This window comes from Ranitomeya imitator, chromosome 7 (assembly GCF_032444005.1).
Source record: "Ranitomeya imitator isolate aRanImi1 chromosome 7, aRanImi1.pri, whole genome shotgun sequence".
NCBI classification, from domain to species: domain Eukaryota; kingdom Metazoa; phylum Chordata; class Amphibia; order Anura; family Dendrobatidae; genus Ranitomeya; species Ranitomeya imitator.
The window spans coordinates 225,416,206-225,538,101 of record NC_091288.1 but is presented as its reverse complement, the minus strand read 5'-3'; the positions used below and the strand labels follow the sequence as shown (position 1 = coordinate 225,538,101).

At 50.8% G+C, this 121,896-nt stretch overlaps 3 protein-coding genes across 5 annotated transcripts; 1 reads left to right on the top strand and 2 right to left on the bottom strand.

Annotated features, from left to right (window-relative positions):
• Positions 1 to 6,256: 6,256 nt before the first annotated feature.
• On the bottom strand, positions 6,257 to 29,435 carry DCTPP1 (dCTP pyrophosphatase 1). 3 transcript variants are annotated; one of them, XM_069735233.1, is made up of 4 exons: positions 29,409 to 29,435; positions 9,597 to 9,658; positions 9,342 to 9,452; positions 6,257 to 6,892 (listed from the first exon to the last, which is right to left on the bottom strand). In XM_069735233.1, exons 1-4 carry the CDS (start codon positions 29,418 to 29,420, stop codon positions 6,619 to 6,621), a joined length of 459 nt encoding a protein of 152 aa, XP_069591334.1. In that variant the 5' UTR covers positions 29,421 to 29,435; the 3' UTR covers positions 6,257 to 6,618. The 3 variants fall into 3 exon arrangements, with proteins under 3 accessions (XP_069591334.1, XP_069591337.1, XP_069591336.1); XM_069735236.1 differs by lacking the exon at positions 29,409 to 29,435 and adding an exon at positions 16,964 to 17,055; XM_069735235.1 differs by lacking the exon at positions 29,409 to 29,435 and adding an exon at positions 16,954 to 16,986.
• A 404-nt stretch (positions 29,436 to 29,839) lies between these two features.
• QPRT (quinolinate phosphoribosyltransferase) lies at positions 29,840 to 64,168 on the top strand. Its single transcript, XM_069735232.1, has 5 exons — positions 29,840 to 29,951; positions 30,144 to 30,432; positions 31,844 to 32,118; positions 32,739 to 32,870; positions 63,371 to 64,168. Exons 2-5 carry the CDS (start codon positions 30,150 to 30,152, stop codon positions 63,584 to 63,586), a joined length of 906 nt encoding a protein of 301 aa, XP_069591333.1. The 5' UTR covers positions 29,840 to 29,951; positions 30,144 to 30,149; the 3' UTR covers positions 63,587 to 64,168.
• A 9,623-nt stretch (positions 64,169 to 73,791) lies between these two features.
• MYL11 (myosin light chain 11) lies at positions 73,792 to 79,040 on the bottom strand. Its single transcript, XM_069735231.1, has 7 exons — positions 78,903 to 79,040; positions 77,969 to 78,064; positions 77,400 to 77,475; positions 77,169 to 77,273; positions 76,748 to 76,826; positions 74,248 to 74,296; positions 73,792 to 74,164 (listed from the first exon to the last, which is right to left on the bottom strand). The coding sequence occupies exons 1-7, from the start codon at positions 78,903 to 78,905 to the stop codon at positions 74,060 to 74,062; spliced, it is 513 nt and encodes a 170-aa protein (XP_069591332.1). The 5' UTR covers positions 78,906 to 79,040; the 3' UTR covers positions 73,792 to 74,059.
• Between the last annotated feature and the right edge of the window lie 42,856 nt (positions 79,041 to 121,896).

Here is a 121,896-nt window from a genome sequence, read left to right as displayed (position 1 = left end):
GTTTTTCCTATTTCTAGTCCTTTTATTCCCACAAGGTATAAACCGCTTACACTGCCTATTTAGGATGTTCTTAAACATTTCCCATTTATTATCTGTATTCTTATTTCTGAGGATATTGTCCCAGTCTACCAGATTAAGGGCATCTCTAAAGGTACCGTCACATTAAGCGACGCTGCAGCGATATAGACAACGACATTCCTGTCACGTCCCCCAGCGTCAGCTTCCCTGCACTGTGTAAGCGCCGGCCGGAAAGCAGAGCGGTGACATCACCGCTGTGCTTTGCTTTACGGCCGGCCGGCGCTGACACTGAGGGACGTGACAGGAATGTAAGTATGAAGTGTTTTTTTTTTTTACTTTTACCTTTGGTAACCAGGGTAAACATCGGGTTACTAAGCGCAGCCTTGTGCTTAGTAACCCGATGTTTACCCTGGTTACCAGTGAAGACATCGCTGGATCGGCGTCACACACGCCGATCCAGCGATGTCAGCGGGAGATCCAGCGACAAAATAAAGTCCTGGACTTTCCCCAGTGACCAACGATCTCCCAGCAGGGGCCTGATCGTTGGTCGCTGTCACGCATAACGATTTCGTTAACGATATCGTTGTGACGGTACCTTTAGCTGGTCAAACTTTGCGTTCCTAAAGTTCAGTGTTTTTGTGACTCCCTGACAAGTCCCCGTAGTGAAAGACAAGTGACACTGTACAATATTGTGGTCGCTATTTCCTAGATGCAGATTTGTTATTCTGTCAGGTCTATTAGATAGTATTAGGTCTAAAAGTGCTGCTCCTCTGGTTGGATTCTGCACCAATTGTCAAAGATAATTTTTCTTGGTTATTAGCAGAAACCTGTTGCCTTATAAACATAATCTTTATTTTTATATAGCGCTAACATATTCCGCAGCGCTTTACAGTTTTGCACACATTATCATCACTGCCCCCGATGGGGCTCAGATAATGAGGTCCTATCAGTGGAATTGCCGACTTCATCTTGAATCTTCGATACACAATATGACGGCTGAGACCCTTGAGATTTGAGAATCCCACACTGTCTGTCTGCTATCTCGGCCATCTTTTCTGCTCGCTTTCTAAAACTGAACATGGACAAAACAGAATTCATCATCTTTCTCCCATCTCATTCTGCCCTCCACGAGACCTATTCATCAATGTCAATGGCTGCTCACTTTCCTCAGTCCCACACGCTCGTTGCCTTGGGGGTGATCCTCGACTCTGCCATCTCAAGCTATATATCCAAGCCCTTGCCTCCTCCGGCCGACAAACTCAAAAATATTTCCCGGATCCGTGCTTTCCTTGACCATGAATCCACAAAAACACTAGTGCATGCCCTTATCTCCCGCCTGGACTACTGCAACCTCCTACTCTCTGGCCTCCCCTCTAGCAACTCTCCAATCCATCCTACACTCTGCTGTCCGACTGATCCACCTGTCTCCCCATTATTTCCCGGCCTCTCCCCTCTCTGCCAATCCCTTCACTGGCTCCCCATTAACCAGAGACTCCAGTTCAAAACCCTAACCATGACATACAAAGCTGTCCACAACCTGTCTCCTCCATACATGTGTGACATGGTCTTCCGGTACTTACCCACACACAACCTTCGATCCTCACAAGATCTCCTCCTCTATTCTCCTCTTATCTCCTCTTCCGTGCTTCCCCCATACTCGAACTCTGTACCCCAACAAATCAGACTCTCGCCTACCAAAGAAACCTTCAAAAAAGAACCTGAAGACTGACCTCTTCCGACAAGCCTACAACCTGCACTGATCCTTAGCCTGCTGAACCGCAGCATGACCAACTCTACCCTCTCCTCCTGTATCCTCACCCATCCCCGTAGACTGTGAGCCCTCGTGGGCAGGGTCCTCTCTCTGTACTTGTGTGTGCCTTGTTTTGCTCATGTTTATTGTAATTGTCTATCTGCCCTTTCCACGTGTAAAGCACCATGTTAATAAATAGCGCTATAAAAATGTATAATAATAATAATTTATTATAATGCGGGCATCTCCTGAAGATTTTTTCACCAGAAAGAGGCGGGAGTAGTGACCTCTTCCCCACTCCTCCACTGGTACTGGGGAGGTTGCATTTAACTTTAGCAGTTTCTGTAGACCTGATATCAGTAAGTTCTGGGCTTCCTGAGATGGCAGGGAGGTGACTCTTAGACCCCGAGGAGGGCAGGATTCGAACTCTATAAGGAGGCCCTCCTTGATAACGTCGAGGACCCACTGGCAATGGGAAATGGCCAGCCATTGGTGGAAGAAATTCGAAAGCCTCCCTCCTACAGTGTCGGAGTCATTGCTTGTCCTGGTGCTGCTGCTGGGGGACAAGGATGTTCTTGCCTGTCCCCTGAGCATAGCTTCACCTACCTGTTTTCCCTTTACACTAGGCTTGAGAGGTCTGAGGCAGAGAGGTACGAAGAGGTGCTCAAGAAGAGTCTTCTTTTTGTCTGTGGCCTTCTCCAGTATGTCATCAAGAGCTGGTCCAAAGACATATTCACCCTTAAAGGGGATGTAGCAAAGTTTGATCTTGGAAGTGACATCCCCACTCCACATTTTAAGCCACAGAGCCCTTCTAGCAGAGTTGGACTGGACCAGAGATGCAAACCGATTCTGCAGATGTGCCAGCCAAGAATCCAGTCACCATTTTGAGTAACGGAAGGGAATCCAATAACTCCCCTCTTAAGGTCCCCTGAGAAATGTGATTCTCGAATTGATCAAGCCACCGGAAGAGGGATCTGGCAACACAGGTGGAAGCTATGTTGGTCTTAAGTGACGAGGTGGTGAGGTCTCCCATGATTTTTTCAGCAGGCTTTCCACCTTCCTATCCAATAGGTCCTTAAGCTGGGATGAGTCCTCAAAGGGGAGTGCAGTTTCCTTGGCTACTCTTGCCACCTGCACATCCACCTTAGGAACATCCCAGGTAACCGATTCACCCTCCAGAGGAAATCTATGCTCAAGTTCTGAGAGGGTGCTCAGCAGTTTCTCTGGGGACTCCCACTCCTGAGAGATCATGTTCATGTTCTCTTGGACCAGGAACCCAACCTGCCTTCCCGCTTTCAACCCTCCAAACATTTAATCTTGGTATCAGGAACACAGTGACTGATGCACAGATCAGATCAGTATATGTGTCCCACCTGCGTACTGAGTTACCTGGTTCTTAGTGCACGGAGGGTTTGCCGGGACGAGCGTTACTGCTGGTGTGCAGGACCTGTGACCGCTGAGGGAGGGTCCAGGACGGAGCCAACCAGCGAACTCCTGGAGGGGATATTGGAGAGCGGTGGGGACCGGCAGGGCCGAGGGGAGGTCAGGTGAACCGAGGTCAAGGCCGAGAGGTCAGCAGGGAATCAGAATGAGAGACAAGAGAATGGTCAGGTCAAAGCCGAGTCAGATACCAGGAGAGCGACGGAGGCACCAGGGGAACAGGCAAAACGGGCAGTCACAAAACGAAGCAGGAGTCAATACCAGGCGAACAACAAATGGTACAGAATCAGCAGACAAGAGCAAAACAGGAACAGACCAGGTCAGGAACAGGGGGATCACACGAAAGCTTGCCCAAGCACTCAAGGGTCAACTAACTCAGCCGAGGGCAGGAGTATCCCTGACAAACTGACAGCCCAAGATAGGCCATTTAAAGCCCTCCCAAAGCCAGAGGGAGGCCACCAGGACTAACCCCAGAGGTCCTACACAAAACTTAATACAGACCATGACACTTGGATTGTTTGGGGAACCTGTTCCTCCTTCAAGCCCATAGTGTTAGGGCCTGCGCCAATTACCTGTTCCATATACTCTGTGGAGGAGAGATTCTTTAGCCTCTGATGTTTTATGGGATGATTCTTCCCATTTTTCTGAAGCTGAGCCATAACAGCCTTCAGACTGAGTCAGAGTCCTCAGTTTGGATCCTTCTTCTCTTAGGGGGTGATGGCCCCGGAGAAGGAGGAGTAAAGGTTGCTAAGGAGGACTGAACCTCCTGCTTACAAGGGTACGTATCTCATCCAGAAGCGAGGGATGTTCAGCCCTAACCACCTTATCTGCACACTCTTGTCACAGTTTCTTCTCGCAACGAGGGCAGCTTCTTATTGCAGATGGCACATTTAAGGACCTTCTTAGCCGGATGTTTGTGGGCAGACTTGTGTCCCTAGGAAGAGAAGTAGAACTAAAAGGGACCCAATATCACTGAACCAGGACCCTGGCTAGGACCCCCCTCCACAGACTTCCTGAGGCTGGGGCAGCACTGGGCTCTGCAGATGCCGTCGTAGAAGGTGACTAGAGAAAAAATGACTGCTTACAATATCACGGCACCTCTGTGCCATATTCATGCTGAATTTAAGTTTGGCGATCATTTTCCGAACAAATTCACTCATCATTAGTCATCAACAGGTGACAACAGATACAGGGAAAGGAAGAGTCACAGTCATCAACTGGTAAGTATTCTACTGCAGGCGGGGGAACAGAAGACAGCGGCTGGTAAGTATTCTACGGCAGGCAGGGACCCAAAGACGGTGGAAGGTAAGCATTATACTGCAGGCAGGGAACAGAAGACGGCAGAAAGTAAGCATTATACTGCAGGCAGGGAACAGAAGACGGCAGAAAGTAAGCATTATACTGCAGGCAGGGAACAGAAGACGGCGGCTGGTAAGCATTATATTGCAGGCAGGGAACAGAAGACGGTGGAAGGTAAGCATTATACTGCAGGCAGGGACCCAAAGACGGTGGAAGGTAAGCATTATACTGCAGGCAGGGAACAGAAGACGGCAGAAGGTAAGCATTATACTGCAGGCAGGGAACAGAAGACGGCAGAAAGTAAGCATTATACTGCAGGCAGGGAACAGAAGACGGCAGAAAGTAAGCATTATACTGCAGGCAGGGAACAGAAGACGGCGGCTGGTAAGCATTATACTGCAGGCAGGGAACAGAAGACGGTGGAAGGTAAGCATTATACTGCAGGCAGGGACCCAAAGACGGTGGAAGGTAAGTATTATACTGCAGGCAGGGAACAGAAGACGGCGGCTGGTAAGCATTATACTGCAGGCAGGGAACAGAAGACAGCGGCTGGTAAGTATTCTACGGCAGGCAGGGACCCAAAGACGGTGGAAGGTAAGCATTATACTGCAGGCAGGGAACAGAAGACGGCAGAAGGTAAGCATTATACTGCAGGCAGGGAACAGAAGACGGCGGAAGGTAAGTATTCTACGGCAGGCAGTGACCCGAAGACGGTGGAAGGTAAGCATTATATTGCAGGCAGGGAACAGAAGACGGTGGAAGGTAAGCATTATACTGCAGGCAGGGAACAGAAGACGGCGGAAGGTAAGTATTCTACGGCAGGCAGGGACCCGAAGACGGTGGAAGGTAAGTATTATACTGCAGGCGGGGACCTGAAGACGGTGGAAGGTAAGCATTATACTGCAGGCAGGAAACAGAAGACGGCGGAAGGTAAGTATTCTACGGCAGGCAGGGACCCGAATACGGCGGAAGGTAAGCATTATACTGCAGGCGAGGACCCGAAGACGGCGGCTGGTAAGCATTATACTGCAGGCGGGGGAACAGAAGACGGCGGCTGGTAAGTATTCTACTGTAGGCAGGGACCTGAAGACAGCGTAAGGTAAGCATTATAGTGCAGGCAGGGAACAGAAGACGGCGGAAGGTAAGCATTATACTGCAGGCAGGGAACAGAAGACGGCGGAAGGTAAGCATTATACTGCAGGCGAGGACCCGAAGACGGCGGCTGGTAAGCATTATACTGCAGGCGGGGGAACAGAAGACGGCGGCTGGTAAGTATTCTACTGTAGGCAGGGACCTGAAGACAGCGTAAGGTAAGCATTATAGTGCAGGCAGGGAACAGAAGACGGCGGAAGGTAAGCATTATACTGCAGGCAGGGAACAGAAGACGGCGGAAGGTAAGCATTATACTGCAGGCAGGGAACAGAAGACGGCGGAAGGTAAGCATTATACTGCAGGCAGGGAACAGAAGACGGCGGAAGGTAAGCATTATACTGCAGGCAGGGAACAGAAGACGGCGGAAGGTAAGCATTATACTGCAGGCAGGGACCAGAAGACGGAGGAAGGTAAGCATTATACTGCAGGCAGGGAACAGAAGATGGCGGAAGGTAAGCATTATACTGCAGGCAGGGAACAGAAGACGGCGGAAGGTAAGCATTATACTGCAGCCAGGGGACAGAAGATGGAGGACTGTGCCACAGGCTGGTTAAAACACCCCAGAACAGCTCCAGGAAAAACTCTGCAGCACGAAACTCTAGAACATGTAATTTAATCAATTCTGAAAAGATCACAATGAGAAAGGATTGAGCAACAAACCTCTGAGCCCCACAATTCTAGAAACAAACCCAAGACCACGAGCTGCACCCACACCCAATACTCGGTGGGGCAGACGCCATTCACACAGGCGGCCTACGTTACCAGAACATGTGAGGTCGGCCGAGCAGGAGGGTCGGCTCCTAGGACGAGGCGGCAAGAGGCCACAAGTGTGCAGATGCCACTTCCTGCTCAGTGATCACTTCTCATCTTTACAGTTCAAAAATAAAAACCACAAAACTTTAGATAAAACTCAAAAACGAGAACATAAAAAGCGGAAGTCCCGAGAACAGAGCCAGGGCTCATGATGAAACAGAGTCCTGCTGGTCGCCACCGTCCATGGCCAGCTCCACACTGTACTCCGTATACTTCTTGGCACTGCCCTGTACCCGCTCCACAGGATACTTTTTGGCATTTAACTCCATCTTGTCCAAGACAGCGCGGGGTAGATCCACATGACACTTCTCCGCCAGCTCCAAAAGGTAAATGAGGACATCACTAAGTTCATGGCGGAGCGACTCCTTCTGTGATGGCGACCAATCAGGAAGGCCCTCCGGAACCTCCCCCTTCCACTGACTGAAGAGAGAAAGACAGGAACTAGAGAACATTCCACACACAGCCGCGGCACCACCCACAGTGCCCCCCATCCGTATCGCCACGCGTGAGACCCTGCCCCAGTCACAAGAGCCAGCCCCAATCTTAACTGGCTACTTACAAGACAACCGACCCCCCCACCCCCTTCCGGTGAGACCCTGCCCCGACAGGAGACCCGACCCCATCAGTGGTGAGTCCCAGCCGCCAATCACCAGGATTGTGCTCAGTGACTACAGACAGTGTCAGGTCGGTGCTGTTATACGGATTACACTGATACCTGTGATCAGGATTGTGCTCAGTGACTACAGTGTCAGGTCGGTGCTGTTATACTGATTACACTGATACCTGTGATCAGGATTGTGCTCAGTGACTACAGTGTCAGGTCGGTGCTGTTATACTGATTACACTGATACCTGTGATCAGGATTGTGCTCAGTGACTACAGACAGTGTCAGGTCGGTGCTGTTATACTGATTACACTGATACCTGTGATCAGGATTGTGCTCAGTGACTACAGTGTCAGGTCGGTGCCGTTATACTGATTACACTGATACCTGTGATCAAGATTGTGCTCAGTGACTACAGACAGTGTCAGGTCGGTGCTGTTATACTGATTACACTGATACCTGTGATCAGGATTGTGCTCAGTGACTACAGACAGTGTCAGGTCGGTGCTGTTATACGGATTACACTGATACCTGTGATCAGGATTGTGCTCAGTGACTACAGTGTCAGGTCGGTGCTGTTATACGGATTACACTGATACCTGTGATCAGGATTGTGCTCAGTGACTACAGACAGTGTCAGGTCGGTGCTGTTATACGGATTACACTGATACCTGTGATCAGGATTGTGCTCAGTGACTACAGTGTCAGGTCGGTGCTGTTATACTGATTACACTGATACCTGTGATCAGGATTGTGCTCAGTGACTACAGACAGTGTCAGGTCGGTGCTGTTATACTGATTACACTGATACCTGTGATCAGGATTGTGCTCAGTGACTACAGTGTCAGGTCGGTGCCGTTATACTGATTACACTGATACCTGTGATCAAGATTGTGCTCAGTGATTACAGACAATGTCAGGTCGGTGCCATTATACTGATACCTGTGATCAGGATTGTGCTCAGTGACTACAGACAGCGTCAGGTCGGTGCCATTATACTGATACCTGTGATCAGGATTGTGCTCAGTGACTACAGACAGTGTCAGGTCGGTGCCATTATACTGATTACACTGATACCTGTGATCAGGATTGTGCTCAGTGACTACAGACAGTGTCAGGTCGGTGTCGTTATACTGATTACACTGATACCTGTGATCAGGATTGTGCTCAGTGACTACAGACAGTGTCAGGTCGGTGCCGTTATACTGATTACACTGATACCTGTGATCAGGATTGTGCTCAGTGACTACAGACAGTGTAATCAGTATACCGGCACCGACCTGACACTTTCTGTAGTCACTGAGCACAATCCTGATCACAGGTATCAGTGTAATCAGTATACCGGCACCGACCTGACACTGATACCTGTGATCAGGATTGTGCTCAGTGACTACAGAAAGTGTCAGGTCAGTGCCGTTATACTGATTACACTGATACCTGTGATCAGGATTGTGCTCAGTGACTACAGACAGTGTCAGGTCGGCACCGTTATACTGATTACACTGATACCTGTGATCAAGATTGTGCTCAGTGATTACAGACAATGTCAGGTCGGTGCCATTATACTGATACCTGTGATCAGGATTGTGCTCAGTGACTACAGACAGTGTCAGGTCGGTGCCATTATACTGATTACACTGATACCTGTGATCAGGATTGTGCTCAGTGACTACAGACAGTGTCAGGTCGGTGCCGTTATACTGATTACACTGATACCTGTGATCAGGATTGTGCTCAGCGACTACAGACAGTGTCAGGTCGGTGCAGTTATACGGATTACTCTGATTCCTGTGATCAGGATTGTGCTCAGTGACTACAGACAGTGTCAGGTCGGTGCCGTTATACGGATTACACTGATACCTGTCATCAGGATTGTGCTCAGTGACTACAGACAGTGTCAGGTCAGTGCCGTTATACGGATTACACTGATACCTGTCATCAGGATTTACACTGTCTGTAGTTACTGAGCACAATCCTGATCACAGGTATCAGTGTAATCAGTATAACGGCACTGACCTGACACTGTCTGTAGTCACTGAGAAGAATCCTGATCACAGGGGACTTCAATGAACAGATCTCCATATAACACTCACCCCTGCAGCGACCCAGCGATATCGGAGCAGCATCTGACGATACTTGTGCACTGCAGCCGAACTGTTCTGCCATGTGAAGGCTGCAGACCCCGCTCCGACATCGCTGGGCCGGCACGGTCCATACGTCACAGAACATTACTACCTAGTAGTGGACATCAGAGGTGCTACTCACAACAGCTCGGCCAGCTCCCCGACCTCCCCCACCAGCGCCAGCAGCAGGTTCCTCGGCTGGTGGAACTTATTCCAGTCTCTGTCGGCAGTGAAGCGGGACTGCAGGCGCCGGCTGTGGAGGGGAGAACAGGATTAGTGAGGCCTTGCGGCAATATCAGCGGCCCCTCAAGGAAGGACCCACTATACAGCAGGACCAATGTGCCAGCAGCACCAGGGCTCCCTCCGACCCCCAACACCAGGACTGGACCCTGCTCACATTTCCTCCATGGTCGGGGAGTCACTGAAGGAGAACTCTGCCTGGGGGGCGTTCATGGCGGCCTAAGGGGGAAAGGACTCAGTTAGGGAACATCCTGTGCACATGTGGACCCCCAAACCTGTCTGCCCCCCGCTCGCTCACACAGACTCCGGTCCTCCTCCTCCGCACATTCTCCCCTCACACACACAGACCCCCGGTCCTCCTCCTCCTCCGCACAGACCCCCCGAGTCCTCCTCCTACGCACATTCTCCCCTCACACACACACAGACCCCCGGTCTTCCTCCTCCTCCGCACAGACCCCCGGTCTTCCTGCTTCACACATTCTCCCCTCACACACGCACAGACCCCCGGTCCTCCTCCGCACATTCTCCCCTCACACACGCACAGACCCCCGGTCCTCCTCCGCACATTCTCCCCTCACACACGCACAGACCCCCGGTCCTCCTCCGCACATTCTCCCCTCACACACGCAGAGACCCCCGGTCCTCCTCCTCCTCCGCACATTCTCCCCTCACACACACAGACCCCCCGATCTTCCTCCGCACATTCTCCCCTCACACACGCACAGACCCCCGGTCCTCCTCCTCCGCACATTCTCCCCTCACACACGCACAGACCCCCGGTCCTCCTCCTCCGCACATTCTCCCCTCACACACACACAGACCCCCAGTCCTCCTCCTCCGCACATTCTCCCCTCACACACACACAGACCCCCGATCCTCCTCCTCCTCCGCACATTCTCCCCTCACACACACACAGACCCCCGGTCCTCCTCCTCCTCCGCACATTCTCCCCTCACACACGCACAGACCCCCGGTCCTCCTCCTCCTCCGCACATTCTCCCCTCACACACGCACAGACCCCCGGTCCTCCTCCTCCGCACATTCTCCCCTCACACACGCACAGACCCCCGGTCCTCCTCCGCACATTCTCCCCTCACACACGCACAGACCCCTGGTCCTCCTCCTCCGCACATTCTCCCCTCACACACGCAGAGACCCCCGGTCCTCCTCCTCCTCCGCACATTCTCCCCTCACACACGCACAGACCCCCCGGTCCTCCTCCGCACATTCTCCCCTCACACACGCCCAGACCCCCGGTCCTCCTCCTCCGCACATTCTCCCCTCACACACGCACAGACCCCCGGTCCTCCTCCGCACATTCTCCCCTCACACACGCACAGACCCCTGGTCCTCCTCCTCCGCACATTCTCCCCTCACACACGCAGAGACCCCCGGTCCTCCTCCTCCTCCGCACATTCTCCCCTCACACACACACAGACCCCCGGTCCTCCTCCTTCTCCGTACATTCTCCCCTCACACACCCCCGGTCCTCCTCCTCCGCACATTCTCCCCTCACACACGCACAGACCCCCGGTCCTCCTCCTCCTCCGCACATTCTCCCCTCACACACGCACAGACCCCCGGTCCTCCTCACACACGCACAGACCCCCGGTCCTCCTCACACACGCACAGACCCCCAGTCCTCCTCACACACGCACAGACCCCCGGTCCTCCTCCGCACATTCTCCCCTCACACACGCAGAGACCCCCGGTCCTCCTCCTCCTCCGCACATTCTCCCCTCACACACGCCCAGACCCCCGGTCCTCCTCCTCCGCACATTCTCCCCTCACACACACACAGACCCCCGATCCTCCTCCTCCTCCGCACATTCTCCCCTCACACACACACAGACCCCCGGTCCTCCTCCTTCTCCGTACATTCTCCCCTCACACACCCCCGGTCCTCCTCCTCCGCACATTCTCCCCTCACACACGCACAGACCCCCGGTCCTCCTCCTCCTCCGCACATTCTCCCCTCACACACGCACAGACCCCCGGTCCTCCTCACACACGCACAGACCCCCGGTCCTCCTCACACACGCACAGACCCCCGGTCCTCCTCCGCACATTCTCCTCTCACACACACACAGACCCCCGGTGCCTCCTCCTCCGCACATTCTCCCCTCACACACACACAGACCCCCGGTCCTCCTCCTCCGCACATTCTCCCCTCACACACGCACAGACCCCCGGTCCTCCTCCGCACATTCTCCCCTCACACACGCACAGACCCCTGGTCCTCCTCCTCCGCACATTCTCCCCTCACACACACACACAGACCCCCGGTGCCTCCTCCTCCGCACATTCTCCCCTCACACACGCAGACCCCCGGTCCTCCTCCTCCGCACATTCTCCCCTCACACACGCACAGACCCCCGGTCCTCCTCCTCCGCACATTCTCCCCTCACACACGCACAGACCCCCGGTCCTCCTCCTCCTCCGCACATTCTCCCCTCACACACGCACAGACCCCCGGTCCTCCTCCTCCTCCGCACATTCTCCCCTCACACACACACAGACCCCCGGTCCTCCTCCTCCACACATTCTCCCCTCACACACGCACAGACCCCCGGTCCTCCTCCTCCTCCGCACATTCTCCCCTCACACACGCACAGACCCCCGGTCCTCCTCCGCACATTCTCCCCTCACACAAGCACAGACTCCCCGGTCCTCCTCTGCACATTCTCCCCTCACACACGCACAGACCCCCGGTCCTCCTCCGCACATTCTCCCCTCACACACACACAGACAGACCCCCGGTCCTCCTCCTCTGCACATTCTCCCCTCACACACGCACAGACCCCCGGTCCTCCTCCTCCTCCGCACATTCTCCCCTCACACACGCACAGACCCCCGGTCCTCCTCCTCCTCCGCACATTCTCCCCTCACACACGCACAGACCCCCGGTCCTCCTCCTTCTCCGCACATTCTCCCCTCACACACGCACAGACCCCCGGTCCTCCTCCTCCTCCGCACATTCTCCCCTCACACATGCAGACCCCCGGTCCTCCTCCGTACATTCTCCCCTCACACACACACAGACCCCCGGTCCTCCTCCTCCGCACATTCTCCCCTCACACACACACACAGACCCCTGGTCCTCCTCCTCCTCCGCACATTCTCCCCTCACACACGCACAGACCCCCGGCCCTCCTCCTCCGCACATTCTCCCCTCACACACACACCCCCGGTCCTCCTCCTCCTCCGCACATTCTCCCCTCACACACACACAGACCCCAGGTCCTCCTCCGTACATTCTCCCCTCACACACACACAGACCCCCGGTCCTCCTCCTCCGCACATTCTCCCCTCACACACGCACAGACCCCCGGTCCTCCTCCTCCTCCGCACATTCTCCCCTCACACACGCACAGACCCCCGGTCCTCCTCCGCACATTCTCCCCTCACACACGCAGACCCCTGGTCCTCCTCCTCCGCACATTCTCCCCTCACACACGCACAGACCCCCGGTCCTCCTCCTCCGCACATTCTCCCCTCACACACACACAGACCCCCGGTCCTCCTCCTCCTCCGCACATTCTCCCCTCACACACGCACAGACCCCCGGTCCTCCTCCTCCGCACATTCTCCCCTCACACACACACAGACCTCCGGTCCTCCTCCTCCTCCGCACATTCTCCCCTCACACACGCACAGACCCCCGGTCCTCCTCCTCCGCACATTCTCCCCTCACACACGCAGACCCCCGGTCCTCCTCCTCCTCCGCACATTCTCCCCTCACACACGCACAGACCCCCGGTCCTCCTCCTCCTCCGCACATTCTCCCCTCACACAAGCACAGACCCCCCGGTCCTCCTCCGCACATTCTCCCCTCACACACACACAGACAGACCCCCGGTCCTCCTCCTCCGCCCATTCTCCCCTCACACACGCACAGACCCCCGGTCCTCCTCCTCCGCCCATTCTCCCCTCACACACGCACAGACCCCCGGTCCTCCTCCTCCGCACATTCTCCCCTCACACACGCACAGACCCCCGGTCCTCCTCCTCCTCCGCACATTCTCCCCTCACACACGCACAGACCCCCGGTCCTCCTCCTCCTCCGCACATTCTCCCCTCACACACGCACAGACCCCCGGTCCTCCTCCTCCTCCGCACATTCTCCCCTCACACAAGCACAGACCCCCCGGTCCTCCTCCGCACATTCTCCCCTCACACACACAGACAGACCCCCGGTCCTCCTCCTCCGCACATTCTCCCCTCACACACGCACAGACCCCCGGTCCTCCTCCTCCGCACATTCTCCCCTCACACACGCACAGACCCCCGGTCCTCCTCCTCCTCCGCACATTCTCCCCTCACACACGCACAGACCCCCGGTCCTCCTCCTCCGCACATTCTCCCCTCACACACGCACAGACCCCCGGTCCTCCTCCTCCGCACATTCTCCCCTCACACACGCACAGACCCCCGGTCCTCCTCCTCCTCCGCACATTCTCCCCTCACACACGCACAGACCCCTGGTCCTCCTCCTCCGCACATTCTCCCCTCACACACGCACAGACCCCCGGTCCTCCTCCTCCTCCGCACATTCTCCCCTCACACAAGCACAGACCCCCCGGTCCTCCTCCGCACATTCTCCCCTCACACACGCACAGACCCCCGGTCCTCCTCCTCCTCCGCACATTCTCCCCTCACACAAGCACAGACCCCCCGGTCCTCCTCCGCACATTCTCCCCTCACACACACAGACAGACCCCCGGTCCTCCTCCTCCGCACATTCTCCCCTCACACACGCACAGACCCCCGGTCCTCCTCCTCCGCACATTCTCCCCTCACACACGCACAGACCCCCGGTCCTCCTCCGCACATTCTCCCCTCACACACACAGACAGACCCCCGGTCCTCCTCCTCCGCACATTCTCCCCTCACACACGCACAGACCCCCGGTCCTCCTCCTCCGCACATTCTCCCCTCACACACGCACAGACCCCCGGTCCTCCTCCGCACATTCTCCCCTCACACACGCACAGACCCCCGGTCCTCCTCCTCCGCACATTCTCCCCTCACAAACGCACAGACCCCCGGTCCTCCTCCGCACATTCTCCCCTCACACACGCACAGACCCCCGGTCCTCCTCCTCCGCACATTCTCCCCTCACACACGCACAGACCCCCGGTCCTCCTCCTCCTCCGCACATTCTCCCCTCACACAAGCACAGACCCCCCGGTCCTCCTCCGCACATTCTCCCCTCACACACACAGACAGACCCCCGGTCCTCCTCCTCCGCCCATTCTCACCTCACACACGCACAGACCCCCGGTCCTCCTCCTCCGCCCATTCTCCCCTCACACACGCACAGACCCCCGGTCCTCCTCCTCCTCCGCACATTCTCCCCTCACACACACACAGACCCCCGGTCCTCCTCCTCCGCACATTCTCCCCTCACAAACGCACAGACCCCCGGTCCTCCTCCTCCTCCGCACATTCTCCCCTCACACACGCACAGACCCCCGGTCCTCCTCCTCCTCCGCACATTCTCCCCTCACACACGCACAGACCCCCGGTCCTCCTCCTCCGCACATTCTCCCCTCACACGCACAGACCCCCGGTCCTCCTCCTCCTCCGCACATTCTCCCCTCACACACGCACAGACCCCCGGTCCTCCTCCTCACATTCTCCCCTCACAAACGCACAGACCCCCGGTCCTCCTCCTCCTCCGCACATTCTCCCCTCACACACGCACAGACCCCCGGTCCTCCTCCTCACATTCTCCCCTCAAAAACGCACAGACCCCCGGTCCTCCTCCTCCTCCGCACATTCTCCCCTCACACACGCACAGACCCCCGGTCCTCCTCCTCCGAACATTCTCCCCTCACACACACACAGACCCCCGGTCCTCCTCCGCACATTCTCCCTTCACACACGCAGACCCCCGGTCCTCCTCCGCACATTCTCCCCTCACACACACAGACCCCCGGTCCTCCTCCTCCGCACATTCTCCCCTCACACACGCACAGACCCCCGGTCCTCCTCCTCCTCCGCACATTCTCCCCTCACACACGCACAGACCCCCGGTCCTCCTCCTCCTCCGCACATTCTCCCCTCACACACACAGACCCCCGGTCCTCCTCCGCACAATCTCCCCTCACACACACACAGACCCCCGGTCCTCCTCCTCCTCCGCACATTCTCCCCTCACACACGCACAGACCCCCGATCCTCCTCCTCCGCACATTCTCCCCTCACACACGCACAGACCCCCGGTCCTCCTCCTCCGCACATTCTCCCCTCACACACGCACAGACCCCCGGTCCTCCTCCTCCTCCGCACATTCTCCCCTCACACACGCACAGACCCCCGGTCCTCCTCCTCCGCACATTCTCCCCTCACACGCACAGACCCCCGGTCCTCCTCCTCCTCCGCACATTCTCCCCTCACACACGCACAGACCCCCGGTCCTCCTCCTCACATTCTCCCCTCACAAACGCACAGACCCCCGGTCCTCCTCCTCCTCCGCACATTCTCCCCTCACACACGCACAGACCCCCGGTCCTCCTCCTCACATTCTCCCCTCACACACACACAGACCCCCGGTCCTCCTCCTCCGCACATTCTCCCCTCACACACGCACAGACCCCCGGTCCTCCTCCTCCTCCGCACATTCTCCCCTCACACACGCACAGACCCCCGGTCCTCCTCCTCCGAACATTCTCCCCTCACACACACACAGACCCCCGGTCCTCCTCCGCACATTCTCCCTTCACACACGCAGACCCCCGGTCCTCCTCCTCCGCACATTCTCCCCTCACACACACAGACCCCCGGTCCTCCTCCTCCGCACATTCTCCCCTCACACACGCACAGACCCCCGGTCCTCCTCCTCCTCCGCACATTCTCCCCTCACACACGCACAGACCCCCGGTCCTCCTCCTCCTCCGCACATTCTCCCCTCACACACGCACAGACCCCCGGTCCTCCTCCGCACAATCTCCCCTCACACACGCACAGACCCCCGGTCCTCCTCCTCCTCCGCACATTCTCCCCTCACACACGCACAGACCCCCGGTCCTCCTCCTCCGCACATTCTCCCCTCACACACGCACAGACCCCCGGTCCTCCTCCTCCGCACATTCTCCCCTCACACACGCACAGACCCCCGGTCCTCCTCCTCCTCCGCACATTCTCCCCTCACACACGCACAGACCCCCGGTCCTCCTCCTCCGCACATTCTCCCCTCACACACACAGACCCCCGGTCCTCCTCCTCCGCACATTCTCCCCTCACACGCACAGACCCCCGGTCCTCCTCCTCCGCACATTCTCCCCTCACACACGCACAGACCCCCGGTCCTCCTCCTCCGCACATTCTCCCCTCACACGCACACAGACCCCCGGTCCTCCTCCTCCTCCGCACATTCTCCCCTCACACGCACAGACCCCCGGTCCTCCTCCTCCGCACATTCTCCCCTCACACACACAGACCCCCGGTCCTCCTCCTCCGCACATTCTCCCCTCACACACGCACAGACCCCCGGTCCTCCTCCTCCTCACGTGCACTGACTGTAGTGTGATCTCCTGCTGTGGGCGGAGCCTATAAATCTTTTTTTTTTCTTTTTTAAGTTCGCGCCAAACACGTTCGCCAGGACACGCCCACTCACACCAGGACACGCCCACTCACAACAGGACACGCCCACCCGCGACTTCTCTCTAGCAGTTTTATTTCTTACAGACATAAAGTACAGCTGTCTCCATGGAAACCATCCTGGCCTGGGTCCCACAGCGGACATCATTATTCACTAAAGCTGTGACCCGAGGGATCATGGGAAGGAGCCTCCAAGGTTATGTCCTGGGCCAATGATGAGAGTTCTGCTCCATATTGTCGCCTACTGACCGTAAGACGTCATGTGATCCGTCTACTGCGCCGTCCTTACACCGCGGAGTCCGAGAGTCTCCGGTACTGACCGTAAGACGTCATGTGATCCGTCCACTACGCCGTCCTTACACCGCGGAGTCCGTAAGTCTCTGGTACTGACCGTAAGACGTCATGTGATCCGTCCACTACGCCGTCCTTACACCGCGGAGTCCGAGAGTCTCCGGTACTGACCGTAAGACGTCATGTGATCCGTCCACTACGCCGTCCTTACACCGCGGAGTCCGTAAGTCTCTGGTACTGACCGTAAGACGTCATGTGATCCGTCCACTGCGCCGTCCTTACACCGCGGTGTCCGAGAGTCTCTGGTACTGACCGTAAGACGTCATGTGATCCGTCCACTGTTCCGTCCTTACACCGCGGTGTCCGAGAGTCTCCGGTACTGACCGTAAGACGTCATGTGATCCGTCCACTACGCCGTCCTTACACCGCGGTGTCCGAGAGTCTCCGGTACTGACCGTAAGACGTCATGTGATCCGTCCACTACGCCGTCCTTACACCGCGGAGTCCGTAAGTCTCTGGTACTGACCGTAAGACGTCATGTGATCCGTCCACTGCGCCGTCCTTACACCGCGGTGTCCGAGAGTCTCTGGTACTGACCGTAAGACGTCATGTGATCCGTCCACTGCGCCGTCCTTACACCGCGGTGTCCGAGAGTCTCTGGTACTGACCGTAAGACGTCATGTGATCCGTCCACTGCCCCGTCCTTACACCGCGGTGTCCGAGAGTCTCTGGTACTGACCGTAAGACGTCATGTGATCCGTCCACTGCGCCGTCCTTACACCGCGGTGTCCGAGAGTCTCCGGTACTGACCGTAAGACGTCATGTGATCCGTCCACTACGCCGTCCTTACACCGCGGAGTCCGTAAGTCTCTCGTACTGACCGTAAGACGTCATGTGATCCGTCCACTGCGCCGTCCTTACACCGCGGTGTCCGAGAGTCTCCGGTACTGACCGTAAGACGTCATGTGATCCGTCCACTACGCCGTCCTTACACCGCGGTGTCCGAGAGTCTCTGGTACTGACCGTAAGACGTCATGTGATCCGTCCACTGTGCTGTCCTTACACCGCGGAGTCCGTAAGTCTCTGGTACTGACCGTAAGACGTCATGTGATCCGTCCACTCTGCCGTCCTTACACCGCGGTGTCCGAGAGTCTCCGGTACTGACCGTAAGATGTCATGTGATCCGTCCACTGCGCCGTCCTTACACCGCGGTGTCCGAGAGTCTGCGGTACTGACCGTAAGACGTCATGTGATCCGTCCACTGCGCCGTCCTTACACCGCGGTGTCCAAGAGTCTCTCGTACTGACCGTAAGACGTCATGTGATCCGTCCACTGCGCCGTCCTTACACCGCGGTGTCCGAGAGTCTCTGGTACTGACCGTAAGACGTCATGTGATCCGTCCACTGCGCCGTCCTTACACCGCGGTGTCCGAGAGTCTCTCGTACTGACCGTAAGACGTCATGTGATCCGTCCACTGCGCCGTCCTTACACCGCAGTGTCCGAGAGTCTCTGGTACTGACCGTAAGACGTCATGTGATCCGTCCACTGCGCCGTCCTTACACCGCGGTGTCCGAGAGTCTCTGGTACTGACCGTAAGACGTCATGTGATCCGTCCACTGCGCCGTCCTTACACCGCGGTGTCCGAGAGTCTCTGGTACTGACCGTAAGACGTCATGTGATCCGTCCACTGTGCCGTCCTTACACCGCGGTGTCCGAGAGTCTCTGGTACTGACCGTAAGACGTCATGTGATCCGTCCACTGCACCGTCCTTACACCGCGGTGTCCGAGAGTCTCTCGTACTGACCGTAAGACGTCATGTGATCCGTCCACTGCGCCGCCGCCGTCCTTACACCGCGGAGTCCGTAAGTCTCTGGTACTGACCGTAAGACGTCATGTGATCCGTCCACTGTGCCGTCCTTACACCGCGGTGTCCGGGAGTCTCTGGTACTGACCGTAAGACGTCATGTGATCCGTCCACTGCACCGTCCTTACACCGCGGTGTCCGAGAGTCTCTGGTACTGACCGTAAGACGTCATGTGATCCGTCCACTGCACCGTCCTTACACCGCGGTGTCCGAGAGTCTCTCGTACTGACCGTAAGACGTCATGTGATCCGTCCACTGCGCCGCCGCCGTCCTTACACCGCGGAGTCCGTAAGTCTCTGGTACTGACCGTAAGACGTCATGTGATCCGTCCACTGCACCGTCCTTACATCGCGGTGTCCGAGAGTCTCTCGTACTGACCGTAAGACGTCATGTGATCTGTCCACTGCGCCGCCGCCGTCCTTACACCGCGGAGTCCGTAAGTCTCTGGTACTGACCGTAAGACGTCATGTGATCCGTCCACTGTGCCGTCCTTACACCGCGGTGTCCGGGAGTCTCTGGTACTGACCGTAAGACGTCATGTGATCCGTCCACTGTGCCGTCCTTACACCGCGGTGTCCGGGAGTCTCCGGTACTGACCGTAAGATGTCATGTGATCCGTCCACTGCGCCGTCCTTACACCGCGGTGTCCGAGAGTCTCTCGTACTGACCGTAAGACGTCATGTGATCCGTCCACTGCACCGTCCTTACACCGCGGTGTCCGAGAGTCTCTCGTACTGACCGTAAGACGTCATGTGATCCGTCCACTGCACCGTCCTTACACCGCGGTTTCCGGGAGTCTCCGGTAGTGACCGTAAGACGTCATGTGATCCGTCCACTGTGCCGTCGTTACACCGCGGTGTCCGAGAGTCTCCGGTAGTGACCGTAAGACGTCATGTGATCCGTCCACTGTGCCGTCCTTACACCGCGGTGTCCGAGAGTCTCTCGTACTGACCGTAAGACGTCATGTGATCCGTCCACTGCACCGTCCTTACACCGCGGTGTCCGAGAGTCTCTCGTACTGACCGTAAGACGTCATGTGATCCGTCCACTGCACCGTCCTTACACCGCGGTTTCCGGGAGTCTCCGGTAGTGACCGTAAGACGTCATGTGATCCGTCCACTGTGCCGTCGTTACACCGCGGTGTCCGGAGTCTCCGGTACTGACCGGATAACGTCATGTGATCCATCCACTGTGCCGTCCTTACACCGCGGTGTCCGAGAGTCTCTGGTACTGACCGTAAGACGTCATGTGATCCGTCCACTGCACCGTCCTTACACCGCGGTTTCCGGGAGTCTCCGGTAGTGACCGTAAGACGCCATGTGATCCGTCCACTGCGCCGTCCTTACACCGCGGTGTCCGAGAGTCTCCGGTACTGACCGGATAACGTCATGTGATCCATCCACTGTGCCGTCCTTACACCGCGGTGTCCGAGAGTCTCTGGTACTGACCGTAAGACGTCATGTGATCTGTCCACTGCGCCGTCCTTACACCGCGGTGTCCGAGAGTCTCTGGTACTGACCGTAAGACGTCATGTGATCCATCCACTGTGCCGTCCTTACACCGCGGTGTCCGAGAGTCTCCGGTACTGACCGTAAGATGTCATGTGATCCGTCCACTGCGCCGTCCTTACAGCACGGTGTCAGAGAGTCTCCGGTACTGACCGTAAGACGTCATGTGATCCGCCCACTGTGCCGTCCTTACACCGCGGTGTCCGGGAGTCTCCGGTACTGACCGTAAGACGCCATGTGATCCGTCCACTGCGCCGTCCTTACACCACGGTGTCCGGGAGTCTCCGTTACTGACCGTAGGATGTCATGTGATCCGTCCACTGTGCCGTCCTTACACCGCGGTGTCCGGGAGTCTCCGGTACTGACCGTAAGACGTCATGTGATCCGTCCACTGCGCCGTCCTTACAGCGCGGTGTCCGAGAGTCTTTGGTACTGACCGTAAGACGTCGTATGATCCGTCCACTGTGCCGTCCTTACACCACGGTGTCTGGGAGTCTGCAGTACTGACCGTAAGACGTCATGTGATCCGCCCACTGCGCCGTCCTTACAGCGCGGTGTCCGGGAGTCTCTGGTACTGACCGTAAGATGTCATGTGATCCGCCCACTGTGCCGTCCTTACACCGCGGTGTCCGAGAGTCTCTGGTACTGACCGTAAGACGTCATGTGATCCGTCCACTGTGCTGTCGTTACACCGCGGTGTCCGGAGTCTCCGGTACTGACCGTAAGATGTCATGTGATCCACCCACTGTTCCGTCCTTACACCGCGGTGTCCGTAAGTCTCCGATACTGACCGTAAGACGTCATGTGATCCGTCCACTGTGCCGTCCTTACACCGCGGTGTTCGGGAGTCTCCGGTACTGACCGTAAGACGTCATGTGATCCGTCCACTGTGCCGTCCTTACTCTGTGGTGTTCGGGAATCTCCGGTACTGTCCGTAAGACGTCATGTGATCCGTCCACTGCGCCGTCCTTACACTGCGGTGTCCGAGCGTCTCTGGTACTGACCGTAAGATGTCATATGATCCGTCCACTGTGCCGTCCTTACACCGCGGTGTCCGAGAGTCTCTGGTACTGACCGTAAGACGTCATGTGATCCATCCACTGTGCCGTCCTTACACCGCGGTGTCCGAGAGTCTCCGGTACTGACCGTAAGACGTCATGTGATCCGTCCACTGTGCCGTCCTTACACCGCGGTGTCCGAGAGTCTCTGGTACTGACCGTAAGACGTCATGTGATCCGTCCACTGTGCCGTCCTTACACCGCGATGTCCGAGAGTCTCCGATACTGACCGTAAGATGTAATGTGATCCGTCCACTACGCCGTCCTTACACCGCGGTGTCCGGGAGTCTCTGGTACTGACCGTAAGACATCATGTGATCCGTCCACTGCGCCGTCCTTACACCGCGGTGTCCGAGAGTCTCCGGTACTGACTGTAAGACGTCATGTGATCCGTCCACTGTGCCGTCCTTACACCGCGGTGTCCGAGAGTCTCCGGTACTGACCGTAAGACGTCATGTGATCCGTCCACTGTGCCGTCCTTACACCGCGGTGTCCGAGAGTCTCTGGTACTGACCGTAAGACGTCATGTGATCTGTCCACTACGCCGTCCTTACACCGCGGTGTCCGGGAGTCTGCAGTACTGACCGTAAGACGTCGTATGATCCGCCCACTGTGCCATCCTTACACCGCGGTTCCAGGAGTCTCCGGTACTGACCGTAAGACGTCATGTGATCCGTCCACTGTGCCGTCCTTACACCACGGTGTCCGAGAGTCTCTGGTACTGACCGTAAGACGTCATGTGATCCGTCCACTGCGCCGTCCTTACACCGCGGTGTCCGGGAGTCTGCAGTACTGACCGTAAGACGTCATGTGATCCGTCCACTGCGCCGTCCTTACACCGCGGTGTGCGGGAGTCTCCGGTACTGACCGTAAGACGTCATGTGATCCGTCCACTGTGCCGTCCTTACACTGCGGTGTCCGGAGTCTCCAGTACTGATCGTAAGACGTCATGTGATCCGTCCACTGTGCCGTCCTTACACCTCGGTGTCCGAGAGTCTCTGGTACTGACCGTAAGACATCATGTGATCCGTCCACTGCGCCTTCCTTATACGGCGGTGTCCGGGAGTCTCCGGTACTGACCGTAAGACGTCATGTGATCCGCCCACTGTGCCGTCCTTACACCGCGGAGTCCGTAAGTCTCCGGTACTGACCGTAAGACGTCATGTGATCCGCCCACTGAGCCGTCCTTACACTGCGGTGTCCGGGAGTCTCTTCTACTGACCGTAAGATGTCATGTGATCCGTCCACTGTGCCGTCCTTACACCGCGGAGTCCGTAAGTCTCCGATACTGACCGTAAGACGTCATGTGATCCATCCACTGCGCCGTCCTTACACCGCGGAGTCCGTAAGTCTCCGGTACTGACCGTAAGACGTCATGTGATCCGTCCACTGCGCCGTCCTTACACCGCGGTGTCTGGGAGTCTCCGGTACTGACCGTAAGCTGTCATATGATCCGTTCACTGTGCTGTCCTTACACCGCGGTGTCCGTGAGTCTGCGGTACTGACCGTAAGATGTCATGTGATCCGTCCACTGCGCTGTCCTTACACCGCGGTATCCGGGAGTCTCCGGTACTGACCGTAAGACGTCATGTGATCCATCCACTGCGCCGTCCTTACACCGCGGTGTCCGGAGTCTCCGGTACTGACCGTAAGACGTTATGTGATCCGCCCACTGTGCCGTCCTTACACCGCGGTGTCCGGAGTCTCTGGTACTGACCGTAAGACGTCATATGATCCATCCACTGTGCCGTCCTTACACCGCGGTGTCCGTAAGTCTCCGATACTGACCGTAAGACGTCGTGATCCGTCCACTGTGCCGTCCTTACACCGCGATGTCCGGGAGTCTCCGGTACTGACCGTAAGATGTCATGTGATCCGCCCACTGTGCCGTCCTTACACCGCGATGTCCGGGAGTCTCCGGTACTGACCGTAAGACATCATGTGATCCGCCCACTGTGCCGTCCTTACACCGCGGTGTCCGGGAGTCTCCGGTTCTGACCGTAAGACGTCATGTGATCCGCCCACTGTGCTGTCCTACACCGCAGTGTCCGGGAGTCTCCGGTACTGACCGTAAGATGTCATGTGATCCGCCCACTGTGCCGTCCTTACAGCGCGGTGTCCGGAGTCTCCGGTACTGACCGTAAGACGTCATGTGATCCGTCCACTGTGCCGTCCGTACTCTGCGGTGTCCGTAAGTCTCCGATACTGACCGTAAGACGTCATGTGATCCGTCCACTGTGCCGTCCTTACACCGCAGTGTCTGGGAGTCTCCGGTACTGACTGTAAGACGTCATGTGATCCGTCCACTACGCCGTCCTTACACCGCAATGTCCGGGAGTCTCCTGTACTGACCGTAAGACGTCATGTGATCCGCCCACTGTGCCGTCCTTACACCGCGGTGTCCGGGAGTCTCTTCTACTGACCGTAAGATGTCATGTGATCCGTCCACTGTGCCGTCCTTACACCGCGGAGTCCGTAAGTCTCCGATACTGACCGTAAGACGTCATGTGATCCATCCACTGCGCCGTCCTTACACCGCGGAGTCCGTAAGTCTCCGGTACTGACCGTAAGACGTCATGTGATCCGTCCACTGCGCCGTCCTTACACCGCGGTGTCTGGGAGTCTCCGGTACTGACCGTAAGCTGTCATATGATCCGTTCACTGTGCTGTCCTTACACCGCGGTGTCCGTGAGTCTGCGGTACTGACCGTAAGATGTCATGTGATCCGTCCACTGCGCTGTCCTTACACCGCGGTATCCGGGAGTCTCCGGTACTGACCGTAAGACGTCATGTGATCCATCCACTGCGCCGTCCTTACACCGCGGTGTCCGGAGTCTCCGGTACTGACCGTAAGACGTTATGTGATCCGCCCACTGTGCCGTCCTTACACCGCGGTGTCCGGAGTCTCTGGTACTGACCGTAAGACGTCATGTGATCCGTCCACTGTGCCGTCCTTACACCGCGATGTCCGGGAGTCTCCGATACTGACCCTAAGATGTCATGTGATCCGCCCACTGTGCCGTCCTTACACCGCGATGTCCGGGAGTCTCCGGTACTGACCGTAAGACGTCATGTGATCCGCCCACTGTGCCGTCCTTACACCGCGGTGTCCGGGAGTCTCCGGTACTGACCGTAAGACGTCATGTGATCCGCCCACTGTGCCGTCCTACACCGCAGTGTCCGGGAGTCTCCGGTACTGACCGTAAGATGTCATGTGATCCGCCCACTGTGCCGTCCTTACAGCGCGGTGTCCGGAGTCTCCGGTACTGACCGTAAGACGTCATGTGATCCGTCCACTGTGCCGTCCGTACTCTGCGGTGTCCGTAAGTCTCCGATACTGACCGTAAGACGTCATGTGATCCGTCCACTGTGCCGTCCTTACACTGCGGTGTCCGTAAGTCTCCGATACTGACCGTAAGACGTCATGTGATTCGTCCACTGTGCCGTCCTTACACCGCGGTGTCCGGGAGTCTCCGGTACTGACCCTAAGATGTCATGTGATCCGTCCACTGCGCCGTCCTTACACCGCGGTGTCTGGGAGTCTCCGGTACTGACCGTAAGCTGTCATGTGATCCGTCCACTGCGCCGTCCTTACACCGCGGTGTCCGGGAGTCTGCGGTACTGACTGTAAGACGTCATGTGATCCGTCCACTGCGCCGTCCTTACACAACGGTGTCCGGGAGTCTGCGGTACTGACCGTAAGACGTCATGTGATCCATCCACTGCGCCATCCTTACACCGCGGAGTCCGTATGTCTCCGGTACTGACCGTAAGACGTCATGTGATCCGTCCACTGCGCCGTCCTTACACTGCGGTGTCTGGGAGTCTCCGGTACTGACCGTAAGACGTCATGTGATCTGTCCACTGCGCCGTCCTTACACCGCGGTGTCCGGAGTCTCTGGTACTGACCGTAAGACGTCATGTGATCCGTCCACTGTGCCGTCCTTACACCGCGGTGTCCGTAAGTCTCCGGTACTGACTGTAAGACGTCATGTGATCCGTCCACTACGCCGTCCTTACACCGCAATGTCCTGGAGTCTCCTGTACTGACCGTAAGACGTCATGTGATCTGCCCACTGTGCCGTCCTTACACCGCGGTGTCCGGGAGTCTCCGGTACTGACCGTAAGACGTCATGTGATCCGCCCACTATGCCGTCCTTACACCGCGGTGTCCGGGAGTCTCCGGTACTGACCGTAAGATGTCATGTGATCCGCCCACTGTGCCGTCCTTACTGCGCGGTGTCCGGAGTCTCCGGTACTGACCGTAAGACGTTATGTGATCCGCCCACTGTGCCGTCCTTACACCGCGGTGTCCGGAGTCTCTGGTACTGACCGTAAGACGTCATGTGATCCGTCCACTGTGCCGTCCTTACACTGCGGTGTCCATAAGTCTCCGATACTGACCGTAAGACGTCATGTGATTTGTCCACTGTGCCGTCCTTACACTGCGGTGTCCGGGAGTCTCCGGTACTGACCCTAAGACGTCATGTGATCCGTCCTCTGCGCCGTCCTTACACCGCGGTGTCTGGGAGTCTCCAGTACTGACCGTAAGCTGTCATGTGATCCGTCCACTGCGCCGTCCTTACACCGCGGTGTCCGGGAGTCTGCGGTACTGACCGTAAGACGTCATGTGATCCATCCACTGCGCCGTCCTTACACCGCGGAGTCCGTAAGTCTCCAGTACTGACCGTAAGACGTCATGTGATCCGTCCACTGCGCCGTCCTTACACTGCGGTGTCTGGGAGTCTCCGGTACTGACCGTAAGACGTCATGTGATCTGTCCACTACGCCGTCCTTACGCCGCGGTGTCCGGAGTCTCTGGTACTGACCGTAAGACGTCATGTGATCCATCCACTGTGCCATCCTTAGACCGCGGTGTCCGTGAGTCTGCGGTACTGACCGTAAGATGTCATGTGATCCGTCCACTGCGCCGTCCTTACACCGCGGTGTCTGGGAGTCTCCGGTAGTGACCGTAAGACATCATGTGATCCGTCCACTGTGCTGTCCTTACACCGCGGTGTCCGTGAGTCTGTGGTACTGACCGTAAGATGTCATGTGATCCATCCACTGCGCCGTCCTTACACCGTGGAGTCCGTAAGTCTCCGGTACTGACCGTAAGACGTCATGTGATCCGTCCACTGCGCCGTCTGTACACCGCGGTGTCTGGGAGTCTCCGGTACTGACCGTAAGCTGTCATATGATCCGTTCACTGTGCCGTCCTTACACCGCGGTGTCCGTGAGTCTGCGGTACTGACCGTAAGATGTCATGTGATCCGTCCACTGCGCTGTCCTTACACCGCGGTGTCCAGGAGTCTTCGGTACTGACCGTAAGACGTCATGTGATTCGTCCACTGCGCCGTCGTTACACCGTGGTGTCCGGAGTCTCTGGTACTGACCGTAAGACGTCATGTGATCCGTCCCACACCGCGTCTGACTCTGTAGCTCCAGCCACTATAGAGTGTCAGATTGTTCCAGGTGGCATTGGCGTCCCCAGACTAGTCGTCCCACTATTCATGTTCTTACGCCTCTGACACCGTCGGCTCCTAGCAAACCTTACACCATGCATGCTCACGACTTTTTTCCTATCATCAAAATGAAATTTTATGCTCAATAGTGTAATTTTATTTGCAATAAGTGATTTGTAGCGACAAGTAAAACATTTCGGCCCATTTAGTGGCCTCTGATCACATAGTCGCACTGTGCAGGGGACCTGTACTATAGGCACGGCAGTGTCCGCACCGGCAGCTGCACCACCACTGATTACAGACCGGCCATACTCCTCATGTATCACTAAGGGACATGTTAGCACAGGTCCCCCGCACAGTGTTACTATGTGATCAAGGCCACTAAATGGGCCGAAATGTTTAATTGTCGCTACAAATCACTTGTTGCAAATAAAATTACACTATTGAGCATAAAATTTCATTTTGACGAGTGCAGTATCTCTATGAACTACTGACTATTGGGATTATCAGTCCCTTGTACTAGCACCGTCCAACTCCCTCAGCTGAGTGCTAGCCCTCTACTTCCATATCTTTTGTCCTATCATGTCAGCTGAGTGTGCAAATCCCCTGTGAAGCCCCCTCAGTATTCCCCGCAGCTCTCTTTCTGATGCTCACTTTCATCGATCCCCTCTGCAGCTCCTCATCAGTGATTCCTGCAGCTCTCTTTCTGATGCTCACTTTCATCGATCCCCTCTGCAGCTCCTCATCAGTGATTCCTACAGCTCTCTTTCTGATGCTCGCTTTCAGCAATCCCCTCTGCAGCTCCTCATCAGTGATTCCTGCAGCTCTCTTTCTGATGCTCACTTTCATCGATCCCCTCTGCAGCTCCTCATCAGTGATTCCTGCAGCTCTCTTTCTGATGCTCACTTTCATCGATCCCCTCTGCAGCTCCTCATCAGTGATTCCTACAGCTCTCTTTCTGATGCTCGCTTTCAGCAATCCCCTCTGCAGCTCCTCATCAGTGATTCCTGCAGCTCTCTTTCTGATGCTCACTTTCATCGATCTCCTTCGCAGCTCCTCATCAGTGATTCCTGCAGCTCTCTTTCTGATGCTCACTTTCATCGATCTCCTCCACAGTTCCTCATCAGTGATTCCTGTAGCTCTCTTTCTGATGCTCACTTTCATCGATCCCCTCTGCAGCTCCTCATCAGTGATTCCTACAGCTCTCTTTCTGATGCTCACTTTCAGCAATCCCCTCTGCAGCTCCTCATCAGTGATTCCTGCAGCTCTCTTTCTGATGCTCACTTTCATCGATCTCCTCCACAGTTCCTCATCAGTGATTCCTGCAGCTCTCTTTCTGATGCTCACTTTCATCGATCCCCTCTGCAGCTCCTCATCAGTGATTCCTGCAGCTCTCTTTCTGATGCTCACTTTCATCGATCCCCTCTGCAGCTCCTCATCAGTGATTCCTACAGCTCTCTTTCTGATGCTCGCTTTCAGCAATCCCCTCTGCAGCTCCTCATCAGTGATTCCTGCAGCTCTCTTTCTGATGCTCACTTTCATCGATCTCCTTCGCAGCTCCTCATCAGTGATTCCTGCAGCTCTCTTTCTGATGCTCACTTTCATCGATCTCCTCCACAGTTCCTCATCAGTGATTCCTGCAGCTCTCTTTCTGATGCTCACTTTCATCGATCCCCTCTGCAGCTCCTCATCAGTGATTCCTACAGCTCTCTTTCTGATGCTCACTTTCAGCAATCCCCTCTGCAGCTCCTCATCAGTGATTCCTGCAGCTCTCTTTCTGATGCTCACTTTCATCGATCTCCTCCACAGTTCCTCATCAGTGATTCCTGCAGCTCTCTTTCTGATGCTCACTTTCATCGATCCCCTCTGCAGCTCCTCATCAGTGATTCCTACAGCTCTCTTTCTGATGCTCACTTTCAGCAATCCCCTCTGCAGCTCCTCATCAGGGATTCCTGCAGCTCTCTTTCTGATGCTCACTTTCATCGATCCCCTGTGAAGTCCCCCTCAGTGTTCCCCGCAGCTCTCTTTCTGATGCTCACTTTCATCGATCCCCTGTGAAGTCCCCCTCAGTGTTCCCCGCAGCTCTCTTTCTGATGCTCACTTTCATCGATCCCCTGTGAAGTCCCCCTCAGTGTTCCCTGCAGCTCTCTTTCTGATGCTCACTTTCTTTGATCCTACCTGTAGCTCCATTTCCGATGCTCGCCATCAGTGATCTTCACCACACCAGGAATAGGGCTTGGTTGTCCCTCTCTGTTTAATCGGAAGTGGGATGGTCGGGGATTTATTTTGCTCTATAATGTAATGAGTTGCTTTATATCAGGATAGTAGAGCTGGCTGCTGTCCGTTGTGACCCTAATCCACCATGTTGGAGTGTTGACCGTCATACCCAGAAGATGCGATCCCAGTGGCGAATTGCCACATACAGTCATGGCCGAAAGTGTTTGCACCCATGAAATTGTTCCAGAAAATAAAGCATATCTCCCAGAAAATAATTGCCCTCACACATTACACAATCAGGCCATGACAGTATATGAGCTATACGAGGAGGAGCCTCCTTTCTTCTTCCCTGTTTATCAGTATTGATTCCCCCATACGTCAGCCACCTCTGAACTTTGACCCCTATGTAATGTCAATGTGTAACCTGCTGTTTACCTTGTCCCGAAAGTAAAAACCAGAAATGTGTTTATTACTCCATCTGCAGCCACGGCACCAAGACGTAAGGTGAGGACAAGGCTGAGGGGTCAGAGTGGGGGGCATTGGATCCAGCATGTTGGGGGGGTAGTACATTATTCAGTGGGGTGTAGGTTGGAGTGATGGTGTGCAGGGTGTAGAGTGGCTGAGGGTGCAGATTTGCAGTCTGAGAGTGGATCACTGCCATTTTTCTTGATTTCCTTTTTTTTCTGTGGCCCCCAGGTTTCGATGGCCTCCAATGACCTGGCTCTTCTCCTGCCACGTTGTCGCCTGCAGCGTCTTGCTCGGGACTGGCTGGAAGAGGATGCACCATGGCTTGACTTTGCTGGATGGGCTGCTGCTAGTAGGAGTCAGGGCTCTCAGGAAGCAATTCTACTGTGCAAGTCTTCTGGGGTGCTGGCGGGGTGCCCCTTCTTTCAAGCTGTTTGTGAAGAAATCGGTTGCAGTGTGACGTGGGATCACAGGGAGGGTACATGGCTGGAGCCGGTGACAAGGGTGGCCACTGTTCGAGGTAACATGCGACATCAGAGGAAAGAACTGTGCCCCCGCCAAATGGATGGTAGATAATAATGAGGGTCTCCACACACAACTCCCCAGTGTCATGGAAATTAGTGCTGCCCTGACTGTACCCCGTGTAATGACCATGAAGGTCTACCAGGTCATCATGGAGATCCTGGAGGCCTCGTTGCATCATGCAGGCTCGGTTGTTGGGTTTATAATGTTCTTGCCAGATTTCCTCAAATAGCGTGTAACTGTAAATCTGGTGCCATGGCCGCCCTCTAGGTAGGATCATGTACGTCTCCGTTAATCAATATTCAATAATAATAATCAATATTTGTTGAGTTTTTGACGCTGCAGAATTTCCGCACCTATTATGTAAATTAGGTAATTAGCATGTCATGATTCCTCGGCTCAGTGAATGATTGCTGTGCTGTTCTAGGGAAACTGTCTTGCTGAGCTGTCTGTGTCTTGGTTGTCCAGTTCGGTGATGGGCTTGCTGGGATGTTGGTGCCTTGATTGACAGCTCTGCGGTCCAAACTGTGTCTGGGCCGTGCGGGACTTTCTGCAGGTGTTCAGTGTTCTGGTGATGGCATAGCTACTAAACTGAGCTGTCTGCCCCTGATCCCTGCCAGATGGTGAGTGTTAGCCTGGTCCTGTTGCTCTGAGGTCTGATCTTCTGCTGCCTGGCCCTTTGGACCGTGTTCTGACTACCTCTTTGTCTTTTGATCCACTATCTCTGGTTATTGACCCTGGACTGTGACCTGACTTACGCCTTTGTCTTTCCCTTGGTTATCTACGTACTCTCTCAGTATTGACCCCGGAACGTCTGGCTCTTCTGCATCAGGGCCTGTGCGTGAGTAGTGATAGCATCATATTATGTTTTTTTATTGCATTTTCTAACATGCGTGTTTATCGGGTCTTTGACTCTGCGTTTTTTTGTCTGTTTGATGTGCCATGCTTTAAATAAAGTTGCTTTGTTTTTTATACTTCCTAGTTAGGCGCAGATTACATGTTTTGTGATGCGTTTTTTTTACTTGTGCAATTTCTGCTCATAATGCGAGTCTATGGGGAAAATCTGCACAAAATACGCAGTGTACCCGCAAAAGAAATTGACATGCTGCGGATTGGAAAAAGCCACAGCAAGTGAGTTTACGCAGTGTAAAAAATGAGTGGGCAGAGGATTTCTATAAATCCCATCCACTTTGCTGGTAATGTAAAATGCTGCGTTTTTGACCCAGCGAATATACGCAGCTTCAGAAACGCGATCAAAGCTCATCATGGGGGTCTACCCGTAGTATCATTGTAGGGGGGCAATGACCTGAGCTGACCAAAGTGTGTCACCTCAGGGGCCACATCTATCAGTAAGTAGGAAGTGTGTGTACCCATTGGTCCGGGCATTAACACTGTTCCTCGTGTTCCAGGTCATGTGAATGATCTCCTACTGGCAGAACGCCCAGCGCTTAATGTCCTGTCGCGGGTCAGCGGTGTGGCCACACTGGCCAGACAGGTATCTGAGCAGGCACGGGCAGCAGGATGGATGGGGCAGGTGACAGGTACCCGAAAAACCACTCCTGGATTTCGACTGCCTGAGAAGTATGGCCTCCTGGTGGGAGGAGCCGGAACTCACCGCTATGGGATCGGCGATCTGATCATGCTGAAGGATAACCATATATGGGCAATGGGAGGAGCCAGAGAGGTGATGTCCACGCATCTCGCGCACACAGAACATACGGGGCGCCAGACATTTATGCAGCAGATTTTCTACACAAATTTCACTTTTCAATGTAGAGAAGGTGAAATTCGCATAAGACACATTGAGGTTCTGCTGCCCTTCTCCAGGCGAATGTTTCTGTCCTGCTCAGACTTTTCCTAAATGTCCCCTCTACTTCCATCTAAATCTCCCCTCCATTGTGTGTCCTCCTGAATGTCCCATCACATTCTCGGGAACTCCTGGGTATATCCTCCTGTCCGTCAAAGGTGCGAAGGGGAGCCAGCTGCCGGTACAATCATGTCTTCACAATTATTCATGCTCGCATAGTAAATAGAAATAAAGTCCTTTTTGGAAAGTCGAATTTTTGGGGACAGTCCATGTGCAGCCTCCCGTCCCTGTATACCCAGTATGGTACTCCCCACTGATGTGCCAACCTCCACTATTAGACAGTCCCCCATGTCGGATCAGGGGCTCACATAGAAAATAGGAGGACAAGTAGGGATCTGAGGGGACCTCACCAATGCTGAGAGGTGGACATCAGTCTGCTCATTGTCTCACCATGGATTCTGCACACTTATAACCTCCTGTCTGTGTTCTCATCCCAGGCTCTACACGCCGTGCACACTCTGGCCGGACGCACTCTGAAGGTGGAAGTAGAGTGCAGATCCGTGGACGAAGCTTTAGAAGCTGCAGAGGCCGGAGCAGAAATCATTATGCTGGATAATTTCACCACTGAGGTACAATTGTATAAATGATCACACTACATCCTCCACCACGAGTACACTGTGATCACACTACATCCCCACCACGAGTACACTGTGATCACACTACATCTCCACCACGAGTACACTGTGATCACACTACATCCCCACCACAAATACACTGTGATCACACTACATCTCCACCATGAGTACACTGTGATCACACTACATCCCCACCACGAGTACACTGTGATCACACTACATCCCCACCACGAGTACACTGTGATCACACTACATCTCTACCATGAGTACACTGTGATAAGACTACATCCTCCACCACGAGTACACTGTGATCACACTACATCCCCACCACGAGTACACTGTGATCACACTACATCCTCCACCACGAGTACACTGTGATCACACTACATCCCCACCACGAGTACACTGTGATCACACTACATCTCCACCACGAGTACACTGTGATCACACTACATCCCCACCACAAATACACTGTGATCACACTACATCTCCACCATGAGTACACTGTGATCACACTACATCCCCACCACGAGTACACTGTGATCACACTACATCCCCACCACGAGTACACTGTGATCACACTACATCTCCACCATGAGTACACTGTGATAAGACTACATCCTCCACCACGAGTACACTGTGATCACACTACATCCCCACCACGAGTACACTGTGATCACACTACATCCCCACCACGAGTACACTGTGATCACACTACATCTCCACCATGAGTACACTGTGATAAGACTACATCCTCCACCACGAGTACACTGTGATCACACTACATCCCCACCATGAGTACACTGTGATCACACTACATCCTCCACCACGAGTACACTGTGATCACACTACATCCCCACCACGAGTACACTGTGATCACACTACATCTCCACCATGAGTACACTGTGATCACACTACATCTCCACAACGAGTACACTGTGATCACACTACATCCCCACCACGAGTACACTGTGATCACACTACATCTCCACAACGAGTACACTGTGATCACACTACATCTCCACCACGAGTACACTGTGATCACACTACATCCCCACCACAAATACACTGTGATCACACTACATCTCCACCACGAGTACACTGTGATCACACTACATCCCCACCATGAGTACACTGTGATCACACTACATCCTACATCCCCACCATGAGTACACTGTGATCACACTACATCCCCACCACGAGTACACTGTGATCACACTACATCCCCACCATGAGTACACTGTGATCACACTACATCTCCACCATGAGTACACTGTGATCACACTACATCCCCACCACAAATACACTGTGATCACAGTACATCTCCACCACGAGTACACTGTGATCACACTACATCCCCACCATGAGTACACTGTGATCACACTACATCTCCACCACGAGTACACTGTGATCACACTACATCTCCACCACGAGTACACTGTGATCACACTACATCCCCACCACAAATACACTGTGATCACACTACATCTCCACCACGAGTACACTGTGATCACACTACATCCCCACCATGAGTACACTGTGATCACACTACATCCCCACCATGAGTACACTGTGATCACACTACATCTCTACCATGAGTTCACTGTGATCACACTACATCCTCCACCACGAGTTCACTGTGATCACACTACATCCCCACCATGAGTACACTGTGATCACACTACATCCTCACCACGAGTTCACTGTGATCACACTACATCCCCACCACGAGTACACTGTGATCACACTACATCCTCACCACGAGTTCACTGTGATCACACTACATCCCCACCACGAGTACACTGTGATCAGACTACATCTCCACCACGAGAACACTGTGATCACACTACATCTCCACCATAAGTACACTGTGATCACACTACATCTCCACGATAAGTACACTGTGATCACACTACATCCCCACCATGAGTACACTGTGATCACACTACATCTCCACCACGAGTACACTGTGATCACACTACATCCCCACCATGAGTACACTGTGATCACACTACATCTCCACCACGAGTACACTGTGATCACACTACATCCCCACCATGAGTACACTGTGATCACACTACATCTCCACCATGAGTACACTGTGATCACACTACATCCCCACCATGAGTACACTGTGATCACACTACATCTCCTCCACGAGAACACTGTGATCACACTACATCTCCACCATAAGTACACTGTGATCACACTACATCTCCACGATAAGTACACTGTGATCACACTACATCCCCACCATGAGTACACTGTGATCACACTACATCTCCACCACGAGTACACTGTGATCACACTACATCCTCACCACAAGTACACTGTGATCACACTACATCCCCACCATAAGTACACTGTGATCACACTACATCTCCACCACGAGTACACTGTGATCACACTACATCCCCACAAGTACACTGTGATCACACTACATCCCCACCATAAGTACACTGTGATCACACTACATCCTCCACCACGACTTCACTGTGATCACACTACATCCCCACCATGAGTACACTGTGATCACACTACATCCCCACCATAAGTACACTGTGATCACACTACATCCCCACCATGAGTACACTGTGATCACACTACATCCCCACCACGAGTACTCTGTAATCACACTACATCCCCACCATGAGTACACTGTAATCACACTACATCCCCACCATGAGTACACTGTGATCACACTACATCTCCTCCACGAGAACACTGTGATCACACTACATCTCCACCATAAGTACACTGTGATCACACTACATCTCCACGATAAGTACACTGTGATCACACTACATCCCCACCATGAGTACACTGTGATCACCCTACATCTCCACCACGAGTACACTGTGATCACACTACATCCCCACCATGAGTACACTGTGATCACACTACATCTCCACCACGAGTACACTGTGATCACACTACATCCTCACCACAAGTACACTGTGATCACACTACATCCCCACCATAAGTACACTGTGATCACACTACATCTCCACCACGAGTACACTGTGATCACACTACATCCCCACAAGTACACTGTGATCACACTACATCCCCACCATAAGTACACTGTGATCACACTACATCCTCCACCACGACTTCACTGTAATCACACTACATCCCCACCATAAGTACACTGTGATTACACTACATCCCCACCATAAGTACACTGTGATCACACTACATCCCCACCATAAGTACACTGTGATCACACTACATCTCCACCATGAGTACACTGTAATCACACTACATCCCCACCATGAGTACACTGTGATCACACTACATCTCCACCATGAGTACACTGTGATCACACTACATCTCCACCACGAGTACACTGTGATCACACTACATCCTCCACCACGACTTCACTGTAATCACACTACATCCCCACCATAAGTACACTGTGATTACACTACATCCCCACCATAAGTACACTGTGATCACACTACATCCCCACCATAAGTACACTGTGATCACACTACATCCCCACAAGTACACTGTGATCACACTACATCCCCACCATAAGTACACTGTGATCACACTACATCCTCCACCACGACTTCACTGTAATCACACTACATCCCCACCATAAGTACACTGTGATTACACTACATCCCCACCATAAGTACACTGTGATCACACTACATCCCCACCATAAGTACACTGTGATCACACTACATCTCCACCATGAGTACACTGTAATCACACTACATCCCCACCATGAGTACACTGTGATCACACTACATCTCCACCATGAGTACACTGTGATCACACTACATCTCCACCACGAGTACACTGTGATCACACTACATCCTCCACCACGACTTCACTGTAATCACACTACATCCCCACCATAAGTACACTGTGATTACACTACATCCCCACCATAAGTACACTGTGATCACACTACATCCCCACCATAAGTACACTGTGATCACACTACATCCCCACCATAAGTACACTGTGATTACACTACATCTCCACCATGAGTACACTGTAATCACACTACATCTCCACCATGAGTACACTGTGATCACACTACATCTCCACCACGAGTACACTGTGATCACACTACATCCTCCACCACGACTTCACTGTGATCACACTACATCCCCACCATAAGTACACTGTGATCACACTACATCCCCACCATGAGTACACTGTGATCACACTACATCCCCACCATAAGTACACTGTGATCACACTACATCCCCACCATAAGTACACTGTGATCACACTACATCCCCACCATGAGTACACTGTGATCACACTACATCCCCACCATAAGTACACTGTGATCACACTACATCCCCACCATAAGTACACTGTGATCACACTACATCTCCACCATAAGTACACTGTGATCACACTACATCCCCACCATGAGTACACTGTGATCACACTACATCCCCACCATAAGTACACTGTGATCACACTACATCCTCACCATGAGTACACTGTGATCACACTACATCCCCACCATAAGTACACTGTGATCACACTACATCCCCACCATGAGTACACTGTGATCACACTACATCCCCACCATAAGTACACTGTGATCACACTACATCTCCACCATAAGTACACTGTGATCACACTACATCCCCACCACGAGTACAAAATACTAGCAAAATAAGAAAAATGTATATTTTTAGGCGCAAAACAGTAACGATGCAGTGACCTAATGAAATCTGCATAACTAATCATATGCTAAATAGTTCCAAATCAAATTTATGTATGAAACGGCCAAGATGATTGTCTATAAAATTATGGTAGGCTCACGTTAAAAGCAGAAATGGACGGTGAGATATGGAGCCTGAAAGTCAGAAGTGCAATACATTGTTACCCTTTTGCTCGTCAGTCTATTAGACTTTTTATTGCTGTGACTTGCTGCTTTCTAGTGCATTAAATATGAGGACAATATGTGTAATTGTAATTTAAACACAGCAGAACAACTGCAGCTTTACCGCATCACTGATGGATCCCACAGTCCTATCCAATGTCTGTATTAGGCTACGTACACACTGTCAGTATTTGGTCAGTATTTCACATCACCAGGAGTGGGTGATAAATACAGAAGTGGTGACGTGGTTTTTTAATACTTTTTCTCTTGATGGTTCCTCACCTGGTTTTGGCTACAAATACTGATGTATTTGATATGGATGAACTCTTATTACATCAGATATCTCTGTTCTCAAAAAAGTGCGACATCGTGATCATGGGAGATTTTATCTATGCAGATATTTGTTGGGAATCTCTCTCAGGCAAAAGTAATGGGTCCTGAGAATTCTTATCTTCTCTCGCTGACAACTTTATCTTTCAAAAGGTAGAAGAGAGAACAAGAGGATCTGGAATCCTGAACCTAATTCTTACCTAGAGGGAGGAGATAGTTGAGGAAGTAATGGTGGCTGGGAATTTAGGAGGCAGCGATGATGCTGTCCTCAAATATTGGAGTATAAGAGGAGGAAGACCAGCGAGGGCCCGGACTTTAAAGTTGGACTTCAGAATGGCAGATTTTAATGGACTCAGAAAGGAGGTAGGAAAGGTCCAATGGCCGGATGCTCTAAAGGACAGAAACATTCAAGAAGGATGGGAGATTTCGCTAAATGAAATTCTCACCGCACAACAATCCCGAAAAGAAGGAAGAATTGGAAGCATTTAAAGAGACCAGGGTGGATGAACACAGAACTTAATCACTTGGTAAATAAGAAATGTATATCAAATGGAAAGAGGGGGCATATCTAAAGAAGAATATAATCCTGTCTGCAGGGAAAGAGTTAGAGCTAAAGCCAGTAATGAAGTGAGGCTTGCAAGGGAGACCAAAAGCAGCAAAAAAGGATTTTGGGGGTATGTCAAAAGAAAAAGAAAAGTCAGAGATGCTATAGGATTTTTACAGGATAAAAAGGGTGAAGTGGTCAAAAATGATGTTGAGAAGGTCGAACTTTTACATTCCTATTTTGCATCTGTGTGTCACTGGTGTGTTAGAGGCTGCAGACCATCGCACTGCATCTGACTGCAGAAGGTCTCAGCAGTTTTCTTTGTAGACGTCTTCCTGGTCCTTCTGACTCTAGGACCCAGTGGGAGCCATCCTCCGGGTCCAGTTGACACACCTGGACCGGGGTGTTTATAAGTCCCAGCTTTCTGCTGGGAGTTGTCAGTGATATTTCCATTTCCCTGTTGAGACTTGGAGCTATAGCAGTCAGCTATCTTCGTCTCTGGTGTTTTGGACGACGTCCGTGTTTCTCTGTAAGTGTTCTCCTTGGTTGTGTATTCCATCTGTCTTTAGTGATAGTGGGTATTGACTATCTGACATCCTGTCCTTCCTGATGCAGGGCTTATCTCCAGGGTCAGGCATCCTACTCGGCGATAGGTGCGGAACCTATATAGGGACGTGTAGGGCAGACAGGGTGACGTTAGGTCTGCCTAGGGCTCTCCACTCCCCGCTTCCCTAGTATTGGGCTTCCTTTCCCTTATCTCTTTGTGTTGCACTTAGCCTTTCCTACACTGTGCTTTACATTATGACCGGCTGTTCACGTTTGCAAAAGAAAAAAAAAGACATAAACTGACACATGGGTTTTGGGGTGGGTTTTTTCTGTGTGGGTTTTTTTCCCATTTGCTGGAATCATGGATCCTGTTTCTGTGCTAGTAGAGCAGCTGTGGATGGTGTCACTGGAGGTGACTGACCTTCAGGTGGCACTGTTGAAATGCATTGTGGTTCAATACTAAAATCTTTGTTTTGGTCTCATTTCCAGTGCTCCTTATTATTATTTTCTACTGCATAGGATTCTATGTTTCTCCAATCTGTGGAATAGTTTTTCAGGGCTCCAGCCCTGATCTATGATATAGTAACATAGTAACATAGTTAGTAAGGCCGAAAAAAGACATTTGTCCATCCAGTTCAGCCTATATTCCATCATAATAAATACCCAGATCTACGTCCTTCTACAGAACCTAATAATTGTATGATACAATATTGTTCTGCTCCAGGAAGACATCCAGGCCTCTCTTGAACCCCTCGACTGAGTTCGCCATCACCACCTCCTCAGGCAAGCAATTCCAGATTCTCACTGCCCTAACAGTAAAGAATCCTCTTCTATGTTGGTGGAAAAACCTTCTCTCCTCCAGACGCAAAGAATGCCCCCTTGTGCCCGTCCCCTTCCTTGGTATAAATAGATCCTCAGCGAGATATTTGTATTGTCCCCTTATATACTTATACATGGTTATTAGATCGCCCCTCAGTCGTCTTTTTTCTAGACTAAATAATCCTAATTTTGCTAACCTCTCTGGGTATTGTAGTTCTCCCATCCCCTTTATTAATTTTGTTGCCCTCCTTTGTACTCTCTCTAGTTCCATTATATCCTTCCTGAGCACCGGTGCCCAAAACTGGACACAGTACTCCATGTGCGGTCTAACTAGGGATTTGTACAGAGGCAGTATAATGCTCTCATCATGTGTATCCAGACCTCTTTTAATGCACCCCATGATCCTGTTTGCCTTGGCAGCTGCTGCCTGGCACTGGCTGCTCCAGGTAAGTTTATCATTAACTAGGATCCCCAAGTCCTTCTCCCTGTCAGATTTACCCAGTGGTTTCCCGTTCAGTGTGTAATGGTGATATTGATTCCCTCTTCCCATGTGTATAACCTTACATTTATCATTGTTAAACCTCATCTGCCACCTTTCAGCCCAAGTTTCCAACTTATCCAGATCCATCTGTAGCAGAATACTATCTTCTCTTGTATTAACTGCTTTACATAGTTTTGTATCATCTGCAAATATCGGTATTTTACTGTGTAAACCTTCTACCAGATCATTAATGAATATGTTGAAGAGAACAGGTCCCAATACTGACCCCTGCGGTACCCCACTGGTCACAGCGACCCAGTTAGAGACTATACCATTTATAACCACCCTCTGCTTTCTATCACTAAGCCAGTTACTAACCCATTTACACACATTTTCCCCCAGACCAAGCATTCTCATTTTGTGTACCAACCTCTTGTGCGGCACGGTATCAAACGCTTTGGAAATGATGATGATCCTGACCGTATTTCCTCGGCTGAAACCGGGCTCCGTCACATTCAGCATGGGAATCGCTCAGTAGAGACTTATAGCTCTGAATTCTGCAGGTGGGCAACCGATACCAAATGGGAAGACCCAGCTCTCAGAAGCCAATTGCTTCAGGGCCTCACTGAAAGGTTAAAGGACACATTAGTTGTGTGTGAGACCCCAGAGTCATCGGAGGCTGCCACGTCCTTGGCTATTCAGGTGCATAGACACCTGAGGGACAGGTGGGTAAGACCACCTACTTCTGAGCCCTCTTTCCGGGACAAGATCCCGGTGTTGGAGGAAAGGTCTGGGGGTGAACCTACACTTGCAGAGTTAGAGGAACACATGCAGTTGGGAGGTGCATTCACGTCGCATGTTTCTCCCGACATTTGCAAGAAAAAGGGTGTATGTTTTCTTGTGGGAGGAAGGGACACTTTATTGGGGTATGTCCTGCAATCCCAAAGCAAAAAGAGGCTCGATTAAACCTTGGGAGCCTGAAGCTTGATAATCAAGGGATGCGTTCGTCTTCAACCTGCAATTCTCATTTTGTCCTGACAGCAGAGGTGGTGCTAGAGAGCAGATCTGAAAAAATGTCTATGTTTATAAACAGTGGAGCTGGATTCAGTATGGAGGACGCTGAGTTGGCTAGAACTCATGGGCTTGCTTGCTCTACCTTGGCTGAACCTATTCCTATGTGCCATCAATTCAGCACCACTTGCACAGAGAACACTGACACAGATTGTACATAGCATAAGACTGAAGGTGGGGTCTTCGCATTGTGAAGTAATCCCTTGCTATGTCCTGGAAGGTCTCCACATTCCAATGGTTCTGGGTTTGCCCTGGTTGGTGAAGCATAATCCAACTGTGGATTGGCAATCCAGAGAGATTGTAAAGTGGGGAGATTACTGTCATGGTAACTGCCTAAACGTTTCCCCCTTTGCTGTATCTACAGGGCCCTTACTGGCATTTTTGTCTGGCTTTGAGAACCCTGACCCAATTTTGCAGAAGGGGGTAGGCATCTTGGCCTTGTACACTGACCTGGAGGATGAGGTGTTGGGGAGGTTGTTTGTGCCGTCTATTTTGTGTTGCAAAATAACTAGAGAATTTTATGATTCTGTAGTTGCTGGCCACCCAGGTGGTAAGGCAACCGCGGACCTCCTTTCTCGTCGTGTTTAGTGGCCGGGGTTGCATCAAGATGTGGTTGAACAGGTGTCTGCTTGCAGTGTTTGCGCACCTTCCAGAGTACCGCATACCTGTCCATCTGGTCCTGTATTGCCACTACCTTCTTCTATCCGTGTCAGGAGAGACAGATTTATAAACTTATGACTGTAAGTAAACACGTGCCAGGTCAGGACCTGAAAGTGAATGATTTTGTGTGGTTTGTCTACCAGGAATATCAGGTTGTGGGTTCCTTCTTGGAAGTTGGAACCTAGATTCTTTGGTCCCTATAGGATAACCACCGTCATTGGGCCAGCAGCGTTTCGTCTTGAGCTACCTCAGGCTCTTAAGGTCTCCAATATTTTTCACAGGTCTTGGCTCAAGAGATATGTGGAACCTCTTGAGCCCTCACCCCTACGGCCACCCCCCCTAATAATGGTTGATGGAGAGTTTAATATTTTGAAGATTGTAGATTCTCGCTTCCAACGTCTTCCCTACAATACTTGGTGCATTGGATGGGTTATGGTCCAGAGGAAAGGATGTGGGTTTCTGCATCAGAGGTGAACACCCCCAGGTTTGGCATTCCACACCTCTTATCCTGAGAAACCTTGTCATGAGTGTCCGGAGGCCACTCGTAGAAGACGGGATACTGTCACGGGTGTGTCAGAGGCTGCAGACCATCGCTCTGCATCTGACTGCAAAGGTCTCAGCAGTATGCTTTGCAGACTTTTTCTTTTTTATTCTGACTTTATTACCCAATGGCAGCCTTCCCCAGGCTCTAATTGACACACCTGGACCAGGGTGTTTATAACTCCCAGCTTTCTGCTGGGAGTTGTCAGTGATATTTCTATTTCCCTGTTGAGGCTTGGAGCTATAGCAGTCGGCTATCTTCCTCTTTGGTTATCAGTGGACATCTGTGTTTCTCTCTGAGTCTACTAAAGCTAAGTGTTCCCCTTGTTTCTGAATATCCCATTTGTCTTTAGTGGTAGTGGGTATTGACTAGTTTTGCAACCTGTCCTTCCCTTTTCTTATCCCCTGGGTCAGTCAGTGGTTAGGTATCAACTCGGCGATAGGTGCGGAACCTATATAGGGACACTTCATGCAGACAAGGTGACATTAGATCTGGATCTGCTAGGGGTCTCCATTCCCCCCTTCCCTAGTGTTGGGTTCCCCTTATCCATTCATGTTGCACTTAGTCTTTCCTACACTGTTAATGACACTGTGTTCTCTAAGAAAGCAATGGTAACATCAACTGATCTTCACGAAAAAATTAACATTTAACTTTTTTCACAAACATTTTACTTCAGAACCATTTTTTTTATTTTCACAAGTGTAAAAAGACAAAATGAACCACAAAACTTGTTGTGCAATTTCTCCTGAACACAGTGATACTCCATATGTGGGGGTAAACTACTGTTTGGGTGCACGGCAGAGCTCGGAATGGAAGGAGCGCCATTTGACATTTTCAACTCAAAATTGGCTGTAATTGAGATCGGACGCCATGTCGCATTTTTAGAGCCCCTGATGTGCCTAAACAGTGGAAACCCCCAGAAGTGACCCCATTTTGGAAACTAGACCCCCAAAAGAACTCATCTAGCTTCGTGGTGAGCACTTTCAACCCACAAGTGCTTCACAGAAGTTTATAATGTAGAGCCGTGAAAATACAAAAAAATCATATTTTTTCCACAAAAATTATCTTTTCACCCTCAAACTTTTATTTTACAAAGGGTGTCAGGAGAAATTAGACCCCCAAAGTTGTTGTGCAATTTGTCCTGAGTATGCTGATACCCCATATGTGGGGTGTAATGCAGTGCTCTCTGAATGTGTTGGGGGACATTCACTTGGCAGCAGGATTAAGGAGCACAGGAACGATTTTCCACTTAAACCAGTCCATGCGGTTTATTAAGCACTAATAAACCACTGTAGGCCATGTTATACATCACAGACCTCACATACAGTCCACTCTCAGCTGCGGTTATGTCCGCACAGTTCAGTAACTGACCCTCGTCAGTGCACACAGTCTCCCATGTTCTGGGTTACCTGCTTGGCAGCGTTGCAGGCTTCACAGGCTGGCATCACATGGGTCCTGACTTTCAGGGAAGCTGCCTTACTGGGATCACTGACCCGTACTATGACTTGCTTTACAAGCTCATATCCATCAATTCCAAACCCACAGGACGGTAGCTTCCCTGTCATGATCCCAATGGCAGGGGATCACAAAAGGACAAGCACAAAAAACAAAACAAGCTCTAGGGTGATGGAAACTGAGCTGACCGCGATCCTGAACCTAAACACACAACTAGCTGTAGCCGGGGAACGTGCCTACGATGATTCCTAGACGTCTCGCGCCAGCCGAAGGACTAACTTCCCCTATTAGAAGAAACACAGACCTCTCTTGCCTCCAGAGAAACACCCCACAGAAATAGCAGCCCCCCACATGTAATGACGGTGAAATGAGAGGAAAGCACATACGTAGTTATGAAAACAGATTCAGCAAAATGAGGCCCGCTAAAGCTAGATAGCAGAGGATACAAAAGTGAATTGCGCGGTCAGCGAAAAACCCTACAAAAAACCATCCTGAAATTACTTGAACTCATGTGCCAACTCATGGAACATGAGGAGTAATATCAGCCCACTAGAGCAACCAGCAAAAAGGAATCACATATCTGCAAGCTGGACTAAGACAAAAATAAAGCAAAACGTGGAACAGGAAAATCAAAAACTTAGCTTGTCCTGAAGATTACAGAAGCGGGAAGCAGAGGTAACAAGACACACTGATTACATTGATAGCCGGCGAGGAAATGACAAGAAAGCCAGGTTAAATAGGAAACTCCCATATCCTGATAGAACAGGTGGACACCAGAGACCGCAGAAAACACAAGTCACCCAGTACCATCTGTAACCACCAGAGGGAGCCCAAAAACAGAATCCACAACAGTACCCCCCCCTTGAGGAGGGGTCACCGAACCCTCACGAGAACCACCAGGGCGACCAGGATGAGCCCTATGAAATGCACGGACCAAATCAGCAGCATGAATATCAGAGGCAACCACCCAAGAATTATCCTCCTGACTATAACCCTTCCACTTGACCAAATATTGGAGTTTCCGTCTGGAAACACGAGAATCCAAGATCTTCTCCACAACATACTCCAATTCTCCCTCCACCAGCACCGGAGCAGGAGGCTCAAGCGAAGGAACAACAGGTACCTCATACTTCCGCAACAACGACCGATGGAACACATTATGAATAGCAAACGATGCCGGGAGATCCAAACGAAACGACACAGGGTTAAGAATTTCCAAGATCCTATAGGGACCGATGAACCGAGGCTTGAACTTAGGAGAAGAGACCTTCATAGGAACAAAACGAGAAGACAACCACACCAAGTCCCCAACACGAAGTCGAGGACCCACGCGGCGACGGCGATTAGCAAACTGCTGAGCCCTCTCCTGGGACAACTTCAAATTGTCCACCACATGACTCCAAATCTGATGCAACCTATCCACCACCATGTCCACTCCAGGACAATCAGAAGGCTCCACCTGACCAGAGGAAAAACGAGGATGAAACCCCGAATTACAAAAGAAAGGAGAAACCAAGGTAGCAGAACTAGCCCGATTATTAAGGGCAAATTCGGCAAGCGGCAAAAAGGTAACCCAGTCATCTTGATCAGCAGAAACAAAACACCTTAAATAAGTTTCCAAGGTCTGATTAGTTCGTTCCGTCTGGCCATTCGTCTGAGGATGGAATGCAGACGAAAAGGACAAATCAATGCCCATCTTAGCACAGAACGTCCGCCAAAATATAGACACAAACTGGGATCCCCTGTCAGAAACGATGTTCTCCGGAATCCCATGCAAACGAACCACGTTCTGAAAAAACAGAGGGACCAACTCAGAGGAGGAAGGTAACTTAGGCAAGGGTACCAGATGAACCATCTTAGAAAAGCGGTCACACACAACCCAGATGACGGACATTTTTTGAGAGACAGGGAGATCCGAAATAAAGTCCATGGAAATGTGCGTCCAAGGCCTCTTCGGGATAGGCAAAGGTGATAACAATCCACTGGCCTGAGAACAGCAAGGCTTAGCCCGAGCGCAAACTTCACAAGACTGCACAAAAGAACGCACATCCCTCGACAAGGAAGGCCACCAAAAAGACCTGGCCACCAAGTCTCTAGTACCAAATATTCCAGGATGACCTGCCAACGCAGAAGAATGGACCTCGGAGATGACTCTACTGGTCCAATTATCCGGAACAAACAGTCTTTCAGGTGGACAACGATCAGGTTTATCCGCCTGAAACTCCTGCAAAGCACGTCGCAAGTCTGGGGAGACGGCCGACAAAATCACCCCATCCCTAAGGATACCAGTGGGCTCAGAATTTCCAGGGGAGTCAGGCACAAAACTCCTAGAAAGAGCATCGGCCTTCACATTCTTTGAACCTGGCAGGTATGAAACCACAAAATCGAAACGGGAGAAAAACAGTGACCAACGAGCCTGTCTAGGATTCAGAAGCTTGGCAGACTCAAGGTAAATCAGATTTTTGTGATCAGTCAAGACCACCACACGATGTCTAGCACCCTCAAGCCAATGACGCCACTCCTCAAATGCCCACTTCATGGCCAAAAGCTCCCGATTACCAACATCATAATTCCGCTCAGTGGGCGAAAACTTTCTAGAAAAGAACGCACATGGCTTCATCACTGAGCAATCGGAGCTTCTCTGCGACAAAACCGCCCCCGCTCCAATCTCGGAAGCATCAACCTCAACCTGAAAAGGAAGCGAAACATCTGGCTGACACAACACAGGAGCAGAAGAAAACCGGCGCTTAAGTTCCTGAAAGGCCTCCACAGCCGCAGGAGACCAATCAGCAACATCAGCACCCTTCTTAGTCAAATCCGTCAAAGGCTTAACAACACTAGAAAAATTAGTTATGAAACGACGATAAAAATTAGCAAAGCCCAAGAACTTCTGTAGACTCTTAAGAGATGTAGGCTGAGTCCAGTCACAAATAGCCTGAACCTTGACGGGATCCATCTCAATAGTAGAAGGGGAAAAAATATACCCCAAAAAATAAATCTTCTGGACTCCAAAGAGACACTTTGAACCTTTTACAAACAAAGAATTGGCCCGCAGGACCTGAAACACCTTCCTGACCTGCTGAACATGGGACTCCCAGTCATCAGAAAAAACCAAAACATCATCCAAATACACAATCATAAATTTATCCAGATATTCACGGAAAATATCGTGCATAAAGGACTGGAAGACAGAAGGAGCATTAGAAAGTCCAAAAGGCATCACCAAATACTCAAAATGGCCCTCAGGCGTATTAAATGCGGTTTTCCACTCATCACCCTGCTTTATCCGCACAAGATTATACGCACCCCGAAGATCAATCTTAGTGAACCATTTAGCCCCCTTAATGCGAGCGAACAAATCAGTCAACAATGGCAAAGGATACTGATATTTGACTGTAATCTTATTCAAAAGACGGTAATCTATACAAGGCCTCAAGGAACCATCTTTTTTGGCCACGAAAAAAAAACCTGCTCCCAAAGGGGACGAAGATGGACGGATATGTCCCTTTTCCAAGGACTCCTTAACATAATCCCGCATAGCAGTATGCTCTGGCACTGACAGATTGAACAAACGTCCTTTAGGAAATTTACTGCCAGGAATCAAATCTATAGCACAATCGCAATCCCTGTGAGGAGGAAGCGAATTGAGCTTAGGCTCCTCAAAAACATCCCGATAATCAGACAAAAATACAGGAACCTCAGAAGGAGTAGATGAAGCGATAGAAATCGGAGGTGCATCATCATGAACCCCCTGACATCCCCAGCTTAACACAGACATCGTTTTCCAGTCCAAGACTGGGTTATGAGTTTGTAACCATGGCAGACCAAGCACTAAGACATCATGTAAATTATACAGTACCAGGAATCACCTCCTGATGAACGGGAGTCATATGCATGGTCACTTGTGTCCAGTACTGAGGTTTGTTCATAGCCAAAGGTGTAGAGTCAATTCCTTTCAAAGGAATAGGGACTTCCAGAGGCTCCAGACTAAACCCACAGCGGTTGGCAAATGACCAATCCATAAGACTCAGGGTAGCGCCTGAATCCACATAGGCATCGACGGAAATGGCTGATAATGAACAAATCAGAGTCACAGACAGAATGAACTTAGACTGTAAAGTACTAATGGCAACAGACTTATCAACCTTTTTTGTGCGTTTAGAGCATGCTGATATAACATGAGCTGAATCACCACAATAAAAACACAACCCATTTTTCCGCCTATAGTTTTGCCGTTCACTTCTGGACTGAATTCTATCACATTGCATTGTCTCAGGTGCCTGTTCAGAAGACACCGCCAAATGGTGCACAGGTTTGCGCTCCCGTAAACGCCGATCAATCTGAATAGCCATAGTCATAGACTCATTCAGACCTGTAGGCGCAGGGAACCCCACCATAACATCTTTAATGGCCTCAGAAAGGCCATCTCTGAATCTTGCAGCCAGGGCGCACTCATTCCACTGAGTAAGCACCGACCATTTCCGAAATTTCTGACAATATATTTCTGCTTCATCTTGCCCCTGAGAGAGAGCCAATAAAGCTTTTTCAGCCTGAAACTCTAGGTTAGGTTCCTCATAGAGCAAACCCAACGCCAGAAAAAACGCATCCACATTGAGCAACGCAGGATCCCCTGGTGCCAATGCAAATGCCCAATTCTGAGGGTCACCCCGCAGGAAAGATATAACAATTTTGACTTGCTGAGCAGGGTCTCCAGAGGAGCGAAATTTCAAAGAAAGAAACAACTTGCAATTGTTCCTAAAATTCAGAAAACTAGATCTATCTCCAGAAAAAAACTCTGGGATAGGAATTCTAGGTTCAGAAATAGGGGCATGTACAACAAAATCTTGTATATTTTGAACCTTAGCAGCAAGATTATTCAGGCTGGAAGCCAAACTCTGGACGTCCATGATAAACAGCTGAGGTCAGAGCCATTCAAGGATTAAGAGGAGGTAAGACGCAGCCAGGCTGCAATTAAGGCTAGGCAGCAAACTCTGAGGGGGAAAAAAAACTACTTTTCCTCCTACTTCAGCCAATACGATTACCACTTTTTGGCCGGCTATTCTGTCATGATCCCAATGGCAGGGGATCACAAAAGGACAAGCACAAAAAACAAAACAAGCTCTAGGGTGATGGAAACTGAGCTGACCGCGATCCTGAACCTAAACACACAACTAGCTGTAGCCGGGGAATGTGCCTACGATGATTCCTAGACGTCTCGCGCCAGCCGAAGGACTAACTTCCCCTATTAGAAGAAACACAGACCTCTCTTGCCTCCAGAGAAACACCCCACAGAAATAGCAGCCCCCCACATGTAATGACGGTGAAATGAGAGGAAAGCACATACGTAGTTATGAAAACAGATTCAGCAAAATGAGGCCCGCTAAAGCTAGATAGCAGAGGATACAAAAGTGAACTGCGCGGTCAGCGAAAAACCCTACAAAAAACCATCCTGAAATTACTTGAACTCATGTGCCAACTCATGGAACATGAGGAGTAATATCAGCCCACTAGAGCAACCAGCAAAAAGGAATCACATATCTGCAAGCTGGACTAAGACAAAAATAAAGCAAAACGTGGAACAGGAAAATCAAAAACTTAGCTTGTCCTGAAGATTACAGAAGCGGGAAGCAGAGGTAACAAGACACACTGATTACATTGATAGCCGGCGAGGAAATGACAAGAAAGCCAGGTTAAATAGGAAACTCCCATATCCTGATAGAACAGGTGGACACCAGAGACCGCAGAAAACACAAGTCACCCAGTACCATCTGTAACCACCAGAGGGAGCCCAAAAACAGAATCCACAACACTTCCCCCAACGCAGATAGCTGTCACGGACTCTGCAGGCACATGCCTCCTCCATGTGCCTTCCAGGAAACTTGAACTCTTTCAGGACCTTCCAACACAGAAAGCATGTAACCAAACCACAGTCTCATTATAACGTATGAGACACACCCACTGATGGGAGGTGTGTGGTTAGCCAGACCCGCCCAGCTCTCCGACTAACCCTGCAAGCCCAGCCCCTTATACACTAAGCAAGGCTCGTGGAACTACAAGTCCCAGAGAAACAATCCAGGCTTACAGCGTAGAGGACCTCCTCTACAACACATACCGGCCATTCACAACAATGCCGGTCTCACATATCCCTCCCTCTGTTCAAACTTGTGGGGTTGAACTGGAGCGCCCCCAGACGCAGGGCCGCGGATTACTCGGTACCGGTCCTTTCTGTCTCAGTTCTTGGGATGTCACGGTGGCTGGACCCGGTCCGTGACCCTGCTAAGGGGCGTCCAATGAAAGGTGATACGAGTCTGTCAAGGTTTCGTGACGCCACCTGCGGTATTCGGTCAGGGTGACCGACGCTGCTGTGGGGCCCACTGGGGTGATGGAATGGCAGCTAGATGGTATACCTTCCCACAGGTGAAGTATGTCCCCAGGGCTTCCCAGTAAGGTGGATGGTGATGGTGAGAGGTGCAGTCAATAACGAGGACACAAGGTTGCAGTCTCTTTACCTTTTACTGGTGACTTCAGGATCCTCAATCCAGAGCACTGTTAACAGGACTGTCTGAGACCGGCCGGTCCGGAGGCACATCCAGAGTTCCCTTTGCAGGTTGAAATCGTTGCCTACCACTAGCGCCTGTGTGTTGTAGTGCTTCCCTGCTTAGCATTCGGAATAGTCCTCACAACTTCTATTCTCGTTCGTTCCAGTTCTTTCTAGTTCTTTCTATTCTCCGTCCCCCAGGTTTGTTATGGCTAGGACGCACCCGTTTGACGGGTAGGCTCGGAGCTCTTCCGGGACCCTAGAGACGCCCCTCTCCACGCGTTGCCCCCTATGTCTGCTTAGGTGATGTAAGGTAGACAGCCAACCTATAATTAACTGTCCTGCGGTATTTGAAGTAAGGCATAAAGTCAGTTACTTCCTCAGTGTTCCGGGCACCGGCTGCGCGCCTCAGTAGGATGTTGCCGTTCTCCGGGCACCACTCCTACTGGCTCTCCTTTGTGCTTGATCTAGTTTCTCACTGTCGCTTCGTGTCCTTTCTGAGGATACCGCCGCAAGGTAGTACAGGCGCGGTTCCTTTCGTTCTGTTCTTGTCACTAGGTACCTGCCAGGTTCCCACGCCCAACAGGGACTCCCCTGAATCTTCCCCTGCAACACCCCCTGCCACGGGATGTTGCCTGGACAAAACCCAGTCAGCTTCTGATCTAACTTCCTATCCAACCCCTAGTTTTACCAGTGTGAGGAGTGGCCTAATAAATAAAACCTTTTTCTCCCCCTAGTGGCCGGAGTGTGAAGTGTAATGTGTTCTGGTGATACCTGGTCAGATGAACTCCATTAGTGCCATCAGACTTACCATCACTCCCCTTAGTGGCAGAGCGACGTTACTGCAACAACCATGTCTCTGGGGTGCTGCAGAACACTTGTCAAAAACCAGGGGCCTCGAGACTGGGCACCTATGTCACCTTGCCCTACCAGTCGAGAAAGCCTTCTCAGTCGTTTTTGAGCATCAGCTCCAGAGACATAGTCCATCCCTGTCACTAAATTCCTGTCTGTGAACAATTCATTATCGGACTTTGTCGCCTCCAGTTTCAGAGTCAGAACTTTGTTAGGCCTTCCCCGCCTCCAGCAGTCCGTATGTAGGCACAACTCCCTTGCACCCATAACTACTGTCTGGCCTTGGGCTTCAGCCCTTGAGTCAGTCTGTCCGTGTCACGAGACCCTTTTTAGTCACCACATCTCTAAAGTACTCCCCTTCACCCGACCTCCCTCTCCATGAAAGCCTCCAGTGGCCGTGAGACCCACTTACAGTCGAGCCTACTGTCTGGTCTGAGCCTGACCCATCTAGTACGCTACACAGGCTACTATCCAGACCCCTCAGCTTTGTACTGATAGTGCATATGCCATTTTCAGATTCTCAGCACCCTTGTCTTGCTGAACTACCAAGGCCTCTTCTTGCTGGATGTCACTCTGCGGGTGAACTTCTCTATCGCCTTTTCTAATTAGAAAACAGTCACTCCAGTTCTCTATTTTTATTCTTCCTCCAGCCTCCGCTGTGTCAATTCCATTATTTAGAAGGCCCCTTCTTTTCCCCTTACCTTGGGTGGAAGGTGGCCGCCATCTTCCACCGACCTGACAAAGTAGTTCTGTAAGGCGCAGTCTTTCAAGCCTTAACTGCTCTGTCTCCTTTATATACTCCACACAATACTCCAGCAGAGTCCGTATTTCTCCCAGACTCTCCACGGTGCCCACAATGATGAATGGAACCATACCTTTTCCCTGGGTATCTGGTCTTCATGTTCACCTGGAATTCTTAGTCTCACCACTCCAGACTTGTTCACCATCTCTTGCATGGCTCGAACATTTCTTCCAATGACTTCTTCCTCCATGGGAATAGGCATCTGTAATACATTTTCCAGAAGACTCTGAGCTTTCCTCATATGCCCCAACCGCCGAGCAGCGTCTTCATTCCTCAATCTGATCATCCACTTCGTACATCTCCAGTGCATGTCACTCAGGGAAGCTACTCTCTTCGTTGTGACCTCAGTTGTGGACAGTATCACTAATTGTTTAGTTTCCGGGGTCCAGTTCACCTTACATGCCCACACAGCCTTCGTGAATTCTTCATGCACAGACTTCCTGGCACACGCCTCTCTCAGGTCTTCAGGAACGTCTAACATCTAGCAAGCATTTAAACAGACAAGTCTCTTTCTCTCCTGATGTCTTTAGACAACCATCTTGTTCAGCTCTCAGAGCCATCTTCCTCCGAATGTCACCTGCTTCCACATTTTGGCCAGGATAGACACGTGTTGCTCCATCTTCTCCCAGGCTGCCTTATTCATTGACTGGCTTTCTGTCAGCTGACCTCTGAGCTTACCCTACGTTCACACTTGCGTACCGGGCTTTGCGGATGGCTGCGGACTTCCTCCGAGAAGCTTCGCTCACTTCCGCTCTTCTTCTGTTTAGGTCTGCCTACTTCTGCATGCGTCCTGCGTACCTATCTTTAACATTCGGTATGCAAGACATGCGGATGTCTGCGGATGCGTCGTTTTGATGAGCCCATCGACCGCACGGGAACGGGTATGCATTTTGGCATGCATTTGCGCATGCAGATGATACGCTGTGCACAGAAACGTTAATGTGAACATAGCCTGACTGGGTGTCCGCTCCACACTATTTAGCTACCACATCACTATCAGTCATCCTGTGGTACACTTCAGGTGTCATCAGGTCCGTAAGTTGGGCAGACGCATCCTTCCCTCCGGTCACCCCTACGCCTGACCTGTCAATTTTGGGAGGTGTTACTGCCTTAATGTACACAACCCCATCAGGAGAGTCCTCCATCCTCCTACTGTAGAGGAGCTTCCTTCTCCCACTAGTCTGAGAACAGCTTAGAGTCCCGGCCTATTATCACCTGACAAGTTCAGGACTATAGCCACATCCTGTCCTGTAGTGTCCCTGTCCGTCTCGTGGATTACCCTGGCCACTGAATAGTCCTTTGTGCCATCATGGATGCAGATGACTCAACCTTCCTTTTGGGTATTACATATCCTTTGGGCGCAACCCTCACTAGGGTCACCGAGCTCCCAGAATCAACCAGTCTGACCATATCCTCTTCGTTCATCTGCAGGTCACACCCATGTAGCCAAGAACAAAGAAAACTGCGGCACTCACCCCGTTGTTGCTGTGTGAACGTGTTCTTTATTGAAACATGGCTTTACGGAAGATCATACATCCAGCTAGGCAGCAGGTTTTACAGGAGGGTGCGGTGATGGAGCGTGGACGACGGCCGTTTCGCACTGAATGTGCTTCAACGGGTCCAGGTAGCCTCTTGCCGGGTGGGTAATTCATATGGCTGTTATGCTGTCTGAGCAGAAAGCGAGAGTGGACCCTCTGGAACATGGCAAGGTACTATCTCCGGGCGAGCTGACCAGGTGTTAACCAACCCCTATACAGGGACTGGCTGGAGCAGGCCCGAAGAAGACCCAACCACAGTAGCAGATACCAGAAGGGACGGCTCAGGAAGAAACAAAAAGTAAAACAGAAAACGGAGCACAGGAGCGGGAAACACGGAGGCAGGGGGACTGGAGCACAATGGAAGACACAGAAACTGGAAGACAAGCTGTACTGCGGATAAGCAGGAGACGGAGGCGAAACTGAAAAGAGAAACGGGAGAGATGACGGGAAAAGTAAAGGAACACAGGCGAAAGGCAGGCGAGAGATACTGGACTAGCAAGGACACAAGACCAGAAGGGGCCAGAGGCAAAGGCAAGAAGCTAATGACACTCAGGCACCTCCTAGCAGGGGAGGTGGCCTGAAATACTGAGGGTCTTACCGGGATTGGTTGAAACTACCGGATCCCGGAAGCAGGAGAGGCCAGACTGGAACGCAGGCGCCCTCCATAGAACCCTGCGCGCCGGCGCAGATGCCGAACATCCTCAGCAGGATGTGAAGGAGGCGGAGCCTGCAGACGATGAGCGCGCCGTCCCCCGGAAGCAGTGCAGCGGGGACGAACAGTGGCGGAAGGAGTCGGCGCCGCAGAAGAGGCAGGAGGAACGACGCGCCGGGACCCGAGCGAGGAGCGGCCGAAGCAAGCAGGGACAGCGCGCCGGCGGCCTGAAGCGGTGCGACGATGGTAAGTAGCGGCGGCCGTAACAGTACCCCCCTCTCTAAAATCCCCTCTCCCAAAACTAGATAGAAATTTGTTTAGAAGACGGGGTGCATTAATATTCTCCAGCGGCTCCCAAGATCTCTCCTCGGGACCGAAACCCCTCCAATCCACCAAAAAAAACTTTTTCCATCGAACCCTCTTCATAGCCAAAATATCCCTCACCTCAAAAACATTATCGGCACGAGTAGGTTGAGGAGAGATACAGGAAGATGGATGGAAGCGGTTAAAAATAACAGGTTTGAGCAAAGACACGTGAAAGGTATTTGGAATACGGAGCGAGGCGGGCAGCTTCAGCTTGTAGGCGACATCGTTGACTCGACTCAGAATCTCAAAAGGACCGATGTAGCGAGGACCAAGTTTACAGGAAGGAATCTTAAGTCTAATGTACCGTGAAGAAAGCCAGACCTTGTCACCGGGAGAAAACGGGGAAGAATCTAAACGTCTCTTGTCCGCATGTCTCTTCATCCTCAAAGATGCCATATCAAGTGCTTCTTTAACCTCTCCCCATATAGAAGAAAAGTCCGAAATTACAGCATCTGCAGCTGGTACTGCAGACGTTGAGGAAACTGGGAGAGGCATATTCGGGTGTCGACCAAACACGATGAAGAAAGGAGACTTTGCAGAGCATTCATGGGAGTGATTATTATACGCAAACTCAGCCCAGGGCAGAAGACTGACCCAATCATCTTGGTGGACGTTAGAAAAGTGTCGTAGATAGGCAGCCACAATTTGATTCATTCGCTCTGCTTGTCCATTAGTTTGAGGATGGTAGGCCGAAGAAAAGTCTAAAGTCGCCTTCAAAAGTTTGCATAATGCCCTCCAAAAATGAGATGTAAATTGTACTCCTCTGTCAGACACGATGTTTTGAGGAAAACCGTGAAGTTTGAAGATTTTCGAAATAAAGATCTTCGCCAACTCTGGAGCCGAAGGTAGACCAGGCAGAGGAACAAAATGAGCCATCTTGGAAAACCGGTCCACCACCGTAAGGATAACTGTACAACCTGAGGAGTTCGGTAAATCGGTGATGAAGTCCATGGCTATATGCTGCCACGGACTAGAAGGGACGGGAAGAGGAAGCAGTCCTCCGCGAGGAGATCGTCTAGGCACTTTATTTTTAGCACAGGAAGAACAAGAGGCAACAAACTCCTCGATATCTTGACGTAACGCAGGCCACCAGTAGTAGCGGGTTATGAGAAGGTAGGTCTTCTTTAACCCAGCATGGCCTGCTAACTTCGAGGAATGTCCCCAGTGAAGCACTTTCTCTCTGTCCCCCTCGGCCACAAAGGTCTTACCCGGAGGAGGATGGATCATGCTAACAGGAGCCACCGTGACGACTTTGCAGGGATCCAGAATATGAGCTGGTTCTTCGTCGACCTCCTCGGGCTGTGAAAGCCTAGAAAGTGCGTCAGTCTTGATATTTTTGTCACCTGGCCGGAAGCGAAGCTCGAAATCGAAGCGAGCAAAGAACAAAGACCATCGAGCTTGTCGTGGATTAAGTCTTTGTGCAGTTTGAAGATAGGCCAAATTCTTGTGGTCAGAGAAAATTACGAAAGGATGAACTGCTCCTTCAAGAAGATGCCTCCACTCCTCCAGAGCCAACTTGATGGCCAAAAGTTCTCCGATGGTATAATTGCGTTCAGAGGCAGAAAACGTTTTAGAGAAGAATCCGCAAGGAACCAGTCGACCTGTAGAGGATCTTTGGGAGAGCACCGCTCCAGCTCCCGTGGAGGAGGCATCCACCTCGAGAACGAATGGCTTGTTGACCTCAGGATGGTGCAATACAGGAGCGGACGAAAAAGACTGCTTCAGGAGAACAAAGGCATTCTCGGCCTCCGGGGTCCAAATCTTCGGGTTGGAACCCTTGTGGGTGAGAGCAGAATGAGGCTGAATCACAGAAGAGAAATGGGATATGAACTGCCTATAGTAATTAGCGAATCCCAGGAACCGTTGAATAGCCTTTATTCCATAGGGACGTGGCCAATTGAGAATGGCATTCACTTTCTCAGGGTCCATCTTGAGACTGGAATCCGAGATAATGTAACCAAGAAAGGGCAGCGAGGTTTGTTCGAAGAGACACTTCTCATACTTCGCATAAAGACGATTCTCCCTCAAACGTTGCAAAACCAAACGAACACTTCTTCTGTGGGATGGCAAATCCACTGAAAAAACCAGGATGTCGTCCAAATACACCACAACACAGGAGTAGAGAAGGTCACGGAAAATATCGTTAACAAACTCCTGGAAGACTGCTGGAGCGTTGCAGAGGCCGAAAGGCATGACCAGGTATTCATAATGGCCGTCTCGGGTGTTAAAAGCGGTCTTCCATTCATCGCCGGCACGAATACGAACTAGGTTGTACGCTCCCCGGAGATCTAACTTAGTAAAAATTCGCGCCCCTCTAAGTCGATCAAAGAGCTCTGGAATGAGAGGTAGAGGGTACTTGTTCTTGACCGTGATGTTGTTCAAACCTCTATAGTCGATGCAGGGTCGAAGCGAACCATCCTTCTTCTTGACAAAGAAAGATCCCGCACCTGCAGGAGAAGAAGATTTACGAATGAATCCTTTAGTCAAGTTCTCTTGAATGTATTCAGACATCGCTCTGGTCTCCGTTGAGGAAAGTGGGTAAATTCTTCCTCTAGGCGGGACGGAACCGGGAAGAAGTTCGATCGGGCAATCATAGGAACGATGTCTCAGCCTCTTTTTTATCAAAAACATCCGCAAATGTCCAGTATGGAGAGGGTAATCCGGAGGGAATGGAAACTGCCTGAGGAGGAACTACAGGACTAACGGACAGTAGGCATTGCTTTTGACAAGTAGATCCCCAACGGAGCACATCCCCCGAACGCCAGTCCAGAGTTGGTTTATGAGTACGGAGCCACGGCAAACCAAGTAACAAAGCATGGGCAAGATGAGGCAAGAAGTAAAAGGTGATCTTCTCCCGATGTAGAGCCCCGATCTGTAGTTCGACCTCCTCCGTAATTAGGGTAATGGCGTCTTGCAAGGGTCTCCCATCCACGGAAGCGATCAGACGAGGAGTGTCCAGAGAGATAACTGGAATGCGAAGTCTTCGAACTGCCTCAAGACTGATAAAGTTGCCCGCCGCACCCGAATCCACATACGCGACCTCGGAAAAACGTTTAAGGTTAAGAACAAGTAAGACAGACAAAAACAGGGGTAGAGAGGAATCAGAAACACCTAGGGAGGCCTCTCTTACCTGTCCTAGGCGGAGGAGCTTTCCGGACGATCGGGGCAGGATCGCAACAAGTGAGAAGCGCTACCACAATAAAAGCAGAGCCCTTGGGAACGTCTCTCCCGACGACGTTGCTCTGCCATCTTGACACGATCTACTTGCATGGGCTCAGGTACAGATGCAGCAGAGGACGTCACAGGACGCGGACTCCCCGGCCTACGGACTGGTGGTAGGGAGCGAACAGGCCTCTTCTCCTTGGCGGTCTCACGGGTTCGCTCTTGGAAGCATAGATCTATGCGCGTAGAGAGAGCTATGAGGTCCTCCAAAGAGGTAGGAGTATCTCGTCCAGCCAATTCATCTTTTATCCGACTGGACAGGCCACGCCAGAAAGACCCGACTAATGCCTCGTTGTTCCACCCCAGCTCCGAGGCTAAAGTACGGAAGCGAATAGCATATTGGCCTACCGTTAGGGAACCCTGCTGAAGACTAAAAAGAGACTCCGTAGTGGAGGCTAATCGCCCGGGCTCGTCAAAAACTTTGCGAAAGGTCTCCAGGAAGAAAGCTAACTGAGAGACTATGGGGTCGTCCCGCTCCCAGAGGGGATTGATCCAAGCTAAGGCCTCTCCCTCTAAATGGGACAAAATAAAAGCCACTTTGGCCCGATCAGTCGGGTATTGCTGGGGAAGAAGTTCGAAGTGGAGACGGCACTGGTTTAAGAACCCCCTACAGAGTTTGGGATCACCGCTATACCTGGGAGGTTTGCCGAGACGAGGTGGCGGGTGAGGTATGGAGGAAGAACTTGAGTCCTGTGACACCACCTGAATGGGGGGCGTAGGGACAGACTGCAGATTGAATAAGCGGTCGTCAATGGAGGCCATATAGGTCAGCATGCGTGCCTGCGTATCACGCTGCTGGGAGAGCTCTTGCTGAAGGCTCGCTAGATGAGAAGCACTGACTGGGTCGGCGGCCTGTAATGAGGTCAAACGGGACTCCTTATTTTTTAAGAAAGACATGATGCGCTGTTGATTGTCGCGCAAATGTCCCAATTCCTTTTGGGCAGAAAACGCGGCACCTGCGGGGTCCATGGCCTGAGTGTTCTGTTATGCTGTCTGAGCAGAAAGCGAGAGTGGACCCTCTGGACCGTGGCAAGGTACTATCTCCGGGCGAGCTGACCAGGTGTTAACCAACCCCTATACAGGGACTGGCTGGAGCAGGCCCGAAGAAGACCCAACCACAGTAGCAGATACCAGAAGGGACGGCTCAGGAAGAAACAAAAAGAAAAACGGAGCACAGGAGCGGGAAACACGGAGGCAGGGGGACTGGAGCACAATGGAAGACACAGAAACTGGAAGACAAGCTGTACTGCGGATAAGCAGGAGACGGAGGCGAAACTGAAAAGAGAAACGGGAGAGATGACAGGAAAAGTAAAGGAACACAGGCGAAAGGCAGGCGAGAGATACTGGACTAGCAAGGACACGACCAGAAGGGGCCAGAGGCAAAGGCAAGAAGCTAATGACACTCAGGCACCTCCTAGCAGGGGAGGTGGCCTGAAATACTGAGGGTCTTACCGGGATTCGTTGAAACTACCGGATCCCGGAAGCAGGAGAGGCCAGACTGGAGCGCAGGCGCCCTCCATAGAACCCTGCGCGCCGGTGCAGATGCCGAACATCCTCAGCAGGATGTGAAGGAGGCGGAGCCTGCAGACGATGAGCGCGCCGTCCCCCGGAAGCAGTGCAGCGGGGACGAACAGCGGCGGAAGGAGTCGGCGCCGCAGAAGAGGCAGGAGGAACGACGCGCCGGGACCCGAGCGAGGAGTGGCCGAAGCAAGCAGGGACAGCGCGCCGGCGGCCCGAAGCGGCGCGACGATGGTAAGTAGCGGCGGCCGTAACAATGGCAGTCTGGACATACATAGTACAATTGCCCCCGGCAACTGTCCTTCTGCGCCACCCCTTTAACTTTGGGATGTTCTGCCCCCTTTTGGGCAACTACCACTTCCTGAGACTCTGCCCCCTTTTGGGCCATTATCCCCTTTCGGCAAACCTTCCCTGGTTGTGTCACCGCCCCCTTTTGAGACTCCACCCCTTTTAGGGACACCACCTCTCTCTGGGGTACACCCCGTGGACTCCCACATGGCCCTCTCAGGCACCAGTTCGCACAGTACACTGATATCTCTCTCTGGGCTTGCACTGGCCCTTTAAGAGTTTGTACTACCTGGTCCACCAAGGTCCTCTTATGACACCCCACCAGCTCCTGATGGTGCTGCCACAGCTCCTGCTGCCACCACTGGCTCTCCTGGCACCTCCGGCTGCTGATCACTAGCCGCTGCTCCTGCAGCTGCTCCGCACAGCTCTGCACGGCTCCCCAAGGCTCTGCACTGCTCTGTAGATTTTGTGAACCCGCCAATCCACAGCAAAACCGCTTTAATCTTCGTTGACCCGCCGAGCCACAGCAATCACCTCCACGCGCGATTCCTGGACCGTTGCCCGCAGTCTAGCACCATATGTAGTGCAGTGCTCACTGAATCTGTTGGGGGACACTCACTTAGCAACGGGATTCAGGAACACAGTAACGATTTTCCACTTAAACCAGTCCATGTGGTTTATTATGCACTCATAAACCACTGTAGGTCGGTGATGTATAACATGTCCTACAGTGGTTTATGAGTGCTTAATAACCGCATGGACTGGTTTAATTGGAAAATCGTTACTGTGTTCCTTAATCCCACTGCCAAGTGAGTGTCCCCCAACACATTCAGTGAGCTCTGCAATACAGGGGGTAAATCACTGTTTGGGTGCATGGCGAGGCTCAGTAGGGAGGGAGCACCGTTTGACTTTTTTAAAGCAAAATTGGCTGTAATCAATGATGGCGCCATGTCGCGTTTGGAGACCCCCCCGATGTACCTAAACTGTGGAAACCCCCAATTCTAACTCCAACCTAACCCCAACACACCCCTAACCCTAATCCCAACCATAACCCTAACCACAAACCTAACCGTAACACACCCCTAATCCCAACCATAACCCCAACACACCCCTAAACCCAACCATAACCCTAATCACAAATCTATCCCTAACACACCCCTAATCCCAACCCTATCCATAACCCTAACCCCAACAAACCCCTAACACTAATCCCAACCATAACCCCAACAAACCCTAATCTCAACCCTAACCACAACCCTAACCCTAACACACCCCTAATCCCAACCATAACCCCAACACACCCCTAATCCCAACCATAACCCTAACCACACCCCTCATCCCAACCATAACCCTAACCACACCCCTCATCCCAACCATAACCCTAACCACACCCCTCATCCCAACCATAACCCTAACCACACCCCTCATCCCAACCATAACCCTAACCACACCCCTCATCCCAACCATAACCCTAACCACAAACCTAACCCTAACACACCCATAACGCTAACCCTAACTTTAGCCCAACTCACTTTAGCCCAACTCTCATCCTAATGGAAAAATTGAAATAAATATATATTTTTTATTTTATTATTTTTCAATAACTAAGGGGGTGATAAAGGGAAGGTTCTATTTACTATTTTTTTTACTTTGATATCACAGTGAGCAAAATGAACCAATAGGAAAAACTTCCTATTGTTTCCAGGTGCACTGCGCATGCACCCGCCATTTTCTCCTGGAAGAAGACGTTGGCTTCACGGGGGGGATTCCTGGACACCACAGGTAACGGGGGGTGATCTGAGTACCAGGGGACCCTATTTCTATATCCTCTGATGTGCGATCACATCAGAGGAGAAAGAAATTAAATGGAGAATCTGACTTTTGTTTTTTTGGTTGCCGTTATACCGTTAACAAAGGCGCTCGTAACACTGAGGTCGGTAAAAACCGACCCAAAGCATGTTCCTTAGGGTCTCGGCTACCCCCGGTAGCCAAGACCATGGAGAAAATCCGTCTCTGGGGGGCGTTATACACTTAAATCTCAGTGCCATTTAAAGGCGGTGCTGTGGTTTAAGTACCCTTAACCGCCGCCGTTAAAAGGCGTATCGGTGGTCGTTAAGGGGTTAACAGGGAGAGATGCAAGATTCTACATCTGGGCCCCAAAAAAACGAAAATTACATCTATAGAATGGGAGGAATAGAACTAAGCAACAGCACATGTGAAAAAGACTTGGGTATACTAATAGATCACAGACTGCGCATGAGTCAGCAGTGTGATGCAGCAGCAAAAAAGGCAAACACAGTTCTAGGATGTATTAAGAGAAGCATAGAGTCTACATCACGTGAAGTAATTATCCCCCTCTACTCCTCCTTAGGCAGGCCACATCTGGATACTGTGTCTCGTTCTGGGCACCACATTCTAAAAATAGACATTGAAAAACTGGAGCAATTTTAGAGAAGACCTACCAGGATGGTGAGCGGACTGCAATGGCTGTGACAGTGTAGAGGCTTCATACTTATTTTCATTTGCAAATTGAAACACAAGAAGCAATGCAATGAAACTGAAAGGGAAAAGATACAGATTAGATATTAGAAAAAACTTTCTGACAGTGAGGGTGTTCAATGAGTGGAACAGGCGGCCACGAGAGGTGGTGAGTTCTCCTTCAATGGATGTTTTCAAACAGAGGCTGGACAGACACCTGTCTGGGATGGTTTAGTGAATCCTGCATTGAGTAGGGGGTTTGACACGATGACGCTGGAGGTTCCGTCCAAATCTAACTTTCTATGATTCTATCTAAAATACTGACCAAATACTGATGGTGTGACCGTAGCCTCATTCACAGGCTACTACTGTCTTCTAATTCATTGTTGCTGTTGTACCATACATTACTGTCTTGAAATGTTGAGCAATGTTTTAGGGCTTTCTTTATGACTGAGCTGTGAACTCTGACAAACTCTCACTATCCTATAATCCCCATAAAATGGTTGCTGCATTCCTTGTCTCAGCTTTTATACAGGCTGTGATTGTTCCTGATTGGCTGTGCTGTGCCATGTGAATCGATAGCTGCAAGTCATTATAGGTTAGCCCACATGTTCACACTTAGTCCTTTTGTCCATGTCTGATGCAATTTTCTGCAATATGTAAAATGGTGCCAGCATTTTTTGGGCAATTCAAGTGAATAAAAATACACATACACCAGGATCTGCAAATGACTTAAAGCTTGACACTAACTCGATTCCCATCACATCATCTCCACAATATACTATATCTTTGCTATGTTTTTAGTGTTGGTAAAGCTATTTGTAAGTTCACTATATGTTTAGCACTGATTGTTTGTGCACCTTTAGGCTATATTTGCCTTTCTTTGAATGAGCTGAGCTGACCATCTTCCCTTCTCTCTCTGCCCTCTATAGTTTCTTCACAAAGCTGCTTTAACTGTGAAGACGGCCTTTCCGGGAGTTGTGGTTGAAGCTTCTGGAGGCATCACTCCACAGAACCTTCTTGAGTTTCTCGGTCCTTATGTGGACATGGTGTCATTGGGGTGTCTCACTCAGGGACCTCCAAGCATTGACTTTTCCCTGAAATTAGACAAAGGTTTAAAGAGTGGCACCTCACAGCCTTGCCCATAGCTTTTATAGATCTCTGTTAAAGACCAGAATTACCACTAAACAACCCACTTTCATCCAAATCGACCTCTTCTATGAACCCTTAAATGTCACAAACCTGGTGCGAAGAAGCCTGAGCTACAACCACAGAGGTACTGAAAGAAGATCTTGGCATGATGTAATGAAATCCTGGTCCCCTAATGAGCCACTTCATTCCTCCACTCGCTGCATCATCTACATCATAAGACACTGACAAACATTATAAGCAGACATTAGTACAAAACTATGAGTTGCCAAACGCCATGACATGAGATGCCAGTGGAACACCTCGAGATGTCAAACACATGACATGAGATGCCAGAGGAGCACCTCGAGATGTCAAACACCATGACATGAGATGCCATTGGAACACCTCGAGATGTCAAACACCAAGACATGAGATGCCAGAGGAGCACCTCGAGATGTCAAACACCATGACATGAGATGCCAGTGGAACACCTCGAGATATCAAACACCATAACATGAGATGCCAGTGGAACACCTCAAGATGTCAAACACCATAACATGAGATGCCAGTGGAACACCTCAAGATGTCAAACACCATAACATGAGATGCCAGTGGAACACCTCGAGATGTCAAACACATGACATGAGATGCCATTGGAACACCTCGAGATGTCAAACATCATGACATGAGATGCCAGAGGAGCACCTCGAGATGTCAAACACCATGACATGAGATGCCATTGGAACACCTCGAGATGTCAAACACCAAGACATGAGATGCCAGAGGAGCACCTCGAGATATCAAACACCATAACATGAGATGCCAGTGGAACACCTCAAGATGTCAAACACCATAACATGAGATGCCAGTGGAACACCTCGAGATGTCAAACACATGACATGAGATGCCATTGGAACACCTCGAGATGTCAAACATCATGACATGAGATGCCAGAGGAGCACCTCGAGATGTCAAACACCATGACATGAGATGCCATTGGAACACCTCGAGATGTCAAACACCAAGACATGAGATGCCAGAGGAGCACCTCGAGATGTCAAACACCATGACATGAGATGCCAGTGGAACACCTCGAGATGTCAAACACCATGACATGAGATGCCAGTGGAACACCTCAAGATGTCAAACACCATAACATGAGATGCCAGTGGAACACCCCGAGATGTCAAACACCATGACATGAGATGCCAGTGGAACACCTCAAGATGTCAAACACCATAACATGAGATGCCAGTGGAACACCTTGAGATGTCCTACATACGAAGCTAGACAAGCTGATAAGATCCAATTTTAACATCACATGATACCAAACCCATACCAGGCGATGCCAGACAACAGCATGGCTACTAATCAGGATGTGTGGTCTTTGGGACGTGTCACTGTATGATGCCTGCCATGTCGTTTACTCTGCAATAATAAACCGTAAGAAGGCGGTTGTGTGTCATAATGGGATCTGATTATATATAGAGGAGGACCTAAGATTTGTTCATACGCGATGGGGGACCAGGGATTTCTATGAACATGGGGAGAACATAGAAAACCTTTTTTCAGAACAGTCAGGTTATCAGATTTGAACGGGGGCTTTTGTGTTATTTAAAAAGGTGAAGATTAAGGGGGCTGTCAAGGTCAGTGAACAAGGATCAGTGTGGGATCTTTAAGGCTATGTGCACACGATGCGGATTTAGTGCGGATTTTTCCATGCAGAAATGCTGCAGATCCGCACTGTGATTTACAGTACAATGTAAATCAATAGTGAAAAAAAAAAGCTGTGCAGATGGTGTGGAAAAATCCGCGCGGAAACGCTGTGGATTTACAAGAAGTGCATGTCACTTCTTTTGTGCGGATCTGCAGCGTTTTTGCTCCCTCCATTATAGAAATCCACAATGGTAAAAACTGCAGAAAATCCGCACAAAATCCACATCAATTCCGCATAAAAACTGCACAAAATCCGCGGCAAATCTGCACCCCATTCCGCAACGTGTGCACATAGCCTAAAACCATATTAAGGGATGGTTGTAATGACATAGATTCATCTAGATGTTCTTTTTTCCTCCAGCTCTACGTCCTGTATCACTGGATTATTTATTCTCCACAATGCAGTTTGTTGTGATAAGCCTCCGCCCTTCAATAAATGCTGATATAGTATCTGTAATAACTGCCTCGCGTGGTCGGGAATGCCAGTCTCACTGCTCTAACTGTAAAGAACCCTTTCCTATTTAGCTTCCGAAATCGCATTTCCTCCACACATACAGTAATAAATGTCTTCTGGTCCTTTGTACCATCTTTTAAAGAATAAATTATGTTGCGTCCTGTGAATTAATGACACATGTATTATATATATATATATATATAAATGAGAGTGCCTCGGAGGCGTCTGCTTCTAAGCTAAAAAGGCCCAACTCTTCTACCTTCTTATAGGAGAGGCCTCCATCCCTTGTAATATGTTGCACGCTGGACAAAGACCTATTGGTGGTGGAAACGTTGCTTCACTATGGCAGAATGGATTTCTCTTTTTAACCACTACACCTGGATGGAGCGCTGTTCATTATTTGCCTGATTAGGTTCGGGGCAGGTAGTCTGACGGGTACTGGGGACCTGACAACTAACAAACATGCACAGTGCTAACGGACAATATTGCTCAGGCACCTCCATGCTGGAGGAGGTGCGTTAAATAGGTGTCACCCAGCTACTGCCCTTTAAGATGGTGTGCGTTGCCCCTTTAAGAAGGAGGAACCGCGCCCTTCCTAAGCATCAGCAGAGATGCAGGAAGGAGGACGTGCGGGACGAGTGTTGCGGCTGTGAGTTATTCGGCATCTCTGCCGGGGAAGAGAGGCAGCATGCAGAAATGCCGGAGTTACAGTCCCCCTTCTTTTTATGCCCCCTTATCTTCAAGCCCACATGACATCTCTCCAGGGGGAGAGGGGCTGAATGTTCTCCCTGGGCTCCCACGATCTCTCCTCAAACCCCTTCCAATTCACCAGAAAAAAGTTTTTCCTCTTACCCTCTTGGTGGCTAGAATGTTCTCTATCTCAAAAACGTCCTCGGTGCTGACTGGAGCAGAAGTGGTACCAAGATCTTCGAATAATGAACTAAGGAGGTCCGGCTTTAGGAGAGACACATGAAAAATATTGGGAATCCATGATGAGATCCATGACGAGGCTGGGAGTTTGAGCTTGTAGGCTGTCGGATTAATCTCTTTCAAAACCTCAAAGGGACCGATGAAGCAAGGACCTGTTTATACAAGGGTAGAGTGAGATGGACATACTTGGATGACAGCTAGACCTTGTCTACAGGACGAAACAGAGGTGGATCCAGACATCTCTCCTCTGCGTGCCATTTCATCTGCTCAGAGGACTTCAATAATGTCCCAGATTTCATAAAGTTTTGACGATGAATTTGGCAGCAGGAATATTGCAGGTGATAGAGATAGGGAACATAATATTGAGATGCTGACGGTAGACCACAGAGAATGGAGATTTGGCACAAGATTCGCTGACATGATTATTGTATGAGAATCCGGCCCAAGGCAGGCGTTCGACCCAGTCATTGTGATGGGCATTGATGAAGTGTCTGAAGTAGTTAGTCAGGATCTGCCTTGATGTTCTCATCCACCGTCCGAAAATGAAGAATAAAGTTAAAGCGAGTGAAGAACAAACCACCTCGCCTTTCGTAGATTAAGCCTTAGTGCAGACTGTACATAGGCTAGGTTCTTGTAGCTCGTGTAGATAACCATCAGATTATTTATTACTATTTATTTCTATAGCTCCATTGATTCCATGGTGCTGTACATGAGAAGTGGTTACATACAAATTACAGATTTCACTTACAGTAAACAAACTAACAATGACAGACTGATACAGAGGGGCGAGGACCCTGCCCTTGCGGGCTTACATTCTACAGGATGGTGGGGATGGAGACAGTAGGTTGAGGGTTGCGGCAGCTCCGGTGTTGGTGAGGCGGTAGCTCCGGTGTTGGTGAGGCGGTAGCTCCGGTGTTGGTGAGGCGGTAGCTTCGGTAGTGATGAGGAGGCAGCGGGGTCAGTGCAGGCTTTAGGCTTTCCTGAAGAGGTTGGTTGGTTTCAGGTTCTGTCTGAAGGATCCGAATGTGGTTGATAGTCGGACGTGTTGGCGCAGAGAATTCCAGAGGATGGGGGATATTCGGGAGAAGTCCTGGAGGCGATTGGATGAGGAGCGAATAAGTGTGGAGGAGAGAAGGAGGTCTTGGGAGGACCGGAGATTACGTGAGGGAAGATATCGGGAGATTAGTTCAAAGATATATGGAGGAGACAGGTTGTGGGTGGCTTTGTAGGTCAGTATTAGTAATGTGAACTGGATACGCTGAGGGAATGGGAGCCAGTGAAGAGACTTGCAGAGAGGGGAAGCGGAGGAGTAGTGAGGAGAGAAATGAATTAGCCGGGAAGCAGAGTTAAGGATGGACTGGAAAGGTGCAAGGGTGTTAGCAGGGAGGCCGCAGAAAAGAATGTTGCAGTAGTCGAAGCGGGAGATGATGAGGGCATGCACAAGCATTTTAGTAGATTGACGGTTGAGGAAAGGACGGATTCTGGAGATATTTTTGAGCTGGAGGCGACAGGAGGAGGAAAGAGCTTGGATGTGTGGTTTGAAGGACAGGGCAGAGTCAAGGGTTACTCCGAGGCAGCGGACTTCCGGTATGGGGAAAAGCGTAATGTCCTTTACTGCGATAGGTCAGGTAAGGAAGATCTATGAGATGGAGGAAAGATGATGAGTTCAGATTTGTCCACATTGAGTTTGAGGAAGTGAGAGGAGAAGAAGGATATGGCTGATAGACACTCCGGGATTCTGGACAGCAGAGCGGTGACGTCTGGTACAGAGAGGTAGATCTGAGTGTCATCAGCATAAAGGTGATACTGGAATCCATGAGACTTTATGAGTTGTCCCAGGCCGAGTTTATAGATTGAGAAGAGTAGGAGTCCTATAAGGAGGATGAGGAGGTAGTGTGGGAGTGGGAGACGCTGAATGTGCGGTTGGAAAGGTATGAGGAAATCCCAGATAGGGCGAGGTGTTTGATGCCAAAGGAGGAGAGGATCTGTAGTAGGAGGCAGTGGTCAACTATGTCGAAAGCAGAGGACAGGTCTAGAAGGAGTACAGAGTGGCCCCCACTTCTCTGAGTATAGGGTGGAGTGGCCCCCACTTCTCTGAGTATAGGGTGGAGTGGCCCCCGCTTCTCTGAGCATAGGGTGGAGTGGCCCCCGCTTCTCTGAGTATAGGGTGGAATGGCCCCCGCTTCTCTGAGTATAGGGTGGAGTGGCCCCTGCTTCTCTGAGTATAGGGTGGAGTGGCCCCCGCTTCTCTGAGTATAGGGTGGAGTGGCCCCCGCTTCTCTGAGTATAGGGTGGAGTGGCCCCCGCTTCTCTGAGTATAGGGTGGAATGGCCCCCGCTTCTCTGAGTATAGGGTGGAGTGGCCCCTGCTTCTCTGAGTATAGGGTGGAGTGGCCCCCGCTTCTCTGAGTATAGGGTGGAATGGCCCCCGCTTCTCTGAGTATAGGGTGGAGTGGCCCCTGCTTCTCTGAGTATAGGGTGGAGTGGCCCCCGCTTCTCTGAGTATAGGGTGGAATGGCCCCCGCTTCTCTGAGTATAGGGTGGAGTGGCCCCCGCTTCTCTGAGTATAGGGTGGAGTGGCCCCCACTTCTCTGAGTATAGGGTGGAGTGGCCCCCGCTTCTCTGAGTATAGGGTGGAGTGGCCCCCCCGCTTCTCTGAGTATAGGGTGGAGTGGCCCCCGCTTCTCTGAGTATAGGGTGGAGTGGCCCCCGCTTCTCTGAGTATAGGGTGGAGTGGCCCCCCCACTTCTCTGAGTATAGGGTGGAGTTGCCCCCGCTTCTCTGAGTATAGGGTGGAGTTGCCCCCGCTTCTCTGAGTATAGGGTGGAGTTGCCCCCGCTTCTCTGAGTATAGGGTGGAGTGGCCCCCCGCTTCTCTGAGTATAGGGTGGAGTTGCCCCCGCTTCTCTGAGTATAGGGTGGAGTGGCCCCCGCTTCTCTGAGTATAGGGTGGAGTGGCCCCCCCACTTCTCTGAGTATAGGGTGGAGTGGCCCCCGCTTCTCTGAGTATAGGGTGGAGTTGCCCCCGCTTCTCTGAGTATAGGGTGGAGTGGCCCCCGCTTCTCTGAGTGTAGGGTGGAGTGGCCCCCGCTTCTCTGAGTATAGGGTGGAGTGTCCCCCCCGCTTCTCTGAGTATAGGGTGGAGTTGCCCCCGCTTCTCTGAGTATAGGGTGGAGTGGCCCCCGCTTCTCTGAGTATAGGGTGGAGTGGCCCCCCCACTTCTCTGAGTATTGGGTGGAGTGGCCCCCGCTTCTCTGAGTATAGGGTGGAGTGGCCCCCGCTTCTCTGAGTATAGGGTGGAGTGGCCCCCGCTTCTCTGAGTATAGGGTGGAGTGGCCCCCGCTTCTCTGAGTATAGGGTGGAGTAGCCCCCGCTTCTCTGAGTATAGGGTGGAGTGGCCCCCGCTTCTCTGAGTATAGGGTGGAGTGGCCCCGCTTCTCTGAGTATAGGGTGGAGTGGCCCCCCGCTTCTCTGAGTATAGGGTGGAGTGGCCCCCGCTTCTCTGAGTATAGGGTGGAGTGGCCCCCCGCTTCTCTGAGTATAGGGTGGAGTGGCCCCCCGCTTCTCTGAGTATAGGGTGGAGTGGCCCCCGCTTCTCTGAGTATAGGGTGGAGTGGCCCCCCGCTTCTCTGAGTATAGGGTGGAGTGGCCCCCCGCTTCTCTGAGTATAGGGTGGAGTGGCCCCCGCTTCTCTGAGTATAGGGTGGAGTGGCCCCCCGCTTCTCTGAGTATAGGGTGGAGTGGCCCCCGCTTCTCTGAGTATAGGGTGGAGTGGCCCCCCGCTTCTCCAGGTATAGGGTGGAGTGGCCCCCCGCTTCTCCAGGTATAGGGTGGAGTGGCCCCCGCTTCTCTGTGAGTATAGGGTGGTGTGGCCCCCGCTTCTCTGTGAGTATAGGGTGGAGTGGCCCCCGCTTCTCTGAGTATAGGGTGGTGTGGCCCCCGCTTCTCTGAGTATAGGGTGGAGTGGCCCTCCGCTTCTCCAGGTATAGGGTGGTGTGGCCCCCGCTTCTCTGTGAGTATAGGGTGGAGTGGCCCCCGCTTCTCTGAGTATAGGGTGGAGTGGCCCTCCGCTTCTCCAGGTATAGGGTGGTGTGGCCCCCGCTTCTCTGTGAGTATAGGGTGGAGTGGCCCCCGCTTCTCTGAGTATAGGGTGGTGTGGCCCCCGCTTCTCTGAGTATAGGGTGGAGTGGCCCCCCACTTCTCTGAGTATACGGTGGAGTGGCCCCCGCTTCTCTGAGTATAGGGTGGAGTGGCCCCCGCTTCTCTGAGTATAGGGTGGAGTGGCCCCCCGCTTCTCTGTGAGTATAGGGTGGAGTGGCCCCCGCTTCTCTGAGTATAGGGTGGAGTGGCCCCCCGCTTCTCTGTGAGTATAGGGTGGAGTGGCCCCCGAGTTCTCTGAGTATAGGGTGGAGTGGCCCCCGCTTCTCCAGGTATAGGGTGGAGTGGACCCCGCTTCTCTGTGAGTATAGGGTGGTGTGGCCCCCGCTTCTCTTAGTATAGGGTGGAGTGGCCCCCGCTTCTCTGAGTATAGGGTGGTGTGGCCCCCGCTTCTCTGTGAGTATAGGGTGGAGTGGCTCCCGCTTCTCTGTGAGTATAGGGTGGTGTGGCCCCCCGCTTCTCTGTGAGTATAGGGTGGAGTGGCCCCCGCTTCTCTTAGTATAGGGTGGAGTGGCCCCCGCTTCTCTGAGTATAGGGTGGAGTGGCCCCCGCTTCTCTTAGTATAGGGTGGAGTGGCCCCCGCTTCTCTGAGTATAGGGTGGAGTGGCCCCCGCTTCTCTGTGAGTATAGGGTGGTGTGGCCCCCGCTTCTCTGTGAGTATAGGGTGGAGTGGCTCCCGCTTCTCTGTGAGTATAGGGTGGAGTGGCCCCCCGCTTCTCTGTGAGTATAGGGTGGAGTGGCCCCCGCTTCTCTTAGTATAGGGTGGTGTGGCCCCCGCTTCTCTCTGAGTATAGGGTGGTGTGGCTCCCGCTTCTCTGTGAGTATAGGGTGGTGTGGCCCTCCACTTCTGAGTATAGGGTGGCGTGGCCCCCGCTTTTGAGTATAGGGTGGTGTGGCTCCCGCTTCTCCAGGTATAGGGTGGAGTGGCCCCCGCTTCTCTTAGTATAGGGTGGAGTGGCCCCCGCTTCTCTGTGAGTATAGGGTGGAGTGGCCCCCGCTTCTCTGTGAGTATAGGGTGGTGTGGCCCCCCGCTTGTGAGTATAGGGTGGTGTGGCCCCCGCTTCTGAGTATAGGGTGGTGTGGCCCCCGCTTCTCCAGGTATAGGGTGGAGTGGCCCCCGCTTCTCTGTGAGTATAGGGTGGTGTGGCCCCCGCTTCTCTGTGAGTATAGGGTGGTGTGGCCCCCCGCTTCTCTCTGAGTATAGGGTGGAGTGGCTCCCGCTTCTCTGTGAGTATAGGGTGGTGTGGCCCCCGCTTCTCTTAGTATAGGGTGGAGTGGCTCCCGCTTCTCCAGGTATAGGGTGGAGTGGCCCCCGCTTCTCTGTGAGTATAGGGTGGAGTGGCCCCCGCTTCTCTCTGAGTATAGGGTGGAGTGGCTCCCGCTTCTCTGTGAGTATAGGGTGGTGTGGCCCCCGCTTCTCCAGGTATAGGGTGGAGTGGCCCCCGCTTCTCTGTGAGTATAGGGTGGTGTGGCCCCCGCTTCTCTGTGAGTATAGGGTGGTGTGGCCCCCGCTTCTCTGTGAGTATAGGGTGGTGTGGCCCCCGCTTCTCTGTGAGTATAGGGTGGTGTGGCCCCCGCTTCTCTGTGAGTATAGGGTGGAGTGGCCCCCGCTTCTCTGTGAGTATAGGGTGGAGTGGCCCCCCCGCTTCTCTGTGAGTATAGGGTGGAGTGGCTCCCGCTTCTCTGTGAGTATAGGGTGGTGTGGCCCCCGCTTCTCTGTGAGTATAGGGTGGAGTGGCCCCCCGCTTCTCTGTGAGTATAGGGTGGTGTGGCCCCCCGCTTGTGAGTATAGGGTGGTGTGGCCCCCGCTTCTGAGTATAGGGTGGTGTGGCCCCCGCTTCTCCAGGTATAGGGTGGAGTGGCCCCCGCTTCTCTGTGAGTATAGGGTGGAGTGGCCCCCGCTTCTCTGTGAGTATAGGGTGGAGTGGCCCCCCCGCTTCTCTGTGAGTATAGGGTGGAGTGGCTCCCGCTTCTCTTAGTATAGGGTGGAGTGGCCCCCGCTTCTGAGTATAGGGTGGTGTGGCTCCCGCTTCTCTGAGTATAGGGTGGTGTGGCCCCCGCTTCTCTGTGAGTATAGGGTGGTGTGGCCCCCGCTTCTCTGTGAGTATAGGGTGGAGTGGCCCCCGCTTCTCTGTGAGTATAGGGTGGTGTGGCCCCCGCTTCTCTGTGAGTATAGGGTGGAGTGGCCCCCGCTTCTCTGTGAGTATAGGGTGGAGTGGCCCCCGCTTCTCTGTGAGTATAGGGTGGTGTGGCCCCCGCTTCTCTGTGAGTATAGGGTGGTGTGGCCCCCGCTTCTCTGTGAGTATAGGGTGGAGTGGCCCCCGCTTCTCTGTGAGTATAGGGTGGAGTGGCTCCCGCTTCTCCAGGTATAGGGTGGAGTGGCCCCCGCTTCTCTGTGAGTATAGGGTGGTGTGGCCCCCGCTTCTCTGTGAGTATAGGGTGGAGTGGCCCCCGCTTCTCTGTGAGTATAGGGTGGTGTGGCCCCCGCTTCTCTGTGAGTATAGGGTGGAGTGGCCCCCGCTTCTCTGTGAGTATAGGGTGGAGTGGCCCCCGCTTCTCTGTGAGTATAGGGTGGTGTGGCCCCCGCTTCTCTGTGAGTATAGGGTGGTGTGGCCCCCGCTTCTCTGTGAGTATAGGGTGGAGTGGCCCCCGCTTCTCTGTGAGTATAGGGTGGAGTGGCTCCCGCTTCTCCAGGTATAGGGTGGAGTGGCCCCCGCTTCTCTGTGAGTATAGGGTGGTGTGGCCCCCGCTTCTCTGAGTATAGGGTGGAGTGGCCCCTATAACGAGTCTGGCACCATGAGAGAGAGCCTGTACCTGAGGGCCCTGGATAGACGGTGACCCTTTTCCCTTTTTCCCAGGAAGCATTGCTTGGCTTGTAAAGCCAGCTGGTGGTCTCCACAAGTATAATCAGGACCCCCATAGTTTGGAAGCCAATTCTTGTGGAAATGGACAACACAAGGGACAAGTAGAATAAAAACAAGATTTTATTGAGTTTTTTTCTTCCCCTGAGGATTTCTTAGTTCCAACTTTAAGACATTGAAAGTATTCAGGGACAAGAGGGAAGGGGTTCAGAGAGAACGGGTGACCACGCGGGGCCAATCCAGACCAGTAGAAGGAATAAATTACAGAGGTGTCTTTGATGGGTCGAGTTTACAAAATAAGACGCAATATACAGCAAGTTGGGGTTCAGCGCTGGGCATGAGAGCGCACCCCCAGAGGGATGACATGGCTCCATTACTCCTGGTCTTTGTCCTCTCCGTGGGTGATGACGTAGCAGATGTTCTTGTAGTCTACATTGCCGGCTACATCAGGAGGAAATGCTGTCCACATGTTCTTGATCTGAGGGAGAGAGAAGAAAGGATGAGGGGATGTCGGACTCAAGAAACCCCTCTATACGTCACTGCAGCCACAAGGCCACTCACCTCCTCTGGAGTGAATCTGTCACACTGTGTGATCAGGAGTTCCTCGAGGCTGAGAGAAAACACAGAACATGTGAGGACGGAGGAGCAGTATGGGGGAACGGGACAGAGGGGTAACAGGACCTGGAGAAGGAGCCGGGGAGAGTAGGGCCACCTTATTACTGAGGTGTATGGTGGGCAATGCTGGGGAACGGGACAGAGAGGTAACAGGACCTGGAGAAAGAGCCGGGGAGAGTAGGGCCACCTTATTACTGTGGTGTATGGTGGGCAGTGCTGGGGAATGGGACAGAGGGGTAACAGGACCTGGAGAAGGAGCCGGGGAGAGTAGGGCCACCTTATTACTATGGTGTATGGTGGGCAGTGCTGGGGAATGGGACAGAGGGGTAACAGGACCTGGAGAAGGAGCCGGAAAGAGTAGGGTCACATTATTACGGTGATGTATGGTGGGCAGTGCTGGGGAATGGGACAGAGGGGTAACAGGACCTGGAGAAGGAGCCAGGAAGAGTAGGATCACATTATTACGGTGATGTATGGTGGGCAGTGCTGGGGAATGGGAGAGAGGGGTAACAGGACCTGGAGAAGGAGCCGGGAAGAGTAGGGTCACCTTATTACTGTGGTGTATGGTGGGCAGTGCTGGGGAATGGGACAGAGGGGTAACAGGACCTGGAGAAGGAGCCGGGAAGAGTAGGGCCACCTTATTACTGTGGTGTATGGTGGGCAGTGCTGAGGAATGGGACAGAGGGGTAACAGGACCTGGAGAAGGAGCCGGGAAGAGTAGGGCCACATTATTACTGTGGTGTATGGTGGGCAGTGCTGGGGAATGGGACAGAGGGGTAACAGGACCTGGAGAAGGAGCCGGGAAGAGTAGGGCCACCTTATTACTGTGGTGTATGGTGGGCAGTGCTGAGGAATGGGACAGAGGGGTAACAGGACCTGGAGAAGGAGCCGGGAAGAGTAGGGCCACCTTATTACTGTGGTGTATGGTGGGCAGTGCTGGGGAATGGGACAGAGGGGTAAGAGGACCTGGAGAAGGAGCCGGGAAGAGTAGGGTCACATTATTACTGTGGTGTATGGTCGGCAATGCTGGGGAACGGGACAGAGGGGTAACAGGACCTGGAGAAAGAGCCGGGGAGAGTAGGGCCACCTTATTACTGTGGTGTATGGTGGGCAGTGCTGGGGAATGGGACAGAGGGGTAACAGGACCTGGAGAAGGAGCCGGGGAGAGTAGGGCCACCTTATTACTGTGGTGTATGGTGGGCAGTGCTGGGGAATGGGACAGAGGGGTAACAGGACCTGGAGAAGGAGCCGGGGAGAGTAGGGCCACCTTATTACTATGGTGTATGGTGGGCAGTGCTGGGGAATGGGACAGAGGGGTAACAGGACCTGGAGAAGGAGCCGGAAAGAGTAGGGTCACATTATTACGGTGATGTATGGTGGGCAGTGCTGGGGAATGGGACAGAGGGGTAACAGGACCTGGAGAAGGAGCCAGGAAGAGTAGGATCACATTATTACGGTGATGTATGGTGGGCAGTGCTGGGGAATGGGAGAGAGGGGTAACAGGACCTGGAGAAGGAGCCGGGAAGAGTAGGGTCACCTTATTACTGTGGTGTATGGTGGGCAGTGCTGGGGAATGGGACAGAAGGGTAACATGACCTGGAGAAGGAGCCGGGGAGAGTAGGGCCACCTTATTACTGTGGTGTATGGTGGGCAGTGCTGGGGAATGGGACAAAGGGGTAACAGGACCTGGAGAAGGAGCCGGGAAGAGTAGGGCCACCTTATTACTATGGTGTATGGTGGGCAGTGCTGGGGAATGGGACAGAGGGGTAACAGGACCTGGAGAAGGAGCCGGGAAGAGTAGGGCCACCTTATTACTGTGGTGTATGGTGGGCAGTGCTGAGGAATGGGACAGAGGGGTAACAGGACCTGGAGAAGGAGCCGGGAAGAGTAGGGCCACCTTATTACTGTGATGTTTGGTGGGCAGTGCTGGGGAATGGGACAGAGGGGTAAGAGGACCTGGAGAAGGAGCCGGGAAGAGTAGGGCCACCTTATTACTGTGGTGTATGGTCGGCAATGCTGGGGAACGGGACAGAGGGGTAACAGGACCTGGAGAAGGAGCCGGGAAGAGTAGGGCCACCTTATTACTGTGATGTATGGTGGGCAGTGCTGGGGAATAGGAGAGAGGGGTAACAGGACCTGGAGAAGGAGCCGGGAAGAGTAGGGTCACATTATTACTGTGATGTATGGTGGGCAGTGCTGGGGAACGGGAGAGAGAGGTAACAGGACCTGGAGAAGGAGCCGGGGAGAGGAGGACCACCTTATTACTGTGGTGTATGGTGGGCAGTGCTGGGGAATGGGACAGAGGGGTAACAGGACCTGGAGAAGGAGCCGGGGAGAGTAGTCCCACCTTATTACAGTGGTGTATGGTGGGCAGTGCTGGGGAATGGGACAGAGGGGTAACAGGACCTGGAGAAGGAGCCGGGGAGAGGAATGACAGGCTACTTACAACTGCTTTTTGATGGACCCTTTTGCCTCAGGATCAAGCACCTTAAATGCCCCAGTGATAACGTCCTCTGGATCAGCACCTGCAGGCAGACATTCAGTCAGAGAAGGCCCCTGCCCGATATCCAATCCTACTAGACTGTGTGTGCCAGGTAGCGGTTCACTGCCCCCTATACACCATGTATAAGTTCCCCAGCCCTGTATGTACAATGTATATATTCTGCTGCTCACTATATACCAGCTATATGTTCCCCTGCCTTGTATGTACCAAGTAGAGGGTGTGTTGCCTACTATATAACAGGTATGAGTTCTTCAGTCCTGTATGTACCATGTATAAGGTCCGCTGTCACCTATATACCATGTATAATGTCCCCAGCCCTGCATGTGCCATGTATAGGGTCTGCTGCTCTATATTTGACTCTCACCCTTGAGCTTCTCGCCGAACATGGTCAGGAAGACGGTAAAGTTGATGGGTCCTGAAGCCTCTTTGACCATTTCATCGAGTTCCTCATTCTTCACGTTCAGGCGGCCTGTAGGGAACAGTTACAGGGGTCAGAGGGGAAGGGAAAGAACACCCCCAAATATGTACTTGCCGTTCGTGAAGCCCTTGCCATAGGAGTTTGGTTGTTTGGGGGATCACCGGGCTCTGCACTCACCCATGGCTGCAAAAGTATCTCTCAGATCTTCCTTATCGATGATCCCATCTCTGTTCTGATCGATCACTGTGAAAGCCTGAAGAGAAAGGAGAGCAGTTAACCCCCAATGTGCCTGTGCTCATACTAGAAGCTTTATAAGAGGCCCCCCAACTGTGCTGATATATAGGGGACCCAAATACCCTTAGCTAATACCACAATGGTTAAAAGAGGTCTCAGCACTGTAAGTCTGTCACATGAGGTTGGGGTCATTGGTGCAGAGGTTTCCTGGCACCAATCCCAAAGATGGAAACTACAACTATTCACTCCTCAACCCGAAATGTCTGACAACATGGAGCAATAGACGTCATCTAACCTACTGTCAGCCTCTGTATAGTCACATGGCCGATTACAGAGGACAGTAGCTGTCATCAAGTCGACTTCATATTCGGCTTCCGCCTCCCCTTCCCCCCATTCACACACCTGTCTACCCCTGTCATGTCCTCTCCGCACACAAATAGTGGAGCAGGGTCACCTACCCCCTGCATGTGGTCTGGACTGACAAGGGTGACTACAGGCCTCACCACACTCACCTCCTTAAACTCCTGGATCTGGGTTTGGTCAAACATGGACAAGACATTGGAGGAGCCTCCTTCTGCTGCCTTTCTCTTGGCCTTCTTTGCTGGTGCCTGTGAGGGAAGGAAGAGTCAAGTGGTGCAGACAAGTATGGCAGCAATCCTCCACGAGTTCAACGATCATAATCTGCAGATGTTCTGGGGGTTCAGAGGTAATTATCTACAGATGGTCTAGAGGTTCAGAGGTAATTATCTACAGATGGTCTGGGGGTTCAGACGTGATTATCTACAGATGGTCTAGGGGTTCAGAGGTAATTATCTACAGATGGTCTGGGGGTTCAGACGTGATTATCTACAGATGGTCTAGGGGTTCAGAGGTAATTATCTACAGATGGTCTAGGGGTTCAGAGGTAATTATCTACAGATGGTCTAGGGGTTCAGAGGTAATTATCTACAGATGGTCTAGGGGTTCCGAGGTAAATAACTGTAATTATTACAGGTAAGTATTTACAGATGGACTATGGATTCAGATTTAGGTTCTCCTATTGGCCTAGTAATTGTAGGAGTTCAGTCTGAGCATAGGTTTCAAAGTCCATAGCTACAATAGTAGTAATGCCATTGCAGTTTTTTACCCGTGTCAGCTGGCATACTTCAGGTCAGAAGATTTGGAGAGAAGAGGACAGGCTGTAGAGTGTGGGTGTCGGATAGTTGTGGCTGAGGCACCAGTTGGAAGCGAGGAGATTCTGCTCGAGTTGTACTTTTACTCCTTTACTTGTACAGGACACATGAGTTTGGGGTCTGATACATCCAGGAGGGTCACAAGTTGAACCCCAACGTGAATCCTTGTCCCAGTGCCTAAACCCCAAGTGTAGCTCCAGCTGATGGTTGTCTTCTCTCCATTCCTCTGCCCTGTCCAGCACATAATCCAGGGGCTCCTATCTCATCGACTTACCATGTCCTCGGTTGGGTTGGTGCTTGTCCTGGTCAAAAGGAGTGAGTGACATGGACGAGGAAACCCCAGAACCTATTATATACCCCACTCCCTCAAGACGCTGCTTCTAACTTTAGCCTCATCCTCAACTTTGGCTGTAAGGAGAAGGGAGGTGGGAGGCCCTGGGACAAAATAGTTCTGACCGAAATAGCCCCGGACTCTCAAGGCGTCTTCTGCTCCTTTCTTGGACACATGAAGAGAAACTGGACAGCTGCAAGGGGGAAGGGGGAAGACGCGGGGTCCGAGAGAAAGAAAGAAACGGGGAGGAGGCCCCGAAATAATGAACATTGCTCCTAACATTCCTTATTATATATCAATGCAGGCCAACAAGATGTTCTATCATCTATTATCTATTATCTGTCAAATATTATCTATCTATTATATATCTATCTATTATCTATTATCTATCATATATTATCTATCAATCTATCTATTATCTATCATATATTATCTATCTATTATCTATCTATCTATTATCTATCTATTATCTATCTATCTATTATCTATCTATTATCTATCTATTATCTATCTATTATCTATTATCTATCTATTATCTATCTTTTATCTATTATCTATCTATTATCTATCTATTATCTATCTTTTATCTATTATCTATCTATTATCTATCTATTATCTATTATCTATCTATTATCTATTATCTATCTATCTATCTATTATCTATCTATCTATTATCTATCTATCTATTATCTATTATCTATCTATTATCTATTATCTATCTATCTATTATCTATCTATCTATCTATCTATTATCTATTATCTATCTATCTATTATCTATCTTTTATCTATTATCTATCTATTATCTATCTATTATCTATTATCTATCTATTATCTATTATCTATCTATTATCTATTATCTATCTATCTATCTATCTATTATCTATCTATCTATCTATTATCTATCTATCTATTATCTATCTATTATCTATTATCTATTATCTATCTATTATCTATCTATCTATCTATCTATCTATCTATCTATCTATCTATCTATTATCTATTATCTATCTATTATCTATCTATTATCTATTATCTATCTATTATCTATCTATTATCTATTATCTATCTATTAGCTATCTTTTATCTATTATCTATCTATCATCTATCTATTATCTATTATCTATCTATTATCTATCTTTTATCTATTATCTATCTATTATCTATCTATTATCTATCTATTATCTATTATCTATCTATCTATCTATCTATTATCTATCTATCTATTATCTATCTATCTATTATCTATCTATTATCTATCTATCTATTATCTATCTATTATCATCTATCTATTATCATCTATCTATTATCATCTATCTATTATCTATCATATGTTATCTATATAATATCTATCTGTTATCTATCTATCTATTATCTATCTATCTATCTATCTATCTATTATCTATCTATCTATTATATATCTATCTATCTATCTATTATCTATCTATTAGCTATCTTTTATCTATTATCTATCTATCATCTATCTATTATCTATTATCTATCTATTATCTATCTTTTATCTATTATCTATCTATTATCTATCTATTATCTATTATCTATCTATTATCTATCTTTTATCTATTATCTATCTATTATCTATCTATTATCTATCTATCTATTATATATCTATCTATCTATCTATTATCTATCTATCTATTATCTATCTATTATCTATCTATCTATTATCTATCTATTATCATCTATCTATTATCATCTATCTATTATCATCTATCTATTATCTATCATATGTTATCTATATATTATCTATCTGTTATCTATCTATCTATTATCTATCTATATCTATTATCTATCTATTATCATATATTATCTATCTGTTATATATCATATATTATCTATATATCTATTATGTATTAATAATTTTAATAAATAATCTTTATTTTTATATAGCGCTAACATATTCCGCAGCGCTTTACATTTTACACACATTATCATTGCTGTCCCGGTTGGAGCTCACAATATATATTCCCTATCAGTATGTCTCTGGAATGTGGGAGGAAACCGGAGAACCCGGAGGAAACCCACGCAAACACGGAGAGAACATACAAACTCCTTGCAGATGCTGTCCTGGGTGGGATTTGAACCCTGGACCCCAGTGCTATCCATCTATTATCCATCTATTATCCATCTATCTATTATTTAACCATTATCTATTAACTATCTACTACAGTAGAAATAGGCCCGCTGCTATCGCATCGGGGGGTGCGGTGAAATTAACATCTGCTATTCTCCACGCAGGCGCAGTAACAGCTGCGTCGTTACCACGCATGCGCAGGTAGAGTGCGCAATTGTAGCTGTTACTGCGCCTGCATGGGAATAGTGGAGACGTGTATGTCACTTGCGCTGGCGCAGTTCATGGCTTTGCGGCCATGGTGCCTTATGGGATTCGGGGATAGCGGCTGGAAGTCCCATCTGGCGATTATTATATAGGATTATCTATTATCTATCTATCTATCTATCTATCTATCTCCATATATACTCGAGTATAAGCCGAGATTTTCAGACCATTTTTTTTAGGCTGAAAATGCCCCTCTTGGCTTATACTCGAGTCATTGTCCCAGGGGGTTGGCGGGGGAGGGGGAGCGGCAGCTGTCACATTATCCTCATCCTCTTGGTGCGGTCCCTGGCAGCTTCTCCGATGCGATGGTCTCCGGCGCCGGCAGCTTGTTCCTGTGTTCAGCGGTCACGTGGTACTGCTTATTAAAGTAATGACTATGGACGTGACTCCACTCCCATAGGGGGGGAGCGCATATTCATTACTTTAATGAGTGGTACCACGTGACCACTGAACACAGAAACAAGCTGCCGGTGCCGGAGACCATCGAGAAGCTGCCAGGGACAGCGCCAGGAGGGTGAGCATTGTGATATTCACCTGTGCCCCGTACCACCGCTGAGCTCCATCTTCCGCGTCCTCCGGCTGTGATGTTCAGGTCTGAGGCGCGATCACGTGTTTAGTGTGCGCGCCGCCCTCTGCCAGAACAGTCACTGCAGAGGACGTGGAAGACGTAGCGGCGCACGGCAGTGGAACGGGGACAGGTGAATAGTGCCGGTGTCCCCGCCTGCTCAGGACAAGAGGGCAGTATGTCATGTGGGGCATAATATGCTATGGAGCATCTTATGGGGCCATAATAAACCTTTATGGGGCATTGTATGGGGCAAATGTTTCTATAGAGCATCATATGGGACCATCAACCTTTGTGCACCATTATATGGGGCATATTTTAATATGGAGCATCTTATGGAGCCCACGAACTGTATGGAACATTATATGGGGCATATTTTGTATGGAGCATTATATGAGGCTCTTGACTCAATATGGATATTCAAAAACACTTAACTACTGATGTCTCAATTTTACTTTTATTGGGATCTATTTTTATAGGGCAGCACGGTGGCGCAGTGGTTAGTACAGCAGCCTTGCAGCGCTGGAGTCCTGGGTTCAAACCCAACCCAGGACAACATCTGCAAAGAGTTTGTATGTTCTCTCCGTGTTTGCGTGGGTTTCCTCCGGGTTCTCCGGTTTCCTCCCACATTCCAAAGACATACTGATAGGGATTCTAGATTGTGAGCCCCATCGGGGACAGTGATGATTATGTGTGCAAAAAACTGTAAAGCGCTGCGGAATATGTTAGCGCAATATAAAAATAAAGATTATTAAAAAATAAAGATTATTATTATTATTTTTGACATTAACCGATAGCTGCTGCATTTTCCACCCTAGGCTTATACTCGAGTCAATAAGTTTTTCCAGTTTTTTTGTGGCAAAATTAGGGGTCGGCTTATACTCGAGTATATACGGTATTTATCTATTTATATATCTATCTGTCTAATAAATATTCGTGTGACTGAAGAAGGTCCTGAGGTTTTCACAGGTAACTTCTTAAACCTCAGAACCTTCTTGAGTCCCATGAATATTTCGCTTTGGATTGCTTCCTCTATCATCAGCGCTCAGCACATTGCTAGATGCCGTCTTTCCCTCCACTTCTGATTTACATGCACTTTTGTGTCAATAAATGTATTATTAGATTTCTTACACTCTTTATTGTACATTTTTTTTGTTCTATATTATTTTCATATTCTTATATTCTTTTCTGTTTTTCTTGCTCTACATCCTGGCTATGTGCCGTAATCACTGAGTATGAGGACTAGCCACATACTGTACAGACCGAAAGTTTGGACACACCTTCTCATTTAAAGCTTTTTCTGTATTTTCATGACTATGAAAATTGTACATTCACACTGAAGGCATCAAAACTATGAATTAACACATGTGGAATTATATACTTAACAAAAAAGTGTGAAACAACTAAAAATATGTCATATTCTAGGTTCTTCACAGTAGCCACCTTTTGCTTTGATGACTGCTTTGCACACTCTTGGCATTCTCTTGATGAGCTTCAAGAGGTAGTCACCAGGAATGGTCTTCACTTCACAGGTGTGCCCTGTCAGGTTTAATAAGTGGGATTTCTTGCCTTATAAATGGTCTTGTGACCATCAGTTGTGTTGTGCAGAAGTCTGGTGGATACACAGCTGATAGTCCTACTGAATAGACTGTTAGAATCTGTATTATGGCAAGAAAAAAGCAGCTAAGTAAAGAAAAACGAGTGGCCATCATTACTTTAAGAAATGAAGGTCAGTCAGTCCGAAAAATTGGGAAAACTTTGAAAGTGTCCCCAAGTGCAGTGGCAAAAACCATCAAGAGCTACAAAGAAACTGGCTCACATGAGGACCGCCCCAGGAAAGGAAGACCAAGAGTCACCTCTGCTTCTGAGGATAAGTTTATCCAAGTCACCAGCCTCAGAAATTTCAGGTTAACAGCAGCTCAGATTAGAGACCAGGTCAATGCCACACAGAGTTCTAGCAGCAGACACATCTCTACAACAACTGTTAAGAGGAGACTTTGTGCAGCAGGCCTTCATGGTAAAATAGCTGCTAGGAAACCACCGCTAAGGACAGGCAGCAAGCAGAAGAGACTTGTTTGGGCTAAAGAACACAAGGAATGGACATTAAACCAGTGGAAATCTGTGCTTTGGTCTGATGAGACCAAATTTGAGATCTTTGGTTCCAACCACCGAGTCTTTGTGCGACGCAGAAAAGGTGAACGGATGGACTCTACATGCCTGGTTCCCACCGTGAAGCATGGAGGAGGAGGTGTGATGTGTGGGGGGGCTTTGCTGGTGACGCTGTTGGGGATTTATTCAAAATTGAAGGCATACTGAACCAGCATGGCTACCACAGCATCTTGCAGCGGCATGCTATTCCATCCGGTTTGCGTTTAGTTGGACCATCATTTATTTCTCAACAGGACAATGACCCCAAACACATCTCCAGGCTGTGTAAGGGCTATTTGACCAAGAAGGAGAGTGATGGGGGGCTACGCCAGATGACCTGGCCTCCACAGTCACCAGACCTGAACCCAATCGAGATGGTTTGGGGTGAGCTGGACCGCAGAGTGAAGACAAAAGGGCCAACAAGTGCTAAGCATCTCTGGGAACTCCTTCAAGATTGTTGGAAGACCATTCCCGGTGACTACCTCTTGAAGCTCATCAAGAGAATGCCAAGAGTGTGCAAAGCAGTCATCAAAGCAAAAGGTGGCTACTTTGAAGAACCTAGAATATAAGACATAATTTCAGTTGTTTCACACTTTTTTGTTAAGTATACAATTCCACATGTGATAATTCATAGTTTTGATGCCTTCAGTGTAAATGTACAATTTTCATAGTCATGAAAATACAGAAAAATCTTTAAATGAGAAGGTGTGTCCAAACTTTTGCTCTGTACTGCACCTTATACCCTTCTGCAATGCTTATCCCCTTTAATACTTATCTTTTGACTTATTAGGTGTGTGTTTATACAGTTAGGTCCATATATATTTGGACAGAGACAACATTTTTCTAATTTTGGTTATAGACATTACCACAATTAATTGTAAACAAAACAATTCAGATGCAGTTGAAGTTCAGACTTTCAGCTTTCATTTGAGGGTATCCACATTAAAATTGGATGACGGGATTAGGAATTTCAGCTCCTTAACATGTGCCACCCTGTTTTTAAAGGGACCAAAAGTAATTGGATAGATTCATTAATTTTAGATAAAAAAAAATCATTCTTAGTACTTGGTTGAAGACCCTTTGTTGGCAATGACTGCCTGAAGTCTTGAGCTCATGGACATCACCAGACTCTGTGTTTCCTCCTTTTTGATGCTCGGCCTTCACTGCGGTGGTTTTCAGTTGCTGTTTGTTTGTGGCCTTTCTGTCTGAAGTTTAGTCTTTAACAAGTGAAATGCTGCTCAATTGGGTTGAGATCAGGTGACTGACTTGGCCATTCTAGAATATTCCACTTCTTTGCTTTAATAAACTCCTGGGTTGCTTTGGCTTTATGTTTTGGGTCATTGTCCATCTGTAGTATGAAACGACGACCAATCAGTTTGGCTGCATTTGGCTGGATCTGAGCCCACAGTATGGCGGCTCTGAAGACCTCAGAATTCATTCGGCTGCTTCTGTCCTGCGTCCCATCATCAATAAACACTAGTGACCCAGTGCCACTGGCAGCCATGCATGCCCGCGCCATCACACTGCCTCCACCGTGTTTATGCATGCCCGCGCCATCACACTGCCTCCGCCGTGTGTTACTGATGATGTGGTATGCTTTGGATCATGAGCTGGACCACCCCTTCACCATACTTTTCTCTTTCCATCATTCTGGTAGAGGTTGATCTTGGTTCCATCGGTCCATACAATGTTCTTCCAGAACTGTGCGGCTTTTTTAGATGTTTTTAGCCTTTTTCTTCTTGATGCTTATGAGTGGCTGCACCGTGCAGTGAACCCTCTGTAGTTACTTTCATGCAGTCTTCTCTTTATGGTAGATTTGGATATTGATCCGCCGACCTCCTGGAGAGTGTTGGTCACTTGGTCGGCTGTTGTGAAGGGGTTTCTCTTCACCCTGGAGATTATTCTGCGATCATCCACCACTGTTGTCTTCCGTGGGCGCCCAGGTCTTTTTGCATTGATGAGTTCACCAGTGCTTTCTTTCTTTCTCAGGATGGACCAAACTGTAGATTTTGCCATTCCTAATATTGTAGCAATTTCTCGGATGGGTTTTTTCTGTTTTCGCAGCTTAAGGATGGCTTGTTTCACCTGCATGGAGAGCTCCTTTACCGCATGTTTACTTCACAGCAAAAGCTTCCAAATGCAGCACCGCACCTCAAATCAACTCCAGGCCTTTTATCTGCTTAATTGAGAATGACATAATGAAGGGATTGTCCACACCTGTCCATGAAATAGCCTTGGAGTCAATTGTCCAATTACTTTTGGTCCCTTTAAAACAGGGTGGCACATGTTAAGGAGCTGAAACTCCTAAACCCTTCATCCAATTTTAATGTGGATCCCCTCAAATGAAAGCTGAAAGCCTGAACTTCAACTGCATCTGAATTGTTTTGATTAAAATTAATTGTGGTAATGTCTATAACCAAAATTAGAAAAATGTTGTCTCTGTCCAAATATATATGGACCTAACTGTATATAGCCCAACAGCCAAGGAATTTACAGGAACTGGAGGCTTTTTTCCAAGAAGAGTGGGCAGCTTTACCATCTGAGAAAATAAAGAACCTGATCCATAACCACCACAAAAGACTTCAAGCTGTCATTGATGTTAGAGGGGGCAATACACAACATTAAGAAATGGGGTGTGTTAACTTTTGATCAGGGTCATTTGGATGTTTTGAGTCGTCATTATGATTTATAAAGAGAAAACACAGTAGTCTGACAATAAATGGCTTCACCCAACCACTGACCATGAGTGGAGAAAGAGTTTTGGTGTTATCATTCATATTCTCTGAAAAAGGCCAAGAAAGCAAAAATTCTGCCGGGGTATGTAAACTTTTGAGCACAACTATAAGGATAGGGATGCTGTTATGAACTGGTGGTTTAGGAGCAACATGGGACGAGCTCTGAAGGAAGTGGTATCTGTACTGACCGCAGACCCTAAGCTCAACACAACACTAGAAGTAGCCGTGGAATGCTCCTGACACTCCCTAGGCATCTCGTCACAGACTGAGAATTAACTACCCCTAAAGATAGAAACAGGAAAACTATCTTGCCTCAGAGAAAATCCCCAAAGGATAGATAGCCCCCCACAAGTAATGACTGTGAGTGGAGAGGGAAAAGACATACACAGAATGAAACCAGGATGTAGCACAGGAGGCCAGTCGAGCTAGATAGATAGGACAGGATAGAATACTGTGTGGTCAGTATTAAAAACTACAAAAATCCACACAGAGTTTACAAAAATCTCCACACCTGACTAAAGGTGTGAAGGGTAAATCTGCTTCCCAGAGCTTCCAGCTTAACTGAATTAATCCATACTGACAAGCTGGACAAAACATAGAATGCACAGAACGAACAAGTCCACAACACGTGGACAGAAAAGAGCAAAGCAAGGACTTATCTTTGCTGAACTGGTCAGGATATCAGGGAAATCCAAGCAAAGATGTGAATCCAACCAGGAACCATAGACAAGTGGCACTGGCTGAAGGGAAGAGCCAGGCATAAATAGCTGAGCAGAAAGACAATCAGTGGAAGCAGCTGCAGACTGCTAAATCCAAGGAGTAGCCATTCCACTTAAAACCACCGGAGGGAGCCCAAGAGCAGAACTCACAAAAGTGCCACTTACAACCACCGGAGGGAGCCCAAGAGTGGAATTCACAACAGGATGCATTAGGATCTTAATAGGGTTCAGCTTTAATTTATATACATATATACAGGGCTGCCACAAGAAATTTCGGGGCCCCATACTGGCAAAAATTTTCGGGCCTCATTAAGACTCTGCGCAGGCTCCACCTCCGCTCCGTCTCCACCGTCCCACCGCCCACTCTTGGAAAAACTCACCTTCTCCACCACGTCCTCACCGATCAGATATTAACAGTTCCCATCAAACACCAGATCACATTAATAATCAGCAGCTTTTGTTCTGGCCAAAAGAATTTTTAAGCCGACACCATGAACTCTTTTGGCTGGGCCCTACTCAATTCTAAGCTATTAAATATAAATATATTCTTAATTTATGTATTTTTCTATAAGGGAATGAGTCACATACATTTTTTTTAAAATGACCATTAATACCACATACTAGAAGAAAATACCGCCACATCATGACCAGATCACATATTACCACCACATAGTGACTGAATACTACAATACTGATCATTAATTTTAAAAAAAATGCAATGCTAAATGCCATTATTCACAGGAGCTCTGTATATAGTGTCAGTGTACAGTTAATACAGGGATCACCAGTGACATTATACACAGGAGCTCTGTATATGGTGTACAGGTAATACAGTGATCGCCAGTGACATTATACACAGGAGCTCTGTATATAGTGTACAGGTAATACAGTGATCGCCAGTGACATTATACACAGGAGCTCTGTATATGGTGTACAGGTAATACAGTGATCACAGTGACATTATACACAGAAGCTCTGTATATGGTGTACAGGTAATACAGTGATCACAGTGACATTATACAACCCTTTTTTTGTTCTTGATTTCTTTTAGTGTTTCTTAAAGCCAGAAAGTTGCCATTTGAAATGACTTTAGTTTTGTGCCATGTCTGTGATCGGCTTTTTTTTATATAAGATTAAACAGCTGAATGAACATCCTCCAAGGCCAGTGATTCCATAATTTTTGCCAGGGGTTGTACAGAGGAGCTCTGTATATAGTGTCAGTGTACAGGTAATTCGTTCATCACCAGTGACATACACACAGGGTTGGACTGGCCCACCAAAGAACCAGAGAATCATTTGGTGGGCCCTGGCTTCTCCTTCAGGAGAGTTCATAGTGCAAACCTTGCAGTTGCTATGGGGTTCTTCGGTGGGAGAGAAAGGTGGGCCCTCAGAATCAAATCCTCTGGTGGGCCCAATGTTCTTCAGTCTGACACTGCTACACAGGAGCTTTGTATATAGTGTCAGTGTACAGATAATACAGTGATCACTAGTGTCCTTCTACACAGGAGCTCTGTATATAGTATACAGTATATTGTGTCTATGTACAGATAACACATAAACTTACCTGCGACGTCTCTAGCTGAAGTCCTTCATCTTTGCTTTTCTTTTTCATCCAGGATAGACCGCCATCACTTCTTCCAGGCGGAACTCATATCTGCATAAAATAAGTTACCTAGAGCACCGCTTCCAGAGCACATTCCCCACTTTTTCCCTTTCTCCTACACATCTCAATACAGACGTGCACCCACTATCAATATATAATTGGTTATAATGCAACCACCATTCCATATATAAATTATAATCTGCCACTGTGCCTCCACTAACTATAAATAGCCACTTTCACCATTTAATATATACATTTTTGTCCTCATATATTGTAAGCTTGCGAGCAGCAGGGCCCTTATTCCTCCTGGTATCTGTTTTGAACTGTATTTGTGTTATGCTGTAATGTCTATTGTCTGTACAAATCCCCTCTATAATTTGTAAAGTGCTGCGGAAAATGTTGGTGCTATAGAAATAAAATTATTATTATTAATTAATTAGCACCTGTACTCTTTCCCCAATTCATTACCAGTCACTTCATCCTCAATGCCCCCACTATGTACCTACCCATTATATTTACATGCCCCTCCAACCCCAATTCATTGCCATGTCTTTCTCTTTCACCCTCTATTCATTATCAACTGCTCTACCCCACATTCAATACATCATTTACTCCTTCACCCTCAAAATTCATTATTATTTGTTCTCCCCCTAAATCATCATTTGCTCTCCCCTCACCTTCAATTCAATTGCTGTCCCCATCTATCAAACTGAATTCATCATTTGCAGTCCCCCTCCCCCCGCTTTAATATGCAGCCCCCTTACTTCATCATTTGCAGCCCCTATCCCCTCTCATTTCATCATGTGCAGTCCACCCTCAGACACACTTTATCAAGTGCAGCCCCCCTCCACCCCACTTCATAATTTGCAGTCACCCTCACCCCCACTTCATTATGTGCAGCCCCACTCCCCCACCTTCATAATGTGCAGTTCCTCTTAACCACACTTCAACATGTGTAGTCCCCCTACCCCCACTTCATTATGTGCAGTCCCCCTTACTCCCCACTTCATTATGTGCAGTCCTCCTACCCCCACTTCATTATGTGCAGTCCCCCTTACTCCCCACTTCATTATGTGCAGTCCTCCTACCCCCACTTCATTATGTGCAGTCCCCCTTACTCCCCACTTCATTATGTGCAGTCCTCCTACCCCCACTTCATTATGTGCTGTCCCCCTTACTCCCCACTTCATTATGTGCAGTCCCCCTTACCCTCACTTCATATGCAGTCCCCCTTACTCCCCACTTCATTATGTGCAGTACCCTTCCCTCCACTTCATCATGTGCAGTCCCCCTTACCCCCACTTCATATGCAGTCCCCCTTACTCCCCACTTCATTATGTGCAGTACCCTTTACCCCCACTTCATCATGTGCAGTCCCCCTTACCCCCACTTCATGTGCTGTCCCCCTTACCCCCCACTTCATATGCAGTCCCCCTTACCCCAACTTCATCATATGCAGCCCCCCTTACCCCCCACTTCATCATGTGCTGTCCCCCTTACCCCCACTTCATATGCAGTCCCCTATACCCCCCACTTCATCATGTGCAGTCCCCTTTAACCCTCCACTTCATCATGTGCAGCCCCACCCCCCACTTCATCAAGTGTAGTCCCCCTTACCCCCACTTCACTTCATCACATGCAGTTACCCTCACCCCCACTTCATCATGTGCAGTCTCACTCCTCCCACTTCATCATTTGCATTCACCCTCACCCCCCACTTCATCATGTGCAGTCCCCCTTACACCCCCACTTCATCATTTGCAGTCACCCTCACTCCTCCGCTTCATCATTTGCATTCACCCTCACCCCTCACTTCATCATGTGCAGCCCCACTCCCCCCACCTTCATCATGTGCAGCCCCATGCCTCCTCCCCTCACCCATTGAATTAATTTTATAAAGAAAAAAAAACAACATTTTTTATACTTACCTCAGTCGTTCCCTAGTAGTACAGCTCTGCTTCCAGCGTCCAGCCCATGTCGGCGCGTATGTGATGACATAATTGCGTACGCGCCGTCACCTGACCGGAAGTACAGAGAACATGGAGGAAGCAGGAGCTGCGCAGCCGTCAAGGTTAGATGGCCATGCACGGCTCCAAGAAAGCTACTGGGCCCCAGCGTCGATGTGTGGTTCGCAGCGCACAGCACTTTAGTGCATGATGGGGCCCGGTGAGCAGAAGCACAAGAACGGGGCACCGGACCTGCAGGTCCTCTGTGGTGCTGCTCCCTGGGCCCCATACAGCAGTAAGGGCAGTAATGCCCTGATGGCGGCCATGCCTATATCACATTGGGTTTATTGTTTGCGGGAATATCTTAAATAGATATTAAATAAAGTAATTTATTTTTTTAAGGCTTTTTTTTAATGTTTTGGCCACTTTATCTAATGCCAAGACCTTGGCTCAAGTTTTAATCAGTGAGATTGTAACATTACATAGGATCCCTGCCGATTTAGCTTCTGATCGGGGGATGCAGTTTGGAGGGCTTTGTGCACTCGTTTGGGCATCCATCTGTCATTCCCTTCTGCATTTGACCTGCAGTCTAATGGGCAGACTGAATGGGTTACCCCGAATCTAGAAGCGTATCTCGGCTGCTTTGTGTCTGAGAGTCAGAAGGAGATGGTCACCTACTTACCTCTAGCTCAATTCTCTGTATATAATCAGTCAGGAGTCTACTGGTAAGTCCATGTTCTTCAGGCCAGACGGGTTTCATCCTCAGTGCAGCTAACTTAATAAAAATCCTTCTCCTGGAATACCTGAAGATGATCGATTCTCTTCATCTACTACATCCATATGGCAGGGGGTTACTAATAATTTGAGGAAGATGGGATCCAGATATAAGTGTGGCTGATTGGATATGTTTGCTGGGTCCAGACTTGGTGTAGTTGTCCTCCACGAACATTAAGTTGAAGGTTCCATCTTGGAAATTGGGTCCCAGGTTCATCGCTCCTTATTAGATTGTGGCTGTCGTCAATCCCGTAGCATTCTGCCTTGCTTTGCCACCCACTTTTAGGACCCATAATGTATTTAATCAATCTCTCCTCAAAAAATACGTTGCGTCCTTTGTACTATCACCATCTCCTGTCATTGTGGATGGAAATTTGGAATTTCAGAGAGACGAGATTATTGCTTCTCGCTAGTTCATCGGTCACTTCAGCATCTGGTACACTGGAAAGAATAGAGTCATGAAGAGAAGATGTGGGTACCAGCATCTGATGTCCATGCGGCCAGGCTGATCCAGTCTTTTCATGTGGCACACCCTGATAAACTGGGATCTGAGGTTCCAGAGGTCCCTTGTAGAATGGAGGGTACTGTCATTGGTTTATCAGAACAGAGCGGAACCAGCATCTGATTTCTCCTACTCCTGCATATTAAATGGTGAAATTTTATTTTACCAGTATTCGGGTTAATCTGCTCAGTTGAGCTCCTGGAAGCTTTCCTGCATTAATGCTCTCAGCTGTGCACTGATAGCTGCTCCTATCTCCTATATAATCAGGGCCCTGGATAGCACTCATTGTCAGAGCTAGCCTATGCTGCATGGCTGGAGGTTGTTGATGGTTATTGGAGAAGGCGTTTGGTGGATTTATCTGTGACTGTTTCTAGGTTTTGAGTGTGTGACAATTTCCTTTCTTCTCCTACTTTAGATTAACGCCATCCTCCACTCTCTGGTTCATTGCTTTGCTACATGTGTGAATATATTTGTATGTTTGGTATTTTTCATTACCACTGTTCGTATTACCTTGTTAGTCTGGTGTACTATGGTATACTACTCTCCTCTTCTCTGAGTGGGGGAAGGTACAGACTGAGGGTGGATTTAGGAGCTAAGATAAGGTACATTGCCCTGGCATCTTCAACATCAGAAGTAATCCAGGGAGCAGGGTGACCTAGGGTGCCCCCTAGCGTTAGGGACAGGGAAAGAGTTCCTGGTCCCAACAACAGAGTCGTGGCATCACCATCATCATCTCTCGTCCATCATTCATCATCTTCCATCTGCCCCTTGTCCCTATCGTCACTTCTACGCCTACTCCTGGTCCCCATGGTCACGTCTTGTTCATTTGCCCCTGGTCCCCATCCTCACTTTGTCCATCTACCCAGGTTCCCATCCTCAATTCTCGTCCATGTGTTTCTGGTCCCCATCCTCACTTCTTCTCCTCCTGCCCCTGGTCCCATGCTCGCATCTCCTCTGCCTGCTCCTGGTGCCCATCCTCACTTCTCCTCCGCCTGCTCCTGGTGCCCATCCTCACTTCTCCTCCGCCTGCTCCTGGTGCCCATCCTCACTTCTCCTCCGCTTGCTCCTGGTGCCCATCCTCACTTCTCCTCCGCTTGCTCCTGGTGCCCATCCTCACTTCTCCGCCTGCTCCTGGTGCCCATCCTCACTTCTCCTCCGCCTGCTCCTGGTGCCCATCCTCACATCTCCTCCGCCTGCTCCTGGTGCCCATCCTCACTTCTCCGCCTGCTCCTGGTGCCCATCCTCACTTCTCCCCCGCCTGCTCCTGGTGCCCATCCTCACTTCTCCCCCGCCTGCTCCTGGTGCCCATCCTCACATCTCCTCCGCCTGCTCCTGGTGCCCATCCTCACTTCTCCGCCTGCTCCTGGTGCCCATCCTCACTTCTCCTCCGCCTGCTCCTGGTGCCCATCCTCACTTCTCCTCCGCCTGCTCCTGGTGCCCATCCTCACTTCTCCTCCGCCTGCTCCTGGTGCCCATCCTCACATCTCCTCCGCCTGCTCCTGGTGCCCATCCTCACTTCTCTGCCTGCTCCTGGTGCCCATCCTCACTTCTCCCCCGCCTGCTCCTGGTGCCCATCCTCACTTCTCCCCCGCCTACCCTGCAGTCCATCAGACATCTATCAAGACGATTTGTATGGTAGAGAGGAGCAGTCACAGGGATCATAGCACTGGATCTGTCAGACTTTCCATGTATATTGTCACGGGGTTACCGCAACGGAGCGGAACCAGAAGACCACAGCGTCTGGTTGCTCCTACTACGCTGCTGAGAAGGAGCACTTTTCCAGTTTGTTAAACGTGTTTATTTCTTCCAGCAGAACAAGGGTTAATCGGTCATGTTGGAAATTCCTGTGTTAAGCTGTACTCCGTTAGCCACTCCTTTTCCCTATAAAATCTGGGCTCTATTAGTCCTTATATTACCATAAAATATGATACACCACCACCTAATATTAAAAAAATTATTGTTTATTAACAAATTATTCAAAGTAATTCTGGAAAATGGACAAAGAGGGGGAAAAAAAGGAAAAATACACCAAGTGGCGAAAAAATGCAGGATAAATTTGTGGGGGTGTAGCTCTACATATGCAGCATAATATACATGCACCAGAATCAAATGAACATGTCGTATGGGTAAATAAATACTACTAATTAATACACAGCAGAGCGGTAAGAACCAAATTAATGGTAATATTAATACTAATAATTATGAATAAATAGTATAGATAAAATAAATTGCTGTGTATCAAAGACATATAAATATATAATGTTTTGGTGCTGCAGTAAAATAATAGTTAAATACATTGAGTATAAGCCGGGTCAGCGTCTCACTCACAGAAAAGGTTCACCAAAGTATAATATGCATTATCAAGGGTGTACAGATCACATAAAGAGTACTGGATATCAGATTAATATCAAATGATAATAGTCAGTGGCATGGGAGGAAATGATAACCAGTGTAGGAAAGTGATAATGCCTAGAAAGGTGATGTTACATCCTTAATGTTAATGCATACAAAGTGCTACTGCATGTAAAGTACGGAAAAGTGCTGCTGCATAAATAATGCTAGTGCATGTAAAAGTGCTGCTGCACAGAAAAGTGCTAATGCATGATCATGAATAAGGTGCTGCGCAAGCTATACCAACCCCTAATTTGACCCACACATTCCCGACGCGCGTTCCGCCTTGGCTTTGACAAGGGATATGAAAAGGAAGAAAGTAGTTGGGTATCTAATAGAGAACAAGCCAATCATGTAGTGTGTAGCAGTTAACAACTGAATTCAGGTGACGTCTGCAAAGGGGAGTACAATGTATGGTGCTGATGTCACATCCTGTCCACTATTAGTCCTTGTCAGAGTTAGCACTTGCTGCAGGACAATAGGAGGGAGAGAAGTTGGTATGAGAAGGAGAGCTGGAGGAGTTATAAGCTACTGTTGTTTGGTTTGTACGCTTGATAATCCCTCATCCTTCCCTGTTTTGCTGTCTTCCCCTTCCTGCACACCGTGGCGGATTCCTCTGTATATGTGAGTGGATATTTTGTGTGTGTGGCGTTTTCAGTTTCCCCTTGTCTTTGTCCCTGTTTGTCGGGTTGGTGTACTGTGGTGCACAGTAGCGCCCCCTCTTCACTGGATGAGGGAAGGGGACAAATGAAGGGCTAACTTTTGAGATAAAGCAAGGGCGGAGGCCCTGACGTCATCACCATCTGAAGTATCCTGGGGAGCAGGTCGAGCTAGGGCGCACTCCAGTGGTAGGGCCAGAGAAGGAGCTCCTGGTCCTAGGTCACTCACCAATTGGATCGTGACATTAACTCTGACCACATTCATTTTTTTTCTGGTCCATGATGGATCCAATCTCAGCTGTGACGGGGCAATTGCAGCAGCTCAGTTTGGAGGTGACAGATTTGTGCATATGGTGGTTTTACAACACCCTGTTACATCTGGTGTAAAACCATTGTGGAGCTCAGGGTCGAATTACCAGGACAGGTTCTCAGTAGGGGCGAGACAAGTTTGTGGTGTTCTGTGAGGCCTGTAAACTTTACTTCCAGTTGCGTCTGGTATCCTCAGGTACAGAGGAGCAGCATGTGAGGATAGCTATCTTGCTCCTTCAGGGGGACCCACAAGCCTGGGCATTTTTCTCTACCATCTGACTCCCAGTCACTTCAGACGATAGAGGGATTTTTTCTGGCTCTGGGCCTTGTGTATGATGACCCTGATTGAGTCTCCCTAGCTGAGTCTTCTATACGCCAACTTCAGCAAGGAGATCGTCTAGCGGAGGAATATTACTCAGAGTTCTGGAGGGGGCCATGGCCACTAGGTGGAATGACCCTGTTCTCCGCAGTCAGTTCTGTGAGGGGCTCGCAGGGACAGTAAAAGATGCTTTATCCCTTATGAGGGGTTGAATCGCTCTGCTGCTTCACAAGGTAATCACAGGAACAGTTCTGGTAGTAATTCACCTGCTGGTTTATTGTAGACCGCATAAACATTAGCAGGGTTTAGAAAAATGAACAGAGCCTTTCAGGCATAATAGTAAAACAAAGATAGTCTATCAAAGTCCTTGTCCTGCCAGCTTCACTGCAGGTAACACACACAGCGTCCTTAGCTCCTATGGGAGCCACGTGGGAGTTCCACCTCTCCCAATACACCACACAGACTGAACCACAGGTCCGGGTATGTATCACATGTACTGGTCACATGATTATGACCTCACTGCAGGTCCTCAAACACCTGCAGGGAAAGGGGTACAGTGAGCGCCCTCCCTCCCGCACTGCGGGTGCTCACATGAAACCGTCCCATTGAACTCTGTACATGGCCTCTCAACACCCAGTGTGCTGTAAACACAAAGACCCTCCAGTTACACATCACGGATTGCTGCGTGCGCAGTGACATGTACCTCCCTTCCGCTAGAAAGCCAGTGACTCTGGACATCCTATATGAGACTTCTGACTCCCTTCAGGCAGACATCAGAGTTGATCGCCGTCTTCGCCAGAGACATAGGGAGTCCCCTCTGGGGGCGGGAGATGCGGGGTCAAGGGTGGTCTGTACCTAGCCAACTGAGGAACCATGCAGGTGGGTGCAGCGTCTCATCCAGGCAAATTGTAGTTCGGCGTAAGGGGGGGGCGTGTGTTTCTGTTGTGGTAAAAAGGGCCATTTTGTGAGCACATGTCCTTCCCGACCCCTACATAAACAACCGCCAGAAAAACTACAGGGCCCGGGTGGCTGCAGGTTGGCAACCAGGGCGTACTTGTTACCCCAGTGGGTAGGACACAGTTTTTTTTTTTTTACCAGCTTCATTTCATGTAGGTGGAAATAAGGTGGACATTTCTGCCTTTCCGTCATCATCTCCCATTGCTGTTGGGTTCTTTTTTGTTAAGAAAAAAGATGAGGGGTTACGTCCTTGCCTGGATTTCCAGGAACTCAATGCGATCACTGTCCGTGATCCGTATCCGCTTCCCCTGATTCCTAACCTCTTTAATCAAATTGTAGGGGCAAAATGGTTCTCGAAGATGGACCTCAGGGATGCGTATAATCTCATCCGCATTAAAGAGGGGGATGAGTGGAAGACTGCGGTCAATGTGCCTGAGGGACACTATGAGAATCTGGTGATGCCTTTTGGCATCCGCCGTCTTCCAGCACTTTATAAATTACATCTTTAGTCACCTGGTAGGCAGATTCATTGTGATCTATCTGGATGACGTTCTCATCTATTCACCTGACCTTGAGTCACACCAGGGACATGTCAGGCAGGTCTTACACAAACTTCGTGACAATAAATTGTATGTCAAACCAGAGAAGTGTATGTTCTCGGTGGAGGAGATCCCTTTTCTACGATATGTATTGTCTGCGACTGGTTTTCGCATTGATCCAGCGAAAATCCAGTCGGTATTGGATTGGGATCATCCACAGGATTTGAAGGTGTTACAAAGATTCTTGGGTTTCTTGGGTTTCGTAAATTCATAAAGAACTTTTCGGTTGTAGCCAAACTTCTTACAGATATGTGTTCACACTGTGCAGAGCAGTGATTGCAGGACAGTGTATGCAGGAGCTTAGAGCCCAGGGACGGAGCTTACTCCTCATCTCGGCTGCACCTATTTTTGGCCTGGATGGACTCTTGTTCAAACTGCGCAGAGCAGCGGTGGCAGGACTGTCTATGCAGGAGCTCCGAGCCCAGGGACGGAGCTTGCTCCTCATCTCGGCTGCACTTATTTTTGGCCTGGATGGGCGTTATTTTTGGACACTCGGTGGCTGCAGTTGACACCTCAACCCGCTCCACCTGTCAGCAGCGGCCATTGTCACTCCGCGTGAGGTCCTGAACACCCTGAGCTCAGCTGCATGTTTCTGTGTGATACGTCATAAATGCCGGGCCCGGGGAAGCGGTGGGGCTGTCTCACTGCAGGACCCCATGTCATATTCTGTACCTGCAGGGCTACTGAGTATTCAGGGTCTTGTACTCCATCTCTGCACAGATCCCCATACACATCTGAACCCACCCGAACCATGGGCAGCATAGATCAGAACCTGACATGGCGTTTCAGAGCAAACATACTTTCAGAAGACAGTCGAAGATAATAAGGAGGGACCTGATTATTCCAACTCTCCCCGGGCCAACGTCTGCTCGCCCCTTTCTGGAAAATAGGGTCTAGAGGTGGAAAGAGGTGTCCGAGGAGAAAAGAGGAGTCTGGAGGGGACAGAGGTGTCCGAGGAGAAAAGAGGGGTCTGGAGAGGACACAGGGTTCTGGAGACTACATAGTGTTCTGGAAAGGACAGAGGTGTCTAATATAAGGGGTAATGGGGGACTGGAGGAGGCTGATGGGTGTGGATGGCAGAGAGGAGTCTGGAAAGGACAAAGGAGTGTCATGACTCTGGATGGGCTGGTTCTGGCTCCTTCCAGGTCAGGTGTCAGGTCTGGGTTAATTTAGTCGGCCTATCTTTGGTTCTGGGGCGGTTATTTAATGCTGGTGGTTCCTGGGTTCTGAGTCGGTTATACTTCTGCCTACCCGGTTTGAGATAGCTGACCCAGATTATTTGTCTGTAATCGTTGTGCGTTTGTGCCTTGCTGTGTATGACCCGGTTTGCCCCTTGACTACTGCCCCTGTTTTCTGCTTCGTACTTCTCTGTCTATCCTGGCTTTCTGATCCCTTGACTTGTCTCTGACTAATCTGCTGTTTTGTTCCTTGGTACCTCACTCCCGTCTGGCTCCTGACCCTCGGCTTGTCCTTTGACTACGTCTCTGTCTTGGTACTTGGTGTCCTACGTTTTTTGTAGACCCTCCGTTCTCGTGTGGTAGCTCCTCCCCATCGTCCCTGCAGTGATCACGTGACCTGCCTAGTTCAGGTCCTGTGTGCACTGCGTGCCTCATTCCTCCCTCTCCCTGTACTCCCGCTAGTGCCCCCTTAAGCTGCCTCTCTACCACACCAGGCAGCGTCATTACAGGAGTCTGAGGAGAAAAGAGGAAACTGGAAAGGACAGAGGAGTCTGGAGAGGAGAGAGGGGTCTGGAGAGGAGAGAGGGGTCTGGAGAGGAGAGAGGGGTCTGGAGAGGAGAGAGGGGTCTGGAGAGGAGAGAGGGGTCTGGAGAGGAGAGAGGAGTCTGGAGAGGATAGAGGGGTCTTGAGAGGAGAGAGGGGTCTGGAGAGGAGAGAGGGGTCTGGAGAGGAGAGAGGGGTCTGATGTAAGGGGTCACGGGGACTGGAGGAGGCTAGTGGGTGTGGACAGCAGAGAGGAGTCTGGAGAGGACAGAGGGATCTGGAGAGGAGAGAGGGGTCTGGAGAGGAGAGAGGGGTCTGGAGAGGAGAGAGGGGTCTGGAGAGGAGAGAGGGGTCTGGAGAGGAGAGAGGAGTCTGGAGAGGATAGAGGGGTCTTGAGAGGAGAGAGGAGTCTGGAGAGGATAGAGGGGTCTTGAGAGGAGAGAGGGGTCTGGAGAGGAGAGAGGGGTCTGGAGAGGAGAGAGGGGTCTGATGTAAGGGGTCACGGGGACTGGAGGAGGCTAGTGGGTGTGGACAGCAGAGAGGAGTCTGGAGAGGACAGAGGGATCTGGAGAGGGTAGAAGAGTCTCTAGGAGGACAAAAGAGTTTGAGATAGAGGGTCAGAGATGTTCGAAATAGAGGAATCTGGAGTGACATAAGTGTGAGGATGGAGGAGAGCAGAGGAGTCAGAAGAGGCTATAATGGGCCTGTAGATGAGTCTGATGGTGGACAGAAGAGTTTGCAGGTGGGAACAGAAGGGTTTGAAGAATGGCGATAAGGGTTTGAAAGAGTACAAAAGATTCTGGAGAAGGGTAGAGGAGTTTGAAAGGAGGATAAGGAGTCTAGAAGAGGAGGACTCATCTGCCTCTGAGGAACAGAGGGTTCTGAAACAGATAGTGGGGTCTAGAGAAAAAAAAGGAGTCTAGAGGGACCTGAAGTGTCAGAGGGATCTGGAGGGGACAGTGGAGTCTAAAGGAGGAAACAGGATTTTGGAGGCGGTAGAAGAGTTTAGAAGACCAGAGTAGATTGGAGGAGGAAAGAATGGTCTGAAGATAGTAGTTGAGTGCAAAATGGACATAGTGGTAAGAAGGGAGACAGAGGTATCTGGAGAAGTACAGAAGAGTGTGTTGAAGGACAGGCAGGTTAGGGGGTCCTCCTGACTCTCCCCAACAAATGATGTCGGTGGAGAGAAGAATCCTTTCTGTTGAATTTCAATAGTCAATACTTCTGTTTGTTGGGAGTTGACCTGCTAGAAGAGTCAAGCAGTGGCTCTCACATAATCAATAAAGGAGCTATGGATGGTGAGGGCGAGGGAGATGACTGTCGGCCAACAAGCCTTCGGCCACCACTATCTCATGTATACGAGCACCTTAAGAGTCGACCTCCACAGTAATTCAGGAGGTACACGGCTGCAGCTTCCTTCTTGGTTCGGAGCATCACAGAGCAGAGAAATTTAGGAGGACAAAACGATGCGGCAATGTAGGATAGATAATCTCCCATTATAACCACATGCCACAATGCCACACCTGTGGGCTCCTGGAATAGAACTTCCAGCCCTGGGGATCCTCACCACAAAGACGGACAACTGAGGAATTCACAGTCGTGGGGTCAGTAGAGTCCCAGAAAATGGACTGGACGCCTCCTTACAAGGAATACATGGCAGCAGCACTCAGGTTACAGCTGTAGACTCTGCTGCCTGGATACCGGGTCTGAGAAAGAATATGTCCCATCCATGACGAGCTGGCAAATGGGTCCTGGGAGAGGAGGCACGGCATACCCTGCATAGTACAACACACAGAACACAATGTAACAACATAGTACAACACACAGAACACAATGTAACACTGCATAGTACAGCACAGAAAACAATGTAACAACATAGTACAGCACAGAACACAATGTAACAACATAGTACAGCACAGAACACAATGTAACAACATAGTACAACACACAGAACACAATGTAACAACATAGTACAACACACAGAACACAATGTAACAACATAGTACAACACACAGAACACAATGTAACAACATAGTACAGCACAGAACACAATGTAACAACATAGTACAACACACAGAACACAATGTGACACTGCATAGTACAGCACAGAACACAATGTAACAACATAGTACAACACACAGAACACAATGTAACAGGAGTACAGAATACACTGGGGACCTCGTGCTCAGGAGCAGGAGTACAGAATACACTGGGGAACCTGGTGCTCAGGTGCAGGAGTACAGAATTGTTGTGATAGGCAATTCAGTAACACAATGTACATAGCGATCAGAGCACATACAGTGATCTGACAATAACCCAAAATAATAGAACGAGCTCTGAGACGTGGGAACTCTGTAGACCGCAATTCCTGATCCTCTCCAAACACAACTAGAGGCAGCCGTGGATTGCGCCTAACGCTCCCTATGCAACTTGGCACAGCCTGAGAAACTAACTAGCCTGAAGATAGAAAAATAAGCCTACCTTGCCTCAGAGAAATACCCCAAAGGAAAAGGCAGCCCCCCACATATAATGACTGTGAGTAAGATGAAAAGACAAATGTAGGGATGAAATAGATTCAGCAAAGTGAGGCCCGATATTCTAGACAGAACGAGGATAGGAAAGATAACTTTGCGGTCTACACAAAACCCTAAAGAAAACCACGCAAAGGGGGCAAAAAGACCCTCCGTACCGAACTAACGGCACGGAGGTACACCCCTTGCGTCCCAGAGCTTCCAGCAAAACAAAAAGACAAGCTGGACAGAAAAAATAGCAACAAATAGCAAAGAAGCACTTAGCTATGCAGAGCAGCAGGCCACAGGAATGATCCAGAGACACACAAGTCCAACACTGGAACATAGACAGGAAGCATGGATCAAAGCATTAGGTGGAGTTAAGTAGAGAAGCAGCTAACGAGCTCACCAGATCACCTGAGGGAGGAAACTCAGAAGCTGCAGTACCACTTTCCTCCACAAACGGAAGCTCCCAGAGAGAATCAGCCGAAGTACCACTTGTGACCTCAGGAGTGAACTCTGCCACAGAATTCACAACACAGAATACACTGGGACCTCATGCTCAGGAGCTGGAGTACAGAAGACCCGGGGGACCTCATGCTCAGGAGCTGGAGTACAGAATACACTGGGGACCTCGTGCTCAGGAGCCGGAGTACAGAATACACTGCGGACCTCATGCTCAGGAGCTGGAGTACAGAATACACTGGGGACCTCGTGCTCAGGAGCCGGAGTGCAGAATACACTGGGGATCTCATGCTCAGGAGCAGGAGTACAGAATACACTGGGGACCTCATTCTCAGGAGCAGGAGTACAGAATATACTGGGGAACCTCGTGCACAGGAGCTGGCGTACAGAATACACTGGGGACCTCATGCTCAGGAGCCGGAGTACAGAATACACTGGGACCTCGTGCTCAGGAGCAGGAGTACAGAATACACTGGGGATCTCGTGCTCAGGAGCCAAAAAACAGAAATCCCTGGGGACCTCATGCTCAGGAGCAGGAGTACAGAATACACTGGGGACCTCGTGCTCAGGAGCTGGAGTACAGAAGACACTGGGACCTCATGCACAGGAGCCGGAGTACAGAAGACACTGGGACCTCATGCTCAGGAGCCAGAGTACAGAATACACTGGGACCTCATGCTCAGGAGCCAGAGTACAGAATACACTGGGACCTCATGCTCAGGAGCTGGAGTACAGAAGACCCGGGGTACCTCGTGCTCAGGAGCCGGAGTACAGAATACACTGGGACCTCATGCTCAGGAGCCGGAGTACAGAAGACACTGGGACCTCATGCTCAGGAGCCAGAGTACAGAATACACTGGGACCTCATGCTCAGGAGCCAGAGTACAGAATACACTGGGACCTCATGCTCAGGAGCTGGAGTACAAAATACACTGGGGACCTCGTGCTCAGGAGCCGAAGTACAGAAGACACTGGGACCTCATGCTCAGGAGCCAGAGTACAGAATACACTGGGACCTCATGCTCAGGAGCCAGAGTACAGAATACACTGGGACCTCATGCTCAGGAGCTGGAGTACAAAATACACTGGGGACCTCGTGCTCAGGAGACGGAGTACAGAAGACACTGGGACCTCATGCTCAGGAGCAGGAGTACAGAAGACACTGGGACCTCATGCTCAGGAGCTGGAGTACAGAACACACTGGGACCTCGTGCTCAGGAGCTGGAGTACAGAAGACACTGGGACCTCATGCTCAGGAGCAGGAGTACAGAAGACACTGGGACCTAATGCTCAGGAGCTGGAGTACAGAACACACTGGGACCTCATGCTCAGGAGCAGGAGTACAGAAGACACTGGGACCTCATGCTCAGGAGCTGCAGTACAGAATACACTGGGGATCTCGTGCTCAGGAGCTGGAGTACAGAAGACACTGGGGAACCTCGTGCTCAGGTGCAGGAGTACAGAACACAATGGGACCTCATGCTCAGGAGCTGGAGTGCAGAATACACTGGGGATCTCGTGCTCAGGAGCCGAAGTACAGAAGACCCGGGGGACCTCATGCTCAGGAGCAGAAGTACAGAATACACTGGGGAACCTCATGCTCAGGTGCAGGAGTACAGAATACACTGGTGACCTCATGCTCAGGAGCCAGAGTACAGAAGGCCCTGGGGATCTCGTGCTCAGGAGCCAGAAAACAGAAATCCCTGGGGACCTCATGCTCAGGAGCAGGAGTACATAATACACTGGGGATCTCGTGCTCAGGAGCCGAAGTACAGAAGACCCGGGAGACCTCGTGCTCTGGAGCTGGAGTATAGAAGACACTGGGACCGCTGTTATGATAGGCAATTCAGTAACACAATGTACATAGCGATCAGAGCACATACAGTGATCTGACAATAACCCAAAATAATAGAACGAGCTCTGAGACGTGGGAACTCTGTAGACCGCAATTCCTGATCCTCTCCAAACACAACTAGAGGCAGCCGTGGATTGCGCCTAACGCTCCCTATGCAACTCGGCACAGCCTGAGAAACTGACTAGCCTGAAGATAGAAAAATAAGCCTACCTTGCCTCAGAGAAATACCCCAAAGGAAAAGGCAGCCCCCCACATATAATGACTGTGAGTAAGATGAAAAGACAAACGTAGGGATGAAATAGATTCAGCAAAGTGAGGCCCGATACTCTAGACAGAACGAGGATAGGAAAGATAACTTTGCGGTCTACACAAAACCCTAAAGAAAACCACGCAAAGGGGGCAAAAAGACCCTCCGTACCGAACTAACGGCACGGAGGTACACCCTTTGCATCCCAGAGCTTCCAGCAAAACAAATAGACAAGCTGGACAGAAAAAATAGCAACAAATAGCAAAGAAGCACTTAGCTATGCTGAGCAGCAGGCCACAGGAATGATCCAGAGATACACAAGTCCAACACTGGAACATTGACAGGAAGCATGGATCAAAGCATCAGGTGGAGTTAAGTAGAGAAGCAGCTAACGACCTCACCAGATCACCTGAGGGAGGAAACTCAGAAGCTGCAGTACCACTTTCCTCCACAAACGGAAGCTCCCAGAGAGAATCAGCCGAAGGACCACTTGTGACCACAGGAGTGAACTCTGCCACAGAATTCACAACAGACCTCATGCTCAGGAGCTGGAGTATAGAAGACACTGGGGACCTCATGCTCAGGAGCTGGAGTATAGAAGACACTGGGGACCTCATGCTCAGGAGCCGGAGTGCAGAAGACACTGGGACCTCATGCTCAGGAGCCGGAGTGCAGAAGACACTGGGGACCTCATGCTCAGGAGCTGCAGTACAGAATACACTGGGGATCTTGTGCTCAGGAGTCGGAGTACAGAATACACTGGGGAACCTCGTGCTCAGGTGCAGGAGTACAGAATACAATGGGGACCTCATTCTCAGGAGCCGGAGTACAGAATACACTGGGGACTTCGTGCTCAGGAGCCGAAGTACAGAAGACCCGGGGGACCTCATGCTCAGGAGCAGATGTACAGAATACACTGGGGAACCTCATGCTCAGGTGCAGGAGTACAGAATACACTGGTGACCTCATGCTCAGGAGCCGGAGTACAGAATACACTGGGGACTTCGTGCTCAGGAGCCGAAGTACAGAAGACCCGGGGGACCTCATGCTCAGGAGCAGAAGTACAGAATACACTGGGGAACCTCATGCTCAGGTGCAGGAGTACAGAATACACTGGTGACCTCATGCTCAGGAGCCAGAGTACAGAAGGCCCTAGGGATCTCGTGCTCAGGAGCCAGAAAACAGAAATCCCTGGGGACCTCATGCTCAGGAGCTGGAGTACAGAAGACACTGGGGACCTCGTGCTCAGGAGCCGGAGTACAGAATACACTGGGGATCTCGTGCTCAGGAGCCGAAGTACAGAAGAACCGGGAGACCTCATGCTCTGGAGCTGGAGTATAGAAGACACTGGGACCGCTGTTATGATAGGCAATTCAGTAACACAATGTACATAGCGATCAGAGCACATACAGTGATCTGACAATAACCCAAAATAATAGAACGAGCTCTGAGACGTGGGAACTCTGTAGACCGCAATTCCTGATCCTCTCCAAACACAACTAGAGGCAGCCGTGGATTGCGCCTAACGCTCCCTATGCAACTCGGCACAGCCTGAGAAACTGACTAGCCTGAAGATAGAAAAATAAGCCTACCTTGCCTCAGAGAAATACCCCAAAGGAAAAGGCAGCCCCCCACATATAATGACTGTGAGTAAGATGAAAAGACAAATGTAGGGATGAAATAGATTCAGCAAAGTGAGGCCCGATACTCTAGACAGAACGAGGATAGGAAAGATAACTTTGCGGTCTACACAAAACCCTAAAGAAAACCACGCAAAGGGGGCAAAAAGACCCTCCGTACCGAACTAACGGCACAGAGGTACACCCTTTGCGTCCCAGAGCTTCCAGCAAAACAAATAGACAAGCTGGACAGAAAAAATCGCAACAAATAGCAAAGAAGCACTTAGCTATGCTGAGCAGCAGGCCACAGGAATGATCCAGAGATACACAAGTCCAACACTGGAACATTGACAGGAAGCATGGATCAAAGCATCAGGTGGAGTTAAGTAGAGAAGCAGCTAACGAGCTCACCAGATCACCTGAGGGAGGAAACTCAGAAGCTGCAGTACCACTTTCCTCCACAAACGGAAGCTCCCAGAGAGAATCAGCCGAAGTACCACTTGTGACCACAGGAGTGAACTCTGCTACAGAATTCACAACAGACCTCATGCTCAGGAGCTGGAGTATAGAAGACACTGGGGACCTCATGCTCAGGAGCTGGAGTATAGAAGACACTGGGGACCTCATGCTCAGGAGCCGGAGTGCAGAAGACACTGGGACCTCATGCTCAGGAGCCGGAGTGCAGAAGACACTGGGGACCTCATGCTCAGGAGCTGCAGTACAGAATACACTGGGGATCTTGTGCTCAGGAGTCGGAGTACAGAATACACTGGGGAACCTCGTGCTCAGGTGCAGGAGTACAGAATACAATGGGGACCTCATTCTCAGGAGCCGGAGTACAGAATACACTGGGGACTTCGTGCTCAGGAGCCGAAGTACAGAAGACCCGGGGGACCTCATGCTCAGGAGCAGATGTACAGAATACACTGGGGAACCTCATGCTCAGGTGCAGGAGTACAGAATACACTGGGGACCTCATTCTCAGGAGCAGCAGTACAGAATACACTGGGGACCTTGTGCTCAAGAGCTGGAGTACAGAAGACACTGGGGACCTCGTGCTCAGGAGCTGGAGTACAGAAGACACTGGGACCTCATGCTCAGGAGCCGGAGTACAGAAGACACTGGGGACCTCGTGCTCAGGAGCCGGAGTACAGAAGACCCGGGGAACCTCGTGCACAGGAGCTGGAGTACAGAATACACTGGGGACCTCATGCTCAGGAGCCGGAGTACAGAAGACCCGGGGGACCTCATGCTCAGGAGCAGAAGTACAGAATACACTGGGGAACCTCGTGCTCAGGTGCAGGAGTACAGAATACACTGGTGACCTCATGCTCAGGAGCCAGAGTACAGAAGGCCCTGGGGATCTCGGGCTCAGGAGCCAGAAAACAGAAATCCCTGGGGACCTCATGCTCAGGAGCAGGAGTACAGAATACACTGGGGATCTCGTGCTCAGGAGCCGGAGTACAGAATACACTGGGGACTTCGTGCTCAGGAGCCGAAGTACAGAAGACCTGGGAGACCTCATGCTCAGGAGCTGGAGTACAGAACACACTGGGACCTCATGCTCAGGAGCTGCAGTACAGAATACACTGGTGATCTCGTGCTCAGGAGCCGGAGTGCAGAAGACACTGGGACCTCATGCTCAGGAGCTGCAGTACAGAATACACTGGGACCTCATGCTCAGGAGCTGGAGTACAGAAGACACTGGGACCTCCTTCTCAGGAGCTGGAGTACAGAAGACACTGGGACCTCATGCTCAGGAGCTGGAGTACAGAAGACCCGGGGTACCTCGTGCTCGGGAGCCGGAGTACAGAATACACTGGGGACCTCGTGCTCAGGAGCTGGAGTACAGAAGACACTGGGACCTCATGCTCAGGAGCTGGAGTACAGAAGACCCGGGGTACCTTGTGCTCGGGAGCCGGAGTACAGAATACACTGGGGACCTCGCGCTCAGGAGCCGGAGTACAGAAGACACTGGGGACCTCGTGCTCAGGAGCCGGAGTACAGAAGACCCGGGGAACCTCATGCACAGGAGCTGGAGTACAGAATACACTGGGGACCTCATTCTCAGGAGCAGGAGTACAGAATACACTGGGGACCTCATGCTCAGGAGCCGGAGTACAGAATACACTTGGGACCTCGTGCTCAGGAGCCAGAGTACAGAAGGCCCTGGGGATCTCGTGCTCAGGAGCCGGAAAACAGAAATCCCTGGGGACCTCATGCTCAGGAGCAGGAGTACAGAACACACTGGGACCTCATGCTCAGGAGCTGGAGTATAGAAGACACTGGGACCTCATGCTCAGGAGCAGGAGTACAGAAGACAATGGGACCTCCTGCTCAGGAGCTGGAGTACAGAAGACCCGGGGTACCTCGTGCTCAGGAGCCGGAGTACAGAATGCACTGGGGACTTCGTGCTCAGGAGCCGGAGTACAGAAGACACTGGGACCTCATGCTCAGGAGCTGGAGTACAGAATACACTGGGACCTCATGCTCAGGAGCAGGAGTACAGAATACACTGGGGACTTCGTGCTCAGGAGCCGGAGTACAGAAGACCTGGGAGACCTCATGCTCAGGAGCAGGAGTACAGAATACACTGGGGACCTCGCGCTCAGGAGCAGGAGTACAGAATACACTGGGGACCTCGCGCTCAGGAGCCGGAGTACAGAAGACTCGGGAGACCTCATGCTCAGGAGCCGGAGTACAGAAGACACTGGGACCTCATTTTCAGGAGCCGGAGTACAGAAGACACTGGGACCTCGTGCTCAGGAGCCGGAGTACAGAAGACACTGGGGAACCTCGTGCTCAGGCGCCGGAGTACAGAAGACACTGGGGATCTCGCGCTCAGGAGCCGGAGTACAGAATACACTGGGGAACCTCGTGCTCAGGCGCCGGAGTGCAGAATACACTGGGGACCTCGTGCTCAGGAGCCGGATTGCAGAATACACTGGGGACCTCATGCTCAGGAGCAGGAGTACAGAATACACTGCGGACCTCATGCTCAGGAGCAGGAGTACAGAATACACTGGGGACCTCATGCTCAGGAGCCGGAGTACAGAATACACTGGGACCTCATGCTCAGGAGCCGGAGTGCAGAATACACTGGGGACCTCGTGCTCAGGAGCCGGAGTACAGAATACACTGGGGACCTCGTGCTCAGGAGCCGGAGTACAGAATACACTGGGGACCTCATGCTCAGGAGCCGGAGTGCAGAATACACTGGGGACCTCGTGCTCAGGAGCAGGAGTACAGAATACACTGGGGACCTCATGCTCAGGAGCAGGAGTACAGAATACACTGGGGACCTCATGCTCAGGAGCAGGAGTACAGAAGACACTGGGGATCTCGTGCTCAGGAGCAGGAGTACAGAATACACTGGGGACCTCATGCTCAGGAGCCGGAGTGCAGAATACACTGGGGACCTCGTGCTCAGGAGCAGGAGTACAGAATACACTGGGGACCTCATGCTCAGGAGCAGGAGTACAGAATACACTGGGGACCTCATGCTCAGGAGCAGGAGTACAGAATACACTGGGGACCTCATGCTCAGGAGCCGGAGTGCAGAATACACTGGGGACCTCGTGCTCAGGAGCAGGAGTACAGAAGACACTGGGGATCTCGTGCTCAGGAGCCGGAGTACAGAATACACTGGGACCTCATGCTCAGGAGCTGGAGTACAGAATACACTGTAAGAGGGTGAACTGTAGTCCCACTGAGAGGGCACTAGGACCCTGTGGTTTTTGCCTATTGCAGAAGAGAACAGACCGTGCAAAACTCCCAGAGACAATGTGTGCTGCTGGGTGGGGTCTAGTGTCTCGGGTGTAAAGTGAAACTTGGAAGTGAGAGCTGAGAGAGAAAAAGGCGGGAAGCAAAGGCAGAAGCTGCTGTGATATCTTAAAGAGAGACTGTGTGGATTTACTGCAAGTGTTTTTGGAGGAAAAGAAGCTTTTGAGAGACTTTTTGTTGCTAACGTTCCCCTGGAGAAGAATTAACCTTTTGTTTAACTCTGTGAGAGACTTGTGTGGCTAACGTTTCCTGGAGAGGAGTTAACCCTTTATTTAACAAAAGACTGAGACTTTACTAAGAACCCAGTACGTATTTGGAAGTCTGTGGATTCCCTGTGCATTGAGTGGAGAACCAAGTCTGGACAGACGGCTGATACAGAGACGGACGGATTGTCGTGGAAGCATTCCTAGGAGCTACAGAAGCAGAGACTACATCGTGAGACCACTAATTAAGTCCCCGGCGTTTGGGCTCAGCATCGGCCGACAAGAAAAGAGGAGCTTGCTGTAACTTATTGGCGCTGAAGATATGAACTGGCTACAGCCTCTGCGGATTCCTGCCTGAGAGGAAATCCATCTCAGGATGCGGTACCATAGTTATAGATACCCGGGTATCTCTGCTCAGAGTGTTAAGTTGTTACTTTAGAGGTGTATCTTATATTAGAGTTGTGTAAGTTATACTCAATGTGCCATTCCAGGGGCTCCCTTAATAACACTACATTCAATTTACACTTGTTCCTGTTTTTAGTTGCCTGTTAGGTAAATTTCTTACTAGTCTGTTGTAGTACACAGTTCTCAGGAGACCTTGGAGTGGCACAGTGATTTCAGCTGCTGCTGAATTAGTGTATCTTTGGGGTGCATCTGCCTTAATATTCTCCATATTACCTTGATTAATTTGCCTTTGAGTAAATACCGTTGGAGATTTCTGCCTTGGTCTTGGTTTGTGACTCACTGGATCTTATTCGGACCTCTGGTCATTACATTTTTGGCGTAGTCGGCAGGATCCAGTGTTTGTCATGGACGAGGGCGAGGGTGGAAATGACCCCGCTGTATCCGCATCCTCCTCAGGGGTTGGGGTTCCCTTGGCAGCCGCTGCGACTCCGGGAGGGTATGTGCCTGTAGGGGCTTTACTTCAGCACATGCCGAAATACGATGGGCGCAATATGGCGTTGCAAGATTGGGCTGAGAGAATCCGGAGTATTCTGCGCATGTGTAATTTGACCCCCGCGTTACGCGCTGAGCTGGCATTAAATGCACTGGAGGGTGATATTAGGCGTATGGTGATGGTGCGCCCAGAATCAGAGAGGGATACATTAGAAAAGATTTTGGAACTGTTAGAGGGGAGTTTGGGGGGCCGAGCGCGCGTGGCCCAGCTTCAGTCCCTATTCTTTAATCGTCCCCAGAGAGAGTGTGAGTCCCTGATGCAGTACTCTAATATTTTGCAAGAGATGTTGAATGAGATGCAGCGACTAGACCCGGGGGCCATGGGGGCGTTCCGGGAGGTAGACCGCTTGCTCCGGGACCAATTCATCACCGGTGTAGCCAATAGACTTCTCCGGGACAAACTGTTGGAAATGGCCCGGGTTGCACCAGAGTTATCTTTCTGGCAGATTTACCGAGCTGCAGTGGAAAGGGAAGAGAAATCGGCCTATGTTCCCGAGGGGTCAGTGAACAGTGCCCAGCTGGAGGAAGGTGGTTCATCAGGGTCGGGGGGAGAGGGGCTGGTAAGCGTGGTACAAGCTCTGCGTGCTGAGGTGAAGGAGTTGAAGCTGAAATTGTCTCAACTGACAGTTGATCCCGCCTCTACCCCCTCGCGGGAACCTCCTGCCTCACCCCCTGGAACGGTGACCCCGCAAATGGCCAGGTCGTCCTATCAGAATGAGTCAAGCCCTCGCCCACGAGGAACAATCACCTGCTGGAAGTGTGGCCGCCAGGGACACATCTCGCGTTACTGCCGGGCGCTTACAGCCCCAGAAACCCCGTCGCCGGCTTTAAACTTCCGGCCGCTGCCATGAGAGGGCAAGCAGCAGCGGCCCCACCCACACAAAGCCCTCGACGGAATGAACAAGATTTGTTTGCATGTAGTCCAGTGATAGAAGCAGAGTTTGAAGGGCGGAAGATGAGGTGCTTGGTTGACACGGGATCCGAATGTACTATAATGCCTCTAGAAGTATATGAGAGATACTTCAGTCGACTAGTGATTCCAGAGGATGGCCGAGTGATACGACTGACCGCCGCAAATAATGGTCAATTGTCAGTAAAAGGGATCGTGTGGATGCAACTAAAAATGTTTGGTCAAGAGCTGGGGCAGAAAGGGGTAGTACTGGTGGATCACCCCCCTAGAAGAGGGATGGAAGTGACGCTCGGAATGAACGTGCTGCGAGATTTGAATCACCAGATGTATGCCAGTGAAGGACCCCGATACTGGGCCCGTGCGACAAGACACCGACCCACACAGAGAATTCTACACCGTCTAGTGCTGAGTTGCGACTTGCTGAAAAGTGCGGTCCCAGGTGGCCGGGTGGGCCGGGTCCGAGTGACTTCGAGGGCCCCGATCCTGCTGGGACCCAGACAAGAGGAACTCTTAATGCTGCCTGTGGGAGCTGCACAGAGATTGAATGGGCTTGAAGTGCTACTTGAGCCCGCCCGAGAGGGTTCCTCATTTGCCAAGGTACATGTGGCCCGTTCTTTGGCGATTGTGAAGAATGGACGAGTACCGGTCCGATGCATCAATGTTTTAGATGAAGCTGTTGCAATTCCCGCTGGGACCATACTGGCTGAACTGTTCGTACCGGCAGAGAAGGTGCCGGAAAATGCAGGGTTCGAATTGCGACCAGACCAACAGTCATCCTGGACATTCGCGGTCGAGGTAGGCCGGACTGAACCTCCTACGGAGGAATGGAATGTTCATGTGATCATGGAGCAGATGGGAGTGGATCGGGAGAAGCTGACCCCCGTGCAGTTGGAGCAGTTGGAGAGAGTTTTGTGGGAACATTAAGAGACCTTTTCCCGACATGGAGAGGACTTCGGGTGTACCCAGACGATTGAGCATGAGATTCCAACGGGGGATACTCCACCCATTAGAGAAAGATATCGCCAAATTCCTCCGGCGCTCTATCAAGAGGTGAAGAGCATGGTGGCCAGTATGCTGGACAACCAAGTGATCCGAGAGAGCCGGAGTCCCTGGGCGGCCCCTGTAGTCTTGGTCCGCAAGAAGGATGGGACACTCCGATTTTGTGTGGACTATCGGAAATTGAATGCCCACACCGTACGGGACGCCTATCCTTTACCCCGTATTGAAGAATCCCTGTCGGCCCTGGGTCGGGCCAAGTATTTCTCAACGTTGGATTTGGCAAGCGGGTACTGGCAGGTCCCAATGGCTGAAAAAGATCGGGCCAAGACGGCGTTTGTATTGCCAATGGGGCTCTTTGAGTTCAACCGGATGCCCTTTGGCCTCGCTACCGCCCCGGGAACCTTCCAACGCCTGATGGAACATTGCTTGGGTGATCTAAATTTTGAATCAGTCCTGATATATTTGGACGACATTGTGGTGTTCGGAACCTCATTTGAAGATCATCTGGAGAAGCTGCGTCAAGTTCTCCGGCGGCTCAAGAGCTACGGCCTGAAAATAAAGCCAAAAAAATGTCAGCTGTTACGAAACCAGATTGAATATTTGGGGCATCTGGTGACCCCGGACGGGGTACTACCTTTAGCCAGTAAGATTAAGGCGGTACAAGAGTGGCCACCTCCTTGTGACCTGCGAGAAGTGCGGGCCTTCCTGGGCCTAGCAGGATACTATCGGCGGTTTGTGCCTAAATTCTCACAAGTGGTGAGTCCCTTGAATAAACTTTTGAGAGGGACAGCGCTGGGTCCTCGAAATCGCCCCATTCCATGGGGGCCCCTACAGAAAAAGGCATTTGATGGAGTGAAAACCGCCCTAACGAGTGCCCCATTGCTGGCCTACGCCCGGTTTGACACCCCTTTTTTGTTGTATACCGATGGTAGTCTTCATGGGTTGGGGGCAGTACTAGCACAGGTGCAGGACGGCCGAGAACGAGTGATTTCTTATGGCAGCAGATCTTTAAGAGACTCCGAGCGAAATCCGGCTAACTACAGCTCATTCCGTCTGGAATTGCTGGCCCTGGTGTGGGCAATGACAGAACGCTTCGCCGAGTATCTAACAGGAGCTGAGGTGCTAGTCATGACAGATAACAACCCGCTAGCTCACTTAGAGAATGCAAAACTGGGGGCGTTGGAGCAGCGGTGGGTCGCCAGACTGGCCAAGTTCAATTACCGCATTAAATTTCGCTCTGGTCGAGAGAACAGCAATGCAGATGCATTGTCAAGAGTGCCCCTTGGGTCATCCGGGGAAGATGTTGATGAACAACTTGAGGATACTGAAACTCCAGCTTTGGGGCAAATACCTATCTTCCAAAGTGTGGTACACTCAAGTGGGGTGGCCACCGGGATGCCCTGTGTCCTGGGTAAAACACCCTCAGATTGGACAAGAGTCCAGGATGAGTGTCCGGACGTTGCACTTGTGCGCCGTTGGGTACAAAACAAGGCCTGGCCCAGTGCAGAGGACAAGGCTCAGTTGTCCATGGAAGGAATGAAACTCCTTCGACAATGGGATAAATTGTGTGTGGAACAAGGTCTTTTGTATCGTAAGGTGTACCTGCCATCGGAGCTGCAGCATCGGTACCAACTGATAATTCCTGTGGGGATGGGGCCGGTGGTCGCTCGTGAGGCGCATGAGAAGGGGGCCCATTTTGGAAGTGAAAAGACACTTCAGTGGTTGCAGCGAGTCCTCTACTGCCCTGAGTTGGGAGGGATGGAGGCCGACGCGTGTCGGCAGTGCCGAATTTGTGGGCTCAACAAAAGCCCTGAGCAGCGGGCTCCCACACAGTCTATTAAGACTTCAGCTCCACTGGAACTACTCATGATTGACTACGTGTTGATAGGGTACTCTACATCAGGGTACTCCTACTGCCTGGTGATGACAGATCACTTTACCAAGTATGCTGTAGCGGTGCCGACAAGAGATCAGACGGCCAAGTCGGCGGCTGAGGCAGTGTGCCGACATTTCTTCCAAGTGTTCGGGTGTCCGCAGAGAATACATTCAGATCAAGGGGCCTGCTTTCAGGGGACACTGATGAAAGAGTTGCACCAGCTCTATGGTATCGAGCAGTCGAGAACAACGCCTTACCACCCTCAGGGTAACGGGGCGTGTGAGCGTTTTAATCGGACCCTGTTGCAAATGTTGAGGTCCTTAGAGAGTCAGCAACAGACATGCTGGCCTGAGTATCTCCCCGAATTGATGTGGGCTTACAATAACAGGGTGCACAGTACTACTGGTTACTCACCACACATGTTGATGTTTGGTAGACCTGGCCGAGACATTGAGGATTTGAGCATGCCAGATCCCTCCTCCGCCCCCCTTCGGACTGCATCCGAGTGGGTACGAGAGCATCGGCGGCGGTTGAGGGTGGTGCATCAGGTGGTGGGTGACCGCCTTCGCCAGGTGGTCCATAAGGACACGCGACCTGTACAAACAGAGCTGTTCTCTCCGGGAGACAGAGTGTTGGTGAGGACAAAACGACGGTCAGGAAAGCTGAGTGACCGATGGGAGGCGATACCGTATCTGATAAAAAAACAGGTGAACCCTGAGATTCCAGTGTACGAGGTCGAACCGGTGGGGACAGGGGGGCCAACCCGTAATTTGCATCGTAACATGTTACAGCGGTGCTGGTTTGAAGATTCGGCGCCTACCCCCCTAGAGCCAGAGGCCATGTTTCAAGGGGCGGAAGCTCTGAATGATCTTGAGTTTGATGGTGTGCTTACTCCTGCGCCTGCTTATTTGCCCCCTGTGACCGATCTGGCCTCGGGTGATGAGAATGTTGGGGATATGGAGGATGTTGTTGAGGAGAGTGCATCAGGTCAACTGCTTGGTCCTGACGCTGTATCACAGGACATCGAGCCGCAGGAGGAGACAACTCCACTTACGCCCACTGACACGACCATGGAAGAGACTCTAGCTCCCTCTAAGGTCGCACCTGTTGATGTAGGACTCAGGAGAACTACACGATCTACGGCAGGAATACCGCCTCAGCGATATGCTCAAGATGAATTTGAGTGGGAAGGTATGTCGAGGACGCCAACCTCTAGTGGGGTGGCATGTAAGAGGGTGAACTGTAGTCCCACTGAGAGGGCACTAGGACCCTGTGGTTTTTGCCTATTGCAGAAGAGAACAGACCGTGCAAAACTCCCAGAGACAATGTGTGCTGCTGGGTGGGGTCTAGTGTCTCGGGTGTAAAGTGAAAGTAGGAAGTGAGAGCTGAGAGAGAAAAAGGCGGGAAGCAAAGGCAGAAGCTGCTGTGAGATCTTAAAGAGAGACTGTGTGGATTTACTGCAAGTGTTTTTGGAGGAAAAGAAGCTTTTGAGAGACTTTTTGTTGCTAACGTTCCCCTGGAGAAGAGCTAACCTTTTGTTTAACTCTGTGAGAGACTTGTGTGGCTAAAGTTTCCTGGAGAGGAGTTAACCCTTTATTTAACAAAAGACTGAGACTTTACTAAGAACCCAGTACGTATTTGGAAGTCTGTGGATTCCCTGTGCATTGAGTGGAGAACCAAGTCTGGACAGACGGCTGATACAGAGACGGACGGATTGTCGTGGAAGCATTCCTAGGAGCTACAGAAGCAGAGACTACACCGTGAGACCACTAACTAAGTCCCCGGCGTTTGGGCTCGGCATCGGCCGACAAGACAAGACAAGAGGAGCTTGCTGTAACTTATTGGCGCTGAAAATATGAACTGGCTGCAGCCTGTGCGGATTCCTGCCTGAGAGGAAATCCATCTCAGGATACGGTACCATAGTTATAGATACCCGGGTATCTCTGCTCAGAGTGTTAAGTTGTTACTTTAGAGGTGTATCTTATATTAGAGTTGTGTAAGTTATACTCAGTGTGCCGTTCCAGGGGCTCCCTTAATAACACTACATTCAATTTACACTTGTTCCTGTTTTTAGTTGCCTGTTAGGTACATTTCTTACTAGTCTGTTGTAGTACACAGTTCTCAGGAGACCTTGGAGTGGCACAGTGATTTCAGCTGCTGCTGAATTAGTGTATCTTTGGGGTGCATCTGCCTTAATATTCTCCATATTACCTTGATTAATTTGCCTTTGAGTAAATACCATTGGAGATTTCTGCCTTGGTCTTGGTTTGTGACTCACTGGATCTTATTCGGACCTCTGGTCATTACAACACTGGGACCTCATGCTCAGGAGCTGGAGTGCAGAAGATACTGGGACCTCATGCTCAGGAGCAGGAGTACAGAATACACTGGGGACCTCATGCTCAGGAGCCGGAGTACAGAAGACACTGGGGATCTCGTGCTCAGGAGCAGGAGTACAGAATACACTGGGACCTCATGCTCAGGAGCCGGAGTACAGAATACACTGGGACCTCATGCTCAGGAGCCGGAGTACAGAAGACACTGGGGATCTCGTGCTCAGGAGCCGGAGTACAGAAGACACTGGGGATCTCGTGCTCAGGAGCAGGAGTACAGAATACACTGGGACCTCATGCTCAGGAGCTGGAGTACAGAATACACTGGGGACCTCATGCTCAGGAGCCGGAGTACAGAAGACACTGGGGATCTCGTGCTCAGGAGCAGGAGTACAGAATACACTGGGACCTCATGCTCAGGAGCAGGAGCACAGAAGACACTGGGGACCTCATGCTCAGGAGCAGGAGTACAGAATACACTGGGACCTCATGCTCAGGAGCCGGAGTACAGAATACACTGGGACCTCATGCTCAGGAGCCGGAGTACAGAATACACTGGGACCTCGTGCTCAGGAGCTGGAGTACAGAATACACTGGGGACCTCATGCTCAGGAGCCGGAGTACAGAATACACTGGGACCTCGTGCTCAGGAGCTGGAGTACAGAATACACTGGGGACCTCGTGCTCAGGAGCCGGAGTACAGAATACACTGGGACCTCATGCTCAGGAGCCGGAGTACAGAATACACTGGGACCTCATGCTCAGGAGCCGGAGTGCAGAAGATACTGGGACCTCATGCTCAGGAGCCGGAGTACAGAAGACACTGGGGACCTCATGCTCAGGAGCTGGAGTGCAGAAGATACTGGGACCTCATGCTCAGGAGCTGGAGTGCAGAAGATACTGGGACCTCATGCTCAGGAGCTGGAGTGCAGAAGATACTGGGACCTCATGCTCAGGAGCCGGAGTGCAGAAGATACTGGGACCTCATGCTCAGGAGCCGGAGTACAGAATACACTGGGACCTCATGCTCAGGAGCCGGAGTACAGAAGACACTGGGACCTCATGCTCAGGAGCCGGGTACAGAATACACTGGGGACCTCATGCTCAGGAGCCGGAGTACAGAATACACTGGGACCTCATGCTCAGGAGCCGGGTACAGAATACACTGGGGATCTCATGCTCAGGAGCCGGGTACAGAATACACTGGGACCTCATGCTCAGGAGCTGGAGTGCAGAAGATACTGGGACCTCATGCTCAGGAGCAGGAGTACAGAATACACTGGGGATCTCGTGCTCAGGAGCAGGAGTACAGAATACACTGGGACCTCATGCTCAGGAGCCGGAGTACAGAATACACTGGGGATCTCGTGCTCAGGAGCAGGAGTACAGAATACACTGGGACCTCATGCTCAGGAGCCGGAGTACAGAATACACTGGGACCTCATGCTCAGGAGCCGGAGTACAGAATATACTGGGGACCTCATGCTCAGGAGCAGGAGTACAGAATACACTGGGGACCTCATGCTCAGGAGCTGGAGTACAGAATACACTGGGGATCTCATGCTCAGGAGCCGGAGTACAGAATACACTGGGACCTCATGCTCAGGAGCCGGAGTACAGAATACACTGGGGACCTCATGCTCAGGAGCTGGAGTACAGAATACACTGGGACCTCATGCTCAGGAGCCGGAGTACAGAATACACTGGGACCTCATGCTCAGGAGCTGGAGTGCAGAAGATACTGGGACCTCATGCTCAGGAGCTGGAGTGCAGAAGATACTGGGACCTCATGCTCAGGAGCCGGAGTGCAGAAGATACTGGGACCTCATGCTCAGGAGCCGGAGTACAGAATACACTGGGACCTCATGCTCAGGAGCCGGAGTACAGAAGACACTGGGACCTCATGCTCAGGAGCCGGAGTACAGAATACACTGGGACCTCATGCTCAGGAGCCGGGTACAGAATACACTGGGGATCTCATGCTCAGGAGCCGGGTACAGAATACACTGGGACCTCATGCTCAGGAGCTGGAGTGCAGAAGATACTGGGACCTCATGCTCAGGAGCAGGAGTACAGAATACACTGGGACCTCATGCTCAGGAGCCGGAGTACAGAATACACTGGGACCTCATGCTCAGGAGCCGGAGTACAGAATATACTGGGGACCTCATGCTCAGGAGCAGGAGTACAGAATACACTGGGGACCTCATGCTCAGGAGCTGGAGTACAGAATACACTGGGGATCTCATGCTCAGGAGCCGGAGTACAGAATACACTGGGACCTCATGCTCAGGAGCCGGAGTACAGAATACACTGGGACCTCATGCTCAGGAGCCGGAGTACAGAATACACTGGGACCTCATGCTCAGGAGCTGGAGTACAGAATACACTGGGACCTCATGCTCAGGAGCTGGAGTACAGAATACACTGGGACCTCGTGCTCAGGAGCTGGAGTGCAGAAGATACTGGGACCTCATGCTCAGGAGCAGGAGTACAGAATACACTGGGACCTCATGCTCAGGAGCTGGAGTACAGAATACACTGGGACCTCATGCTCAGGAGCCGGAGTACAGAATACACTGGGACCTCATGCTCAGGAGCTGGAGTGCAGAATACACTGGGACCTCATGCTCAGGAGCTGGAGTACAGAATACACTGGGACCTCATGCTCAGGAGCTGGAGTACAGAATACACTGGGACCTCATGCTCAGGAGCTGGAGTACAGAATACACTGGGACCTCCTGCTCAGGAGCAGGAGTACAGAATACACTGGGGACCTCATGCTCAGGAGCAGGAGTACAGAATACACTGGGGACCTCATGCTCAGGAGCTGGAGTACAGAATACACTGGGGATCTCATGCTCAGGAGCCGGAGTACAGAATACACTGGGACCTCATGCTCAGGAGCAGGAGTACAGAATACACTGGGGACCTCGTGCTCAGGAGCTGGAGTACAGAATACACTGGGGAACCTCGTGCTCAGGAGCCGGAGTACAGAATACACTGGGACCTCATGCTCAGGAGCCGGAGTACAGAATACACTGGGGATCTCGTGCTCAGGAGCAGGAGTACAGAATACACTGGGACCTCATGCTCAGGAGCCGGAGTACAGAATATACTGGGGACCTCATGCTCAGGAGCAGGAGTACAGAATACACTGGGGACCTCATGCTCAGGAGCTGGAGTACAGAATACACTGGGGATCTCATGCTCAGGAGCAGGAGTACAGAATACACTGGGGACCTCATGCTCAGGAGCTGGAGTACAGAAGACACTGGGGACCTCGTGCTCAGGAGCCGGAGTACAGAATACACTGGGACCTCGTGCTCAGGAGCCGGAGTACAGAAGACACTGGGGATCTCGTGCTCAGGAGCCGGAGTACAGAATACACTGGGGACCTCATGCTCAGGAGCCGGAGTACAGAATACACTGGGGACCTCATGCTCAGGAGCCGGAGTACAGAATACACTGGGACCTCATGCTCAGGAGCTGGAGTGCAGAATACACTGGGGACCTCATGCTCAGGAGCCGGAGTACAGAATACACTGGGACCTCATGCTCAGGAGCTGGAGTACAGAATACACTGGGGACCTCATGCTCAGGAGCCGGAGTACAGAATACACTGGGACCTCGTGCTCAGGAGCCGGAGTACAGAATACACTGGGACCTCATGCTCAGGAGCCGGAGTACAGAATACACTGGGACCTCATGCTCAGGAGCCGGAGTACAGAATACACTGGGACCTCATGCTCAGGAGCCGGAGTACAGAATACACTGGGACCTCGTGCTCAGGAGCCGGAGTACAGAATACACTGGGGACCTTGTGCTCAAGAGCTGGAGTACAGAATACACTGGGACCTCATGCTCAGGAGCCGGAGTACAGAATACACTGGGACCTCATGCTCAGGAGCCGGAGTACAGAATACACTGGGGATCTCGTGCTCAGGAGCCGGAGTACAGAATACACTGGGACCTCATGCTCAGGAGCAGGAGTACAGAAGTCACTGGGACCTCATGCTCAGGAGCCGGAGTACAGAATACACTGGGACCTCATGCTCAGGAGCCGGAGTACAGAATACACTGGGACCTCATGCTCAGGAGCCGGAGTACAGAATACACTGGGACCTCATGCTCAGGAGCCGGAGTACAGAATACACTGGGACCTCATGCTCAGGAGCCGGAGTACAGAATACACTGGGACCTCATGCTCAGGAGCCGGAGTACAGAATACACTGGGGACCTCATGCTCAGGAGCTGCAGTACAGAATACACTGGGGACCTCATGCTCAGGAGCTGGAGTGCAGAATACACTGGGGACCTCATGCTCAGGAGCCGGAGTACAGAATACACTGGGACCTCATGCTCAGGAGCTGGAGTACAGAATACACTGGGGACCTCATGCTCAGGAGCCGGAGTACAGAATACACTGGGACCTCGTGCTCAGGAGCCGGAGTACAGAATACACTGGGACCTCATGCTCAGGAGCTGGAGTACAGAATACACTGGGGACCTCATGCTCAGGAGCAGGAGTACAGAATACACTGGGACCTCATGCTCAGGAGCCGGAGTACAGAATACACTGGGACCTCATGCTCAGGAGCCGGAGTACAGAATACACTGGGGATCTCATGCTCAGGAGCCGGAGTACAGAATACACTGGGGATCTCATGCTCAGGAGCCGGAGTACAGAATACACTGGGGAACCTCGTGCTCAGGAGCCGGAGTACAGAAGACACTGGGACCTCGTGCTCAGGAGCCGGAGTACAGAATACACTGGGGACCTCATGCTCAGGAGCCGGAGTACAGAATACACTGGGGACCTCATGCTCAGGAGCCGGAGTACAGAATACACTGGGACCTCATGCTCAGGAGCCGGAGT

Excerpts from the sequence above, each read along its gene's own strand:
- QPRT (XM_069735232.1), top strand. The coding sequence starts at position 30,150 with ATGGCCTCCAATGACCTGGCTCTTCTCCTGCCACGTTGTCGCCTGCAG. Across the intron at positions 30,433-31,843 it reads AAGGGTGGCCACTGTTCGAG|GTCATGTGAATGATCTCCTA; the intron begins GTAACATGCGAC and ends CTCGTGTTCCAG. Across the intron at positions 32,871-63,370 it reads TGGATAATTTCACCACTGAG|TTTCTTCACAAAGCTGCTTT; the intron begins GTACAATTGTAT and ends TGCCCTCTATAG.
- DCTPP1 (XM_069735233.1), bottom strand. Across the intron at positions 9,453-9,596 it reads TCCCCGACCATGGAGGAAAT|CCGGCGCCTGCAGTCCCGCT; the intron begins GTGAGCAGGGTC and ends TCCCCTCCACAG. Across the intron at positions 6,893-9,341 it reads GGGGAGCTGGCCGAGCTGTT|TCAGTGGAAGGGGGAGGTTC; the intron begins GTGAGTAGCACC and ends TTCTCTCTTCAG.
- MYL11 (XM_069735231.1), bottom strand. Across the intron at positions 77,274-77,399 it reads AGATACTTTTGCAGCCATGG|GCCGCCTGAACGTGAAGAAT; the intron begins GTGAGTGCAGAG and ends TGTTCCCTACAG. Across the intron at positions 74,165-74,247 it reads ACAGATTCACTCCAGAGGAG|ATCAAGAACATGTGGACAGC; the intron begins GTGAGTGGCCTT and ends TCTCTCCCTCAG.